The sequence below is a fragment of the Suricata suricatta genome, chromosome 3, assembly GCF_006229205.1.
Source record: "Suricata suricatta isolate VVHF042 chromosome 3, meerkat_22Aug2017_6uvM2_HiC, whole genome shotgun sequence".
Classification (NCBI taxonomy): domain Eukaryota; kingdom Metazoa; phylum Chordata; class Mammalia; order Carnivora; family Herpestidae; genus Suricata; species Suricata suricatta.
Window position 1 is genome coordinate 91,048,653 of NC_043702.1, and position 142,081 is coordinate 91,190,733.

The 142,081-nt window shown below is 37.6% G+C and overlaps 4 protein-coding genes and 1 pseudogene across 17 annotated transcripts in view; 2 read left to right on the forward strand and 3 right to left on the reverse strand.

Annotated features, from left to right (window-relative positions):
• RAB3GAP1 (RAB3 GTPase activating protein catalytic subunit 1) overlaps nt 1-13,276 on the reverse strand; it is a 99,767-nt gene extending 86,491 nt beyond the window's left edge. For all 3 annotated transcript variants that reach the window (XR_003906695.1, XM_029934670.1, XM_029934669.1), the window contains exons 1-3: nt 13,226-13,276; nt 13,070-13,125; nt 6,237-6,312 (exon numbers count right to left, since the gene is read on the reverse strand). Coding sequence is in view for 2 of the 3 variants with exons in the window: in XM_029934670.1 (XP_029790530.1) it covers nt 6,237-6,312; nt 13,070-13,125; nt 13,226-13,243 (150 nt within the window). In the remaining variant the exon portion in view is untranslated. The remainder of the gene's footprint in view (nt 1-6,236; nt 6,313-13,069; nt 13,126-13,225) is intronic.
• A 27,341-nt stretch (nt 13,277-40,617) lies between these two features.
• On the forward strand, nt 40,618-75,792 carry MAP3K19 (mitogen-activated protein kinase kinase kinase 19). Of its 5 annotated transcripts, XM_029933013.1 has the most exons (10): nt 40,618-40,639; nt 42,902-43,017; nt 50,579-50,675; nt 57,183-57,261; nt 58,210-58,460; nt 62,430-62,473; nt 64,005-66,452; nt 68,817-68,966; nt 70,261-70,958; nt 75,378-75,792. In XM_029933013.1, exons 1-10 carry the CDS (start codon nt 40,618-40,620, stop codon nt 75,442-75,444), a joined length of 3,972 nt encoding a protein of 1,323 aa, XP_029788873.1. In that variant the 3' UTR covers nt 75,445-75,792. The 5 variants fall into 5 exon arrangements, with proteins under 5 accessions (XP_029788873.1, XP_029788875.1, XP_029788877.1 ...); XM_029933015.1 differs by lacking the exon at nt 64,005-66,452; XM_029933017.1 differs by lacking the exon at nt 64,005-66,452 and having other exon boundaries at nt 68,817-68,939; nt 70,366-70,958.
• A 3,370-nt stretch (nt 75,793-79,162) lies between these two features.
• CCNT2 (cyclin T2) lies at nt 79,163-121,127 on the reverse strand. 7 transcript variants are annotated; one of them, XM_029934673.1, is made up of 11 exons: nt 120,951-121,127; nt 120,062-120,143; nt 118,110-118,136; nt 99,102-99,230; nt 97,226-97,286; nt 94,793-94,855; nt 91,591-91,636; nt 89,828-89,991; nt 85,832-85,902; nt 84,156-85,314; nt 83,904-84,054 (listed from the first exon to the last, which is right to left on the reverse strand). In XM_029934673.1, exons 1-11 carry the CDS (start codon nt 121,106-121,108, stop codon nt 83,987-83,989), a joined length of 2,028 nt encoding a protein of 675 aa, XP_029790533.1. In that variant the 5' UTR covers nt 121,109-121,127; the 3' UTR covers nt 83,904-83,986. The 7 variants fall into 7 exon arrangements, 6 of the variants coding, with proteins under 6 accessions (XP_029790531.1, XP_029790532.1, XP_029790536.1 ...); XM_029934671.1 differs by having other exon boundaries at nt 79,163-85,314; XM_029934674.1 differs by lacking the exon at nt 118,110-118,136.
• On the forward strand, nt 108,060-108,442 carry LOC115287876 (annotated as a pseudogene).
• Nucleotides 121,128-130,542: 9,415 nt separating the features above from the next.
• The window catches only part of ACMSD (aminocarboxymuconate semialdehyde decarboxylase), a 61,385-nt gene continuing 49,846 nt past the window's right edge, over nt 130,543-142,081 (reverse strand). For both annotated transcript variants that reach the window (XM_029934677.1, XM_029934678.1), the window contains 2 exons: nt 136,393-136,491; nt 130,543-131,596 (listed from right to left, as the gene is read on the reverse strand). In XM_029934677.1, coding sequence (XP_029790537.1) covers nt 131,534-131,596; nt 136,393-136,491 — 162 coding nt within the window. In that variant the 3' untranslated portion in view covers nt 130,543-131,533. The remainder of the gene's footprint in view (nt 131,597-136,392; nt 136,492-142,081) is intronic.

Consider the following 142,081-nt stretch of genomic DNA (forward strand, 5'->3'; position numbering starts at 1 on the left):
TAAATCTTCTTTAGAGGCAACAAGTACTCTTGAGGGCCACCTCAGGCATTCAGCTCTAACATGAGTTTGGGCCTGCCTCCACAGCCAGAAGTTATACTCTTCTAAGTCAGCACTGCTTACAATTTAAGCCCAAGCATTTTATCTTTTGATCTGACCTCTTCATCTGTAGAGAGAACCTTCTCATTTGTTTATACGGTATTTGTTTAAACAGTGGCATAGGTCCTATACCAAATTAAAGTTCAAAATGAAATTCATGATGTACATTGAAAATTTTACTTAATGCACTGAAAGAATGTGCTATAGTTCCATGGCTAGCAAAAAAATCTTAAGATATACAAAAGAAAATACAATCTAGGAAATAATAGAATTGAAAATGTCTAAAGACACCTCTAATCTATCTCACATTAAAGCTGAGCTTTTTCAGCCAGGTTTTATACTTTATTTCTCCTCAGCTGGATGATAAATTTTTAACTTCTAGGAGCTCTAAGGACACAATGAATCAATTTTATAGGAAAAAAGTGTTAAGTCATTCCATGTGTTTATATTCTACTCTGCTTAAGTAAATAGCATTTTAAACTCTCTGGTGAATACTTTTGAGAGAAGCAGCAACAGCAGACTAAGATTGTGCAATGCTGCAATAGAACCAGATTTCCAGGGATGCCTGGGTGGCTCAGTCATTAAGCACCCACCCGTTGCCTTTAAAATCTGCTCAGGTCATGATCTCAGTGCATGATCCCACACACTCCATCTTGTGCACAACTCAGAGTTGCAGAATGATGGAGCTTTACTGGACTCAGGCAACAGAAGACAAACTTCAAAGATGACAGAGAAGTCCTAAAGTTAAGATATAAATTCTAGAGGGGAAGAAGCCAACAGGGGGTAAGCTCTGAAATTCGTATATTATCTCTAATCCAAATTTTGGCTATCTGCTAAACCAGATTATGAACCATGGAGACTCCACAGTATAGTGACAACGAAGGAAACTAAAAGAAAAGATTTCAGCTGCTGTCACCATTGAGAGTGGAATTTTAGCAGAGTCAAATGAATTGCTTGTTAAAACAAAAAAACAAATGAACAAACTACTCTTTAGAGAAATACAACAAAATCTAGTCTCTACATTTCATTCAAAATAACAAGGATAAAACTAAGAAACTGCTGGATATGCACACTCACAAAACAAATTAAAAAAAACAGGAAAATGTGACCTATACCCAAGAGAATACAGTCAACAGAAACCAACGCAAGAAGGCCTAGATGTTGCCATTGGCTTTATAGTAGCTATAATAAATATGCTCCAGGACTAAAGGAAAATATTTATAAAACAAATTTAGAGATAAAAAACCTTCAGAGAACTGGAAATTATGGAAAGAAACATACAAATTCTAGACCTAAAAAGTACAATAGTTAAATTGAAAAATACATCAAATGGGCTTAACAACAAATCAGAGACAGGAGAAGAAAGAGTAAATGAACTTAATCAACCAAGAGAAATCATCTAGAAAAGAGAGAGAGAAAAAAATGAAGACAGCAGAACCCCAGAGACCCGTGGAACAATATTAAGAGTTAAAAATGTAACTTAAGTCACAGAAAAAGAGTAGAGAATGTGGCAAAAAAGTATTTGAAGAAATAATGGCCAGAACTTCCTACTTTGGTGAAAAACAAAAAGTTACATAACCAATATTAACAAACCTAAGCAAGAAAAATGCAAAGAAAATACACCTAAGCACAAAAAATGCCAAAATAGAAAAAATATGAATAACACCTAATTCTAACCAGAATGATTGAGAGAAGAAAATAGGACTACATCTCTTTCTTTTAATCTTTTATTTATTTTTGAGGGAGAGACAGAGCACAAACAGGGGAGGGGCAGAGAGAGGAAGACACAGAATTTGAAGCAGGCTCCAGACCCTGAGCTGTCAGCACAAAGCCCAATGCAGGGCTCAAACTTGTGAATTGGGAGATCATGACCTGAGCTAAAGTTAGGCGCTCAACTGACTGAGTTACCCAGGTTCCCCAACATGACATCTTTAAAGAAGTAAAATGAATGAATAAATGAATGGATGGATGGATGATAAATAAATGACAAGCCAGAATTCTTCAGCAAAACTATTCTTCAGAAACAATGTGAAATAAAGGTATCTTCAGATAAATAAAACAGAATTTGTAGAACCAAGAATATGGCAATTCTTCAAAGAATTTAAAAAACAATTATTATATGATCCATCAATTCCACTTCTGGGTACCTACCCAAAAGAACTGAAAGGAGAGACTTGAAGAGATATTTGTACAGCCACATTTACAGCAGCATTATTCATAACTTAATTTATAATAGCTAACAAGTAGATATATAACTCATAATATTATTCATAATAACCAAAAAGTAGAAACAACTCAGTGTCCATCGACAGATGAGTAGATTAACAAAATGTGGTACACACACACACACACACACACACTGGAATATGATTCAGTCTTAAAAAGAAAACTGTGACACATTCTACAACATGGATGAATCTTAAAAGACATTATGCTAAGTGAAACAAGGCAGACACAAAAGGTCTGGTTGTCAGAGGCTTAGAGGAGGCAAGAGGAAGTTACTGTTTAAGGAGAATGAAGTTTACAGTTTGTTGGTGGTGAAAACTTCAACAATGTCAAAGTACTTAATGCCACTGAGTTTTACACCTAATGGTAAATCTTATATATATTTTACCACAATAAAAAAATTAATTAACATGACTTAGCATTCAGAAAACAAAAAGGAAAACCACATGATTATTTCAATAAATACAAAATAAGATTTCAATAAATTAAACACTCATTCATGATTAAAAAAAACTTTCAGCAAACTAAGAAAAGAATTTCCTCAAACTTATAAAGAACACCTATGAAGAACCTATGAACATTCTTAATGTTCAAGCACTGAGCATTTCCCTCCCTACAATGGGAAGAAGGCAAGAATGTCCACTCTCAACAGCTCTATTCAACATGTTACCGAAAGTTCTCATTAGGGGCACCTGGATGGCTCAGTCAGTAGAAACACATGACTCTTGATCTCAGGGTCATAAATTTAAGGCCCAAATTGGGCATAGAGTTTACTTAAGGGGACTATGGGGAGAGGAAGGGGGAAAGAGAAAGGGGGGAGAGTGAAGGACACAGATCAAGGGAGACTGCTTAATATTGAAAACAAACCATGGACTGAAGGGGGAGGGGGAGGGAGGGAGAGGGTGATGGTCATGGTGGGGGGCACTTGTGGGGAGAAGCACTGGGTGTTATATGGAAACCAATCTGACAATAAACTATTATAATAAACAAACAAACAAACAAGATTGCCCTAATAACACTGTGCCTAACTGCATAACTGACAGGGATCACTGGCTATTTTATTTTAGTAAGACAATTAAAATTAAAATTAAAACATGGAAAAAATTTGAACAGACATTTCACAAAGGCAACAATGACTAATAAGCACATGAAAGGTAGTCAATACTAATATTCATTAAAGAAATACAAATGAAAACCAGAGTGAGAAATACAAATTAATTCCACAAACTACATACCCACTAGAACGACTAAAATTTTTAAGAGTGAAAACAAGCAACTAGTGAGAATGCAGTCATTCAAACTCTGATGTATGTATTGCTACTAGGAGGATAAAATGATACAAAAAGTTTCAGCAGTTTCTTATACAGTCAAGCATATACCTATACTATGACCCAGTAATTTCACTCCTGGGTATTTACCCAAAAGAAATCAAAATATACATCTCCAAAGGCCTCATATAAGAATGTTTTGCTTTATTCATAATAGCCAGTATGTCTGTCAACAAGTGAAACAAACTATATTATATTCATACAACAGAGTATCACTCCACAATTTTAAAAAAATGGTGATTCATGCAATATTCCAGAATAATGTCAAAATACTATGTATAGAGGTGAGGAACAAAGAATGTATGCGATGCCATATATAAAAAATTCAAGATGGAGGCAAAAGTAATCTATGCTTTAAAAGAAAAAAGAGAACAGCAGATTCCTGGGGGACATGAGTGAGGAGCATGGGGATTAACTAGAAAGGGTCCATAAGGATCTTTCTGGGGTGACAGCAACATTCAATATCTTGAGAGAGGAGTGTTACATTGATATAAACATTTGTCAAAATTAAGCAGTTTTGTGTAATATGTCAGTTTTATTTTTAAAACAAGCTAAAACATCTAGTGGGGAGTTGGAGTTGATTAGATTTATTACTGAAAAAAGCAAATGGCAGAACATTGTTAAACTTGAGTGATGGGCACATGGGGGTTAATCATACTATTTTGTCTACAAGTGTTTGAAATTTTTCATAATTCAAGATTTTTTTAAAAAGTCTCAATTCTCCATCAGTGGAGGAAGAGAATTGGTAATCATTATCCTACCCATGAATTAAAATCCTTTCAAGCACAGTTTAAACTTTCTTTTATATACTGAACAACCCCTGTCCTTTACATTTTATCTTATTCATCATAGTAAATAGCTCACCTTGCAATCTATTCATGTCTTCTCTATCTCATTTATTTACTATCTATAGGGAGAAAAGGGTTGGAGAGAGTTAACATTCCTTTAGCCCCCACTACATGCCTGGCAGTATGCTCCCTACTTTGAGTATATTATTCAGTATATATCCCAAAATTGAATTCAGCATCTAAAATTTTAATCTTATTTCTTTACTTATTACTTCTCCCCCTCGTCAGAATTTATGTTCAATGGCAACATGGATCTTGCCTTGTTCACTATTTCTTCAGATCTTGTACACAGAAGATACTCCATAAATATGTGCAGATCAAAGAATTAAAAAACATCAGAGCTCCTAAATACTCAGTTTAGCTCTCTTTTTGGTGGTACAAATCATTGCCCACTCCAAGTATATCCACCTTATTTTGCCCTTAATTTTGTTACCTATATCAATTGTTATATATTTGTTTCAAGTAGCTAGGATGATGTTTGAAAACTTCACATTTTCCCTTTATTCAATGTAATCCTAAAAATATTTTAATGTATCAATTTATATTTCAGCATACCTTTAAATGCTGCATAATTTTTGTAATGTGTGATATCTATACACAGTGTTATTTTTTCTGCTCTTATTTATATGAATAAAGAAGAAAATCCTGATGCTTTGATAGTCTCAAATTCTGTTAACATCACCATGAGGCTTAAAAACCCCTCATGAATACTGAGAATTGAGAATTCCTTACAGAGGCATAAACTGCAGTTAATAACAGACTTATAATAAAAATGATCAATTATACCTCAAAAAAATGTATGTAGGGGTGCCTGGGTGGCTCAGCCAGTTAAGTGTGATTTCAGTTCAGGCCATTATCTCGCAGTTTGTGAGTTTGAGCCACTTATTGGGCTCTGTGCTGACAGCTCAGAACCTGGAGCCTGCTTTGGATTCTGCATCTCTCTCTCTCTGCCCCTCCCCAACTCGTTCTCGTTCTCTCTCTCTCTCTCTAAGATAAATAAATGTTAAAAAAAATTTTTTTAATTTATCTAACAAAACAAAGCATCTACATAAGCCTAAAATCAAATTGTTTATTCCTGTTAGTGAAAAAGAGAAAATCTAAATTTGTTCTCAGAATATATTCTTTAATAAATATTTGGGACATGGTTTATCTTTGATTAGAATATCTTAATATCCAGCAATATCTTAAAGTTCTACCTCAATTTTGAATAACTTCTTCATTCTTAAATATCTTCAAAACATCCATAGGGTTAGAAAGGGGAAGGGGGAGAACACTATTAATGGTACTGTAAAATACAAAAATTGAATGAGAAAGCTGCTAACAACAAGTCACTTAAGACCACGATTTTTCCTCATTAGTTAAACGAAATACTCTACCCAAGAAGTTGGTAATTGCAGTGTTTCTTTGACTAGCCAAAAAAAAAAAAAACTTCTAAAAAGATTTTCTAATACCTTAAGGGAGAAAGCAAGAGAGCAGTAAACATTAAAAGAAACAAAAATAACTCACAAAGAATGACATTATACATACAAAATTTTATTTAAAAAGAGTTCACAAATGTCTTACATTGTTTTTTGCCACAGATTCAATTCCAAGTTTTTCCAGGTGCCACTTTATGTTTATAGATCATACATAACTTGAAAAAAACATTTAATTCAAATGTACCAAACGCAGAAAAGGGCTTAAAAATAGAAGTTTCAGTGTAAATACTCATTTAGAGACACCAGCAAATAGATCTGACCTTTTCAAGTGGCTTTCCCAAAGAGTTTCCAATCAGTTTCCAGTCATTTAAGACTTCTTCAACTTTGGAAATAAACCTAGGAAGGAGGAAAAAGAAAACTTTCTAAACATGTAACAGCACTTTTTTCCTGACTATTGTTACATAAATTAATTTTAAAAAGTACTTTTTTAAAGAAATTATCTATTTTGAGAGAGAGAGAAAGCACACACACAGGAAAGGGGCAGAGAGGGAGAGAGAATATCAGGTAGGCTACACGCTCAGCGCAGAGCCCAACATGGAGCTCAATCTCATGAACCATGAGATCATGACCTGAGCCAAAATCATAAGTCAGACACTTAACCAGCTGAGCCACCAAGGCAGCTCCAAAAAGTATTTTTTATATTTCAACATTTTTATCAGAGAAGGCTCAATAAATTTAGTATTATTAGTCTAATTTATGGATACAGAATAAATGTGGAAATAATCCTGTATAATCTAAAAATTCTTAACTTCTGATTTTTTAATAAATTTTATTTACTCACAACCACAAGATCAAGAATTCCAAGCTCTACTGACCAAACTAGCCAGACATCCCAAATTTTGACTCTTTTAAAGTCCACTGCTTACCAAACAAAGGCAATGTGTTTCTATAAAATTTAAATTAAGATTTAATAAATTTCAGGGCACCTAAGTGGCTCAGTTGGTTGAGCATCCAACTCCTGATTTTGGCTGAGGTCATGATCCCAGGATTGTGGGACTGAACCCCATGTCCAGCTCCATACTAGGCATGAAGTCTGCTTGGGATTCATTTTCTTTCTCTTTCTCTCTCTCTCTCTCTCTCTCTCTCTCTCTCTCTCCCCCCCCCCCCCCCGCCCCATCCCTCTCTCCTTCTTATGCTCTCTAAAATAAATAAATTAATTAAAAAAGAATTAACAAATCTGTATATTAGAATATATATAATAAATTTGGAACAGAAGTAAAAACTGACAGGAGTGCCTGGATGGCTCAGTTGGTTAAACAACTGACTCCTGATTTCTGCTCAGGTCACAATCTCACAATTCAGGAGACAGAGCCCCATGTTGGGCTCTGCATTAATATCAGCAGAGCCTGATTAGAATTATGTCTCTCCCTCCCTCTCTCTCTGCCCCTCCCCCTCTCAGGTACACGCACACTCTCAGTCTCTCTCTCAAAATATACATACATTAAAAAATGTAAAAACTCACAGACTAAAAGGATACTATTGAAGATAACTATGAAACCAATAATCTTTTCCCTACCCTCAAAATAACGAATCTATTTAAATTAATTTTTCCTTTGAGGATATTTAGGAATTGATTTGCCTCCCTCATCCCTCAAAAAGAAAACACTCAGGAACTTTGCTCTTTAAAATAAAACATGTTTTGGGGCACCAAGGTAGCTCGGTCTGTTAAGCGTCTAACTCTTGATTTGGTTCATGTCATGATCTCACTGTTCATGGGATCCAGTGTGTACTGATATGCCGAGCCTGCTTGGGATTCTCTCTCTCCCTCTCTCTCTCAGCCTCTCCCCCATTTGTGCACGCTCTCTCTTTCAAAATAAATAAATTTAAAAAAGAAATTTTAAAAAACAAAAAATAAATAAAACATGTTTTAAGAGACAGCTGGCAAGAAACTCCAAGTAGATTTGTCAGCTTTAAGGAATAAATGACAGATTTTAATACTATCTATTCTTTAAATCTACTGATGAAGCACACCTATTACAAAAAGAATGAATTTGGCATGTGCCTGAGTGGCTCAGTTGGTTAAAAAGAGAATGAATTTTGACTAGTAACATGCTCAATCAGCAAATTAAAAACTGTCAAATCTCAGTAGTATTGTTAAAAGACACTTTTAGAAGGCCTTTATTACTCTAAAAAGCTAACTTCTTATGTAAATATGATGTAATCTAATAGCAAAATTGCTCCCCTAAAACACCTACATCATATTACTAGAGTACTAGAGGTAATTCTAGTCAAAATATATTCAAAGCCATCAGGTTTTTTCCCCTCAGTGACATTATTAGTTAATATTTATATTTGGTGTAAGACAGTATTGATAGAAATGATAAAATCAGAGTTTTTATGACTTAAATGGACCTTGTAATTAAGTCCTCTTTAAATTTAAAGGCAGTATTAATACACTAATTCACTTCTGGTCGGTTCAGTCAAAAGGTTAATTATCAGTTTTGTAAATGAATGCTCTAGAAATAAGTTAACATGTTTACAAAGAAAGGATATAAAAATTATAAATGTATCCACATCTGAGCAATAATTTGCAAGTGAAATGTACACTGCACGTATAAAGGTAAAAAAACTGGAAACTACCTAATTGTCCAAGTGCGCAAAAAGTTGTATTCCATTCCACTGAATGGAACAGTATGCATCCATAAAAAAAAACCATGTTTGAAGACCATTTCAGGAAGTAAGAAAATGTTCAACTCATATATTAAATTAAAAAATTGAAGCTACAGAAATAAGTATTATATGTTTTGATACAGAATGTTTACAACACACTTTTAGAAGAAAATTTCTCAAAATATTAATAGTAGCTATCTCCTGGTGGTACAATTACAGGTTTCTTAGATTTTTCTTTCTTTTTTATTCTGTGTATTATTATAATAAAAGTTGTTTAAAATAATACTGCTTTCACAGTAAAAAGAACACATTATTTATTTTATGAATTCTATCAGTTACTAGCTAAAACAGAAAAATTCGACTCTACTGAAGTATGGAGACTTGACTAAAAAATTGAGTAACTTTATCCCTGAGAGCTCTCAAGACCTCAGATGAAGGGTCATTTCCTCTGTCTCCTCATTCTGTTACGTTCCTTTGTTATATGCTCTTGTAAAACCAGGTTTCTTTCCCTTCTCAGTTCTTATTTCAATTGTAATTACAGACTTATGTGTATTATTATCTCACTCACATCTGTCTCTTTCATTAGACTATATGTTAAAAGCAGGAATTGTCTATTTTTATTGATCACATCCCTATGTCCTGCACTGTATTTAACACGTGGGCACTCAATAATATTTCTGCAAAGGACAAATGATTAAAAAGTTAGGGTGTTTTTTATTATTGTTTTTAATGTTTATTTATCTTTGAGAGAGAGAGAGACAGAGTGAGTGGGGGAGGGCAAGAGACACAGAATCCAAAGCAAAACCCAGGCTCTGAGCTGTCCTCAGAGAGCCCGATGTGGGGTTCAAACTCACCAACCGTGAGATAATGACCTGAGCTAAGTCTGACACTTAACCAGCTGAGCGACCCAGGCATCCCTAAAAGTTAGGGGGTCCTATTCAATCCTCTGAATAAAGTGCCAGTATGGCTCCTAACATACTAACAAGAACTTTCATTCACACATTAAACTCTAGGATTAAAAAACCAAAGTCTTAACATTTTCCCATGAGTTGTAAAACACAGGTTTAGCTCTAAAAACAAGAAGATAAAAGTCAAAAACCAAATTTCCTACTTGATAGTTCTCATAACTGTATTAAAAATTATTTCCATATAAGGATCTAAAGGAGTTAATACTGCACTTCAGGATATTTTAAATATTTAGCTCAGGAAATGTTTCATTTGATACTTTTGTTGCTTCTTCAACCCCACCTTCCAAGATTCAGGTTACATTTTTCTAACTACCTTCAAGACCCCAAGTTGTTATTTCAAATTGAAAAGATCTAGAACTGCACTCCTTCAACCTGGAGATTCCTTATAAAAGAACCCAGCAAAGCAAGCCTTATAAAGTTCTCATAAACAATCTTTATTCTTGCTGAGCTTATGTAAATAATTAGGCCAGAGTTGTTAAGACTGGACTTGTTCCACCAATGCATTAGTCTCAATTTGGCTATCTCTGATAATGGAAGTTTTTTTAGAGAGAAAAACTGTTTCAGCAATGCACTGCTGTAAATGTAGTTCTAGTTCTGAGTGTTTTTAAATATTTGTTGTTGGATCTCAGGCTTGTTAGTCTATGAGGATGATATTTAAAATGGGGGTCACGCTTTTCCAAAAGACTTAAAGGTGGAATTCACAGATATGCAACTAAACAAAAAGTTCAGCCCCTATTAAAGTTTCAGGTATCTCTCTGGAGTTAAGTGGACAGACTCAGAAAAAAACCTCAACCTGGTGAGGTGATCCAGATCCAATCGATCAGCTTAAACTGATTTTCAAAAAGACTCTTGACTTCAGGGATCTCCAGCCCTACACCAGCCACACCCCGGAAGCTGGCTGGTCTAGCACGGCAGAAGCCTGAAAAATCATCGGTCCAGTAAAATAAACTGTCTTGTCTCTTTGCCATCGGACTGGCAAATGTGGCCCCAGAAAGCTGGGGAAACAGCAAAAGTTCCTGATAGGATGTTCTGTTGGTAATGGTCTTAAGAACATGTAGCCTTAAACCAGAACAATGGTAACATAGCTGACCCAGGATTGGGCCCACTCTGTGATTGGTCAATACTCTAAATGTTGTGATTGGGTCCCGCCAAAAGTAACAAATACTCTAGGCAATGTGAATGGTTGGACCTGCTGTCAATAATATTGTATAATAATGATTGGATCACTGTATTTCCTGTAACTCCCCCTTCCCAAACTCATAAAAGCCCTACCCTGCCTTTGTTCGGGGCTCACTCCACGTGGATCCAGTGTGTTGTTGAAGTCTGTGAGCCCGAGTTTAGGCTGGCCAGGCCTAAATTCGTAATAAAGCCCTTTGCTTTTGCATGCGTGGAAAAAATAAATAAATAAAACTGCGCTCTTTCCATTTTGCCACTTTCTTACCTTCATTCTTTCAGGCAAGAAACTACAGCTGCCTGTTTCTTTCTACTCTTAACATTTCATCAAGTGTATCTATCTAAAATCTTCTTTAAAATATCTTACCGTCCTCCCACCTACCCTCTCCCTTCTTTTTGTCTCTAAATCACCAACCTAACTACCTATCAAAGTAAGTCAATAGCCTTCATTTTACTAATCTCCTGAAACAACTCTCATCCTATTACTTTCACACTCTAAATCAAGGGTTCCTCACTGTTGTGAGGGATTTTAATGGTTCTCTCAAAGTGTGGTCTCCTGACCAGCAACATCAGCATCACTTGGGAACTTGCTAAAAATGCAAACTCTAAGTCCACCCCAGACATGTTCAGAAACCATGACCCTGATGCATACTCAAGTTTGAGAATCACTGGTCTTAAAGTACCCCATCTAGAGATTCCTTTACTTAGTTTTGGAGGCTGTCCCATGACCTGTCTCATTTTAGTAATCTTATTTTCTTCCCTTTGATAAATATCCTTCACTCCAGTGAAGACATCTTCATGAAGTCCCAAAGGTTCATTTTCACAGGTCTCTGCCCATGCTAGTATCTTCTCATGTTGAACCAACCACTTCCCACTTTTAAGGCCAAGCTCATTTCCTCTTTTCTATGAAAATATCTCCATAATATCATCCTTTCAACTACTATTTTTATAGTTATTACCAGTTGGCTTACAATTTCACCATTTACTGCTTTGTTTAACACATGGATCAGGGTGCCTGGGTGGCTCAGTTGGTTAAGTATCTGATTTCAGCTCAGGTCATGATCTCTTTGTCTATGGGTTCGAGCCCGGCATCGGGCTCTGTGCTGACAGCTCAGAGCTGGAGCCTGCTTCAGACTGTGTCTCTGTCTCTCTCTCTCTAAAAATAAACTAAAAAAAAAAAAAAAAATCCCGGGGGGCACTTGGGTGGTTCAATCAGTTAACTGACAGACTTCAGCTCACGTCATGACCTTGTGATTCATGAGTTCAAGCCTCAGTCCGGCTTTGTGCTGACAGCTCTGAACCTGTAGCCGGCTTGGGATTCTATGTCTCCCTCTCTCTATACCGCTCCGCCCCCCCAATAAAATAAACAATAAAAATATTTTTAAACCACATGGATCAAAGGTTTTGTTTTGTTCTTTTCCATTAATATTAATAATTCTGGACACAGAATACCTGCTCGATACAGCCTTGCCAGTATGGTTATGTCTTCCTGACTTCTGTTTGGGAGGGCACCACAAATCAAACTATTATTCTGGCGGGGATCTTTTATTTTTTACTACGTCATCTAATGACATAAGGTACAAATTTCCTCTCCAGCCAGAAAGACTACAAATGTTGCAACAAACTAAATGCTGACTGACAGCGAGAAGGGCCTCTGTGACACCGACTAGAAAATTTCTCAAGGTACGCTATCACTCCTCCCCAAAGCTGGCTTTCACCTAATCTCAATGATACAACAATTGCTCTCAGCTGTCCAGTGAGGTCTGCGACGCAAAGGAAGCCTGGGCACATCACCCACTGACATGCAACAACTGGAATCAAAGAGTTCCAAAGCCATCTGCAGCCTGTCTTAAAAGGTTATTCTAAAAGACCGGATGGAGACGGTGGGAGAGTGGCAGATGGACAACCACCAGCACTACGAAGACCTCGTCCAGAAACGGGCTTGCGATGTGCAGAGGGGAAAAAGCCGCTGCGAAGTTTACGGCTTATGATCACAAAATGTGTTAAACGGAAATGAAAACAGGAACGGACACGGTAGCCACGGGCACTGTTTCTGCGGGTGGGCAACAACCAAAGTCTGAGGAAAGTGCTCTCAGAGTAAACAAAACTTTTTCTGAAAGCCGCATCTCAGGTGTTCGGCTGATGGGGGCGGGCCCGGGCTTGTCAGAGGCAAGACGCGGAAGAGGCTGACGGCTGCCTAGAAACCGCAGGAGACGCAGAGCTGGGGGGCTCGCGGGTCTTACTTTTACTTCAGAAGTAGGGTCATATGTGGTCTATGTTGAGGATAGGCAGGGAGACTTCGGGGCCCAAGGCACTGGTAACCAAAGATACGACTTACTCACCTTTCCCATTCCGAGGCAGTGGTGAAGTCCGTGATCTCAAATACTTCGGACTCAGGCTACGGGAAAGGGAAGGAAAGAAAAATAAGTTGAGCCCCGGGGCGCTGACACGGAAGAGCGAACTTACAGACAAGGATGGAAAGAGAGGAAACACCTTACCTCACTGTCGGCCGCCATCTTGAAGAGCGCCGGGAATGGCGCTAGGCATGCCGGGAAGAAAGCCGGGGCACAGAGGAAGGGGGAAAAGGGGGGCGGGGAGTGGGGCGTGGCAGGGGGCGGGGAGTGGGGCGGGGCCTGATCAGGGCCTCGGTGTAGCACCGCCCCCTGATAGTCCCGTTTCGAAGTCTTCAAAGGCTGAAATAATTTGATTTAAGGTTTATTTATGTTTCAGAGAGAGAGAGAGAGAGAGAGAGAGAGAGAGAGAGAGTGGGGGGGAGGGGCAGACAGAGAGGGAGACACAGAATCTGAGGCTGGCTCCAGGCTCTGAGCTGTCAGCACAGAGACAGACGTGGGGCTTGAACTCAGGAACCGCAAGATCATGACCTGAGCCGAAGTTGGTCACAAATCCACGGAGCCACCCAGGGTCCCCCGAAATAATTTGATTTAAAACAAAAAGCTTTGAATTGGAAATTTTCCTGTAGAGTAATGAACGCAAGAAGAGAACACAAGCAAAGAGGTAAGACAAGGTCCTAGATTACTGTGGGTAAAATTGTATTTAAAAATCTAGGGGCGCCTGGGTGGCTCAGTTAAGCTTCCGACTTCAGCTCAGGTCATGGTCTTGTAGTTAATGAGTTTGAGCCTCATATTGGGCTCTGAGCTGACAGCTCAGAGCCTGGAGCCTGCTTCAGATTCTGTCTCTCCCTCTCTCTCAAACCCTCTCCTCCTCACTCTTTCTCTCTCTCTCTCTCTCAAAAATGAATATTTAAGAATTTTTTAAAAATTAACCACACTGAATTGAATTTTTCATTCAACCTGTTTATTGATTGCAAGGCACAGAGCTGGGTGTTGTAATGTCCACCCTCCTCCACCTTCCTCAAAGAATTTACAGAATTTGGTGAAGTTATGAGATAAAATCGTTGTGCCAGTTATCTGGTGTTTAGGAAGAGCAACATACTGTTCAATGAATACTTCACTTTTTAAGCCATTGAGGACCAGAATAATGATAACTTATACATACTGAAGTATATATCATGAAATGATACCATGTCTAGGATTTGCTTGAAAACAATGGGAGGGGGAAGTGGGACTAGGACTAGGAATAAAGCCAGATTAGCTATGAGTGGATAATAGTTTAAGCTAGTGATGGGTACATGGGTGTTTATACTATTCTCTCTACTTCTGTTAGGTCTGATAATTTTCATAATTAAAAGTTTAAAAGGATTAAATATCATTTAATGAGTTTTGCAACCTACAAGAAGGAAATTGGTGTTAGAAGACTAAGAAATTCAGCTTCAACAATAAAAAATCTTAATCTTAAAATAAGCATTAGATATATCAAAAATTTGATCATATAGATAGGACAAATGAGGAATCTGAGGTCAGAAGAATTTTAACAGCAATGGGTGTTGCTAGTGCCAAACCTTGAACCACTGTCTTGTAATGTTCCTTCTAGTTTCTGTCTACCATACCAGTGAGGGATTGTGAGTTACTACTGCAGCAGTCTTTCCCAGGAGGTCTCAACGTGCATCCTCCATTCATTTACTAAACACCTAATTATAAGCCAATCACTATGCTAGAAGTAAGATGTATTATAGATCTGGTCCCTGACTTCAAGGAACTCAGGGTCTAGTAGGGAAACCAGAAGTTTGCTACACAACAGAATGAAGAAGTGTTGCAAATATCAGCATTAGTATTAGCAACACAAGGTCGATGGTAATCTTGATGAGAAGAATCTTGGAGGAGAGCAGAAGGATAAGGGTGGGGAAGGCTTCTAAGCATGTCAAGAGGTTCGAGGGTAAGAAAGTCTGATTTAACCAATGAACCAAAAGTGAGCACCTAGAGCACAATATTTGTGATGCAGTTGGAGACATAGGAATGGGCCAGACCATATAGGGAACTCTAGGCCAAGATTGGACTTTATTTGAAGCACAACAAAAGTCATTGAAATGTTTTAAGCAAGAGACCAATGTGATCCAATTTACATTTTGCAAAAGTATAGATGCTATATGAACAGATGTGGTGGGGAGTGTTTGCAAAAGAAGTAGGGACAGCTGGTGTCTAGTAAAGCATCCAGTGAGAGATGATGGTATGAAGGCTTGGACTAGGGTGGTCAGCACACATGGTGATTTATTTGATATGCATTTTGGAGATATGATAGACAGGACTTGATGATGGATTAAAAGAAGAGATAAGGGAGGGACTCCTGGATGGCTCAGTCCGCTGAGCATCTGACTTCAGCTCAGGTCATGATCTCACAGCCCCTGAGTTTGAACCCTGCGTCCAGCACTGTGCTGACAGCTCAGGGCCTAGAGCCTGCTTTGAATTCTGTGTATCCTTCTCTGCACCTCTCCCACTCACACTCTGTCTCTGTCTCTCTCTCCTTCTCTCAAAAATAAGTAAACATTAAAAAATAAAAGTAGAGATAAGGGAAAGGAAGGAGTCAAAGGTAATTTTCAGGTTTCTGACCTAAGCAAATGTGTCAGGATGATGGCATATCCTGAGATGTGCAAGATTGGATGGAGCAAGGCAACCAGTGTTTGGTTTGGGAAGTGGGAAGTGGGAAGCGGTATGCTACGATACTCAAGGAGAGTTGTCAAGGAGAAATTTGGGTGTAAGACTAGGACCCAGAGACAAGACTTGGGAATGAAGATATGATTTGGGTGGATTTTAAGTCACAAGTACAGATGAGGTGATTTAAGAAAAGAATATAGAAAGAGAAGAAAAGAAGCCTCATCTAAAGACCTGAAAACATTTTATATTTAGAGGATGGATAAAGGAAAAGTATCCAGTGAAACAGGGAAGAAAGTAATGGTTAGAGAAATCTAATAGCAAGGAAAGAAGATGGCACAGAACCCAAGAGAAGAGTATGTTTCAAGACAGTAAACACTGACTCCCGAAAAGCAAGTGAGAGGAAGATAGGGTTAAGGGTGATCAATTGTTATTGTTTCTTGGGGTTTTCCTTTGTCTTTAAGGCAGAGGAGAGCAGACGTATTTGTGTACTGGTGGTAATCTTAGAGAAGTCCTACTTCAGGAGGTACCCCCCTCCCCACAAGTAGCACTTCCTGGAATCATGGGCAGCAAGGTGGAATTCAGAGCATGTATACCACAAGTGAAGGAAAGATATGAGATTGAGATTAGGTTGGCTTTTTTTTTTTTTTGAGAAGGGAAAGAAGGGAAGAAAAAATGGATAGAGACATAGACACTGGGAAATTTATACATACCAAAGGAGAAGAGTTACTTGCTCACTTCACTTTTTAAGATTTCCACCAACTGAAATAAGCCTGTGGGTTTTAAGGTCAAAAACATCTAGGATCAGCCATTTACTAACTATAATAGAGGACTTGGGGGAAATTACTTTAAACCCCAGTACCTTCACTAGTAAAATAGGACTTCTAAGGCCTCTTGTTGCAAAGGATTATGGCAAAGATTAAGTTCTATGTACCTGTGTAAAATGGTTAGCACGTGTCCTGGCATGTAGCAGGTGATCAGCTGTGGTGGTCGTATTTATAATGAATGTACCATGAAAACCAGAAAGTGCCACTCACGTGTAAAACATTACTTTGTTTTTCCTCCCTCCTTATCCATGAAGAAGTTTTAGTGCATTCCAAAATCAGAAACTAAAAAATCACGAAGACCTTGCTGCATGAAGTTAAATCTTAGAAACTGTATGAAACAGCATTCTCGAGTTGCTAGGTAAAGTTTTCTTCCAAGATATTTTTGGCTTCTTGTCTTCTCCCTGGAGAAACTTTTAAAATAAGTTATTTGCTAAAGCGAAGTGTGAAACCAGGATGCTAATGATGTAAAGTACCCAGGGGAGACACACTTTTATTAGATTTTCACTGGTTCACAAGGCAGAAAAGATTTTGTTTCTTCAGGATTAAGAGCTCTTTTGCTATATGTCCAAAGGCAAGGGATTCTCTGCTGCAAGCACATTTCCTTCCTGGCATAATTTTCAGTTATTTCCAGGTGTTAACCAATAATAGCCAGGAGGAGACTTTTGATGCATAGGCAATTTAAGGGATTAGATGCCTGGAAAAAAAATCACTGTTGGCTTAGTCCTCAGAGGAATGTGGGGGCATAACAGTTTAATTAGGTCTTAGTGAGACAGCAAACATTGCGAGAGGAGAAAGAGCAGTGGGACTACACCATCCCCGTCTACTTGGATGCCTCTGTAAAGGGACAACAGCTACAATAGAAAGTACCCCTGGAAGACAAACACCTGCTATGAAAATGAGAGACCCTTAAGGGAGAAATCTCTAACACAAAATTCTCAGACAGCATTTGTTTTCATTCATCCAGTAATATTTATCAAGTCATAGCACTGTGGTCAGTCCTACGGAAGTCTTCAAAAAATAATCCCTGCCCACAAGGTGCTCACAGTCTGAGATAAGACATAAATATAATATGGTTTAGAAAGGGATGCATGATGGCTAATCCAACTTCTTAAAACTCTTTTTAAGATCAGAGGTAGAAAAATATACACATGACCTTTCAGAACACATGATGATATTTTCTTTTTTTTTTAATGTTTATTTTTGAGAGAGCACAAGCAGAGGAGGAGCAGAGAGGCAGGGAGGGAGACAGAAGATCCAAAAGGGGCCCTGCGCTGAGAGCAGAAAGCCCGATGTGGGGTTTGAACTCACAAACCGTAAGATCATGACCTGAGCCGAAGTCAGACGCTTCACCGTCTAAGCCACCCGGATGCCCTATACAATATTTTACATTCCACTATTTGTTGAACTAGAAAGAGGTACAGTCACCAAGGTAAGGCATCTCTGGAGAATTTTAAGAAAGTGATTAAACTCCTTTCTTTTTAGGGAGAGTGAACTCTTTAGCCACAGATGACTAATAAAAGCAAAATCTTAGGCCTAATCCTGACCTTCTTTTGTATCATGCTGTTTATTCTAAGTCTCACTAACTACTTCTACATTAATAGTATCTTCAATTGCTTGCTGATCTGCTCAGATTTCTTTTATATATTTTTTAAGTTATTTATTTTGAGAGGGAATGAGAGAGAGAGAGAGAGAGAGAGAGAGAGAGAGAGAGAGAGATTGACAGAGCATGGCAGAGGGGCGGTGGGAGGACAGAGAGAAAGAATCCCAAGCAGGCTTCACATGGTCAGCACAGAGCCCAGCCCAGGGCTTAAACTCACAAACTGTGAGATCATGACCTGAGCTGAAATCAAAAGCTGAACGCTTAACCAACTGAGCCACCCAGGCGCCCCTGCTCAGATCCCTTTGAATATTCACTTCAGGCTAGTTTCTAACTAAACTACATGGGCTAATTTCTATCTTACCTGCATCTGCTGTTTTGCTGCAGATAATCTCCTATTTCCCATTTATCTCTGTTCTTTGCATTGGCCCTTTTATATCCTGAAATATACTGCCTGGTAGGAGAACCTTAAATCACTGCTTGTCACCAAAGGGAGACCTGAGAATCATATTTTAATTTAAATTCTTCAAGTAATGGGAATGTCTTTTTGTAAAAAGTTCAAATCATATGCTTGAAACAAATGGCCTCCTTGACTGTCTTTTCAATTCGCATATCCTCAAGATAAAGTTGGTCATACTAGTTAAGCATGAGTCCTTCAGACCTCTTCCTATGTTTCACATACATATTTGTACATGTGAAATATATAATTTTACCATATTTTAATCAATTTTTTGCACAAATAAGAATGTTTAGTACTTAGTATGCACCAAGCGTTCTTCTGGGTATTTTGCTCATATTTAACTCATTTCATTCTTACAATGCCCTATGAGGTAGATAATGTTCTTATTATACACCCTTTCTTTACAGATGAGGAAACAGGCTGAAAGAGCGTTGGTAACTTGCCCAAGCTGAACGCCTACTAAGTGGTCAGGCTAGCTCCTCAGCGTGTGCTCCGAACTGCATCATGCAAGTATCATTCTATTGTATATGCATTATTCGGCAACCTACTCTTTAGTTTTTGTTGCCCAGCACTCCAGAATTCGAAGTATAGATGTACTACTTTTTATTTAATTGTCTTCTGTGACTTGACATGTGAATGATTTACTATTTAAAACTATTAATAATATCCTTAGGGGTGCCTGGGTGGCTCAGTCGGTTGAGCATCTGACTCTTGATTCTGGCTCAGGTCATGATCTCAGGGTTGTGGGATTGAACCCCACATTGTGCTCTGTGATGAGCATGGAACCTGCTTGAGATTCTCTCTCTGTCTCTGTCTCTGTCTCTCTATGTCTCTCTCTCTCTCTCTCCCTCTCCCTCCTTCCCTCTGATCGTCCCTCCCAAAATAAAAAAAATAATAATAATTTTTTAAAAAATCCTTAGATGAATGACAAGTATGAGAGGGCTCATTATACTATACTGTTTACTTTGCATGTTTGAAATTTTCCAAAATAATTTTTCTAAAAAAAGTTTTCTGTAAAAATACTAGGGTAAAACTTCATTACACCTGAATCTTTGTGATTGCATGTCAGAATACACCCTGGAGCAATGCTTTAGGGTGAATACTGAGAAACGGGAATACCAAGTTGAGATTGTGTGCATTTTAAAAGGTAATAAAGGGGCACCTGGGTGGCTCAGTTAAGCTCAGGTCGTGATCTCATAGTTTGTTGTGAATTTGAGCCCTGCATCGGGCTCTGTGCTGATAGCTCAGAGCCTGGAGCCTTCTTCAGATTCTGTGTCTCCCTCTCTCTCTGTCCTTCCCCTGCTTCCCTTATCTCTTAAAAATGAATAAATGTTTAAAAAAATTTTTAAGGTAATAGATAGCATCAGATTGCAATGTCCAAAGTGAGTGTTACAAGTTTACATACCCTCTAATAGTATATAAGGGTAGCCATTTTTTTGCACATTTAATATTATAATAACTCTTTTAAATTTTTGTCACTATGCTAAACAAAACATGGTTTGATTTATATTTTCCTGATACCTGAGGAGGTTAGACAGTTTACATGTGTTTCTTGGCCATTTGTATTCCTATCCTATAAAGAGTAATTTCACATCTTTTACTTGTTTTTCTGTGGTCATTTATCTTTTCTGCCACTGATTTAGGTTATGTCACCATCATTTTTTTCCTAACCCATTTTAATAATCTTTTATCATTTCTCTCTGCACCTCTTCAACTAATTTTCATTCCTGCAGTCAGGAGGATCTTCCTAAAATACAGATATGATGGTGTCTCTCCATGAATAAAAATTTTAATGTCTCCCAGTTCAGCTGGAAATAGTCCCACTTCCCCTCCGCCCCACCTCTGCCATCCCCCCCAGCCCCCGCCATGTGTTCTGTTTTCCAAACACACACACGCCAAACAGTATTTTCAGCATTTCATGCTTTTATCTTTCCCCTGGACATGCTGTTGTTTAGTTTATTCTGCAGTATGATTCCATCTGTGGTTTACCTGGTGAACTATCTGTCCTTCATATTCAGCTCAGATAAGTCTCTGAAGGCCCCTTATGCCTTTCTGTTATGGGCTGAACTGTGTTCCCCAAAATTCATATGCTGAAACCCTAATCCATAGCACCTCAGCATGTGAGTATATTTGGAGTTAAGACTTGTGATTAAGTTAATGGGGCCATTAGGGTGGCCCCTAATCTAATCATATTGGTGTTCTTATTTTAAAAAAGAGAGAGAGAGAGAGAGAGAGAGAGAGAGAGAGAGAGATATTATACCATGTGGAGAGACATCAGGGGTGCTGTACACAGAAAAAAGACCATATGAAAACAGTAAGCATCAGCCACGGGGAAGCCAAGGACATACCAAATCTGCCAACACCTTAATCTTGGATTTCTTATCCGGCAGGACTTTGAGAACTGTTGCTTAAGCCACCAACTCTGTGGTATTTTGTTATGGAGGGCATAGCAAACTAATTAATATACTCCAGCTCTCCCAACTCAGAAAGTTAGACTCCCCTTCCATGCTTCCCTAGAGCCTGATACGTAGCTCTGCGGTGGCCTTATCTCCTAATACAATGCAGGAGTCTCCTTATCCTCTGTCTTGTTGTCCCCAGTTTCAGTTCCCCAGGGTCAACCACCCATGGGAAGCAGATAATATTTTTGATGGATTGTCAGCAGGTCAATAGTAGCCTAACGCTACTTTACCTCATCACATAGGCATTTGATCATCTCACAGCATCACAAGAAGAGTAAGCCCATGACAATGAATTGTTCTGAGAGACAGGACCTAGGAAACCATATATATAGAGTTTGATACGATCTGAGGTTTCAGGCATCCACTGAGGGTCTTGAAGCATATCCCCTGACAATAAGGGGGGACTACTAGATTGGCCTTGTTTTGCATGCTTACCTTGCCACTGTTTCTGAAAACTTATGTTTCTTAAAAAAAAAAAAACATGATTTGAATGAATGACAAGAGGAGGATTACTCTTTTAGGAATCAACACAAAGATTCATGGATTGCAGACCAGACTAAGCCTTCAGATAGCCCTGCAGAAATCCTAAACATGAGAAAGTAGAGTACTTATAACTTTCTCTTGACATGAAAGCTAAGAAAGAGTCCCATTGCTGCTGGCAGCAGAAAAAGGAAGGTTCTTAAAGGAAAACAGAGTAGGGACACTGGGGTGGCTCTGTCCGTTGGGCATCCAACTCTGGATTTCAGCTCAAGTCAGAATCCCAAAATCATGGGATCAAGCCCCACACTGGGATCTGTGCTGAGCATGGAGCTTGCTTGGGATTCTCTCTCTTTCTCTCTCCCTCTGCCCTTCTCTCCCAACTCTCTTTCTCTCTCTAAAATAAAAAAATAAAATAAAAATACAAAATAGAATGTAAAACAGAGTAACAGCCTGCATGTGCTTGGATTAGTGTTAAAGTACTCCAGGCTGAATGGGTGGTGAAAGAGTATACATAAACCTAGCAATATATGAATGGTCTTTCACCCTGAAGTGTTCACTCACTTGAGAAGTCTGTGAGTGAATGTGGTGTGTGTGTGTGTGTGTGTGTGTGTGTGTGTGTGTGTGTTGCATGTTAGCATAGTAAGTGGTGAATGTTTAAACATTGCAGTCAGGCTGCTTTGGTTCAGTCCCTAGTGCCACGATTTATTAGCTTAAATTTCTTCTAAGCCTCATTGTTCTCATCTGTAACATGGGGAATGATGGTGATTATAGAACCAACTCCTTGGAGTTGTTGTAGGGGTTAAATGACGTCATTCTTATAAAGGACTAACCTAGTATTTTTTTTTTAATTTCTTAACGTTTATTTGTTTTTGAGACAGAGAGACAAAGTATGAGTGGGGGAGGGACAGAGAGAAGAGAAGACACAGAATCCAAAGCAGGCTCCAGGCTCCAAGCTGTCAGCACCGAGCCCAATGTGGGGCTTGAATTCATGGACTGCGAGATCATGACCTGAGTCAAAGTCGGATGCTTAACTGACTGAGCCACCCAGGCACCCCTAGTAAGCATTTAATAAATGTTAACCATTGTTATGATAAAGTATTTTTTCACCCTCTTCAGTTGAACATATAGAACAAATACATCTGTAGAAGAAAAACCCCTGCATCCTCCAGTAAGTTGCATAAAAAATCTAGCAGCAGAAGTGCCTGGGTGGCTCAGTTGGTTAAGTGTCTGGCTTCAGCTCAGGTCATGATCTCACATTTATGGATTTGAGCCCTGCATCAGGTCTGTGCTGACAGCTAGCTCAGAGCCTGGAGCCTGTCTTCAGCTTCTGTATTTGCCTCTTTCTCTGACCCTCCCCTGCTCATGCTGTCTCTCTCTCTCAAAAAATAAACAATAATAAAAAACACATTTAAAAAATCTAGCAACACACAAATGGCATTAGTGTTTTTGTAGTCCACAATTTGAAATCTCTTTCAGTTGGATTTATTAGCTTTTATGACTTGGACAAAAATGCAGTCCATTAACTGAAGACTTTCTTTGGGAATATCACAAGTCCACACATGAAATATATTGTGATGTAAGAATTTGCATTCACTGGTGCTTTTTCAAACATGACTCAAAGAATGCAGCCAGTTTGGAGGTAGCTCGTTTGTTTCTCTCAGGGTGAAATTTATATTCAGATTTGTAAAGGCACAGTATGGCAATTACTAAGGTATGGTTTTCCTGGAGAAAATTTCATTGGATTAGATGATAATGACGATTGTGCCAACCATGGAAGGACACTAGCATCCAACTCTTTAAAGCACTTACATGGCAGGTTTGAAGAGTGTACAATGCTTGTTTTCCTTCCTGGATGAGATTGTCCTGCCTTCAATTCTCAAAGCTAAATGCACAGTGGATGGTTGCCTGGGTGACACCCTGTAAACTAAGCAGTCTCTGCAGCTAACTGAAGGGTTTGTGCACACAGAACCAGCTTTAATTTTTTTTAAAGTACTTTGAGCTGTGCAACATTGGAAAATAATCAGAGAAAAAAAATCCATATCTATGCTGCTTTTAAATGGATCCTTCACTGAAGTGTGGGTTGACAGCTGTCCCAGAAATCAGTGCCGCCAAAAATTAGGATGACGTGGACTACTGTTTTTCTCCATCTTTCTTCAACTGTGTATCAGCTCCCACAGCAAAACATGACATAGGTAAGTCAAATCTCCACTTTTCAACCCACTTTAGGTAATGCCAGATGTTGCCACTTTTCTTTCTCCCCAAAGGTTGTCCCAGAGGAGGAACATCAAGTAAACTGTTGGAGGAAACTGTCCTAATTTCAAATAATTATATCCTTAGAGTTGCCATAATAAACTATCTTTAATTTTTCAAAAATTGAGACAATCCTTTCTAATACTTTAGACAAATGCCTCTAGATCACAGGCTAAACTGGTAAGGGGAAGAAAAATATACAGTACTTATTTCAATGTAATTATACCTAGGGACAATCTTTTAGTCACTTAAATGCATGTTAACTTTACATAGTATAAATCTTCTTGTAAACACTCAGTCTGATATATATGTATCCTGGCCATATTTTCTCAACATGAAAGGGGATTCCCATTGTTCTAAGTCTTAATTACTTAAGATTTCAAATGAAATGTAAACAGTGTAATAAAATACTTTTACAGGTAGATTCGATGCGGGGCTGAAACTCATGAACCAGGATATTATGACCTTAGCCAAAGTCAAACGCTTAACCGACAGAGCCACCCAGATGCCCCTAGTTTAACTCTTTTTTAAAAAAAATTTTATGGGCGCCTGGGTGGCTCAGTCAGTTAAGTGTTCGACTTCAGCTCAGGTCATGATCTCATGGGTTGTAGCCCCACCTCGGGCTCTGTGCTGACAGCTCAGAGCCTGGAGCCTGCTTTGGATTCTGTGTCTCCCTCTCTCTCTGACCTTCCCAACTCATGCTCTGTTTTTGTCTCAATAAATAAACTAAAAAAAAAAAATTTTTTTTTTTAATTCCAGGGGAACCTGGCTGGCTCAGTCAGTAGAACATACAAATGTTAACCTTGGCATTGTGAGTTCAAGCCCCACGTTGGGCATGGAGCCTACTTTAAAAAATTTTAATTCCAGTATAGTTAAAATTATAGCCTTATATTAGTTTGGTTTAAATCTTAATGTATATTTTTTATGAAATGGTAGATACTACTTGTGAAATGCTCTCACTGAAAGGTTACATTAAAAAATTAAACCACAACTCCTGATCTCCATGCAATAGCACAGAGCCTGCTTGGGGTTTTCTCCCCCTCTCCTGCTTACATGCACGCAATATCACTCTCTCTCAAAATACATAAACCTCTTTAAAAAAAACAAAAAAAGAAGAATTAAACCACAACTCCTGAACATTTATTGTCATTTCAAAGCTAGGAGTAATAACTTTGGTAAGAAATACCTTTGGAGATTTATGTCCACTTTATAAATAAACTAACAATATAAATATATATTTCTTGCCTGGTCATTATTTGAACATCTGACTTTTAGTTTTACGGAAGGACAAGTTTTAATTATTCTTTATTTCTGAAGGTGTTTCTTTTACCTGTGATATTGCAAATACCATTGCATTTTCAAAAATTAGTACATAAATCCATGCTTCAAAGCTGTTTGCTGGGACAGATATGTATACTGATTTAAAATTTTTCGATGGCTCGATTTCAACTGTATCATTTTATCCTTCAACCCTTAGCAAAGTTACAAGTACACTGCTTATTCAATGCTAATGTTAAGGCTAATGATGACTAAGTGACAGCAATCAACCAAATGTCTGCTTCCCTAAGAACTTAAAGAAAATATGCAGGCCCTACCAGTGAGAGTATAAATTGATACAGCTTTCCTAGGGAATAATCTGGCAGTATTTAGTCAAATTACATATATTTGGCTCATTCACATAAGGGAAACTTCTGCAAAGTATATAACAAGGCCGAAACAAGGGTATTCATTGCAGTGTTGTTTATGGAGTAGGAAGTTAGAGGCAACATAGATGTCCATAACCAAGGGACAGGATAATAATGTATGGTAGAGGCATACTATACAGCCATTAGAAGCAGACAACCAGAGGTACATGTAAGTACAAGGTTAAAGTCTAAAAACAAATATTAAGTTAAAAAATAAGCAGCAAGATCTATATAGTACAATACCATTCGTGTAAATTTAAAACAGGCACACATGTCACAGCACCATAATGTCTGAGGCCTCCTCTTGCGTACATTAGATTGGGTCCTGTGAGGCGGAGGGGAGCAGGGAAAGGAGATTAGCGTTGAAGAAAGAAAAAATGAAATAAAACAAGAGGAAAGCTAGACCCCGCCCAATACTGCTAATGGATATGATTAACCCAAACTTTTCTTCCTAGGATCCAAACAAGGAAATTAAAATAGGCCTATTTTACAAATGTTAGTTCATTTTATTATTTTTTAATGTTTATTTAATTTTGAGAGAGAGAGAGGGAGATGCAGAATCTGATACAGGCTCCAGGCTCTTAGCAGTCTGTACAGAGCCTGATGCGGGCCTCAAACCCATGAATTGTGAGATCATAACATGAGCCCAAGTTGGCCACTTAACCAGCTGAGCCACCCAGGCACCCCACAAATGTTCCTTTAAATGTCAGTTGTGTTAAGTCTTTTGGGGCACTAACGCCCACACATCTCCCATGTGATCTCATCTTGCCAACGTCTGTGCTTCATTTTCTTCATCTGTAAAATATGGATAATAATCCTCCTCTCCTGATGGTGTTTTTTGGAGTAAAATAGATAAACGACATACAAATTATTTTGGATATTTCTGCTGTCGTTATTATATTATTATGCAACAGTACTTTGAACAAAAGTAAGGAGAGACTTAAATTGATTCTCTATTTCGATTTATTCCCTATTAAAAATTTAGGGGGAAAGGGGATTTTTCCTAAGATGTTTAAATCAAAAGGAATATGTCGTAATGTTAAATACAATAAGAAAATAAAACAAATTCTAAGAAAGATTGTGGATTGGATTCTAATCACTGGGTCAGTGTTTCCAGAAGTTGTCTAATAATAGAAATCACCTGAATGCTTGCACAAAGAAAGGTATACAGGGGCGCCTGGGTAGCTCAGTTGGTTGAGAGTCCGGCTTCGGCTCAGGTCACAATCTCACAGTTTGTGGGTTCGAGCCCCACGTTGGGCTCTATACTGACCGCTCAGAGCCTGGAGCCTGCTTCCGATTCTGTGTGTGTCTCTCTCTCTCTCTCTCTCTCTCTGCCCCTCCCCTGCTCATGATCTCTCTCTCTCTCTCTCTCTCTCTGTTTTTCAAAAATAAATAAATGTTAAAAAAAAAAAAAGAAAAGAAAAGAAAAAGGAAGGTATACCTTGGAGACGGTAAAAAAAATCAGTGGTTGCCAGGGGTTGAGGGACAAGGGTTGAATAGACGGATCACAGAAGATTCCTAGGGGAAATGACTCTGAATAATATAAAAGAGACTATATATCATTATACCTTTGTCCAAAGTCCTAGAGTGTACACCAAGAGAGAGCCCTAAGAGTACATTCTGAACTTTGCATGATAATGATGTGTCAGTGTAGGTTCATCAGTTATCACACATGTACCACTGTGGTGCTGGATGTTGATAATGGGGAGACTGTGTATGCATGGTGTCAAAGAGTATATGGGAACTCTTGGCATTTTCCACTCAATTTTGTTGTGAATCTAAAACTGCTCCAAAAAATAAAGTCTATTTAAAATGAGTGTAGGTGGCTCAGTACAACTCCAGCTCAGGTCATGATCTCACTGTTCATGAGCTCAAGCCCTGTATCCAGCTGTCTGCTGTCAGCACAGAGCCTGCTTTGGATCTTGTGTCCCCTTCTCTCTCTGCCCCTCCTCTGCTCATTCTCTTTCTTGCTGTCTCTGTTTCTCAAAAATAAACATTAAAAAAACCTGAGTCTATTTAAAAACTAAGTAAATAAAATGATTATATTACTTTTTTAAAATTAAAACAAAGAATGCAGAGAGTCTCTAGCCTCATCCCATACATGGTAAATCAGAAGGAACCTGGGAATCTTTATTCATAACAAAGGGACAGCATAATTCTTAATGTGTAAGCTAGTTTAGGAAACTGCACTAAACTAAGGCCACATTTCTCTGAGAGCCAAGGAAACAAGATACCCTACTTACCTGTTGGCTCTGTTGCTGACCTCATCGGTTATCATTCTGTAAAAACAAATGCCCCCATCTCCCAGCATCAATTCTTCCCTAGTTGCCCAAATACATCCTCTTGGACTCATTTTTCATTTTCCATGTCCAGTCAGTCATAAATCCTTTCAGCTTTACTTTCAATTTTTATGTTTGCCTTTCTATTTTCTATCATAATAATCTTCCCAAAGTCCTACTGTTCCTAAAACACACTACTTAAAACTCTCCATGGGCTTCCCAAGCTGTTTGGAAGTAAAGTGTAAATTCCCATCTGGTCCATCTCTCCTCAATAACCCTGGGAACTAGTCTTGTTCCTGTCCTTCTCCTCATCAAAACTGTCTTTTTCTCTTCTCTCCACCTCTCCAAATATTGTTGATACCTTGTTTCCTATGGCGTGCTCCAGCCACGTAGCCATCCCATTTTTCCGACATCATAAGATTCATTATTTGTTCCTTGCTTTGACTCTTAATCGTATATATATTTTTTGCATTTTGTCTTAACTTTTATATTATCAACTGAAGGACATATAGTATCCTCTTATATGAATGGATTAATTTATCAAATAGTACTATGTCTGGAGTCAAGTACATGTTCTCTTTGGGGAAAAAATGCTCTATGTAGTCTGGTCTATGAATTCTGAAGGCATTTGTGTGTTTAGATCATTAAAGGCCAATTCTAGACATTTTCTTGTTTATTTTTGTTAACTTTTATCTTCAAAGTTGTACTACAAAAGGGTCTTTTTTTTCTCTTGCTTTCAACAAAATGCCAGTTTATTGAAAATAAATTGCCCATTCAATGAAATAGCGTGTGTCTACATGCAGTGACTATGGTATCAGAAGCTGAAGTTGGAATATAGGGTCTGACACATGATTTTGTGCTGTTTTCAGCATCAAGAGGCTCCATGGAAATCTGGTGACTTCAAAAATTACAGTCTAAGAGATATTCAATGATTTAGAAAATAAAAATTGGGTATTTAAAATAAGGACTTTACTGGAAAATCTAGAACAGTGTCTGCCATTCTCCTCAATGACTCACATTGTACTAGAGTCATTGGGTATACAAAAGTGTAAGGCATGAAATGTCTCCTACTGAGGAGTTTATAGTATTGTTAGGAAAATAGGACTTCCATAAAGAAAATAATCACAGGGATTTTAATAAACAATGCTGGAGTAAATAAAATCCTGCAAGAATTTTCACCAATAGAATGTGCCAATGCTTTGTATATAGTATTTCAAATCCTCACCAACCATTTGAGGAGGGAATTATCATTTTTATTTTAGAGATGAGGAAATTAAGCTTGGAGAAGCTGAGTGACATGCTCAAGGTTACACAAGTGGGAATGTATGGAGGAGGGATTCAAACTCAGGTTCTTTCAGGCTCCAGAGCCTATGCTCTTTCCATTCTGGTGTAGATCCATCCTTTCTTCTCTATACCATAGCATCTCTCACAAAGTGAGGGTGAAAATTGTTATTTCCAATTTAAAATGTATGTAAAACACAAGACTGGTGGAATTATTGAGTTTTCCTCTTTTTCAAAATTGTCTTTAAAACTGTTATATTATTTTATACATAGAGAAGGGAAAGAGGTGACATTAAAGATAGACTATGTTACATTTGAACCACCCATGCTTTGTTGGCTCTCATTTAATTGTTTCTCTTCTTTGGCAGGCAAATTTATGGATTAGCAAGATGAATAAAAATAAACTGATTCATGATTTCCTGGAAGTAGTTTCAAGGGGTGATGTGGAACTCATCTGTGACTATATTACTGAAGTCCATTCCATCCTTGGAAACCTTAACTTTCAGCATTCAAAGACTGGGAATACACCTCTCATTACTGCAGCAGAAGAAAATCTAACAGAGGTACCATGTGATGTCCTGGGGCCCATGGGTAATCTAAGCTAAGGATTCCAAGAATGAGATGTTTGTGAATAACATAATTACTTACCTCCACGAAAGAATGCCTGAAGACAGGCTTCAAAGGGGGTAGGAAAGAGCTTAAAATGAAGACACTAGGATGAATAAGACAAATTTCACTCAACAGAGCAGGTTGATGCCTCTATAAGTTCTTGAGAGTCCCAATGCATGTGGACCCTCAACCCTGCCTGCCCATCTCAATTACTCTCTCTCATGAACGCATTCTTAGCTTTTTTTTCCTTCTGGCACACAAACAATGTAGCATATATGCTAATATATATATATATACACACACACAACTTAAAGAAAAATGACAGTAGTGCCCAAGTACCTACCATCCAAGCCAAAAATTAGAATGTTGTCAATCCTCAAAAGCCATTTATGTGCTCCTCCTGAATTGTGTCTCCCAGCCTTCATAATCATTATTCTGAATTTTAGGATAGTCAGTTCCTTAGTTTTGCCATCTCTGCTTATATTCCTAAATAATACATTATTTTTTTGTGATCAAAGATATTTATCCTAGTGCATTCACTCATTCATTCACTCATTCTGGTAATAGTGAACAACTGGAAACAAAGGCTATGAGTAAGGTTTGGTTGGATAGCTTAGGCTTCATGCTTGAAATGGAATGGAATGGGTTTTGTTTTGTTTTGTTTTTTAACTTCTAAATAATGCATTATTTACTTTTTCCTGTTTTTGAAGTTTATATGAACAAACTGATACTACATGTGTTCCTTTGTAATTTGCTTCTTCTCTTCATTATTGTGTTTTTGAGATTTACCTATTTTGAGACATGTAGCTATGGTTTTTTGTTTTTGCTGGTATCTAGTATTCTATTTATGCCACAACTTATCTTTCTGTCCTACTTTGATGGACACATGGGGGCTGTCCATAGTTATGTTATTTCAGACAATGATGCTACTTTCCATTAGAACTTAATATGCTTAGATATTTCCTTTTTGATGAACAAACACCTCCGCTTATCCCACATCCTTTCTTCTCTCAGACCTCTTCATCTACAGATCTATCTATGTCAAGAACCATGAAAGATCTAAGACTTTACCATACTTACAAGCTAACAAGTTAGCCTGCTCCAATTTTTAGATCCTTGACATAAGGAAAAAAAAACTGGCTCAGAGACAAAGGACAGTTTAATTCTCATAGTAATAGCATTAGGAAGAGTATTATCAGTTTTGTATCATTTCTCTCAGTCATAATCTCCACAAGATGGTAGGAAGAAGACCAGATGACCCCTGCTCAGACAGTAGGTTGGATTGTAGGAAAGGAACTCTAAATTTAGGGAACCCAAATCTTCTATAATAGGTAGTAAACAAACCTACTCCTTGCTCCAGAGGGAGATGTCTTCCAACACTGTTCAGTATAGAAAGAAGCTTGAAAAGAAAGTCTGGGACAAAAGCAATCAGTTCCTCTGCTCATAAGACTTGTAGAAATGTGAGAGACCCAGGGAGACTTGTCTCCTAAAAATATCTACCCTTCATTTCTACATTGTCTTGGCTTCTGGTGAATTTTCCCTTGAGCACATCACTCTGACTAATCTGACCAACAGAGGCTGGAACCAAATCCATTAATTTATCTCATACAACATCCAGTTAAAGCTTCTATCAATAAAACTCAAGGAGCAGAATGAAGCCATAATGTAAACTAGTGTCAACCATGCCATCCATGGCAATGAACCCCTCCAGCTGAACAAATCCCATAAACCAGATTGCTTTCTCATTAAGTTTCTCTGTTGATCTTCTCACTTGGTCCAAGGTATCAACCCAAGTATAAAAGTCTCTATTAGCCATTGCATAGATTTCATCTTGGCCCACAAGGTAGAAGACTAGGGCAATTCTATCATTCATAACAACCCTCACCAGTGGCTTGACAGATGACCTGAATACCTTGCAGAAGTGAGGTGTTATCATTGATAAGTTTAGCTAAAGGCAGAAAGAAATTTTGTTCTACTTTTTCTAATTGAACATCTGTCTGAGGGATAATTATCCATAGGGGCACATAAATGACAAGTCAGCTATCCCTCTGGGAAGCTCCCTCAAGTAACCAATGGTAGCTTCATTTTGGGGAGAGCTCTGAATTCATCTGAGGTCACATCATCTACTCATGGTATTTACTTAAAGATGTGAGGGTGTCTTATGACCACCCTTAAAGCATAATTCATCATGTTTTCAAGGGGCATGTAAGTTAATGCCAGGTTTCTCTACAAGAATTATAATCCTGGAGTTATCCCTTGGGGACAAAAAGGTAGTGTTTATAATTGTTGGGCCCCTCTGAGTGGTACCTACATTAGTCAAGGGACACAGGTTGACAGTGTCTCCCTGTGATCTCTCAACTGGCTTGTAGGTCTCAATCTGATAATTGAGCAGCTATGGCCCTCTGGCCCCTTTGAAAACTGGGTATCCTTGGCCCACTTATAATAATCTTTTTCCTTAAAGCAGCTGAAGTTGAGGTACAGGGGGAGGGAAGGATTAGAAACATGATAAAAGAGAGTAGCTCCAGACCAATAAGCAAAGTATATTTATTTTTGATTTCCAGAAGCATTGAGGATTCTTCTGTTCAACAAAATGAACTTACAATGTTTTTGGTCCATACAAAGCCCCGCATCAGGTGGCAAGGTCATTATTACTGAGACCATCAATTTCAGCCACAGGGATCCCTTGACTTAGTGGCAATAGGCACATTGTTTTCTGACTGGAGCTGCAGGGTTTGCACCCTTTGGTTGACTAAGGCTTGGCTTTCATAGCAGGGCCTTTTATTTATTTTTTTAAAGGATTCTGCCTTAATCTGAATCATTTGGTAATCCTTTGTCATTATAACATTTTTAAATTTGTACCTGGTTTTAACATAAGGGACAGGAGAGTTTTCTAGGGCAGTGGGGTTAATTGCAAAAATTTGCTAGAAGGACACATGGGTGGCTCAGTTGATTAAGCATCAGACTTTGTCACAGGTAATGATCTCCCATTTCATGAGTTTGAGCCCCGCATCAGGCTCACTGCTATCAGCTTAGAGCCCACTTTGGATCTTCTGTTTCCCTCTCTCTCTGCCCCTCCCCCAGTCATTCTCTTCCTCCCTCCCCCGCCCCTCAAATAAACAAGCCTTAAAATTTTTTATAAAAAAGAAATAAAAAACTGAGAGAAAAAGAACTTTACTTAAAAAAAATTTTGCTAGATTTCCTTGTGTCATTTTCTCTCTCACCAATGGGTAATCTTCTTAAGGATTATAGCCCAATCCAGGCCAGTAAGAACCGGAACACTAGTTCTGTGGTTTATTATGGGAATTTGTCTGCTAAAGAAAATCTCCCCAGGAGATCTAAAGCTCCCTTACAGTGGCTGAAACACACTGCAAAAAATTCTGAGACCTCACTATCATCACTAAATGGATCTAAGGTTGTCAGCAGGAAGGACTAACCTGTTAACTATTATCACTCTTTATTAACAAGCATAATGCATCTCACCACCCATATCCCAAATGAATGAACCGAAGTTCAAAGTTTGCCTGGTTTTTGCCCATATCCGTCATGAATTTTCCTTCTTTCTGGCTCAGAAAAGATATGCATCCCTGTAACTGTTGTCTGAAAGGGAGTAGAACCTTCTGCCCACCCAGGACAAATCTTAGTATTATTTGTTATAATGACATGGACCTGAGGCTGACTGCCAGATTGGTGAGGAAAATACCATCCATAGAAAAATTATCAAAAATCAGGAAGCAGTTATTTTTGAACTTCTTTCTGGCACTCAGCCTTTAACTACCTCCCAATTCCTTAAACTGGCATTAATAGTCAATAAAATGGAGGATCATTTATTATCCAATTGACCATATCATTTGGTCAATATATTTGCTACCACTTCCCATGAACTTTCTTTCAATCTCATTAATTACCCCATGAAGCCCTCATTCTTCCTCTGTAATTCCTATCTCTCTCATCATCTCATTTTTTGCAAAAATTAAGAACTGTAAAGTGTTTGGATTTTTTCTTACTTGCCACCTAATAAGTTAGCCTACCACAGTTTCAGAGTCTGGCATAAGACATGAGACTCCTGGGTCAGAGAAAAATGACGATTTACTATTCACAATAGTAATGATCAGAGTATCAGTATTCGCTTCAGTTCTCTGAGCCCCAGTTTCTATAGGTCAGTATGAAGCGGTGATACCTGCACATGCAGTGGCTTGAATTGTAAGAGAGGAAATCTGAGCTTAGGAAACCTAAGACAGTAAGCATGTTTTCCCAATGCTCTAGAAAGAGGCATTATCTCCATCTTGCAAAGTCACTCACTATACAAACATCTTTGAAAACATAGTTTAGAGGCACTAGGGTGGATCAGTCAGTTGGGTGTCCAACTTTGGCTTAGGAAATGATTTCATGGTTTGTAAGTTTGAGCCCTGCATCAGGCTCTCCACTCTTAGCATAGAGAGCCTGCTTCAGATTCCCTGTCTTCTTGTCTCTCTGCCCCTCCCCTGCTTGCTCTTGTTCACTCTCTCCAAAATAAATAAACATTATAAAAAAAAAACATGGTCTAGTGCAAAGGCAATCAGTGCCTCTCTTCACAAGACGTACAAAAACACAAGTTCCTGGAGTTTCTGGAGAATTGTTTTTCTTTTTTTTTTTAATGTTTATTTATTTTTGAGAGAGAGAGACAGAGTGCGAGTGGCGGGGGGGGGGGTGCAGAGAGAGAGGGAGATAGGGAATCTGAAGCCAGCTCTAGGCTCTGAGCTGTCAGCACAGAGCCCAACATAGGGCTTGAACCCACGAACTGTGAGATCATAATTTGAGCCCAAATTGGATGCTAAACATACTGAGCCACCCAGGCATTCCATTTCTTTCTTGTTTTAATGTTTATTTATTTGTTTTGAGAAAGACAAAGAGAGAGAGGGAGGGACAAAGAAAGAGGGAGAGAGAGAGAATCCCAAGCAGGCTCTACACTGTCAGTGCAGAGTCTGACATAGGGCTGTATATCACGATCTGAGAGATTATGACCAGAGCTGAAATCTAGAGTCCAACACTTAATCTATTGACCCACACAGGCACCCCTAGAGAACTCTTTCAACAGCCCCTATAGTGTTCCTTTGGTTGATCCTCACTGCCTCCACTTTCTCACCTCTTAAGACTACTGCAGTCTGGCATTATTCCCTACTATTCCATTGAAACTGCCCTTGCCAACATGACCTATAATGTCCTTTGTTACCCTATTAGATCTTAGCAGCTTTAGACACCAAATTTTTATGAAATGCTTTCTTCCATTAGCTTCCTCCTCCTTTCTCACCCCATCTCCCAGGAAATATCTCTCCACTGTCATCCCAGGCAATGTCTCCACGTGACTTTCTTTTCATCCATTAAATATTGGTGTTCCCTAGTATTGTAGGGATGGCTCCTAATTCTGTACCTCAGCCCACATCTCTCACCTGAATTCCTGTGTGTGTGTGTATGGCTAACTGAGTCTGATCCCACAGTTCTCAGCTTAGACATCATTTTCTCCAAGAAGTCTTTCTGGACCCCCTCCCCCCACCAAGACAGCTTAATACACCTCTTCTAAGTGCCACCTTCAGCCTTCTATATTTACGCTGTCACTGTGTTAACACACGGTGTTGCAATTGCCTTTTTATCTGTCTCTGTTCCTCACTAGTTTAAAATGCCTTAAAGGCCGGTCCTTGCCTTGTTCATTGTTGGAGTCTCAGCACCAAGGACAGTTCCTGGCCAACACTAATCACTCAATCCTATTTGCTGAATAAATTATGCATTCAACATTTTGAATAGTGTTTATTTGCTCCCTAGGAACATTTGCAACATTCAAGGATCTGTATCTAAATTTGGGGGTTTTATATTCTAAGTTATAGGTGATACTAATAGGACTTTGATGCTTTATGTAGGTTTAACATAAAATACTCACAGACTTCTAGTTTTAAGAAAAGTATGGTATGCCCAAAGGGTGCCTGGCTGCCTTAGCTGGTAAAGCATGTGACTCTTGATCTCAAGGTTGTAAAGTTTGAGCCCCACGTTGGTTGGAGAGGTTACTTAAAAAAAAAAATCTTAAAAAAAAAAAAAGAATTGTATCCCTAATCATCCATGTCATAAAGATTTTTGTTTCCCTAATTTAAAAAAAGCAAATAGGAGTCACCTACTTCAAAATCATTTCTTAATTTTTATGTCCCTCTTAGTCTCTTTTTCTGTATCATGAGTCAAAGCCATGTCTAACTAAGTTTTCTGCATCACCCTAAAGATACTCCTTGCATTCAAAGATGCTACATAAGAATGTTGTGCCATTGCAGGTTGTTGCATTTCTTCTGGAAAAGGGAGCAGATATCACCCTTTGTAATTACAGAAATCAAACTGCTGTTCATGTGGCTAATTGTGACGTCCAAAGACAACTATTGGCCATCAATGGAATGCAGGCTCCCCAAATGCAACTTCTACAAACTTCATGGCAAGGCAATCTTGAACAACTTCAACACTTGCTGGTCAGTTAAATTGATGTTTGCTTCTGCCTTTGGATAAGTAGGTGGGTGGGTGAGTGCTATGAAAGGTATAGACTACATATGACTCATTTTAAAGAAAAATAAGTTCTTTTCAAATGCAGTCCCAGAAAGTTTCAGGCAAGAAATCAGAGAAAGAAACAGGATCAAACAGGACATTGGGGTGGAAAACAGGATAATAAAAGAACACAGCAGCAGGCTATTTCTACCTTCCTCCAGCTGGATGCTAGAAGAAGTTACATAGCACCCATGGGAAATAATATGATCCCAGGATGTCCCCAGAGAACTGCTGTCAACTTGCTCAGAGGAGTTCCCTTGACATCATTGTCTATTGTACAATTGCTGTTTAGATCCCTTTGGACTAGCTGCACTTATTATCTTTAGCTTGAAAAGGGAATCAGGGAGCCTATGCTTTGCATAATATTTAGTTGTAAGTAAAGGAGTTAAAAGGATATATTTTTTATTGTTTTTTCCCCAAGTTATTGGTTTTATTTAGACTTTCTACCCATAGATACTCTTTCCTGAAGTAACTTACAAAACCATATGCATAACCAAGGACTCTAATTATTGGTGACCAGCAACTGTCTACTCTTTGTATTTACCTTCAGAGATACTGCCAGATCACATGACCTTCCAACTGAAAGAAAATCAATTGTTGCTAGGAAACAGTTTCTTCCATTCCCTTATGGTAGAGACACAAACAGATAAAGGGAAAGTGAACAATATTCTGGTCACCTAGAGTTCAAGGAAATCTACAACAAAATCCAAAGGACTCTTTGAATACTTTTGTTGCACCAAACAATAGTCTAAAATTTGCCATATGCCATGACTAAAACTTAGAAATATTTTAGGAGAGCCTGGGTAGCTTAGTCAGTTGAGCGTCTGACTTAGTCTCAGATCATGATCTGAGCCCTGCAATGGGCTCTGTGCTGAGAGCTCAGATCTTGGAGCCTGCTTCAGATTCTGCATCTTCCTTTCTCTGCCCCTCACACTGTGTCTTGGTCTCTCAAAAATAAGTGAACGTTGAAAAAAAATTTTTTTCTAAAGAAATTTTTTGAAAGAATAAATTTTATTTTAATGATATTCATAACAGCTGTTATCCAATATCTGTTTTCACAACCAAATTTTCATCCATAAAGATTGGCAGCCACATTTTAAGAAACTGGTGCCTATACCTGAATCCAAAGTTTAATATGCAGATGCTGAATTAATGTGCTATTGCAAGACTACTCTCAGTTCAAACCTTTCACGTTGGTTCTAACTAATAACAAACATTGATATAAGAGGTGGCTTCTTTTCAGAGACTGTAAAAAAATTAACTAATTAATTCCCATAGCACCCCTCTGAGGTAATATCATTATCTCTAGTTTGTCCCTAGAGAAACTGAGGTAGAGACACTGACTATACTTACATGGCACAAAGTGAAATAGAGATGGAAGGTAGCAAATTATTTTGGTCAATAAAATAAACAATTTGTATAATTTGACCTTACAGTGGTTTTTCAGTTCTCAATTATCCAAATTAAATTTTACTTTCATTAAAACAACGAATATCATTGATATGACCACATGCATTTGACTATACGTTTAAACGACCTGCCTTATTTTTGTAACTCATTCGTTCATTCCAGAAATGTTTACTGAGCATGTGTCAAACACTCTGCTCAGTGCTTTTCATAGTCTATCACCAATCATCAAAACAACCCCACAAAGAAGACACTGCTATTCCTACTCTAAAGCTGAGGACTCTGAAGGTCAATGAATAGGACTGCCAGATTTCACAAACAAACATACAGGACGCTTGGTTAAATTTGAGCTCAGATAAACACCAAATAAATTTTTTAGTATTACTATATCCCCAGTGAAAATTATTGTTTAACTGGATATCCTTTATTTTATCAGGGTGATCTTATCAAGTACTCTTGATATAATCCTATCAGGGAGGTAAAATAAGGAGCCTAAGGAGGTAAAATTCAAACACAGGTCTGTCTGTCTCTCTGGCCTGTGTTCTTTCAATTCATCAGCTCCTCATCAATATAGATATTAAGAAAGAATATGTTGATGCTGGGGTGCCTGGGTGGCTCAGTCAGTTAAGTGTCTGACTCTTCATCTTGGCTCAGGTCATGATCTCATGCTTTGTGAGCCCAGGCCCCACATCGAGCTCTGTGCTGACAGCACAGAGCCTGCTTGGGATTCTGTCTTTCCCTCTTTCTGCCCCTCCCTCCACTCAAAAATAAATAAATATACTTAAAAAAATGTGTTGAAGTTAAAATGAGAATTTGGCTAAACAAGGAAAATGCAAAGATTAGTATAAATAGTAAAGACCTAATAGCAGTAAAAACATAATAAAAATAAAGCTTCATGTTTTCAAAGGCATCTGAAGAGTTCCTGGATATAAATTTCCCAAACCAACATGGGTTGACCCCTCTGATGCTGGCTGTGAGGGATGTGGATCTGTTTGAGAGTCTTGATATGTTAACAGACTACAGACCTGTGGAGGTTCTGTCTGAGCTCCTCAGGCATCATGCGTGAGTATGAGTGGTCAACTGGCACTGATGGAAGAGAGTCTATGTCATTGTTATTGCCAGAAGTCACTTGTAAACTTAGAAGCATGCAACTCTGGATCTCAGGGTTGTAAGTTCCAGTCCCACATTGGGTGTAGACATTGCTTCGTAATAAAATCTTAAAAAAAATTTAATATATTGAATGTACATGCATGTTCATGAAAGGGACTCAAGCAGTTGGAAAGTGATGTATAGATGTTAAATGTTGCTGCCTATTATTCTTATGATATTGACTATTTGTTTTATTGTGTAAATACTCTTTTGGTACTTATGAAGAATGTTGTCAAATAATTCTTTTTTTTTTTTTTAGAATGTCAAATAATTCCTAAGTATGTAGCTCCTTACCCCCAAAATGTTACTAGTTATTTCAGAAAGCATTGTCAGTTGATAACTTAGCAAATAAAATTGATAACTTTTAAAAAAAAATCAGTGGGTTAATAAGCAGTTTTTCATGTTAGACTTGCAGCTTCCTATTGCTGTTACCTAGATATCTTGTCATCCAATAATAAAAGGTGGTCAGCTCTTTCTCAGAATTTCATATGAATTTAGTTTTGGAAAGAAAAAAAAGGAAAAAGGAGCTTTAAGAACTAAAGTATAACATGAGCTATTGTAAAAGGATCAGTTAGCATAATGGGATAAAGATGGAAGTTTAAAGCTACTTTAGACTTTAGTGTTAAGAAACAACTAAGGAGATTGTTTAACATGGAGAGTACGAGGCACCACCCCAGAGATGGTGTTCAGTAGGCCTGGAGTGGTGTCCAGATTACAGGAAATCAAAAATGCCACACTGAGAAACATGAATCAAGGCAAATAAGCAAACTGAAGTCCCAAGGAGTTAAATGACTTGCTTAAGGCCACCTATCAATTCAGGGGCAGTCGCCTGATTCTTGGTCCTCTCCTACTGCTTTTGAATCATGACGTTTGATGGAGAAAAGGTCAGAAGGGGTTATTTTTGCAGAAGAAAAAACATTTTCCAGTCTCACAGCAATAAAGAGATTCAAATTCAAAGCTGTTAGGTTGGAGATCATGCTCAACGTGTTCCTTGTCCCAGAATGTGACTAGTGCAGCATGTGTAATCATTGTTTCCCTCACCATAATCTGTCAATAGGGCTCTTATTATTGGTCCTTTGGATATCTATGGGCTGTTATCTAATCCTAGGTTTCAGCACAACATAGAGAGGATATTTGTGCTGTTGCAAGGAACACTAAGATCAGCCAGTTGGGCATAACAGTCACAGGGCAAGGTGAAGAGAGGTGAAAAGATGATGCAGAGGGATTTTATGACAAGATCGCTCCACTTGACCAAGAGCCTGTGAAACAAGCATATCAGCCTAATGTTCAAGAGAGATTTTTTTGCCCGTTGTACCATTTTGAATGGCAAAATGGGGTACTGTTAGCATTGGGGGAAAAAAAGAACGATCAAGAAAGCAGGCAGTTAGCTAAATCATTAGAAAGAAAAAGCTAATCAAGTCAGCTATTTGGAATGATAAGACAATAGCTTATCAAGATGTTTTGACCCTTACCTGATTTACTCATCATTAAAGAATTATGAAAAGTTTGGTCCAGAGTTTGACATTTTCTGCAAATATTGTAATGCTTTTAGGATGGAATGGAAATAAGATATACAGCATATTCCTTTTATCTAAGAATCTTGAAAAATTATCACTTTCTATCTCATACACTTTGAAGTTATTCTTGTTAGCCCCAAAATATATGATTACTTTTATTTATTTGATGTCAATGTTTTTCTCTCATAATTTTTCAATGGATTTAACTAAAATTTTATGTTAATTCTATTCTTCCTAGAGATCCTAAACTCTGTGATTTTAGTGGAAAATCAGCAATATATTATGTGTCTCAAATACAGAGTTTTAGGAAACAGCAGTTACTGGACATTCTAATGAATTCTATGCCAAAACCAGGTAACTACTTCTATTCCAGCTTCAAAACTCCCCAACTATAAAAGCCTTATTAGAAATCTTTCTTCTTCTACATGTGTTTGATGGATTCATTTTAAAAAATCAAGCCAACAGTTATTTATTGAGCAGTGACTATATACAAGATCCATGACTAGGTACTCTAAGGGTTGTAAAGAAATCTAAAAATGGTCCAAATTCCTGAAAGTGTTCAATAGGGTCAGGGACACATCATGTAAGTCAGTAGACAAAGAGGCTGTTGTGAGCTTGAAAGAGGAGAAAGGGTCTTACCACGTTTCTTAAATACTGGGTAAGATTTGGAAGGAAGAGAAAGAGAAGGTTTAAAAAAGTAGAAAACAAAGACATAGAAACAGCCACAGAGAGAAGTGAAATGAAGAAAATACCACTGAGCAACGTGTGACCTTGGGACAGCTGCTTGACTTTATTGTCTGATTAGTTTTTACTTGAAGCTTCCAGGCAGGGAACAAAGCTATTCCCAGGAAGGTTTCCTGAAAGAGGTAAGACTCAATCTGGTCCTTGAAAAACAATGGGATTAAATTTTGTGGAGCAAAGGCATCATGCTGTAAGTGAGCCTCACTTATCATAGGGGCAAAGAAGAGACCAGAAAGTTTATCTTGGTGAAAAGGAATACATAAGATGAAATACATAAAGAAACTGGGCCCATTGAAAACTCATTAAATTACGGGGTTTTTTTCCCCCAGTAAAATAGCCACTGAAGAATTTTAAGCCAGGGAATGATGAAAACCATGCTTTAGGAAAATTAAGCTGTTGGTATTGTGTAGAACGGACTGAAAGGAAGAGCTCTACTAAGAAACGATAGAAGTGCCTGTATGTGGTGACGGGGACCAGGAAGAGTCTTGGGCGTGGTGTGGGAGTTGTGAACCTAAGAGCTCAGTGAAAGGAGAATTCACAGAACTTAGTGATGTAAAGCTGACAGAGACAAATGTCGAGAGAGTTGAGTTAAAAGTTTCAGCCCTGGGAAGTGGGGAGATGGAAATGCAATCAATAAAATGGAAGACCACTCTGGTTTGGTGAGGATATAGAAAGTAATGGGTTCCAAAGCACTGCATTTGGATGGAACCTTGGGACTTGCAAGTAGCGATTTTCTGTCAAACAGGCCTGTGGGAAGGGATGGGTTGGTATGTTAGTTCGGGAGTTCACTACAAAAAGGAGACTGTGAGGACCTGGAAGTGGGTAAGATCACTGGTGGATTGAGGATGGTGAACTGCAGGAGGCCAAACCAAGGAGGCGCACCCACAGTTAGGGGCAGTGTGTACACGGGAACTCAGGGTGCTGAGAAAGGGCAAGGGATTGGGAGAGAAGAGAGTTGCAAGAAGCAAGGAAAGGGAAATGATGTCAGATTGGAGAAAAGGTTACAAAGCAGATATGGTAAGGAAGTGGAAGTTTTAATGATGGGAGAGGGGCAGGAGATAGATTGCAAGGAGTGAGGAAGGAAAATGTGAAGACATGGACGATCTGAGTAGGGATAATCTTGTGCAATTTTGTATCAGTTACAAAATAAATGGAAGAGCCATTGGAAGAGGAAGAGGTTTTTGTCAAAGAGCCTGTGCTTATTTGAAGAAGTCACAATGGCAGGAGGGGGATGACAGGAGAGAGCACTGTCCTTCGGGAACTAGCTGAGAGTTCACTCGTGCTCTGAACTCTGCTGATTTAATGTGGCTTCAAGTGCTAGACAGAAAATGTGCCTTGTCTTTGGTAACTATACAGCAAATGTTATTTCCAGCCCATTGTTAGGGGTTTCACTTGGCACCTTTGTCCAAACTTTTTTTTTAAACAAAAAACTCATCCATTCTGTGGACTCTTGTTATCCTCACTCACATCCTTCCCTGTGAAAATTATTGACTGAAGCTTCATCAGGATCCCAGACCACTATTTTAGGAAAATCTTAGATGAAATGGAACTGATTTTATTATTTTTTTTAATTTTTTAATGTTTTATTTATTTTTGATACAGAGAGAGATAGAGCATGAGAGGGGAAGGGGCAGAGAGAGAAGGAGACACAGAACCGGAAGCAGGCTCCAGGCTCTGAGCTAGCTGTCAGCACAGAGCCCGACGCAGGGCTCGAACCCACGAACGTGAGATCTGACCTGAGCCGAAATCGGAGGCCCAACCAACTGAGCTACCCAGGCGCCCCTGGAACTGATTTTAGAACCTAGAGCTAGATCTTCTGATGAAATTGATGGAGATGAGTCTTATCAAAACACGTTTGTCTGTTTCTTTTGGCAGAAAGACATGCTGAATCACTGCTTGACATTTGTCATGATACTAACTCTTCTCCCACTGACATGATGGCAGTTACTACAAACCAAAATATAATCTTGCAAAGTATCAGCAGCAGTGAGGTAAGATCTTCTCTTTAAAGAAACTAACAAAACCGGGTACCTGTGTGGCTCAATCTGTTAAGTGTCGGACTCGGTTTCAGCTCAGGTCACATGAGTTTGAGCCCTGTGTTGGGCTCTGCGCTGACAGTGTGGAGCCTGTTAGGGATTCCCTCACTCTCTGCCTCTCTCTTTGCCCTTCCCCTGTTTCCTTGCTCGTGCTCTCTTTCTGTCTCAAAATAAATAAATAAACTTATATAAAAAAAAGAGACTAACAACAAATGGATAACCTACTCCATCTACTACTTCATTTGTGTTGCTTGAATTTTTAAAGCAATCATATATTATAGTTTATTTTTAAATGTAATCATAAAGTAACTAAAAGCAAAATTAATAAGACAGTGCTCCATAAGTTTAATCTCAAAGCAGTAATTAGCTAGTCAGCTCAGAGTCTCCTGCATTTTGTGCGTGTATATCTAATACCACAGAATACTGTTGCAGTTGAACCCATACTAAATAATAAAATGCAGCCTAGTTTATGTGTATTAATGTGGAAAAGGAGAAGATCACTTATCTGATCATGTCAAATCCATCACAAGGTACCACAAAGAAGGTGCCTCATCTTGGCCCTGGTCATCCCCTGCCCATGATAAATGACTCCACAAAAAGTCCCTCACAGTACAGGAACAGTACTAATAACAAACAATGTCATGCATAGAAAACTGGGGACCAATATCCAAGATAATACAACAAACTGGTAACATGGTAACAATGGTTGCCTACAGGGAGGGAATTGGAGATGAACTTTGCACCCTGTATATATTTGTACCTTTTGAATTTTTATAAAAATTAACATAGCCACCTGGGTGGCTCAGCCTTTTAAGCACCTGACTTCAGCTCAGGTCATGATCTCACTGCTCAGCACTTCAAGCCCTGCATCAGGCTCTGTGCTGACAGCTCAGAGCTGCTGACATCTCTGTACCCCAACTCCCCCTCTCATATAAAATAAAACATTAAAAGAAATTAACATAGCCCAAAGTATTGCTACCCTATAATTTGTTGGTAAAAAATATGCCCACAAATTATTTATTTTACAAAGTTATTGCGGTGTGGACTGTAATATAAACAATAATGAGGACTTTTGGAGATGGTGGAGTAAAGATTTTTTAGTTCATTTCTCCTTCCAAAAACCATCCCCAAACAACAAAGAAAACAAAAAACAAAAATTTAATTTAAAAAATCCTTTTTATTTTGACATAATTATAGATTCACAGGAACTTATAAAAATAGTACAAAGAAGTCATGTGTAACCTTCACCAGCTTCCCCCAATGGGAGCTATTATCATAACTATAGCAGGTTGTCAAAACTGGGAAATTGACACTGACACATTACAATTAACTAAGCTACAGACCTTGCTGCGATTTCACTAGTATTTGCATGCATTCCTTTTCCTTTTTCTGTTTGTGTGTGTTTGAGTGTACAGCTCTGTAACATTTATCCCTTGAATTGCCAAATTCAAGATACAAAATTGTTCTGTTGCCATAAGGTATCCCCTCCTACCCTACCCCTAACCTCTTCATAGCCACACCCTCCCTCTTCCTTAACGCCTGGCAACCACTGATCTGTTCTCCATTTCCATAATTTTGCCATTTTGAGAATGTCATATAAATGGAATTATCATACATATAAACTTTTGAGATTGGCTTTTTCTACTCAGCATAATGCTTCTGAAATAGATCCAAGTTGTATCAAAGTTCTTTACGTTGCTGAGTAGCATTCTATGGCACAGGTGTTCACAATTTACCTAACTGTTCACCTGTTGAGAGACTTTTAGGTTGTTTCCCGTTCTGGGCTATTACATATAAGGAGCAATTGTGTATAGATTTCTATATAAACATACATTTTATTTTCTAGGATACATGTCCAAGAATCCAATTACAGGATCATATGGTAAATGTATGTTTAACTTTTTTAAAAACTGCCAAACAATTTTCCAGAGTGGCTCTATCATTTTATATTCCCACCAACAATGAAAAGGGATTCAGTTTCTCTGTACCCTGGCCATCATTGGGCAGTATCAGCATTTTTTATTTTAACCATTTTAGTAGATGTATGGTGGTATCTCATTGTGGTTTTAAGTTGCATTTCCCTAATGACTGATGTTGAATATCAATTTTCCATGGGTTTATTCATCAGCATAAATTGTTCAAACTTTTATCCATTTTCTGATTGGGTTGTTTGTTTTCTTACTGTTAGGTTTAAAGAATCCCTTATATATTCTGGATATGTGATTTGCCAATATTTTCTACTAGTCAATAAGAACTGACTTGTTATTTTCACCTTTGTCACAGGTCTTTCACTGAACAGAAGGTTTTCTTATTTAGTTAGTTAGAGAGCAAAGGCAAGTGAGGGGCAGAGAGAGGGGGAGAGAGGGAATCCCAAGCAGGCTCCATGCTGACAGCACAGAACCCAACACCGGGCTCGATCTCATGAACTGTGAGATCATGACCTGAGCTGAGTCAAGAGCTGGATGTTCAGCTGACTGAGCCACCCAGGCGCCCCCTGCCCCAATTTTTCATTTTGATGAAAACCAATTTACCTATTTTTTTGTGGATCTTAATTCTTGCATCATGTCTAAGAATTCTTTTACTTTATCTGGGTCCAGGTTACACAACTATATTCAGTTTACAAAAATTCATTAATCTATGCACTTTCTGAGAGTATGCTACACGTAAATTGAAAGTAATGGAAGGGTGCCTGGGAGACTCAGCTGATTAAGTGTCAAGCATCGAGCACGTGACTTCAACTCAGGTCCTGATCTCCTGGTTGTGAGACTGAGCCCGCATCTGAGCTCTGTGCTGGGCATGGAGTCTGCTCAGGGCTCTCTCTCTGGGGCGCCTGGGTGGCTCAGTCGGTTGGGCATCCAACTTCAGCTCAGGTCATGATCTCACAGTTTGTGGCTTTGAGCCCCGCATTGGGCTCCGTGCTGACAGCTCAGAGCCTGGAGCCTGCTTCGGATCCTGTGTCTTCCCTCTCTGTGGGCCCTCTCCCACTCACACTCTGTCTGTCTCTCAAAGGTAAATAAATGTTAAAAAAATTTTTTTGAGTGACCGTCATGCATTAGAAATTAACAAAAACACATTTGCTTTTTGTTTTTTTTATGGCAGATTTAAGTAATTTTCTTTTGTAAAAAGACTAAACATCCCTTTATATTAGTACATTTTTTTTCATCCAATTTTAAAATGTTTATTGAAACTTCACTCTGTATTTTTGTTATTTTGGTTGAAATAACTTTGAACTCATTTCTGAGGGAGAAATAGAGTTCTCCTCTCTAGTGCTTTCTCTAGGGTTTAAATTGTAAAACCCAAGGTCATCCTTCACTTCTTTTCTTTGAATGAAAGCTTTTCTTTTTGGTGGTCCGCAATAGGTTTTTATTGTTTACAAATATAAGCAGCTGCCTTGATTGTAGGAGTGCCTCTGAGAGATTTTACAGCCTCTCCCAACCTTCTTTCATCTAAGGAGAATCTTCCTTCCAAATTTAATTGTGTCTGATTTCTGTGCCTCTTTTCTGTATGTTTGGGATTCTGTTGTTAAGTACACTCTTTCCCTAGTCCATTGTCACCTCCTGCATCATTGTCAGTGGCTTATGAAATCCATTTATATTGGGGATGTGCTATTCTAACGTTTTCTCCCCTCCAGTCATGACTTGGTGTCCTTGTGGCGCCCAGCACATCTCAAAGCCTTTCATATTTAGCATTCTAACATAAATTGGAAATTCTGGAGCTGTTTCTGTTTTAGAGTCTTTGTTTCCATGATAATCCTCCAAAACATATATTATTCCCTACATCCTTTTGTGTGTGTGTGTGAGATGTTATGGTTTTTCAGCTTATTCTATTGAAGAAATTTTTGTCAGATACTAGCAGACCTTTTATTTTTTCCCATGCAAAACTTATACATTAGGTTTCGGTATCCTTTCTCTTCATTTTGCTTACTGTTATTGATTCTTTTCTTTCTGGTTCTTTTTGAGATTCTTTGTTTCGAACTTTTCATCATGGCAAGAAAGCAGAGGGGTTAAGACCTCTGGAACCAATCTTCAGGGTCTGGGTGTGAATCCTGACTCTACCACTGGCTAACCTCTCTGGGCCTCATGTGTAAAAAGAAAATAATAATTCCTACCTTGAGAGTTGGTGTGAGGATTAAACTAGTTAATATATATAAGTTGCAGAGAGGAGTGTCTGACACTACCTGTGTAGATGTTAGTCATCAACATGGTAGTTGTGCCCACACTCTGCATCTTTCAGCTTTTTCTAAAGGACCAACTGATAAATGAGCTGAGCAGTTGAGACTGATCACAGCTTATTAATCAACATAGACACCTGACATGAGAACAAGTGTGTATATAGATATATACATATAGGTATATTGTGTATATATATATATATTTTTTTAATGTTCATTTAGTTTTGAGAGAGAGCATAAGCAGGTGACAGGCAGAGACAGTGGGAGATACAGAATCTAAGGGGTGCTCCAGGCTCTGAGCTGTCAGCACAGAGCCTGATGCAGGGTCAAACTCATGAGCCCTGATACCACGACCTGAGCCAAAGTCAGACGCTTAACCAACTGAGCCATCCAGCGCCCCGAGGTGTATATTAACACTAACACATGAAGGGTGCTCTTTTCCAAAGTTTATCATAAAAATGTAATTGAATTCCTGTAATTATATGAAATGGTAGAAACATATTTTGAGGTCTCATAGAACGTTCCAGACTAAGGATCTGAACAAAAACTATATCTATTAAAAGGAAAAATTCAATGGTCAATAAACATGTGAAACTATCTCCAAACTTTTCTACTGACCACAGTATGCACATTCAAACAACAAAAAGATGACCACTTCTATACATTACATTACTAAAAATGAAAAGTGATGATAATTGATAAATCAGGGAGAAGATGTAGTGAAACACCTTCATGCACTGCTGGTAGAGTATAAGCATTAAGTGGAAACTTTACTTTTAAAGTAATGCATGTAAAACAACTTAAAAATGTTCATACTCTCTGGATCAATAATTCCATATCTAGAAACCTACTCTAAAGAAATAATAAAAATTGGGGTATTAATTGCAAGGATGTCCACAGCACTATTTGTAATAATGAAGAATTAAAACTGACTTATAAGCATGATGGGGCGTATATTGTAAGACTCATGGGGTTTGCTAAACATTGTTGTGACCCTCTTATATATATTTGTTGAGGGAAAGAGTTTGTAATTACATAAAAATGATGTTTACCTAGTGAATTGCTATGTAACTTGTACTTGCCTTAAGTGAAAAAGCTAAATAAAATAATATGTGATGCAACTATTTTTAAATACTTAGAGAAAAAGATGAAATATTATTTCTATGTTATTAGCGTTTGCTTTTTTATTTGTAAGATGACAGGAGATTTTTTCCTACTGCATTTTAAAATTTTTATTTGGGGCACCTGGGTGGCTCAGTCGATTAAGCCTCCGACTTCAGGTCAGGTCAGATCTCACGTTCGTGGGTTCGAGCCCCGTGTCAGGCTCTGTGCTGACAGCTAGCTCAGAGCCTGGAGCCTGCTTCCTGTTCTGTGTCTCCTTCTCTCTCTGCCCCTCCCCCTCTCATGCTCTGTCTCTCTCTGTATCAAAAATAAATAAAACTTTAAAAATTTTTTAATGTTTTATTTATTTTGAGAGAAAGAGAGAGAGAGTGCTATTGGGAGACGGACAGAGAGAGAGGGAGAGAGAGAATCCCAAGCAGGCTCCAGCTCCATGCTGTCAGGGCAGCGCCAGACACGGGGCTTGACCTCCAATGCCCAACCGACTGAGGCACCCCTCTAGTGCATTTTAAAAAATGCTTTTTTTGTGTTTGTATATAGTCTAAAAAGAGTACTCCCTTCTCCGTTGTAATTGCATGGGAAGTATAAGAAAATTGCCACACAATGGTAGAATTTTTGAAATGCAGAAAAGAGCAAGCAGTGCAATTCACAACAGTCTAGTATTGGGCTGAACCAGCCCCCATCTCTCATTCGCCACTGACAACTGGGATGGTCTGAGACAGGGTATCTCCTTTGCCAGCAGATAAAAAATGCTTTATTATTAAAAAAAATCTTTTTTAAGAGAAAGAGAGAGAGCAAGCAGGGAAGAGAGGCAGAGAGGAGGGGGGAGGGAGGGAGAGAGAGAGAGAGAGAGAGAGAGAGAGAGAGAGAGAGAGAGAGAGAGAGAGAATGAGAATCTTAAGCAAGCTCCATGCTCAATGCAGAGCTGATGTGGGGCTCAATCCCACATCAAGCCAAAATCAAGGGTCAGATGTTAACTGACTGAGCTACCCAAGAACCTCAAAGGGGTGCCTGGGTGGCTTAAAAAATGGTGTAAGACTCAGTCTGAGCTCAGATCGTGATCTCAGGGTCATGAGTTCAAGCCACATGTTGGCTCCGTATTGGGCATAGAGCCTACAGAGAAAAAACAAAAAAGCAGATACTGTTGCTGTGTAAAAGGCAGGACTATAAAGTTATTATGGTTCAATACCTAAAATATTTTAATGGCAGTATAAATAAAGGATTTTATTTTGATTATTTTCTGTAATAATTAAAATGAACAAAGTGGAAAGATTTCACAAGCTCAATTGGGAATGAATGAATGAAATATCAGAATGATAGACTTCTGACCTGCGTGACAGGCATCTGAGCCTAGGGCATAGACTTTATCCAACAGTTCCCTTAAATAGGGATAACAGATAACAGATAATAGAAACCAGAGAACTAATTGTAACTTCTGGGCTATGATGGGTATTTTCTAACTTCTATTTGCATCTATTGCTGTTCAAGACATTAAATAGGGCAAAATCACCAGTGGCAATAACTTCTAGTGAAGTTATCTACCAACAACAATGAATTCTAATGAGGAAAACTTATTTAGAGAGTTAGGAGTACTTTTCATAAATCAAGTTGGTTTTCAACCAGGTTTTTTGTTTTGTTTTGTTTTGTTTAACATCATGATTATTTTCTAGAAGGTAAAAAGGAAGTTTTTCCTTCGAGAGGTTGCACGCCATGATTAGATCAGAAAGCTGTCATAGTGAAAACTAATCAGCCTTGCTGCCTCCTTTCAATCCAGAGTTCTATCTGTAGTTTCCGTATGGGCAGGGATTTCCACCCACACCAGCTGTGAATGATGCCCCAGGGAGGCATTATGGAAAAGGCTACATTTCTTTGGGGTTTTTTCACTGCTGTGGCCAAAGGATTGTTTCCAGTTACCCACCCAGATGGAATTGTAGCAGCTTAGCAGCCTGGACACTGACATGATAAAAAGTATAAAATATTGAATCTCTCTCTTTCTCTGTGGTTTCAGCTTTGATCTTCATTTTCGATTATACAATTAATCATGTCCACGTCTGTTTGAGCCTGGTGCTCCAGGAGCACATACTTTTCCCATTATTTGGTCCTAAATACTTTCTCCAATTTAAAAGGAATCTATGATGTGAAACTTTAGCTTAGAAAAATGGATACTCACTCTTGTCAACAAAGTATCACATTGAATAACTGAGTTGCTATTTCCTGATACTGCAGGAGTTTGACCAAGATGAGGACTGCAGTCATTCCATATTGGTTGGTGAAGGAGGAGATCCAAGCGGTGATGGACAAGATTGGCAACCCAGGATAGAAGGTACCTGGCTTCTGTCCCTGATGCGCTCACAAAGCTAACCTTGATTATTTGGATTTCGGCCGCCACCCCAGTTTTAGTAGTGCCTGGTGCAGAGCCTTGGAAACCCGGAACAGCACAAAGGAAAAGAACAACCACTTGTCATCCTGTCTTTTGGTCCTTATCTCAATCAGCGAGTCTTGGCAAACTGCAGGCTCAAATGGCGATTTCTCTTATGTCTCTCTGTTGATTCCTCCCTGCTCCAGCTCAGGCAGCCATGCTCTGCCCCCTTCCTTTTTCTCTAGTAACATCTTTCCATCCACTTATTTCCTTTCAGAATCTTCCATCAGCCCCAGGGATCTGTCCTCTTCCAGAATCAAACATTTCTCCATCACTGTTATCCCAGAGTGCTCTCTTCAGGGAAAGATGGGAGACTGAACAAAGCACTAAAGCCCCAAGTCTCAGTCCTTTATTCTATGAGTACATAAGTCTGGAATTTTCCAGAACAACACCCATTCCAAATATGTTTTCCTGTCATATCCATAACAGCCTTTGCATTTAGCAGACCACAAGGTATTTGCAGTTTCTCACTTCAGAAAATAGTCTCCATAGCAATCATAATGATCTGTCATCTATTCACGTATAAACTTCTTTTTATTTAAATTTTTAAAAAATATTTGTCTTATTTTTGAGAGAGGGGGGGTGGGGAAGAGAGGCAGAGGAAGAAAGAGACACAGAATCCAAAGCAGGCTGCAGGCTCTGAGCTGCCATAAACCGCGAGATCTTGACATCATGACCTGAGCTGAAGTTGGACACTTAACTGCCTGAGCCACCCAGGCGCCCCTAAACTTCATAAATTAAATGTTTATTAGCACTGTTCCAATTTCTCTCTGGCAGTGTTCTGACTTCCATTTCTAACACCCCAGGGAGGTTGTCCTCTTGGATGTCCTTTCTACCGCAACCCTGTCAGCCTCCCCAAACTGCTGCCGTGCTGCCCGAGGAGCCGCTGTCTCCTTTGTCACCTTATGTGATGCTGCCCTCTCCAGGGCACTTCCTGCCTCTCTCACACTCACTTGGAATGGCCTTTCTCCAGGCTGAGGGCAGAGAATAACACATTTGAAATACTTAACACCATGAAACCTGAAAAACCCAATTAAAATTTAAAAATCCTGGCCTTCTTCCAGACACCCCCTGTGGTCTGACTTTGACTTTCAAATGCTTCGAAGCAGAGTTCTAGGAACAGCTGTGTCCCAAGCACCTTCCAAGAGGTGAAATAATTTGCTTATTCTACTCAGTTCTGAGATGACTTGCCATTTGAGGTGCAATTAATTCTTTTTAAATAATTTATAATTTTTATAATAGGTGTTCATATAGGAGCCATAGCATTTATGTAGCATCTCCACTAAGTTATTGCTTGAAATTTGAGCTTTAATAACTTCGGTTACATATTCAAAAGAAACAATTATGTGTCTGATTAAATTCTTCTCATAGTTCATAGTCTTTAGTAGTTATTCTTAAGTCACAAGTCCAAAATAAAAACGTCTGGGGTACTATTGTGCACTGTATTCATCTTAAGTATTAACAAATCTCTTTAAACCCCATTTGCATGTTTCTAACATACTTGAAGTTGTTAATGTTTACATGCTTGTACACGTTATTAAAACTTTATGCACATGCCACATGAGTATCTATTCTGTTGCAGATACACACATTTAACTATTTGATTTATCTCTATTTGCTGTATTCTATTCAAAAGGGAGCATCAATAAAATATGTATAATGTTTGGATCAGACCCACAGACTTTAACAACTCAGTATCCCTGCTGTATGCATTGACTTAATTATAGGCTTTTATAGATGATAATTTGTAAAATATAATTTATGGCCTAAAAGTCCTTCATCCTTTTCCTTAGTATAAAAATCTTCTTGCATTCCTTGCTCAGCTATTTTCTTAGGGCAATTATCAGATGCAAACATTGTAGACTGCATTGAGCATGTAAAATTACTCTTTTCATAAATGGATAAGAACCTATTGCCTAAAATTACTAGGCTTAAACATATTTTTTAACTCAGCGTGTGTTTGTCATGATTCTTAATTGCAGATAACAGAATCTACTCTGGTTCAGTTAGAAATGAAGGAAGTTTTAAAAGATAGTAGAGGAGTACCTTGGTGGTTCAGCCAGGTAAGCATCCGGTTTTGGCTCAGGTCATGATCTTGCGTCCATGGGTTCGAGCCTCACGTCGGGCTCTGTGCTGACAGCTTAGAGCCTGGAGCTGCTTCAGATTCTGTGTCTCCCTCTCTTTCTGCCCCTCCCTCACTCATACTCTGTCTCTCTCTCAAAAATAAATAAATGTTAAAACAAATCTGTGTTGAAATTCACAATTTAGGAAATTATAAAAATGCGAAGAGGGTATCAAAATATTTTGAACTTCGATGCCCATCAATTTAAACAGAACAAGAAGAAAACACAGGAAAGACAATAATAGAGACAATAATTTTTCTTCATTGAATGAATTAGACTGGGCCAATTTTCAGTTTTCATTTTAATAATGGCTTAACATTAACAAATTAATGATTGTTTTCCCACTTTGAATATCATTTTCACCTCTTCTGTGAAATTGTTTCTGGTTATATTTAAGTGCTGCCTCTTAGTTTCTTTCTACTGTAACATTTTCTGGAGGGGGTTACTTTATTTCTTCTTATGTGGAAAGATGCACTCAGAAGCAAGTGTTTGATTGTTACACGTGACAGTGCATCATCTTTCCTGGTGGTTCTGGAACCTGGTAGGTTTAGAGGGTCCCACAACCACTCACACTCAATGAAGAGACGAAATGGAGAGCATGTGTATGTTCCCAGTCAGGGTCAGCATATTCTATAACCTTTTTGCCACCCATTTATAACCAACAATTAGGATGAGGCCATTAGTTTTTTGTTTTTGTTTTTTTTTTTAATTTTAGGGAGAAGGAGAGAGCACAACCAGGGGAGAAGGGCAGAGGAAGAGAGAAATAGAGTCTTAAGAAGGCTCCTTGCTGAGCATGGAGCCTGACACAGGGCTTGATCCCACGACCCTGAGATCATGACCTGAGCCAAAATCATTTGTTAGATGCTCAACTGACTGAGACACCCAGGCACGCCTAGGATGGGGCCATTAGCTTTGAACAATTTCCACAAGGGCAGGTATTTTTTATACTTGCTTGTTTTATCTTTTGTTCCTTGGTTTGAAAAAGAAATCAAGCAATTTACAAACTACTGAACACATTAAATTTGCTTAAAACCATTCTAGGTTTATTAGTTCTCAATAATTATAAAAGCACAGTCATTTTTAAGAACGTGTTCATGTGAATACACTGCACACAGCTCTCCAACTTCCACAGCAAAGTCCTAATTGCAGCTAGCCTTTGTATCAAATATCCTTTTCACTGACAGTTTAGCTATTAGGAATGCATGCTGTATGTTTTTCTTCCTTTAACATGTCATATAGGATTTTGCACTCAAAGATCCTACAAAAATATTATGAAAGACATCCATCTTCCTTTTAAGTATGAGAGCAGCCTGAGGAGGTCACACAACTACATGGTTATCAGTTTCTTTGTCTGTAAAATGAAGGGCTTGGATCAGATGCTCCCCAAGTTCTTTCTAGCTCTGTAATCCTAAACCTCTTATTTCGTGTTGATAGTGTGTTGATAGGATCTTTGAAAAAGTTTTAAAAATATATTGACCATCCCAAGGAAACCTCATTTTTCGAGATGTGATCCCTGCTATTTATAATATTAGTGAACATCCAGTCATATTGTCATATTTGAAAAACATCAAGAAAACCAAAGGTTTCCCCAAGGTTACCTATAGAAAGCAGAAGAGGGATGTAGATCCAGATCTGTCTGACTCATGTTCCCCTTTTATCTTTCCTGCTCTACTTCTTCCTTAGCATTCCATCAGTGGGACTAATTAAAACCACAGCTTCCCTAGACATGGAGAGACTCCCTAAATTGTCCTGGGAAACACATAGATAGGACTGAACACTGGGACAAGCACTTGGTTGTTTGGAAAGGAGACACCCCTGTGTTCCCACAACACCGTACACGTCTATCACAATGTTTCAATTGACATACTCTTTGCTTCCTTATGTATTGTCTTTACTAAGGTCACAGTAGCACCTTTTTTATTTCTGTATCTTCAGCACAAAAAGTTGGGCTTGGCATATACTTAATAAAAGTTTGTTGAATGGAAAAACATGAAAAAAATGAATAAACCTTAAGTGGTATAGCTCACACTAGTTTTTTTTAATGTAGATTTAATATGTTATATAAACAAGAATTGATGCCTCACATTCAAACTGTCTGGCTTAAGGGTTATACTGGGCATTATTCCATGGAATCAGAAAGGACTGACCAAAAATATATACAAGCAAGTGCCGATGGGGCAACATAAATTATCTCATTTAAATCTCACAATGGTCCTGTGAAGTAGGTATCATTAGTTACACTTTACAGAAGGAGGGTCTGTTTTCTCCGTCTAAGGAGAAAACATTGCTCATCATAAAACTTTATTTTGTATCTGGAAAGTTTTGTTACTTTTTTTTTCTCCATAAGCAAGCATTTATTCAGGACCTGTCATAAGCTAGACAGGAAAAATATAAAGATGGCTGAACCTCAGTCCCTGGTTAATGTCCATTCTGTAATTTTTTAAAGTTTTTATTTAAATTCCAGGTAGTTAACATAACTATAATATTAGTTCCAGGTGTACCACATAGTGATTCAACAATTCTATACATTACTCAGTGCTCATCATGATAAGTGTACTCTTAATCCCTTTCACCTGTTTCACCCACCTTCCGTCTGGTAACCATCAGTTCTATATGCTTAAGAGTCTGTTTCTTGGTTTGCCTCTCTCTCTTGTTTTTTCTCTTTGCTCATTTGTTTTGTTTCTTAAATTCCACATCTGAGTGAAATCATATGGTATTTGTCTTTCTCTGAACTCATTTAACATTATTCTCTCAAGATTCATCCATCTCATTGCAAATGGCACAATTTCTTTTTTTAATTAAAAAATCAAATGTTTATTTTTGAGAGGGAGAGAGAGAGAGAAAGAGAGTGAGCAAAAGCAGGGGAAGGGCAAATAGAGAGGGAGATACAGAATCTGAAGCAGGCTCCAGGGTCCAGGCTTCAAGCTGGCAGCACAGAACCTGACATGGGGCTTAAACCCATGGACTGTGGGATCATGACCTGAGCTGAAGTTGGACACCCAACCAACTGAGCCACCTTGGTACCCATTTTTTATGGCAAATATTCCATTGTCTATATACATCACATCTTTTTTTAAGCGTAAAAATATGGTCAGTGTTTATTTTTCTCCATCAGACATGAATTCAGGATTTGTTAACAAATTCTTCACAACAGAAATTTACTGATTAACAACATCTACAGAGCCAAATAAAGCAATTTCACCTGATTAGTAAGTCTACCTTGTATTTACAGAAGATATATGGTGTTTAAAATGAAATAATTAAGACAAATGGTTAAACAAAAAGGCATTGACAGAACTTATATTGTGCTTTTTGTTGAGTTATCTGTCTTAAATCTCTGACATTGCTACTTGCATTTTATAGCACATTAATTCAATTCTAATAACAGTCTCCTTTTTATAAGGCTAGTTAATGTCCTAAAAGTCTAAGGTATGACCATTATTCTTAATTTGTAAAGTTACAATACATGTTAGTAATTTATACCCCACAACTTCTGTATCCACTCATCAGTCAATAAACACTTGAATTGTTTCTGTAATTCAGCTATTGTAGATAATGCTGCTATAAACATCGGGGTGCATGTATACCGTTGAATTAGTATTTTCAACGAAACTGGGAGCTGGCCCTTGGTGGATATCAATAAAATTGATAAATCGTAAGCCAGACTTATCAAAAAGAAAAGGGAAAGGACCCAAAAAATAGAGGCACAAATGGGAGAAGTAAAACACCACAGAAATACAAACAGTTACAGGAGAATATTATGAAAAACTATATGCCAATAAATTGGACAACCTGGAAGAAATGGATAAGTTCCTAGAAACATATAACCTCCTAAAACATAAGCAGGAAGAAATAGAAAACTTAAACAAACTGATAAACAAAAACAAAATTGAATCAGTAATCAAAAACTCCCAACAAATCAAAGTCCAGGAGCAGGTGAATTCTGTCAAACATTTAAAAATCTATTTAAAAATAGATTAGCTAGGGACACCTAGGTGACTCAGTCAGTTAAGCTGCTCACTGTGGCTCAGGCCATGATCTTATGATTTGTGAATGCGAGCCCCATGTCAGGCTCTGTGCAACAGCTCAGAGCCTGGAGCCTGCTTCGGATTCTGTGTCTCCCTCTCTCTCTGCTCCTCCCCCACTTGTGCTCTGTCTCTGTCTCCCTCTCAAAAATAATCATAAAAATATTAGATAAGCTAAATAACAAGGAATAAAATACTCAGTTCCCAGTTGCCACTGGAATTCATTACTTTGTTCTTTTTGTTATTGTCATGTGTTTCCATAGGTATTGAGATTATTGTTACTTTTCCAAAAGATGTCAGTTACACCCAAGAAATAAGCCGAGAAGATTTACAAGAAAACAAGTAAGGAATATGCTTTGAAAGGTTAGATTGAAATTTAAGTATGAAGTGATACTTGTGTGATAACCTACATTTTGAGTAATTCACCTCCCAAGAAAACACTCTACAGCAGGGGTTGTAATCAATATTACTGTGGCAGGAGCAGATCATACCACTTAGGCTTGGTGGGCCATATGGCTTCTGCCGCAATGGCAACTCTCCGATGGTAGCTTGAATGCCATCACGGACAATATGAAAACAAATGGGTATGGGTGTGATCTGATAAAATGATAAAAACAGACTCAAGACTAGATTTTGCCCTGGGTGGGTGGGAGGGGGGATCATAGTTTGCTGACCCTGCAGCAATGCCACTTAACATGTGATTCTGCGGTCCATTACCAGTCCATGATGAAGTCAGGAAAGAACTCGAAAATGTAAACATGTGAGGAGTTGTATTACAGATTGACAAAGTAATCTTAGGTTTGCTGATCTGATAATGAAAAACTTGGGGTTTATTTTCATGCTTTCGATTTTTTGCTTTATTCTTATAGTAATTCACTTTCATTACAGAAGTTTTATGACAGTTTCATTCCAGAATGGACTGGAAAATTTTAAAACTGGTCCTTTACCAAAGATACTTTGAGAAGTACTGGGCTGGGTAAAACCTTTGGAGAAGGAAAAGAGTGCATCCTTTATGCCTGTGCTTTGCCCATCTGATTTCTCTGTCCAAGGAAATAGGGACTAGGGGAAACTTAAGTGTGGAGTGCAGCAGGCAGACGAAGCGGAGAGCAAGTGGGAGGGCAGAGAGGGCAGAGAGGGCTTGTCCTTTCAAGAACACAGTTCTCCCACTCAGCAGCATCATTTGGAAATAGTTCTCAAGCTCTCTGGTGATCTCCATTTGGACTGAGAAGTGGAGACCCAGAAGATACAGGGAATGAGTTTTGAATGAAACCGTGTCCTCCTTCCTTCTAGTCAGATAGCCCCAGTGAATCAAGAAAGGGCACGAGCACATTCTGTTTCTCTGCCAAATAAAATTCACATGGTGGACTTCCGATCAAAGACTCTGACCATGGGTCAGAAGAAAGAGGAAAGTTCCAAGGAGCTCTGTGACGTGAATATGGGCTTTTTGTTGCCAAGACCTTGCTTAGAACCAAGCATCTCTACATCTATAGCCAGAGAAGATGTTCCCCACTTTCTGAAGGAGCAGCAAAGAAAATCTGAAGGTGAGTTCATTTAATTACAGTGATTTCTTTATCCTGTTGTCAACAAATCATCTATCTATCTATCTATCTATCTATCTATCTATCTATCTATCTACCATCTATCTTTTTCTTGAAAGTTTGAAAAATTTTTACCACAAACTTCCATTTGGTTGATGTTTACCTGTGAGAATCTTGGAGGCTCACACGGAAGATGCTTTCCTTCAGGATTTGAGTTGGCCACTCTCTCTAGCCCAAGGCTCGTTTACTAGCTAGCACATTCCCCTCAGGGCAATGCTGTCTTTGATATTTGCTTCCTACTCTCCTAAACTAACTGGCCTAAGCCTCTGGGGACAAACCTGTGGTCTAACAAGGTGCATTTATTGGCTTATTGCAATAAGCGAGATCGCACAGCAGAGAAACTGTATGGGCAGGGTACTTGGTGCATTTCCAGTAGCTTTCTGAGAAAAGGTGCATGAAGTATATTAATGATAGTTTTTCATTGTCTCTGTTTCTTCTGAACTCTGTTTTGTCCTCTGTATTTTCACATTAGAGGCTTTTCTCACATATCTGTTGTTCCGTGACAATCTATTTGTGTTTCTTGGCAGCACCAAAAGTGCTGCAGGCTCCAGGCAGATTGCATAGAGCAACCTAAATGGTTGAGTGAGAGAGGCCCCAACTGTCCGTGTGCATAAACAGACTCTACTCTTGGCCAGTTTTCCCCAGAGAGGGATAACCCAAGCTCCCGACTGTGGGTTGAAAGGCTGGGACTCACCTACCAATGTATAGGCTTCCACTTAATCCTTTTATTTTCACTCCAGCACCCTGTTTCCACTCTCGGCTATACCTAGCTCCTTAGTATCTTTGTTCCAAACTCCCTGGAAAGTAAACTTCCAGCCAGCTGCCAGGATCAGAGAAGAGCAACTCCTGATTCACGGGTCAGGGCAGGGAATCTGGAAACTACTTCCACAGATTTACAAGCAACCCCTTGTTTCAGTCTTACCTTCCTTCTCACCTTCGGAGGTATCTGGTCTCATCAATTCCTGCTCCTTTCTGGAGTCCTTATTTCTTGTCGAGCTCTCCCCCTGCAGGCACCGAGCAGAACAGAGAAGGATGACAACCAGCTAATCAGATATTTTTCATCATAAAATTTTCACTGTCCAAAAATTTTTGACTTCGCTTATCTGTTGTCTTACCTGGGCTTTTAATTTCCTTTTTAATTTACTCCTTTTTACTTCACTATCATTTTAGTGAGGCTTACGAAATGGAGAAAAACTGGTACATTTGATCCTTTAACTGGAATTTCATACACATTGTAAAAGGCTTTCAACATATATTGCCAAATTACCTACAAGCAAGATCTCACTTATATATTCTCATCAGAAATGTTTGAGTTTCTTTCTACTCATGTCATTTCTTATCAACACTGGATAATATTTATCCAAATATTTATAATACTTGAAAGTTTTTTTCTTTTTCAAAGGGGAAACTCCCCCTCCCATTTTAACATTTATTGTTTTTGAGACACAGAGACAGGGCATGAGCTGGGGAATGGCGGAGAGAAGGGAGACACAGAATATGAAGCAGGCTCCAGCCTCTGAACTGTCAGTACAAAGCTTGATGTGGGGCTCGAACTCATGAACCACAAGATCATGACTTGAGCCGAAGTCTGATGCTTAATGGACTGAGCCACCCAGGCACCCCGGGTTTTTTTTTTTTTTCTTTTTTAAATCACATTATACATACGCACCCAGTTACACATTATATTCAGTTGTATTTCTTCTTTTTTCAAGTTTATTTAGTCTGAGAGAGAGAGAAAAAGAGAGGAGGGGCAGAGACAGAGGGAGAGAATCCCAAACAGGCTCTTCCCTGACAGTGCAGAGCCCAGTGTAGGCTTGAATTGACCAATCATGAGAGCATGACCTGAGCTGAAGTCGGATGCTTAGGCACCCCTTCAGTTGAATTTCTGGTATTAACTTGTAGCATCTTTTCAACAAGGAAACCTCAACCTCTAGAATATGAGCTTAGAGAGCAAAAATTGTGTCTTTGTTGCTCTCAACTATATTACCATCTTCTGGATAGCACCAGTCATCATTAGGCACTCAATTGCTATTTGTTGATTGAGTGCATAAAGAATTGGGGGGAGGTGCCTTTGTTAGCTGTGGCTGAAGGGAATGCTGGAACCCCTTCTATTGGTATCCTCTTCTTAGGTACCATTTTCCACCTGTGAATGTCTTCTTTACCTGTGCTACATCTTAGGTCTGTTTCAAAGTCAAATTTCAAAATGGCAGCCTATAGCTAGAATGGACCTGTGATACATTTTGTTTGGCCTTCAAAGCACTTAAAAAAGGGGGTGGGTGGGAAATTTCACATAAAGTCTCCAGCTCTCTAGTTTCTCTTGACCATTAGAGGATGTAGCAGGATTAGATTATCCGTCTGGAATGGACAACATCATCTGGGACTGGGTAATAAAAGACATCTCTTTTGTTGGGGCACACAACTTCAGCTCACTACTTCCTGTCTGTCTGCCTCATTTCATCTGTTTATGTGACCTGCTTTGATGCAGGACACATGGGAGCTTTTGTCTTCAACTTCAAGCCTGGTGGTTTTTGGTAAGAAGACAACAACTAGGTTTAATACTACCTAGTATATCACATCTATGATCTATCCCATGTTTGACCTCAAACAAGTGTTGGGAGACAATGATTTGTGAATATTTTCACATGTCTGTACAGTCCAAGCTTTATGAACAAAAAGTGCTAGGAAACTAGGTTAAAAGATTATTGAATGATGAACATATCTTAGAAATTAGAGTTCATGTATTGCTCCAGAGAGATTCAGACATTTATTTCCTCAGGAGCTGTTCCCTTACATTTTGGAGTTATAAAACCCAGAAACACATTTCCCCTTTCTCCAGGAAACATTTGCTTACATTTCATAGTAAAGGTCTCTCTTTCTTGGGAAAGAAGGATGCTTTGTAGTGTGAATCACTTGATATAATTTCTGAGTCTCATAATTTCAGGGTTCACTCCTGTGGTGGTTACCTACAGGTAAACATCCTTGCTCATCTGGTGCTGCCCTGTGGGGAGTTGGGGTGTAGGAAGCTATGAGGTTTTGTGAGAAATAAAATTCTATTGTCCAGAAAGCTTGTAATTCCTACCAGAATATAAATATAAGCACAAATATGATTATGAATATGAATATAAGTTAAATATACAAACATAAATATATGTACATAGATGTTATATATAATATACATTTGCAGTTGACCTTTGGCCAATGTGGGAATTGGGGTCACTGACCCCATGCAGTAGAAAATCCACATATAACTTAACTGCTACTGTTAAATGGAAGCCTAATCCATAACATAAACAGTCAAATAACACATATTTTGCCTGTTACATGTATTATATACTGTATTCTTACAATAAAGAAGCTAGAAGGAAGAAAATGTTATTAAGAAAATCATGGGGAAAATACATTTACAGTACTGTATTGTATGTATTGAAAAAATCCACATATAAGTTGATGCATGCAGTTTAAACCTGTGTTATTCAAGGATCAACTGTATATAAAAGACAACATTATAGCAGCACCTAGCTGGCTCATTTGGTTAAGCTTCTGGCTCTTGGTTTCAGCTCAGGTCACTGTCTCCTGGTTGGTGGGTTTGAACCCCTGCTTGGGATTCTCTCCCACTCTCTCTCTCTGCCCCTCCATGTCTGTCTGTCGGTCTTTTTCTCAAATAAATAACTAAACTTAAAAAAAAAAGACAACATTATATATAAAACAACAACCCCCTTCAGTGGCAGTAGCTTAAAATTTCGTGTAATCATTCCATACCCAACTCCATACGGATTAAAACAGGAAAAACTCTTAATTTTGACTTTTCCTCAAACCTTAGCCCCAAGATCACTCCATCTCCAAACTCTGGCTTAAGGCTGTGTTCACTCTACTACTAAGAATTTCTAATTATTTTATTTTTTCTTGTTACAGAGTTTTCTATTTCTGATATGAAGTACAGTAGCCGAAGAATTGAGGTAAGATTAGTTTTAGCATTTCTTGCTTAAGAATTAAAACCAAGAACTTTTGTTGTCTTTGATAGAGAAAGAACTCAGAACCAAAATCCTCAGCAACTATACATTGGAAAACAACATATAGTTTGTAGAGTCACAAATAACTTCTGGGAGAGTTATTCTTTGCCATGTACATTTCTTTTCTGGGTTGTTTTCTGATCTCTACATAAAGAGGTGAGTAACTCTTTTAGACATATTTTAATTTGTCTTCTTTTAACATGTCTAGAAATTAGGTAAAAATTTTCCCCAGTGGTAGAAAGATTTTCCTAATTGTCCTATTAGTAAGTACAGCTTTTGGAAAGATTCTTCCGAGCCTCTGAACTGTCTGCCTCTTCTGTACCCTCTGACCCTTTGAGAACGTGCATGGATCCTGCTTAGTGTTGTAAAAAGCAGTTCATTAGACTTAAAAAAAAAAAATAATGGCTGCTACTAGGGAGACATTTAAGCACTGGCAGAATCTGTCTTTATTTCCAAAGTTATTTTTCAGTGATGGAAGAAAATCATCAAGACAGTAAAACGGGGGATTACACTGCATTTCACCTATTTCTAGTGCCTACATCACCAGTGTCCGTTTCCTATTCTCTTACACACAGGTGGCAAAACAATGAAAATTTAACATATATCTATTAATTACCATGCTCATAAATATTCTGATATAATTAGGTATCAAATATGTATACATGGAAAAAGCCACCATGGAAAAAAAGCTTAGAGTTTATAGCTTAATGATCATAAAGCTGTTTTATATATTGCGTTACACTGACCTCTAGAGGTTAATGGTAACAAAACCTAACTTAATTTGAAAGTAATTTGGAGGATGAAGTTAACAATCATTGAGGGTTGCTAACTTTCAGGTGTATGATGTGGCATGTTTATAATCACACCTCAACAAAGCGGTTCAGCAAAACAATATGGAGTGGTTGTGTTCCAGATACAAATTCTGGGTTAGTCTGTAAGCTAATGGTCATTGTTAAAGTAAATGTAACAAATTTTAAGCCATTCTAAGTGGGAATTTAAAAAATATTAGATCAATTCTATGGAAAGGAAAGGAAAAAGGGAAATAAAATGTCTCATCTTAAAAATTTTAATTTTACATTGTAGGGCTGTTATTTTGAATACATAAATATGAATCTTTATATTTGTAATAATCTTGGGTTTTATTTTTTATTTATTCATTTTGTAAAGATTTTATTTTTAAGTAATCTCTATACCCAGCGTTGGGTTTGAATTCATGACCCCAAGATCCAGAGTCACATGCTCTACTGACTGAGTCAGCCAGGTGCCCCCCCAATAATCTTGGTTTTTAGAAGTACTGTTTTACCAAAAACACTGAGAATGAGGTGTTTTTTTAAAATCAATATCTCTAGGATAGCCTTGTATCTCTAGATAGCCTCTCTAAAGAGAATCTTAGAATCTCTCAAATTACTTTAAACAATTAACATGATATCAGGCATGTATGTTTCTGCATTCATTAACTTTTTCCCTTGACTTTTAGTTCCCTCTGCCACCATTGTCACTTTTGCCTATGAAACCTGGTCTTTATACCGTCCCCGCAAGTCACAAGGATCAAAAAGAGAGAGAAAGAAATATTCTGAACTTCGTATCTTTCAAACCTAAGCTCTCAGAGCCCGGAAGTCAATCTGATGAGTTTAGACCATCACACAAGCAGGAGGAAGCTCTGTTTAAGGTGTTTGTGGATCAGACTCTCAGGTCCTATGATAGCTTTATTTGGTCCAGAAATATGTGTTCTTTTTGGAAGGCTAACCATCAGAGACAACACATGGAGCTGGAGAACAGGAAATCCAAAGAAACAGAAGGAAGTGACAAAATTGCAGTCTCTCACTTTGAAAAAGGACAATCTTTCATGACCTTTGAGAATTGTAAGGAAACCTGTTTTCCTACAGATAGGGAAGTGGATATTGACTGCCTTGGTTGTGAAATGAGAAAAGCAGAAGAGAATTTTCCACGTCTTTCATCAGGAAAGAAAGAGCATTCAGTAGCCAGAAACTCGTTTACAGATTTTGATATTGGATGTACCATGCCAGTCACATTCCAAGAAGCCCAGCATTCAGAAAAAATTCTAAGCCAGGATGAAGAGTCTAGAAATGATAAAGCTGATTTAAAAAGTACTTTAGTACATAAAGGTGAAGCAATTGAGCCAAATCATATTTTAGAAGAGTGTACTGTACTTAAAAGTTTGTCCAGTGTAGTCCCTGATAGCCCCATTGAAAAGCTCTCGCAAGGTCCTAGACGCACAGAGACAAACATAAAAATGTCAATGGTAGAGGCAACCAAACCGGAAATGAATGGGATGGTGCCTCTTATCCAAATCACCTTTCCTGGAGATGAAACTCCCAAGGAACCAGCAATAGCCAAACCAAGCCTCCAAAAAAGAAAGGGCACTCTTCATAGCAACAATAACTTCAATATACTTGCACATGAAGAAAATGACAGGCATAAGGTGAAAAACCCCAGAAATAAGTTGGAGTCAAAGACCAAGACCAGTAACAGGACACCCCAGAATTTCATGATTTCCATTGAAGGTTCCATTAAGCCTACCAAACATAAAACCACCATAAAAACTCCAGTTTTCCCTGCTTTGGAGCTTGTTGACCCCAGACCTCGGCAACCACCCAAGTTTCAAAGAAGAATGCCACAGATAGAAAAGAAGCAATCAACTTACCGGGCTCTGAAACCTAAAAAGCAATCTTTTCCTTGCATCGGTAAGAATCCAGGAATAAAGAAGTCTTCTGTTCCTCTGTCTGCTCAACCAACAGAGCCAAGACTAAATTACCTAGATCTTAAGTATAGTGACATGTTCAAAGAAATAAATTCAACTGCTAATGGGCCTGGAATCTATGAAATGTTTGGGACCCCTGTTTATTGTCACATGAGAGAGGCTGAACGTCATGAGAGCAAATATTATCGAGAGATATGCTCAGCTCCATCTGGCAGATGTATTACCAATAAATGTCGATCTTCACACAGTGAGAGGAATGGCAATAGCAGAACACGATTTTCTCAGAAAAGACCACATGTTAAACTCACAAAAGTTTCGCTTGGCATTAAACAAAAGAACAGAATTTTAATTTCTAAAGAAAAGGGTTACAAAGCTGTAGGCAGCAACCTACAAGACATTGAAAATGGTGATGGTACTTCAGGTTCAGAATGTCAGATAAAGTCTTCAGGAAATGACTTTATCTCTTCTAATGATGAAGTTCAGCCCTTGAACTTGGATCTGCCTCATGAGCGGTCCACTGAACAGAATGAATTCATTCCTGTTTCAGATTTGTCCACTGTTGAAGAAGTCTCTATGGAAGAGTCTGCTGATGAAGGAGATATTTCTAACAATCAAATACTTGCCACAAGCCTCAGAGATCTGCAGAAACTTGAAGAATTACATCCCCAGACCACATTTGTTCTTTCAGAAAACAGCTGGGCAGTGCCCAGTGAGAAGAATTGCAGCAAGCATGTACTGCAAGAAAAACGGAATACAGGATCTCTTTGTAAAATAGATGCCAACCAAATTTTAACTAATGATGTAGGGTTTGAAAGTGTTTTAGATAAGTCTGAGAGACTTTTGAGTTTCTCCTTCCAAGAGAAACAACAGAATGCATCTTCCCAAACATATCAACATTGGGCACAATCTTTGGATCATGATAGTTTAGCTAATGAATCAATTACATATCAAACATTTGAACAAACTTTAAGTTATGCAAATTCAATTTCACAAGAAACTCTAGATTCTGTAAAGAATGAAGAATTGACAGATGAACTATTAGGATGTCTAGCTGCAGAACTATTAGCTCTTGACGAGAGAGGTAATACTTCTTGCCAAATAATGGCAAATGAAACAGATGCTGAAAACCTAAATCTTGTCTTCAGTAGGAGAGGACAAACCACACAAGAAGTGGGTGGAGAGACAGCCAATGTTAACATACAGGTTGGTATAATTAGAATCAGTGATTCAGATTCATTAGGGGCAGGAAGAGACCTCAGTGAGTTTGGTTCAAACTCCTTGTTTTTGAGAGCACTTGCTGGATGAGCACTGGGTGTTGTATGGAAGCCAATTTGACAATAAATTATATTAAAAAACAAATAAACAAGCAAACAAAACTCCTTATTTTCAAACAAGGAATCAAAAACCCTAAACAACTAAGGAGTTTTGTCAAGGTCTCACTATCCGGTTGCTAGTTTGGAATCCAGTTTACTTGACTTGCAGGCTAAGATGTTTTCATTATGCTGCCTTCATTCTGGAGTTCAGCTAGCCTGACACTGCAATAGCATCATGTTGGGTACATTAATATAGCAAAACTACTTATTTAAGGTAGGTCAGTATTTTATTTGGTGAATATGTTTTCAATCAATAAATACAGAGAGGCAATTATGGAGAAAGCATTGCTTGAGGTAGTGTGTGAGATAGAACTGAATATAGCCCCTGAAGAGGATCACCACCTAATTCCAAAAAACATATGAAGACATGAAATATGAAAACTTTAACACAAAAATATCATTGGTGCCTACTGTGTTCCTGGCACTGCGCTAAGAACTAGAGACATGATGGGTAACAAGACTTAGCTGTTGCTCTCAAGAAAGATAAGTAACAATCCTGGAAAATGTTTTAAAAATTTGTTTGGCATGGAAGTGGGTATTGGGAAGAAGAATATCAACAGATCATTGGGTTTTGTTTTTTTTCAATTCTCACTGAAATACTTGAGCCTCCTGTCCCACTCATATTTTAAAGACAGAAACAGTAGGCTTAGCTGAAATATTATTTTGTGAACATTGACTAAGCTGTATCACACTATATCAGGATCAGGAACAATTATTTTAGATAGTTTATCAAAGGATACATAAGGCATATAGTCATGTCAAGTTTACAAGTTAAGCCAAGTTTATTGAGAACTTACCATGTAGGAGCAAGACATGTTATATTGTCTTATTTATATGCTTTATAACAGCTCTTTGAGATAAGTACTAAAAGTAATAACAAGTCCCCATTTTGCAGATGAGAAATTTGAGGCTTAGAAAGTTACATGGTCATTGAGTGGTGGGACCAGGCATTCTGATTCCAGCCCACACCCTTAATCACAACACAGTGAGATTGTTCTTTGTCCTGAAATGACTCTACTCTCCAGCCCTCTTCTCATGGTGAATTTGGTGTCTCCTGAGGGTAGAGATTGATCCAGGGAGATCTCCAGGGTTGGGTAGGAAATGGGGATATGTGTGTGGACACCTGTGTGTCAGAGATGAGTCTACCACTCTGTCATTTTAAATTTAAGAAAAGCTAACAAGCTAGTAAATATCATCAGCCTGTAACCTCATCCTACAATGATGGAGTCAAACTGACTTTTTGCAGGCTTTTCATCCCCAAGCAGTCCTTAAAATTTAGCTGGGATACAAATAATGAAAGGATGGGGAGGAGGAACCCAAATGCTCCTTTCTTTCATGATGAAGGTGACCCTGCAGGAAGTCCTGCTTCCAATGGCCCTCACCATGTCTCTGTCACTATTATTTATTTTTAAAAACTTGTAGAAGAGATCAAAGCAAAACATTTTTGGTCCAATCAATCAGTTGGAAAACATGGTCTAAGTTCTTCAAAGAAATACTTGATGAGAAGCAGAGCTTCTCAAAGTTTCCTGTGAATGCCAATCACTTGGGGATCATGTTAAAATGTAGACACTGATTCAGTATGTCTGGGGCCCAAGATTCTGCATGTCTAACAAGCTCCCATGTGGTGTTGATACACCTGTCTGCAGATTCTTCTTTGATCATGGGCCTTCTGTGTATTGCAGCTGGTCTTGACCACCAGACCTGCTCATTGTGGCTGTGTGTGCATGTGTGTGAGAGGGTGAGAGAGTATCTGTATGTATATATTTGTGTGTAAGTGTATATATGTGTATACATATGCATTTAGGCGTGTGTGTGTGTGTGTGTGTGTGTGTGTGTGTGTGTGTTTGTGTTGTGGAAATAGTTGAAAAACAAAGGTTATTCAGAACTTACTATAGCTAAAGAATCAGTCACCATCATTGTGTTTGGCAGAGACTCAAAAGCAGGCAGAGGAGTGGGCATGATTCTTGGCAGGAAAAAGAGGAGGCTTTAGTATGCCCTGTTTGGAGGCTGTTGGGATGGGGGAGCTGTAGGCAGGCTAACAAGTGGCATCCTCTGTGATTATTTAGGGGGTGCATATCTGGGCTTCTCTCATTGGTCCCAAGTTAGAAGAAAGGAAGACTCTACTCTCCAGCCGTTTCCTCCATCCCAATGACTCAGAGTTTAATGGTAACTTCTTTTTGTCTCATTGTCCCAGAGATATAGTAATGGGTTCAGGATATATGACAAGGAGAAGAAATTTCTCAGCTCAAATGAAAAGAAGACATTTTCTGAAAATAGTTTAAAATATGAAGAATCTATCCTGTGGACTAAGGGAGAGGTCCTTGGGAAGGGAGCCTATGGCACAGTAAGTTACATGGAAAACATGATGAAATCCCAAATCCCCACTCCTCCTTGACCTGCCTTTTCCTCCCTAATCCTCTTGTGTGCCCTTCCCCACCTCTATGCTCTTTTACTTGGAACTCTTTTAGTTGGAGGTAACAGGAAACACAACCCAAACTGGCCCAGGGAAAAGGATGTTCACTGCTTTATGTAACTAAAGGATCTGGAGTAGGTCTGGCTCTGGGCAGAGGTGATTTCATGGGTCAAAAAAATGTTACGAGGGTCTGGCCTCTTTGTATCTCTTCTAATAGGTCTCAGGGTCCATGTGGTAGTTCAATGACCATTGTACTTTTAGTCTCTCATTCTCCTGGGTCTGAGTCTAGTGGGAAAGATGTCTCATTGTTCAACAGCGCAGGATGTTACCTGAAGTTGGGAGTATCATTGCTGAGTGGCCAAAACAAAAGCTGTTCCTTACATTAAAAAAATGTTTTATTATTTATTTTTAGGAGAGGGAGACAGAGAGAGCAAGCAGGGGAGGGGTACAGAGAGAAGGAGACACAGAATCTGAAGCAGCTCCAGGCTCTGAGCTGTCAGCACAGAGCCTGATGCGGGGCTCGAACACACAAACTGTGAGATCATTACCTGAGCCAAAGTCGGACACTTAACCAACCGAGCCACCCAGGTGCCCCTGTTCCTTACATATTTTGAATTGCATGAAAGGCTATCTAAAGTCCTAACATGTTAGATAGTATTTACATGGATCAGTAAAAAGAAGACTGATCCCCAGAGAAGATAGGTTATGTTTCTAGCGGGGGACATATCAGTGAGAAGGTGGGAAGACATGAAACCACTGAAAATGCATGATGGGATCACTGACAAGTTGGCCTAGGACATGCCTTCCTTTCTCTCCTTAGAGCTTTGGCCTTGAAACAGACCTATTTCATTTACTTGGTGAGGAATTTTGCCAGTGTAGTCCTGTAGATATCTACATGAGAGGGATCATTGCCTCAGTTTTATGGATGAGAAAAACTGAAGTCAAAACAATTACACAACTTACCCAAAGTTCCATAGCTGGGGAATGGTAAATCCAGGATTCTAGCCAATCGAGGCTGCTGGACTCCAAGCCATCATGATATCCATTCACCATGCTGCTCATCCCCATTTTGGCCTCACTGAAACACTGACTTTGCATTTAGGTAGAGATGAATCAACTTAGAAAAAGACAGGGTTTGGGAGGATAAGGGAAAGACAAGTTTCACCTGAGGCATTTTGTGAATAAGTTCTATCAATTTATATTTAATAATAAGGTTTGCTTCTAGGTATATTGTGGTCTTACTAGCCAAGGACAGCTAATAGCTGTAAAACAGGTGGCTTTGGATACCTCTGATAAATTAGTTACTGAAAAAGAATACCGGAAACTACAGGAAGAAGTAGATTTGCTCAAAGCACTGAAACATGTCAACATTGTGGCCTATTTGGGGACATGTTTGGAAGAGAACATCGTAAGCATTTTCATGGAGTTTGTTCCTGGTGGCTCAATTTCTAGTATTATAAACCGTTTTGGGCCATTGCCTGAGATGGTGTTCTGTAAGTATACAAGACAAATTCTGCAAGGTGTTGCTTATCTCCATGAGAACTGTGTGGTGCATCGAGATATCAAAGGAAATAATGTTATGCTCATGCCAACTGGAATAATAAAGCTAATTGACTTTGGCTGTGCCAAGCGTTTGGCTTGGGCTGGCTTAAATGGCACCCACAGTGACATGCTTAAGTCCATGCATGGGACTCCATATTGGATGGCCCCGGAAGTCATCAATGAGTCTGGATATGGAAGGAAGTCGGACATCTGGAGCATTGGCTGCACCGTGTTTGAGATGGCCACCGGGAAGCCTCCACTGGCTTCCATGGACAGGATGGCAGCCATGTTTTACATTGGAGCACACCGAGGGCTGATGCCTCCTTTGCCAGAACATTTCTCAGAAAACGCAGTGGACTTTGTGCGTGTGTGCCTGACCAGGTAAGAAACTGAACACAGGGGGAAGAGAAATCCCCAGGGATTCCAAGATTGCTCAAATTTCCCCTGAAATTTATGGCCCACAAAGAAGGCAAGTAAGGAGTGATTTTGATGATTAGCCATATTGGGTGATTGTGCTCCTCGTTGCATCAGGGTATGGGGGTGATGCATCAAGTAGGAGGTGCCTCAGTTAGATGTTTGGCAGTATGTATCAAGGACAGACAATACTCCTCCAATCAATGGGGATATGAACATGGCTATCAGAGGGACATCTTCCCAGGTACTGGTCTTGGTGAAATAACATTGCCTGTTCTTAAATGTCCCTTTCCTGAGCTGCCTTCCCTCACAGAGAACCAGTGTCTCATTTCCTTCCTAAAACCAGCTCTCAGGAAAGTAGGTGAGAAATTCATTCATATCGAAGGACTGATATGAATTGATCAGTTGGTGACTGGCAAATTTAATGTACTGGTCTCCCCACCCCCCAAATACTTGCATTTAAAATGAAGGGAAACATTTTGAACCAAGGGAACAAATATCTAATTGAAGCTTTTCATGCATCAAGTGTGGGGAGTATGTGGGGAAGCAGAAAAGCCCCAGAAAGTTGCTTGTTTTTTCTGTTCTGGTGCTCCCAAGTATCTATGGAATAAAATTTGGGGTAAAATGTTAGAAGGGACCTTAGAGATTACCCACTCGTGTGGCTTTCTAACTTTTCTTAGCCAGGCACTCTTTACTCACAAGGAATTTTAATGAAAAGAATAAAACATAAAAGCAGAGAGTGCTCTGGTTAAATTATGACTATGTGTATGATGAGGGAGATAGCCAGAGTAGGGTGGGGGGCTAGAGCCCACACACCTGGCCTCTATGCCCCTAGTGAGGCTCAATATTTAGTCATATGTACACGGTAAGGATGGCCTGGGACCTAAAGCGATTTCTTGCTTTCTGAGATGTGTGCTTTCTTATTCCTAGATGAAAAATTCTAGTGCCTCCCAACTCCCAAAATGGGTTTTTCTCTTCCTTCATGAATCTCAGGACCCACAGTTCTCCCTGTCTGCTGACAAATGTGCTTCTCTCTGCAGACTGTTTCTCTCTCCCAGCGCTTGTGTCAGAGTGTCATGGTTGATTTCAGGGAATCATATAGGCCAAGGCAGGAATGCGTACTTCATACTCCAGTTCTGGACATCCCAAGATGTAGACATGTTCCAGCACAGATTGTGTAGACAGAGCCCATTGCTCACCCAAAAAAACCTCACAAAAGAGATGTAAAGGTGTTAGAAATGTCCTATGAACCAGGACTAGTTTTAGAATTGGTCTTAGCTCTTAAGACTACTGTAGTTGTTTTGAACAGTTCTCTATTATTGAGCCACTGAAACTACATGCTATTTTTTTCTTTCAAGTTGTCATTACTCACACACACACACACACACACACACACACGCACACACACAGCTTTAAAGAGAAAGGGTGAAATCTTTTTTATGACTCTTTTGAACCACTGCTTCATAAACTAAGTAATACGCAACTCACACAACTAAGGATCAGTTAATAGCCTTGTTGTGAGGGTTAAGTGAACTGGTGTATGTAAGTTACTTAGTAGAGTATGGGGCACATCATTAGGGCTCCATAGTTAATAACTATTTGGGAGAATACTAATACATCTTACCTAATTAGTGTCACATACAAGCGTAAAATTATCTTTTGAAATTCTATGGAAAAGACCCTAAGGCCTCTAGAATCCTGCCCTATGATGGTATTCCTTGGATATGTGGATAGTCAGAAATAAAGTGGGGGTAAGGCATTCTTAAAGATCCAGAAGTACAAGTGACTAGGTATTGAGTAGGAACAAGAATTGAATGGGGACTGAATAGAACAGAAATGAACTTTGGGGAGCAGGAAGAGCTGTGAGTGGGGATATTCCTATGGGCAGGTTGAAAGTTCAGGGAACTTGGCCAAGGAGTTTAGCTTTGTTGCAATATGCAGCAAAGAGCAGGGGACTGCAACAGATTTGGGAAAGATCATGCCATAAAGAAAATGGCCTTTGGGAAAGGATCTCAAATGGAGGCTTTCTGAGACTAGAAAGCCATGCAGGAACTAAGAGCTTTGTGGTAGAAGCAGTGGGAACTGTAATGAGAAGAGTTCCACAACATTCCAGGGGAATCAGGACTTGGTGATGGGGAACGATAAGACTGCATAGTTTTGAATAGGGATAATGGAAGAAATAATAGAAAGTTGTGAAGAGGGGAGGGAATTGAAGATGACCCATGACTTAAAAAAAATGTTTATTGTGAGATAGAGACAGACCGAGAAGAGGCATGTGGGTGTGGCAAAGGGAGAGGGATTGAGAGAATCCCAAGCTCAGTATCCATGCTCAGTCCTGAACCCCTCGTGGGGCTAGATCTCAGGAACTGGGAGATCATGACCTGAGCCGAGATCAAGAGTCAGATGCTTAACCAACTGAGCCACCCAGGTGCCCCAGAGGATCCATCATTTAAGGAAACATTTGAAGCTATGGAATTGGAGTTCAGGAAAGCAAGTTAAGATTGGAAGTGCACATTTAGAAATCCAAAGGCTGGTAGTTATAGCTGTGAACAATTTTAAGAGGGCTCAGGAAAATGTTTTTGAAAATGCTCAGGGGAGAAGTAACAACCTTCATGGCATTAAGTCTAGGACACGACTAAAGGAAAGAAAGGAGGGAAGGGAGTTGTCCCAAGGTAGGAGAACCACAAGAAGTTTCCCCGAAGTCTATGCAGAGATTGTTTTGAAAGGAGAGGGTAGTAAATGCTTCAAATGCTACTACAGAGATGATAAGGAGAATGAACTCATTTGATTTGGTAATGAGAAGATCATGGTAAATTTTAAGAGGGCAATTTCTAGAGAGCAGTGGGAGAGAGTAAGCATTTAGGATAATAAAGGTTGAAAAAAAGTCACTGGGTTTGGCTATGTAAAGGAAAGGATTTTAATGCCTTTTGAAGAGGTCATTGCAGAGAACTATTGACTGGTTCACTAATTCATTGACTAATTCATTGGCAACAGCTTAATTTCTTGAGGAAAATAACCTAAACCAAAATAGTACTGTCTGTCTCCCATTACTTTATGCTCATCCAAGAGTGCCCCAAATGGGATTATTTCAATTAACCACCAAAACACATTAAAAAATTTTTTTTATCATTTTTTTGAGAGACAGAGTGTGAGAGGTAGAGGGACAGAGAGAGGGAATCAGATTAGGAAGCAGACTTCAGGCTCTGAGCTTTCAGTGCAGAGCCCAATGCGGGGCTTGAACTCACAAAGTGTGAGAATACGACCTGAGCCGAAGTTGGGCACTTAACCAAGCCACCCAGGCTCCCCTAACCAAAATACATTTAAATGCCTACTTCGTAAAGGTTTTTTTTTTTTTTTTTTTTTTTTTTTTTTAGGGGCACTTGCATGACTCAGTTGGTTAAGCATCTGACTTCGACTTAGGTCATGATCTCACAGTCCATGGGTTCCAGCCCCGCATCATGCTCTGTGCTGACAGCTAAGAGCCTGGAGCCTGCTTCAGATTCTGCATCTCCTTCTCTTTCTGCCCCTCCTCCACTCACACTTTGTATCTCTCTCTCTCTCTCAAAAAGTAAATAAACATTTAAAAAAAATTTTTTAAATCTTTTTCTAATGTTTATTTTTGAGAGAGTAGGGGAGAGGCAGAGAAAGAAGGGGACAAAGGATCCAAAGTGGGCTCTGTGCCGACAGCAGAGACAGATGCACATGGGGCTTGAACTCACGAATTGTGAGGTCGTGACCTGAGCAGAAGTCAGATGCTTAACCGACTGAGCCACCCAGACACCCCTCCTTTCTAAAGGCTTTTCAATTCTGGATTCCAATGCCTCTATATTTTAAAAGTAAATGTAATGCTAATTAAGACTGCATTAAACTGTACATCCAAAAATGTGAATTTTACTGTTACACCCCAAACTGAACAAATAGAAAAGGCTTTTAATCACAACAGCCAACTACTTTTTGAGCTATTACTGTTTGCCAGACACTGTTCAAAACCTGTATGTACATTATTTAATTCTCCCAATGAATTAGATGTTATCTCCATCTTACTAATGAGAAGACCTTGTGTTGCTTACCTAAGATCATACTGAGGTATGGACTCGCCTCAAGTCTGTGCTTCCATGTCTTTATTTTGAGAGAGTGTGGGTGAGCAGAGGAAGGGCAGAGAGAGAGAGAGAGAGAGAGAGAGAGAGAGAGAGAGAGAGAGAGAGAGAGAGAGAGAGAATCCCAAGAGCTAACAGGTACCGAGTCCCATACAGGGCTTAATCCCAACCGTGAGATCATGACCTGAGCTGAAATCAAAAGTTGGACACTTAACTGAGTCACCCAGACACCTGTCCAGTTGGGAGGCACTTACTGGGTGACGTTTGTAACGTGGTTTTCCCTTCTTAGGGACCAGCACGAGCGACCTTCTGCTGCCCAGCTCCTGAAGCACTCCTTCTTGATGAGAAGTCACTGAACATACATCAACTTTTCATCCAGTTCCATTATAGATATACTCCATACTGCTGCATTGTGGGAATGATGGTTGAAGGACTGTTTTCCTACTGTTAAAACAACTCGACCCAATTTAACCAGATCCTGCAGTGTCACTAACAAAAATGGTTTAGTTAATTATTAGCCTCAAGCTTTAGGCAAGGTTACACACATATATGAGAACATTCTATTAAAAAATAACAAAAAAACCTGTTGCAGTGTTTATAGTTTTGACTATCCAGGAATTATATTCTCTATTGCTTTATGTTATCCTTCCATTTATTTTTGGCCTGTCCATTTTAATGTCTTCAAAATAAATTGTAAAAACAAGAAGAAAGTTGTGTATTTTTTGCCTGGTGGGTAAAGACACTTAATTCGTGGAAACAAAACTAGAGGAAGGGGATAAATTGAAAACTGGAGAGATGTTAGATTCTACTTATTTTAGCAGTAACCTTTGCAGATTACAGGAGACTCAAAGTTAGCAGGATGAGCTAAGGGCGTTGGCATTTCATCAGAGGGTCCCCTAATTCCTCCTACGTTTCCATCTATAAAAAGCTACAGTACTATTCAAGCTGGCCCCATAAACCTCAGGTTGCTTCCTCTGAAATTTCAAGTATGACCTGAAAGCTTTACTTATATGCAGAGTCAACTAGGTCACGGCCACATCTATAACTAGCCAAACCTAAGCCAGCTAGTAGAATAAAAGCTGGGTCTGGTAAAGGGGAGTGGGTCAGCACTATCAACTTTGTCAGGGCACTTTGCTCACTTCACTTGAATGGACATCTCCACTGGGGTCACTCTTCATTTCCATCTTCAGAACAATGGTAAACCTAACCAGAAAAAGTGGACAAGTTGTCGGAATTACTACGAGGCCTTGTTTTAAGTTGGTGGATTAAACATTTTTAATAAGGTTTCTATTGCCGTGACTCCACTCATCTACATTTCATGGACACCTGTTGGCTGAAGTGCTCTCTATAGAATCTTTGTACTGGCTATCATTTCCAAGCAGCACAATTACAAACTAACTTGGGTATATTCCAACACCAGTTGTCAGACGTTGTCAAAATAAAGCTGGTTCTTTAGAAGTTTTTGAGAAGTAACTGAAATGCAAACTGGAGGGAAGATTTTAATTTAGTCAACACATTTAGATGGCTCTTTTGTGGGTATGCCTTCCTTCTTTCCAATTTGGAGAGTTCTTTTCTCATATTTGGTAAGAATTTAAAAGATAGGTCCCTTATTTACTTGTATATTAACATAGTCTAAAATATCATTTTGTTAAAGTCTTTTGTGCTTAAGGCATAACAGGTCAGAATTATGCTATTATTGCCCGGATGTTTGCTCCCTTCATTATGTTCATTGGGAGGAGGAGGGTCTGAGAGGAGACTGGAGTGCAGACAGGTGGCGGCTGGAGGAGCCTTACTAAGCTCTTAACATCAAAAAGCACCTCATGTAATTCTGGTTGCTGTTTGGGTTCGTAATATCATTCTCATTTTATTAGTGAGATAGGGTTGAAAGCGAAGGGCCTTTCTCAAGGCCGTCCTGCTTGTAGGTAGAAGTTGAAACAGCCACCCAGATTTGTGTGACTTTATAGCCCTTTCCCACATTTATATGTAAAATTACATCAAGTTTTACTCAGACAAAACCCCACCGGGAGGCTGATAAACAAATTCCACCAGTCTGGTTAGTAAATTTGGTTACTTCAATGGTGTAAAAAGCTTTTTATTTTTCACTTAGCAACAGTAACGCCTTCCTCTCTAGAACCACCTTTCTCTTCATCACACACAATGCTTGTTTTTAATCCTATTCAAAAGCACACGTCATTATGTACTAAATCTTCCTGTATGCCCTGGGACCCAATCTCCACCAAAGGAAACGTTAACTCCTCAGGTAAAATTCTAAGAGTAGTTCCAACTCTATAGCACTTTCCAACATTTAACCTACTCACACGATGGACATTTCCTCAGTGGCTGAGTGAGGAGAGTTGCCACAGTGGAAAAGAGCAAGCTATGGAGTTTGGGGTTGGGGAGAGAGAGTATTCATTATCCACTTCCTCCCACATGACCCTTACAGCAGTCCTGGGCCTTCTATAAAGTAATGAATAGCTCCAAGATAAAAGCCACTTAACCTGCTCGATAAGCAGTCAAAAAAGCCTCCATCACCTACAGAGCCATCGTACTTGTTGCATTTGCCAAGTATTAATTCAGCTTAAAGCAGCTATGTAAGGTAGAACCTTGCACGCAAAACAGCTTTCCAGGGGATTCTGTCAACTTGAAAGTACCCAATGCAGAGGCACCTGTGTGCCTCAGTCACTTGAACACTTGGGGTTCTCTCTCCCTCGCTATCCTTCCCCTGTTCTCTCAAAATAAATAAACTTAAAAAAAAAAAAACCGCACCCAATGTAGGCAGTCTGTGTCTTTACTGGTGATAAAACTAACAAGAGTGAAAAACCATGATAGCAAACAAACCTGAGGAAAAGCTAAAGTACTTCATTCTATTGCCATGACTTCTCAAACTGGTGAAACACTTCAGCTGGATTCATTCCTAGAGCAACTGCTCCTCTGGATTATGCCTTGAAATACTGACAACAACACCCCCAAATTGATCTTGGGTACGTACCTGGACCCTTGTAAGGTCTGAAAGCTCTTAATTTCATGTCAGTAAAATAAAACCCTTTCATTAGTGAGGCTCTTCACTGCCACAGGAGGTGGGGGAGGAAACAGGCAGGTCTTACACCAGAGCTAAAACAAAACTGTACAATTTCTTCATTATATTGGAAACAGCAAGGCAAAAAAAAAAAGGGGGGGGGAGGATGAATTACAAAAATAATTAGCGTTACATGGAATTAACTGATTTTGTAATGTTCCTAAATAAAACTCACCTAACTTATTATTATATGCTGATACAATAAGCCTTTACCGGTGTTATCAACAGAAGATGAAGACAACTCTCCTTTAATTAATTTCAAAACATTTATTTTACATTTAGGCTTCAGATGCATTTTAGAGAGAGTAACTTTTCTATCTATCCTGCACAGCTTTTTATCGATCTACAACCTTTTAATCTATCCTGCATGGCTTCAATTTTCTTTCAAGTGGAATGTATGGGCAAATCATGGAGAAGGCAAGGGGTTGGAGAGGGCAGCAATAATAAAGCAGTTTATGATTAAATATTTTTTCATGGATAATTCACCTTCCAGATAACTGCAATTCCTCTTTGCTTCTTGAGGAGTTGATGCAACAGTTTAACCAAGAAAATCTCAAAATACGAATTAGAACGAACTTAAATTTTGGAAACAAAAGACATGTAGTTTAATACACACCCAAGTTCAATGCACCTGGACTGGGCTTCCTCATTCCCTCCGATATCTAAAATATACCTCTGGCAAGATTCTCTTCAATGCCATCTATTCTGCTTAACCTTCCCTGATTACCCAAATCTTAGCCTCACAATGCTATGAATAGGTAAACTTTGTAGATAAGGAAATCAAGGCACAAAGTTAACTAATTCACCCAAGGACATCAGCTACTAAATGGTAGGTTTGAGACTAGAGTATGGACAATCTGAATGAGAGAACACACTCTTTGATGATTACAAAGTGACTCAGATAAAGAGAAACTTATATTAATATCTTATTTCCCACACTTTCCAGGGACTGAAAATTATCTTTGATTCACATTAACAAGACATGGTAGAGCCTTGGGTTGACATTTTCAATAAACACATTTTATTAATAATTCCTCGTAATAGATATGGAGCTGAAATTCAAGGACTAATCAAATTCATGCCACACATACACATTCCTGTTTTGGATTTTCTATTAGTAAACACCCTATTCAATAGTCCTTGGGGGTTTTGAGTACATTCAGAAAACAAAATCCCAATCACTGCTGACAACAAATGAGTAAATATGAGGTTTTTCAAACCCAGTAAACTTGAAAAACACACCTTAAAAGAATGTACTCATTACTTAACAAACAACAGGCAATCAAATTAAACCAACTACTAAAAAAAATTTTAAGTGAGGCTTCCTCCCAAAAGTTCAAAATAAAGGAATTTAGCCCTCAGAATTTACTTTGGGGTTAAAGGATCAGAGAACAGGTTAACTCACCTTTATGAAAACAGAATTGCTCCTAGCCACACAACCTTCCAAGGTATCTTACTTAGCAACCTCATCTAAAGAATCTGTCAGGTGAAAATAGACACTAGTAAGCGGAGTCACAGAAGCAGAAGCTGGCTGCGCACAAATGAACATTGTGGAATAAAAACGGATGTGTGGCATCACACCTCACACACTGAGCAGTCCAGTCCCACTGTTAAGATCATGTTATACAGACAGACGTTTCCGAGGCAAACTTGCCTTACAAAACAAGCAAACTTCTACCTGACTTACATGTCAGCTTACAGCAGTCAAATTTCAGGTATTAATGTAACTGTGGATTCTCAAATTAATACAATGATATCATAACTTCACCCCCTAGGAGGCCAGATGGAATGTGCTGTTTTCTAAATCACCTATCGTCAACACATGGGCACACAAAATTAACAGGTATCATTCTGTTAGCTCAATTAATGCAAGTTTCCCAGGCATGGGATTAACCGATCCTTCATCTGTAAATACAGTTAGCAATCCCTACTACCTCCCAAGAAAGCCTCTTGAGCAAGAGACTGCTGAATCAAGCATTCTTCCACAAGAGCTCTTAAATATTTCTTAGCAAAGAGATCTTTAAAGTGCACAGTACGAGGCAAGAAACAACTGCTCACTGACTAGATAAAATTTGGGAATGATGAGGTGTCTTGAGAATATCTCTTCCTTTAGAGATACTACCATGTAAAAAGAAAAAAACAAAGCAAAACAAAACAAAACAAAAAAACCAACCTGGTAACAACCCTCCTTACTTATTTCCATCGTAAATGCAAAATACCCTAAAATTTCTGATCAACCAAAGATACTTTTACAGTACACAACAGTGATGCACAGGCAAGCAGTGGTTTATCTCTTAGGTTGGTTAAAGAATAAAAATCAGCAATTTAAATTCTCAAATATAACCAAACTGTGCTCGAAATGCTTTAAGGCAAGTCAATTGGAAACTAACAGAAACAATTAACATTTGGTTCTCTGAAGTAGACTAGTCATTTCTTTAAGCTGAAGGAGGGTAGAACAAACATAGAAGGTCTCCTGCCCTAATTATAACCTGTTGGTACAAAGTGATGCAAGCACCTCTCAGGTAGCATGGAAGAAATGTGGACTCAACGATTCTAACCAGAATGCATGTGCACAAGCAGAGAAAGACCAAGATGCACCTTTAACTGCTTCCAAAGACAAACCAAAGCAACAAACCTCAAGTTAAACAAGAAGGAACTGGGACATTTACCAAGGTTGTGCCACTAAAGGATTATCAGCACTAGTTTGGTTAAACAGGCCTCCAAGAATGTCTCCATGAATAATAAACAGTCCTTTGCTTTTTGGTTCCAAAAACATATTTTAAAGTAGCTAAGGCAAATATTTAGGGGGGCATAGCTAAATACTGGAAAACTACTTAAAGAGGTAGAAGTAAAGCCTTTCTATGCAATGTGCTTCTGCATAAAGTAACAAAACTATGATCTAGGGAAAAGACAACTAAAAAAATCAATCACTCTTTTAAAGGATGTTTAAAGATAACGCTTTTTAATATTTCAAATATTTAAAAAAAAAATCTCATCAAAAATGTAAATCACCTTAACAGTACTTTGCACATGTGGAATTTCATACCTAAATTTTATGATACTATTTTGGTTTACTTATGGCTACTTACAAGAAGACTCGGTAATAGTGTCCATTCATTGGAGTCTTTTTCTTTGGTTGAGCCTATTGGGACTAGGCTGATGAACTATTTTATGCAAATGAGATGCATAAAGCAAATTAATGGTAATGAGTAATAGGGGTTTTCATTTAATGGAAATGAAACTTAAAAGGATTTTCATATTCATCCCCATGGTAGATTTGGAAGATATAATCCTGTTCAGAGGTTAAAGAGTTTGAATAGCTCACACAATCCTGTACAAATTACATCTGGCTGCCCTTTAATAAATAAAGTCATCGTAAAGAATTACATTTACAGAGTGAAAAGTGAATACATAGCAATTCAATTCTGGAAGTACTAGTAAGTACTGACCCATAACAATATCTATTAGCTACCTTTTAAACTGTCCATCATTAGCACCAATAAAGATTCAACAAAATTACCTTTATTCCCACATCTCGAAACAGTTCTGCAGATTCTTAGTGAAGTTTAAGTATAGTCACAGACCTTAAATATTCACATTGTTTCTATGTCATACTGAAAATAAGTTCACTACTTTTTTGGATATTCTTTACAAAATCTAATTAAAATTCCTGGTGTTATCATCCCCAATTATACAGTAGCACAACCACCCTATGTCGTTTCACATGATAGCTCCTTAGAGGTTTCACATCTAAATTACCAAGAACAAAACCCTTCCCTCCCTCATCTTGCATCAGCTTAATTCTATACTAGTCCTCAGATTATGTACCACTGTAAAAGTAGAACTGTATCAAAATTACCATGTTTATGGATACAATAATATGCCATACAGAGCAACAAAGTTACACGCAATGACAAAGATTACTAAAGTTATGCAAGACAAAGAACAAATATTAGGACATGCTCCCTAGGCAAAGTCCCTAGAAAGAGGCTCCTAGTATCCTAAGTTCAAATAGCATTGACAAAATAATGAACAATTATCTTTAAAAAATTATAGAGCTACTGGCAAATTAAGTAATTGCTAAATAAAGTAGAGCACGAGATTAAACTCTCTAATATTTACAACTGCAACATACTTGAGAAAAATTACAATTGTGCACATATCAGTGGCTTTGTAACAAAAATAATTCATATACATAGAAGAAAAAATTAGGACAGTTTTCATTTCAACAAAAGTTGAATTCACCCCATCTAAAGATACTCAACAGCTCAAAGATTTACCACAGAATAAATTCAAGATTAGCTGATAAACTGGAGCCACATTATTGTTTCAAATTTTAAACAAGTTAAAGTCTATTGTTTGTTCAGAAGTTAGATGACTGTGCAAACGTGACCTCAACAGGAATATTCTGAGATGTGCAAACAAATGGAAAACCTCCACTAGCTGTTCACCTGGAGGCTAACCCTCTTTTCTCACAGAGCTTCCTGGTAACAACCATAAGCTGTAAATACAGGTACAATGCACAGTCAATGATCTTTTCTTTATATTTATTGTTAGAATATAAAAGAACTGAGAGAGCAACAAGTTTAATTTCATTTCTATAAGGAAGACTGCATTTACCTGAAAAAGAAATATGGCATCACACACGAACACACTTCAGGGGAGGAGTATGTTTAAGAATATGGTGTCATTCTGAACACTAAAGGAAAATCAATCCCTGTTTACTGGTAAAATATGTAGTGTTAAAGTTCTTTAAGAAAAAAACTTACTAATTCTTCACTATATAAGTTTTTGTGAGTTTAGTTTTCAAATCACAGTAATCTACATAACCATTATTAACAGCTCTGTGTTTATAGTACTGCAACAAGCCAACACACATTTAAAATGCACTTCACATCAAGAGTATGTAAACTTTATTTTTTCCTCTTCAAGCCTTCAGAAAAGTAGGGGCTATTTCAGCAGCCAACCTGGTCAGAAGCTCTGAAGGCAAAAGTTCAGTGCCTCACAGTATAAATAAATGACCATCTGCGGCACTGCATACCCATCTGTAGTGAAGTGTTCCCCTTCAGTGGCTTCCAGTAAGGCCTAGAGTTTAAGGTTAACATGAAAAAGTGCCACCTTTGTTTTAGATTAGTGATGGACTCTGACAAGATAAAATAAAGTTATATTGTTATACTTACAAGCAGCTCCAATCCTGAGTATTTATGGTAATATCTAAACATACAAAAATGTATGTACATTTTTCTCCACTTTCTTGTAAACAGTTGTCAGTATACTGTTTTATCCCTTTATCATCGAAACATGCAAATCATACATACAAGTATAAATACACAAAAAGAAAACAATTTACACTCATTCAAAAGCCAAGCAACAACAACATAAAATAGCTACAGTATTCAAATTATAAATAATGAATGCTTGAGGCATCTTATATTCCTAGAAGCAGCCAGCCATTCATCCTAATGTTCTTAGCTGCAATTGTAGAAATACTGAGTTTTGCACCTTCCATGCTTTTACAGTATTTATAACACTATCATATGTGGAGATAAAGACTTGTTTACTATAATCTCTTCTTTTCAGAATGAGGAACAAAGCAGCACTTACAAATCTCAAAGCAGTGGCAGCAACAGCAGGTGTCACCACTGCTAGATCAGGAGGAAGTTTTCCATTCTAACCATTTTTAAATTAAAAAAGTAAAGGAAAAATGGACCTAGATGAATGATTACATGTTCATTCCTTGGGCACTTAACAGCGAGTCCAGCATGTCGAATGTGTCTTTGTAGTCCATATGCTGGCTGTTTGTGCTGTACTCGTGATTGACATCAGGACCGTTGGTCTCCACTGGCTTCTTGTCCAGTTTCACGAGGGTGCTGAGATGTCCGTAGCCCACCTGGTATGTGACAGGGGGAGGAGGGGGTAAGGGATGGTTAAAAACAGAGTTGTGAGAGGATATATACTGCTTAACAGAGGAGGAAGAACTAGATGAACTACCTGAACTTTTGGAACTTTTGCTCATTTTGGAGTGATGGTTGTGAGAGGCATCATTGACATGCAGCTTCTTCCTCGAAGAGCTGGAACTAGAGGAAATGCCATCACTGCTCAGGCCAACGGGACTCCTCAGAACAGTGGGTGGGATTCCATCGGCACTATGTTTGCTGCCACCGCTGCTGCTGCCACTGTGGGAGTGGGAATGCTTGTGGCCGCTGGGGTGGTGTCGGTTCGCAGCATGGTCCTTGTGCTTCTCCTTATGGTCTCTGCTAACATGTGGGCTGGAATGCTTGCTCTTCCCGCTGCCCTCGTCAGAAGAGCTATGTCTTTCTGAGGAAGCAACTTTTATTTTCATTTTCAGTTCTTCTTTACTGGCACTCTTATCAGTGGGTGGTATTGGAATCCGTAATTTCAGTGATCCACTCTTCTCCTTCTTATCTGCTGTGTATTTTTCAGGTTTTTCAGGGTTTGTGATGGGAATTTTCATTTTAATGGGAGAAGTGACAGAACTGCTGCTGGCTGACTGTGACTGCACATGTTTGTGCTGCTGTTCTACCTGGGCGGCTAGATAATGATCTCTTACATCCAGATCAAGGGTTTCTAGCTTACGTTTTTCTCTGTATTTATCTAAAGACATTTTCTGAGGAATGACTCCAGGAGTAGCAGATATTGGTCCATGGTGTTTACTGCTTCCTGCTTTCTGAGTATATTCTTGCTTAGCAGAAGAATGATCAGAAATTCTGTCAGATCTGTGATGTGATCCCGAATGCAGTGATACAGAAGGTCCCTGCTGGAAGTTGATGTTGTACTGGCCACCAGACAAAGAGGTCTCTTGTTTCTGTGAATACATCTGTTCTGTCCTTGCTGATTCTGGATGCTGAGGCCATTCTTGGTGTGACGACAAACTGTATGAGGTACTTGGCATTCCTGTTGCTAGCATGGACAAATTATCAGATGTATGGCTGTCTTGAACCGAAATATTTCCTGAATTTAGAGGGACTGGTGTGGGGAATGCTGATGTAGATGGTTTCTGGAAACTTGGGTTTGTAGGCACACCAGTAACACTATCTACTAAAATGGAATTCTGGACCAAAGATGAACCAAGAAGTGGCGTTTCTGAAACTTGTCCATCTACTTTTGGTTTCTTAGCCGCCTGATTGGCCTATTTAAATAAAACACAGAAGAAGTGATGACAGCAAAGGGATTTAATATAATTTTCTCTGCTTTATAAAAATCTCTATAAAATATACGCAAACAAAATCACCTGGGGTTTAAGGCTTTATGTTGCCAGTAAATAACTATCTTATTTAGAGGCACAAAAGGGGGCTACAAAAATGGTAACCGCTGGTTTCAGAGTTAGATACATGTTAAATCCTAGCCCAGCATTTGAGAAAGTAATTTAACTTGTCTAGGCTTTAATTTGCCCATTTGTAAAATAAGGAGATTTCCATTATAATCACTGTGAGAATTAAACAGGAAATTTATAAAGTACTTATTAGCAAAGTGCACTGGACACAGTAGGTGAATAAACTATGAGTGTATGCAGTTTATGATACACTGTAATTAGTTAGGAATACTGGAAATAAGAATATTTAACCAAATAATTCAAACTGGTCAGCTAGGTACTGGTTAGACAAGTGACAAACTGATATTCTATTAAACCCTGCCAATTCTCTTACCCTCCAGTTTCGAATCCTCTTCAACCTACTAGGTGTTTTCTCCAATATTTGTAGAAACTCATGTGTTAGCTCTAAAAATAAAATTTAAATTTAAAACTTAGAAGGTGTCTTTAGGATTTATATTTCTCTCAAATGGGCAATATTAAAAGGGGGCCTCAAGAGTTTATTTACTTCATCGTCACCCTCCTATTCAACCTTCAGCAAATATAGAACTAGACATAGATCTGAACTGCTATTTTCAAAGATGAATGAAAGCATGAATAAATAAATAAATAAATATCATTTCCTCTTTCCCCATGCTCACTCTGGAATCTCTGGAAAATTTAGTAGCATTAAAAATAAAAAACTCCCCCCAAATAGAAAATCTTCATTAGGAAAACATTACAGTAATAATTATTGCAGGGAAGATCCATCAATAGATTCTTTAAAACTAATGGGCAAAAGTTTAAAGAAAAAGAAGGTATTTATGTAATCCTAACATAGCTTCTTCAAGATATTTAATTACAAAGAGAAGAACAATAGCTTTACAATGGAAGAACCCAGCAGATACCACCAAGTGATGATCATGGTTATCATTAACCAGCAGTAGGATATACCCCTTGATATATGAAAAACTCCTTGATAAGATGCACTGAGTAAGGCACAACCCATTTCCTAGTTCTGTGGTATTCTTGCCCAAAATACATAATTTCAACCTAATAATGAGAAAATATCAAACTCTAATTGAGGAACCTTCTATAAAATGACCATTATTTTTCAAAATGTCAAGGTCATAAAAGAAAATGAAAGAAAAACTGTCATAACTTGGAGGAGATTTAAGCAGTCATGGAAACATGGGATCCTACAACAGAAAAACTGCGGAAATCAAATAAACATCATTTAGTTACTAGTATTGTACCAATGTTAATTATTTGGTTTTGATAATCATATATTATTATATAAGATGTTAAAGGCCAGGTAAAGGGTATATAGAAACTATACTATTTTGTAGTTTAAGTTTAAAATTATTTGAAAGTTAAATGAAAAGAATTCCTCCACGTATACTCATAGTCTCCTAGCAATCATTATTAACAAATTATTAAAACTACCCTCAGTCATGTATCTTTACCTTATCTTTAACTTAAATTTAGGATTACAGTGAAATGACTCACTTCAAAAGTGGTTATGATGAATTATACTTTTCTACCTCCAAACAGTGGTATTAACTAGGCTATTAACCACTCAAGACAAATATTATCATCAGTCAAGTGGATCAGAGTATCACATAATATTAATAATGTCAATGCAGCAGAGACTACACAGATTCATTTATTTTTCTAGTATACATAGTAAGCTTCTCTGTAAACTATTCTAAGCAAACATGCTAATGTGATAATGAAAACTAAGACCATACAGAATTTATCTTAAAGTAAAAAATATGCAAACTCGGCACTTATTTTATGTCTATAAGCTGTGACAACTAAAACCTGTTCAAGATTCATGAACATTTTGATCCACTTTGAACAAAAGCAATCTAATGCCTGGAACACTACTCCTTAATTACAAACAAACAAACACCTTTCTACTTGTAAATCTAGCAGATACACAACAATTTTGGGTTCAAAATGAACAAGAAATTGTTTTGATTCAATTTTTCTAACAGCTTGGTTGTCAAAGATTAAATGCACATCAAGTTTCTGGTCCAGGTGTCCCTTGGGTGGCTTAGTTGGTTAAGTGTCTGACTCTTGGTTTTGGCTCAGGTCATGATATCATGGTTCATGGGGTAGAGCCCTGCATAGGGCTCTGTGCTGATAATGCAAAGCCTGCATCATGGGATTCACTCCCTCCTCTCTCGGCATCCTCCCCTGCTTGTGAACGCTTTCTCTCAAAATAAATAAATAAAAACTTAAAAAAAAAAAAAGTTTTGGGCCCCAAACCTACCTATATAGCAGGTAAAAAATATAAGGTTTATTTTTAACTTTCTTATTAAATTGTATAATGAACATTCAAAAGAATCTGTCAAATAATCACTGCCACTATATTAGTTATGTACACAAAAATCACAGTATGGTTCTTAAAATAGAGCCTTTTTCCCTCGAGTCTAAGTATACAGAAAAAAATTAAATGCAAAAAACACACGAGGGTTTGTTATTAATCATAAAACAAAAACAAACCCTGCAAAACAAAAACAAAAATTTTACAAGCAGGCCAAGTCTAAGCCAATACTGTTTTTGGAAGAGTCATTGCATGAATTATTTCACTGAACACTGATCAGACTAAAATTCAGATATATTTTATTAAGTTTGTTACTTTTTTTGGTGAACAAAACACAAAGAAAGACTGCTATATAATATGTTGAAACTGTCAATGTCTTAATGTCTGAGATTCATATTCAGTGGCTCTCCAACTGAATAAACTTGAGCCTTTTCAGAATGGAAGCAGAGGGATATTTAGGTGGCCCCTGTCATATCAAAAAAACAACTTTAACTATAATTTAGGAGCAGTATAAAAAGCAGATTACTTGCTTTTTGTGACCTTTACTTTAGGACCATTTATATAAACTATTTTTATTCCGATGATGCCTACTTTCTCTTATCAGTTAACTGCCAAAGGAAGATGGTAGCATAGATAACCTTATTTTCAAGTCACAGATGAAAAAAAAACCCCACTGGTTTTTAGAAGATGCCATTTTGACTCACTGAAGACTTCCTTCTTCTCTTGTTAAACTAAAAAACCTCTAGCAATGTAAGGAAAAGAATATAATCATGTGGCAATAATACAGCGTGAGATACATACACTGGGAGAAATTTTTCAGGGAGAAAAAAAAATCTGACAATCAAGAGATCTAAAAAGGAGGTAAAAGGAAGGTAAACTATCACAATCATGACCTATACCCCCGTTTGCAAACTTTCACTGGAACACAGCCATATCTTCATCTACAGACTGCCTATGGCTGCTTTCCAGCGACAGTGGTGGAGCTGTGTAGACGGCACAGATAGAAGAGTCCATAAATTCTAAGAGTTATTACTATTTGGCTCATCACAGAAAGGAAAACAGCTGGCTTACATGTAGAAATAAGTTGAGATTTAATTGGAAGATCACATTTGAAACCCAAAGGAGCCTCTACATAACAGATGTCCTCAAAAAGAATAGATATAAATTTTGTTTGGCCATGAGCTTCAATTTTGCAACAGAAGTTGGGGAAAGCTACAAAAAGAGTAAGCTGAAAACCTAACAGTATATCTGTTCAGCAAGAAGCATAATCTGTTTCGTTTCTGAAATCTACAGTACCTGGCTAAAATGTCTTAATTTCTAAGAATCTCTCCTGCCTCTGGTCAGCTTATTTCTTACCAGAGAAATTTCTTATCAGAATACTCAATTCCAGGTTCATAGTTTATAGAATCTGTACCCTTAATTTTGTCAAATCATATTTAATAATACAAGGCAACAATGACACACTTCACTATCAGTGAAACTACAGAACAAGGAATGTTACCCTGAAAAGACCTTCAGTTCAATGTTTCACATCTTCTACAACTAATATACCTGACTCTGAGGTTCTTGTATTGCCAACCTATAGAAATATAAATCATACGATTTTTTGAAAAGTCCTGAAAGGGCTTTCGATGTTCACTGGTGGTTAAAATATGTTCAAGTTTTTATTTTTTTAGTTACTTTTCTTTAGGCTAATGAATCCTTATTTTCATCCTGTTCATTTGATTGTGTAAATTATACTTTTAAATTCTATTACCAAATTGTTAAAATGAAATTATAGTTATGTTTTTGAGGAATCTTTTGAAACAAATAAATATTAACAGTTAAGGAGATATCTGGGATTAATACCAAAAGAACTACAGGGGGAGGGGGAGATGCTAAATTGGTCACAATCAGTAACTGTTCACTTAAGTAGGAATCTATGGAGATTCACTATTTTTCAAACCTATACAAAAGCAGGTAGAATTTTCTATAAAAAAATGTTTTCAATGTAAAAAAAAGGATTTATTTTTCTCTACTTACCATCCAGTAATTCTAGAGTAACTGTAGGATCGACATATTCCCACCAATGTTTTCCATCAGTTGACACAGGAATCTCCCAATTGGACCATTTGCAAGCCAAATGAATACATACACATGCTATCACTGTTGGTTTGTACTGAAGACAGAAGGTGGTAAGGTGTAGACTGTTGTGAAGCAGGTTTGAAAACGAAGAACCATAGTAATTCAAATATGTAAAACAAAGAAAAACATTTACCAGTAAGATTAGAGCACAAACCTATAAAGGTTTTCTTCTTCAAGTCTAGAGTATAAAACCTTATTTTTAAATTAAGCTAACACTATAGTCAGAAAATTCTAATACGAGATTTATGAACATTCTCTACATTCTCACTCTCCAGAGCATTTTATTACTATTCAATCAATACTAATAATATTTCTAAATTTTGAAGTATTTTACTTCTTTATAAAAGGAGGGGAAGACATATATTTCCAATAATCAGCATAAACAAGTATAACATTTTAATTTTTTGCAATATTTTTGTTTCTTTTGTAACATCATGGCAAAAATGTAAAGAAAAACCAGAAGATTCTCTGCAAAACTGACAAAGTAATTTCAACATCACATTATAATTTGAGGTCAGAATCAGGGATCCTACCATTTGATGTGGATTAACAAACAGAATCCTTAAGTAAGCTTAAAGAGAATCTAACACTTATCTATGTAAATCTTTGTCTTTTCAGCAAAGCCACCTTTTGCTGAACAGCTTCAAGGCCCAATGCTGCTAAATACTATAAAAATGCTACTTTTCTCCTTCCACTTTATGTCCCAAATTGGGCATGTGATAACATGTTACCCGCTTGCCTTTTCTAACCAAAGTTTTAAATTTAGTGGTTTCTTTTTGTTGTTCAAAACTCCTAGGGATAGGAGTTAAATCACAATAACATATGCCTAAGAAAATATACTGGTATTTCCCAGTCCAAAGTCTTAAACAAAAGTTAACAGTGTCACAAGAAATTAAGGACAACACAATGCTAAGTTTGGTCCCCTCCTCACCAATGACCCATTTAAAAAACATATTTAAGGCATTCATATAATCAATCCAGAACAGAATTATGTATTAGATATTAAAGGCTTTAAAAAATTATTCTTATAGTTCAGTTCATAACTGATGAAGATGAAAATGTTTATCAACTGCAAACCCACACCATTTGTTATGTAAACTGAAAAGGAAGTTAAGCTTTCTTAAAGTAAAAATTTTATTTCTACAAATCTAGGCACTGACAGGACTTGGCTAGTTCTGATTTACTATTACTGGGTATTATCTGGAAAAAAACCCAAGTTATATAAATTTTATTTATTAAAAAAACTTTAATGATTATTTTAAAGTTAAAATTGGATCAATGTGAAATTTAAAAAAATTGTCATTTAACTATAATTGTAAACTAGAAATAGCTTTATACTTACCAAGTTGCTCGAATTTCTACGTTAAGTTTAGCTCTTTGTAATCTTTAGCTGCTATTCAGGCTACCAATTTTAGACTTATGCACTCACAAATCGAGAATATGTCATCAGAAAGCACCACTACACTTCACAATGTGCATTTAACCCCTCTGTGCCAAAAGTCCCTTGTACAATACACCGCAAAGCAGACAGGAAGGTACCACCACAGTAGATGGTCCAGTCTCCTGTTGCAACAAGGGTAAGAGACACATTGAGGGGGCCCTGCATTAAAGGAAGCTATAGTGTGCTACAACAGTGCAACAAAGAGGGTCAGGATAACAACCTGTTGGTAGCCATGAAATAGGATGTCTGTGCCAAATCCTTGCTTGCTGTAAAAAAAGAAAAAAAAAACGAAGACAATACTGTCAGCTTTAATGTGCTATCATCAAAAAGTTCTCAACACAACAAAAACTTCAAAGTTTTGTACACAAAAAGTAAATTTTACTTACTACTTACAAATATCACAAGAGCGCCATCATTTTCTATACTACTGAAAATCTTCAACAACATTCACTCAAATGTTTCTTGCTATCCCCCAAAGATCTGAGAAACAAGCCGATTTGCTTTTAGCTAGCCAGTTACAAGGGCTAAACTTGTTACTAAGTTAAGCATCTAGTCAGCTAAAAGTTGCAATAAAGCATTCTCCTGGATTTAAAAAAAAAAGAAGAAGAAGAAGAAGAAAAAATTTTGAAGTCTAGTACAAAATACAAAGAGTTGCCTGCCAGACTTAATCCTCAGTCATCATATTTAAGTTGGCTTAAGTACTTCCATCCAAAGAAAAGAAAACAAAACCCCCCACCCCCAAACTCAAGGGAGCACAAACTGCTGTTTTTCATGCTACTAAGCATCAACAGAGAATAAACAACCTAGAAACATCCTAGGGGCGTAGATATAGAAAACTCCACTGCATATATATTTCTTACAGAATCCAACTGTCAACTTTAGAAAAGATACACATACTCTAGGCAATCAGGATGCTTCAGCACTGGTCCCCAAAAGAAAAGCAATTTTTAACAACTAGTTTAAGTCATTGAAATTGAAAATAGTAGTACCCCGTTCACTTTTCTTCTGCTTTCTTATTCTTCCCAATGGGGATTCTTTTGCTATAATTTCCCTTTCCCCCCAGTTACATTCATAATCGTTGTACCTTTCCCCTCTGCTCACCTAGGATCAGTTCACCTCAACTCACCCCTCTCTAACAGGCCTCAAATTCTTTGCCCTCTATTTTTATTCGTGGCATCTGTAATCCCTGCTGCCCCTTGTGGATCACCAACATAAGGTATACAAAAGGGATTTGGGCTTAGCAGAGTTGTGCTAAGGAAGAGTGTCAAAGCATCAGATGTCTTGGAGGCAGTGTGACTTATGTATGGCATTCTTTCCTGGTGGGGAGGGAAGGAGAAATCACAGAAATGAAAGGTCCCTGTAAAATGACATTAGCCAATTCTGCAGCAAAGTAGCATAATATCAACTTTCTCATCGTGGGGTGGGGTGGTGGGGAGAACTTTAAAGAAACCAAACCATATACCACCCCCCATTCCCACAAAGAATCAAAATATGTAGAGAAGGAAGTAAAAATAGTTTTAAATTGCCATAGCAGTTTTCACCTCAGAATATACCTAAATTCAAAATAACCTATTAACAGTCAGTGTGAAACACAGGAAGAATGCAGGAAAAATGTTTTGTTAGTGGAAAGTTGTAACAGAGCAAAGAAAACAGACACCAAACATGAAACGATGTTTTTAAATGGAGTGAGATGTAAACTATAGTTACTGAAATGTTAGTCAGACAAAATGAAATTAAACATACATAAATTTTGCACTACAATTTTAGAATTGATCACATTCAAAATACTGACAACAACAAAAAACTAGATTTAAATATTGTTTTGGACAAAACATCAAATTTGCAGTTTTTGTGAATGTTTTTAAAACTTACTATTCAACTTTGCAAATGAATGGACTTCCATGTCTCTAGCTTTAGACAGATGTAGGGGAACATGTACAAAAGCTACCAGACTTTAAGGATCTTAAAGTTGACTTAAATGTCACAATAACACCAAGCTGAAAATCCAGTTTCATTTCCTAATAAGTGTGTGTGTGTTTTAAGCTATTAAAATGTTTTTCTTCATCAGGCTTAGTTTAGAGCAAAGATATATGGCTCTCCATTATTCTAACAGAAACAACTTACTAGAAGGCTTTTTTTTTCTTAATTCAACATGTACACTAGTTATCTATACGAATTCTATACTATACTGTAATTCTGGGGATAAAAATCTGCTGTCAATCATATTCAGATGACCATGAAGAACAGGAACCATAATTAAATATGTTCTACTTTGCAAGTTATAACACTTGCTAGCTATTAAAGACCAAAATTAAAAAAATAAGTAAATAAACATGGTACTTTTTTTCAGAAGTCCAGTTCTGAACAATGACACTGCGACAACAGGTTTGTTTATTTTAAATACAGCCATCAACATAATAAAATCCTACCTAAGTATATGAATTCAATTTAAAATGACTAAAATGTGAGACTATCCAGGTGAACACTAAAAATCAAAAAAGGCCTTCAAAAGTCTTACCCATCCTGTTTAGAATAAACCTAAAGAAAAAAAGTCTGGCGGTAAAAGAATGAAACTGCAAAATTTAATTTTCAAAAGGGAGTTAACAGAAAAAGGCACACAAGATTCTAAGTGGTTGCTCTTAGAACATTAACAATTCAAATGACAAACAGGAAAGAAGTAGTAGTGCAACAACATGCCACAGTGTAAACAATATTTCTAGGGATACATGAACAGATACATAGAATTCATTAACCAGAGGAGAAGTGTGACCACATGCTTTATAAGCAGTAAAGAAAATAATAAAACAAGTTCCTAATCCTGTTTTAAATGGCTTGATGGGCACATCACATGCTGTCTGTATCATACTACATAGATCCCCATTATACACAAAAAGGAAATTATTTTTAGAAATGCTAAAGAACTTTGAAAAATATATTAAATCAATTTTTTTCAAATGAATATAGGGAAAACATTTTCAAAGTGGCAAATCTGCTAAGACAATTTTTATCTGAAAGATATGAGGATGGCCTCCAAATTCTTAAACTGTAATCATTTTCCTAGAGGTCAATTAAAGTTTGACAGAGACCAGAAATTTTCTTCATGTATGTGTTAATGGCCAACTTCTTAAATAATAACTAAAAGGGGAACTGTCTTATCAGCCTAATAAGGAGATGAAGAGAGTCCTATTATTTGGAAACCATTCTAATTTTTTAGCAAAAGGAGATTCTCACCTAAGTTTAAAGGAAGCTAATTCACCAGGTAGAACCACAAACAGAAGTAGATGAATAGGTAGATACAGAACAACAAAAGATGTTGCTTCAAAACGATTATTTCTCCCATTTTAATAAAACACATTCAAGTCATTATACACAATAAAAAGCATTTATTAATACTTAATTCAAAAATTCCAAAGATCACTTACCTCTTACTAACTGGGTACATTTCACCACATCTGTGTGTGGATGTTCAATGGTGATCTCAAAACCTGAAATGAAAAGCACTTTTTTCCCAATCACTTACCACACCACAATACTTGACTGAGAAATGCCATGTCATTCATCAACACAACCATAAAAATGTATATTATTCAGTATTAAAAAGATCTAAAGACAAAGTTATTTTCCATCATTGACATGCTCATTACACCGTCAACAATGAGAAATAATTTCTCAAAAACAATGTTCCACTTATGAAAACTGATAGCCAAGTTATTTAAGGTTTATGGCAATATTTATTAAAAATTCTGATCTATAATTCGTTACGATTACCATCAGGTTAAAATCAAACTAAAATATATGAAAAATACAACTATTAAGCAAAAAATTCAATTTGTAATATATATACATATAGGTTTTATTTGAGAGAGAGCGCACGCACGTGTATGGGAGGGAGAGAATCTTAAGCAGCTTCTTGCTCAGGGGAGAGCCTGACACAGGGCTCGATCCCACAAACCTAGGATCATGACCTGAGCTAAAATCAAGAGGTAGATGATCAACTGACTGAACCACCCAGGTATCCATGTAATATATTTTTAAAATGTATTCCAACTCTTTCTCTCATAAGATATAAAAAGAAAATTTTTCATAAATATAATCTCTGCCCCATAGTAGGAGAAAAGAGCATTTCATTGATTTACAGTCCTCTTATTTTCTTAATATGCCTTAAATCAAAGGGTTTTTCAACCAGTTTATAACTACATTTCATTAATAATAAAATTATTAAGACAAGTAAACCTTGTAACCTCAAGATTCTTTAAACCATTTTTTCTAAAACCAAAGATAAAATGCAGAAAGAGCTTTCAATGTCTACTCAATCCTTAGATAAGGCAGGATTTTTCCTTTTTTTTAAAAAAAAGTGGAGGTCACTGGGACACCTAGGTGGCTGAGTCAGTTAAGCGTCTGACTTCAGCTCAGATCATGATCTTGTGCAGGTCATGAATTCAAGCCTCGAGTTGGGCTCTGCGCTGACAGCTCAGAGCTTGGAGCTTGCTTCAGATTCTGTATCTCCCTCTCTCTGCTCCTCCCCCGCTCACACTCTCTCTCTCTCAAAAATATATAAAGAATAAAAAAAAATTTTTTTTTTTTAAAAGTGGATGTCACATCTAATGTCTTCAAAAGCAGTAAAGAAATAACATTTGGGGGCGCCTGGGTGGCTCAGTCGTTTAAGCGGCCGGCTTCGGCTCAGGTCATGATCTCACAGTTTGTGGGTTCGAGCCCCGCATTGGGCTCTGTGCTGACAGCTAGCTCAGAGCCTGGAGCCTGCTTCGGATTCTGTGTCTCCCTCTCTCTCTCTGACCCTCCCCTGCTCGCGCTGTCTCTCTCTGTCTCTCAAAAATAAATAAAAGACATAAAAAAATTAAAAAAAAAAAAAGAAATAACATCTGAATACACAGGTAATTTAGAATTATAAAGTTGTGTGTAATCTATTTTTATTTCTACTGTAATTAAACCTGCAAAACCAAAGATACTTTAATCAAAGCCACAGAGATGTATACTGTCAATTCTAATGTTCCCCTTAAAATAATATAATTTTCCTTTCAACCTTTATTATATTAAGTATAAATTTCAAAAAACAATAACATGCTAAGTTATTGGATTTAGAGAGAATAAGATTCTCCCTTTTATTTTTATATCTTTTTATACTATCACAACATCAAATAAGTTGTATCTATTTCAAATAAGCTACTTTTCTATTAAAAAGAATCTGTCATGATGGGAGACTATGATATTGCATTTCTTTTCAATGACTGGGAATGGAGTAATAAATGAAATAACTATCATAACAAATAATGGATATTTATAACATAGACACTTTGTGGTACATATTTTTAATACATCATCTCTCACCCTTAAGTTCACAATGTTAAGGCAGACATCTTGCGTATACAGAATGGAGGTGAGAAAGATCAAAGAAATATGCTCAAGTTTACAAACCAAGTAGAAGGCTTACAGATTTAAACCAAGATCAGGGCACCTGGGTGGCTCAGTCAGTTGGGAGTCTGACTTTGGCTCAGGTCATGATCTCACGGTCCGTGGGTTCAAGCCCCACAAGCGTGCTTTGGATTCTGTGTCTCCCCCTCTCTCGCTGCCCCTCCCCCACTCATGCTGTCTCTATCTCTCATAAATAAATAAACTTAAAAAAATAAATAAAAAACAAAAACAACCAAGGTCTCCATAAAGCCCATGTGATTCTAGCACACTCTGCTAGGCTCTTCCAGAAGAAATACATGACTTTAAACAAGATAAACCTTCCCTAGGCCTGTTTAGTTATCAGTAAAGTTAAAGCCAGAAATTTTTTCTTTCTTTAGAACGTCACACTGAAGCAAACAAAAACAGTATTTGACATAAGTACATACCTAGGGTTTGTAGCATTATGGTTTCAAGTAAAACCAGTTCTTGAGTCTGTTGAAGGTAAGCCTGCCAGGTAAAAATAATACTATTAAAATGTTTAAGATCAACACTATGTGACTACGGGACCACTAAGTCTCATAAAAATCACAGACTAATTACAGAAGAACCAGAGTAGTTTGGAAACATGAAGGAAATAAATTGAGGGCGACAGGGAAGTCCTATATTTTGCAACCAATCAAAACTGAATTACTTCCAACATAGGATATGTAAATAAGGTACACAACAGCAACAAAACTCCTCAAGGTAATGATAACATGAAAGAAGGCAGAGCTTCACTGAAAACAACAAATGCTCCAGTCGTAAAACTCAAAACTCAACACAGGCAGCGGTGCTTCAAGACACTTTACCACAGGAAGCACCAACTCAAGTAAGAACTTCAAATTCAAACCTGCCTGTAAAGAAAAGGCTTATCAATCCAATCTAAGATGTCTCAGATAGAAATTCCTTGACGGTCAGAGTTAAGTCAGTGAGTTATTTTTTTGGAATTTTCTCTTTAGAAAAGACAAAATAAAATCCAGGCAAATCCTCAAATCTCTAGACTAAAACATTTTAGATATAAAATACCACAATGAAGTATTATACACCCATGGGGAAACAGAGGGCCTTCTCTTTCAACTTCAATGAGTCATTCTCCTACTGCAATTGCTCTGGGAATAGACAGTATGAAAAAATTCCTATCACTATCAAATTTCTTAAATTGTAACAACTAAGGTAATAAAAAAATACATCATAACTAAATATTCATGTAAGGACATGTTGCTAAACTCAGAGTGAAAAGCACCTTTATTTATGCCCCATTTTGAAAAAATCACTAAGATGATTTTTAAAACATAGATTTCTATCATTTGAACAATACCCTAAGTATTCACCAAAAATAATTCTGAATTTATCATGTTAATAGAAATTACAAAAACAATCTTTGAATAATCATACATTCTCTATTATTAAATGGCTAAAGTCAGTATCTTACTCCTTATTAAAAGCCATTATCTCAGATAAAACTTGTCATTAATAAGATCAGATATACATAATCTGGATCTTATTCTGGCACTAAATCAAAGTAAACTGATGTAATCTGGTAGTTGAAAGTTACTGGTAAAGGAACTCACCCTGTGTGCTAGCAATATGAACTTAAAGGTCTAGAATTCTAGCTTTTGTTTTAAGATGTCCTAACATTTTAAGAGTCTCGTTCTACTGACTGAGCTAGCTAGCCGCCCCTTACAATGCCCTAACATTTTAAAATGGTGCTTTCAAATTTGGTTAAAATGTTGATGATAAACAAGTTGTTTAGAAACTAGCATTAATCTTTAGGAAAATTAAGATATTAAAAAAAACCTCACAAAGCATGGTAAAATGCATTTTTATGTGTGAGAGAGGTAACTATTAATATACATGCATTACTAAAGGAACAATTCTGTAAAATATTTACTGGTCTACAGGCCTAACCAGAGGTTTTTCTTTCTTTTTTTTTTTTTTCTCCAGTGTTGACAATTTAAGAGTTATTTTATCTCTGGTCTGGTCTCAAATGCACCCAAACAATGGAGGTGATATCACATCACCTCTACATATATCATAGCTTTGCTGTGAAGATAAGCGATAAAATGTGAAACCCTTAAAAACCACCTTTGGATCACAGCTTTAACATGATTCAGAATGATACTGAAATTTGTGTATATATATATATATATATATATATATATATATATATATATATATATAAAATACGCTCCTGTTAGATCATTCCCTGGTATTACATTCCTAAGTGGTAAAAGAAACAAGCAGCAGTTGGAAGGCAACACCAATCGAATTTTTTTTACTTACATCACATTTAGTATCCAGCAGTGGCTCTAGGGGATGAAGACAAGCATGTGCTACTTTGATAACATGTTCAAGTTTTCGAGCCTGTTCTTCCACCTTTGCAGCCAAAAATAATGCAGTAGGTGATATTATCTGCAGAAAAGATAAAAATTCAGTGATTTAAAAATAAGAAACTTTGGAAAAACCTTCTACTTTCTAAGGGGGGGCGTGCAAGGAAGGAATGTAGTATTAAACATATGAATTGTGAGTTGGGCTATTACAAAACGGATGTAAAAGATTTAATAAAGTGATTCATTAAATAGAACTAGTTACCCTAGTCTCCAAAACTTGCTTTACTGTTTTGCAAATAGAATACCAAAGGGAAAAAGGAAAAGGACTTAATACTCGGTCAAACTACAAGAAAGCTTAAATTATTATTAATGCATATTGTGGTGGTAAAGAAAAAAGCCTCAAGCAAAATAATAAAGTCATAGCTTAAAAAAAAAGAAAAGTAGGTAAAATATACCCAGATTTTCCTTCTTTTTAGATAGCCACTACTTCCTAGGTTACTTTTAAGTTAATCAAAACTTCATTGGGTGGCTAAGAGCTAGGCAATATTGCTTTCAGGACAGAAAAAGGATCTACAAGGCAAAATGAGAAGATTCTCAACATGAAACTGCTAATCAAGTAATTCTATTACTTTACTACAGCAATATTAAAAGTAGCTAAAGAAGCAGGTAATGAATATGTAAGATAAACCAATAGAGTAGAAACACTGCCAACTGGAGATCAAGAAATAAGCATTTATTTTTTTTTCTTGAGTTAAGTTATATGTTCTTGGGATTAAAATATAAGAACACAGCACTATAAAGACATTGACAAAGAGAAACATAAATTACCCAAAAAGTAATAAACCAAATTAAGTGCTGACTCAGAAAACAAGCACACTATACTCTAAATTCAAATTATATTCTAAGATTACACAGAAGAAATTTCTCGTGGGAAGATGATTTCTAAAAGTCAAGATTCAGGTTCATTATTTTACGAGAGATGAACATCTGAATCTCACTGTATCTCAGAAATCACCAATTACTATATAGAAACAATGCCAGAAGAGGGAAGGAAGGACAGAAAGAGGCATTAATCATGCTACATGATTTGGTAGTTAAGGACAAAATTTCTGATACAAGAAGGTAGACTCTTCTGCTGAGCTTTGAAAACAACTTATAAATAATGCTGAGCCATGAAATTTAACCACTGGATTTTGGATCTGAAAGCGACCTTCTCTAGCTAGTCCAGTTTCATTTGCAGATGAGTAAATGGAGTAGAAATGACTTCAAAAGTTCTCTTCCTGATGCATATATGTTTAAAACAGACCAAAATTAAATTAAATGAGTTTGGCTCCAAAGAACCAGTAATGTTATCTTAAAAGGACTGAATAATTTCAACTTGGACTTTCCAACTTATTTTCCATCTTTTAAAATTGGAAACAAGGAAAATATTTAAAAATTGGGAGTACTCAAAAAGGCAACTTATTTTTAGTTTTCTTAGATTTAGAATAAACTACTATTATTCTTTACAAAAGATTTAATTAAGCAACATGAACATTAATTAATATTCTTGAAAGACCAGTAAAACAGCAGCCATGCAGGGCAGGGGTTTTTCTGAAATGAAAGTGCAAGAGAGTGGACAATCCTTTCCTATCCCAGTTATTTTTTCCACATACTGAAAATGTCCTATGCTGCTGCCTATTTTGATTAATTCCTTTTCTGTTTAAAGGTTTACCTCACCCTAAGGGAAATTCCTGAGTCAAAATGAAGGGCCCCTCTTTATTCAGTAGGAAACTGTGTACACCTTTGTCATTGTACTTTTGCTGTATTCTAACTTCTGGCTTACTAATTTTGTCTGCCCTACTACTCCAAAAGCAGCTTAAATATAGAGACTGAATTATTTATTCACATTCCCATTGTCTTGCATTGTGCAGCTGCTGTTCAATATATTTGCCAAATGAATGATAGGTGGATAATCCACATATAAAATATAAAGGCACCAATGTTAAATTTTAAGTCTTCCAAGTCCCACAGTAAAAATCAAAGAACCAATACCAAGGTAAGAAATGCAAGGAACAATAAAGATACTCTCAGTGTCCCACAGTCTCTCACTTTTTACCTAATTCATGTCTAAGAGGGTAATGGCTAAGCCAGCCATCAAATGCTAGCACTATTTACCAAAGAGTGAAGCAATACAAGCCCAAGTCAAATGTCAAATTAGTCTGAACTTAATACTTCTTTCCTAACTGCCAGAAGATTCAAGATTTCTCTTACTTGTCTAAAAGGCACCTTCTAAAAGTCTCCAATGAGCTTTTCCTGGTACGATCTCCCAGGATTCCCATCCAGTTACTGCTCCATTCTTTTCAGACTTTTTGTAAGTCTCAATATCAAGTACTTTCAAACCACACAGCTTTCCTCCTTACAATACAGTCTCAATGGAAACAAAGTATGTATACTGGTGAATGATTCTAAAATTCTATAAATAATTAAGAAAATTAAATGTTCAAGGAGCTAAGCAATGATCTTCAGGGTAGGTTCCTGGATTATTTACCCACACTCCTCACAGAAGTCTTTCTGTTCCCTCTAAATAGGGCTCAATTCTCACCCTCCTCCAGTGCAACACTAATACCCAACACTCTTCCAAAGTTCCTGGTGAAATCCACTAACTCCATTCACATTTCCTCCTCTACAGCCTGCAAACATTTTACTCCATCAGGGCTGTAAAAACAAAACAAAACAAAACAAAACACCTTTTTAGATAAATACTTTGTGAATATCCATGTGAGGCTTTAATTTTAATTAAGAATGACTAAAGAATATAATCAAGCTAGGTACTTCTGCTTTTTTATACAGAAAGCAGATTTTGTTGTGTGGCTTACTGAAAGGAAAAGAATTCCAAAAAGTTTTACATAATGGCTAGATTATTAGTTGACCTGTGGTTTTTTAAAGGTGAACATACTTTTGAAGGCAACAAACATTCATTAGTGCATGTAAACTTGGTTCAAAGTCACAGAATTCACACAAATATTGCAGAAGATACTTGGTTCAAATGAGCAATTACAAACTGAGACTTAGTTGACAAGGACCATGTACTACCCATCTTTGTGTTGTTACCTATTTTTAAAAACTTTCTCGAGTTACTGTAAATGAAGGAAATAAAAACTGACTTTTAAATAGTGTCCAGAGTCTGTCAGCCTAGCAAATGTACAACTGTTTCAAAGGGCTATTACATTCTCAAAACAAGACAAATTTCTGTAGAAATATACCATACAAATCATGGAGAGGGAGAGGTAGAGGTGATGAAGCCAGCTGTAGCACAGTAGTCAGGCTGCCTCAGTGGATTCTGGCTCTGTTATCTGACTAGCCTAGGCAAATTACTTATTCTCTTTGTGGCTCAGTTTCTGCATCTGTAAAATGGGAGAAATAGTATCTGCTTATAAAGTTGTGGTGAGGATTAAATGATATCAATATATGTAAAGCACTCAGAATAGTGCCCAGAGTAAAAGGACTCAAATATTATCGTTACTAGGCTATAAAGTTAAACAACTGTGTATTGTTAATGCTGATCTTAAAATTAAAAAGTGATTTACCATGCTTTTAAAAATTTCCTTCTTTCTTGCTCACCTTCTTCCTTCCATGGTTAAACTCAATTCTTTAAAGATTCCATCGTAGCCCTAACTAAGTGGATTCAAACACACGAAAATGATGCTACACATTGCTTCAATGATTACACCGGTATTCCTTTCATCCCTTTCCCTTCCTCTTGCCCCCTTCTTTTTCTATTCCTTTATACATTTCCATTCCTACCTCTTGATCTGACTCCCTTCCTTCTCCATCCTTTCTCCTCCTGCCCATTCCTGGCCGCTGTCTCCCCCTTCTGCTCATGATGCCCTCACTGCTGACATTCTTCACTCTCCAATGTTGGCTTCAACCTTGATATTTGGAGGCAAGGTCAGTTTGAATTAACAAAAGCCACTGATGATGGCTGTACCAGTCAATTTCAAACAAAATCATTCTGGTCTTCATTCTTTTAGTAATTTATTTTGTGCATATACCTTATGTATACATTTGTATTTAAGAACAAGCCACAGCTGTTTTATTACTCAACTTCAAATTTCCTAGTCCAAAAGAGTTGTGAGAAACAAAGACTTCCACATCTGCCTTCTATGTGCTAATAAGACATCATTAAGAGGCTTGTTCTAATCTGTTGTTATATTTCATCTTTACATCCTATAGGCCGGCAAAGCCATTTCTTCCCTGTTCTTTAACTGCCCCCAAACTCCCCCTCTCCTAAGACTAGGAAAACTATTCCCTGTGCCTTCAAAAGACTTCATTAATAAACATCCAGTTAGTTCTAGGTATCACAGCTGAAAATTGGGAAATCACATGCCTAAGGCTACAGTTAAAGAAAACTGGTAATGCCTTAACTTTAGAAGTCTCCAAGAAAGGTCTTAAAATATGGAAAGAGAAGTATACACTCAGATATATGGAAAAATAAAGGGGGTAATGGCTCCTCAACAAAGACAAAAATAGGTCAAAATGTTCATTTCTTGATAATGTCCATAATGTTAATGAAGATCACACCAGGGCTCCTGGGTGGCTCAGTTGATTGGGCGTCCAACTCTTGATTTTGGCTTGGGTCATAATTCCGGGGTTGCAGGATGGAGCCCCTCACTGGGCTCCACATGGGCTCTACACTGTGCATGGAACCTAAGATTCTCTCTGCCCCTTCCCCTACTCATGTGCTCTCTCAAATAAAAATATATTAAAAAATAAAAAAATAAAGATCTCACCAAGCTTCACTAATTAAACCAAAATTTCAGTACAAACTGGTTTACATCCTTAATTTTGTTGTACTGAAAAGACTGACATTCCAGCATTACAGAAAATGTCATTAACTCAGTCTGGTATTTTAGTTGTTTTCCTACCCACATCATTATGTGTAATACTGTCAACATCAGAAAATTTATGCTGAGAAATAAAAAAACCTTCAGGTTGGATGTTATTTGGGATTTCTAATTATATCTGAAGAGAGCTCGTTATATAAGACTTAAAAATACTAATATTCAGTATACTGCTGAAAAGCAGTAATAATTAAGAGAATAAGGCCGGATTTCCATAGAGTAACTGCATTATATTTAAAAGTATTTAAATGCTTACTGTAGCCTGGCATTTAAATATTTATTTATGGAAGATAAGTTACCGTTATGAAACTATTACAAAAATGAAAACAACAACACCCAACAACTAAATTAAGACTCTGTTCTCCCTTACATACTCAGTTCCTACTAGTCAATTATAAATAGTCATAGAGTATTTGGAAGCAACTTGTATAGGTACTCGAATATTCCACACCCATCTTTCATAGGCCACTTTCCTTTAGATGGCCAAACAAATAAGAATAATACAGAAGACTTAATATTATGGACAGTATTCCCCAAACTGATCTACAGATTCACACAATCCCTGTCAAAATCTGAGCTTCTTTACTGGAGAAAATGACCAGCTGATCTTAAAAGTCATATGGAAATGTAAGGGTTCCAGAAGAGCAAAAGGTTTAAAAAGAACAAATTTAGAAGACTCATACTTCTTGAATTCAAAACTTAACTATAAAGCTATAGTCTTCAAGACCATGTGTTAATAGTATAAGGAAAAACATAAGGATCATGGAATAGAATAGATTCTAGAAATAAACATTTTAATTTGATGGAGGAAAAACAGTCTTTCTGACAAATGGTGCTGGGGAAACTGTATATCCACATGCAAAAAAATGAAATCTGTTCCTTTCTTTATACCATATACAAAAAATAACTAAAAATGGACCAACGACCTAAATTTAAGAGCTAAAACTATAAAACTTGTAGAGAAATACAGGAATACACCTTCATGACCATGGATCAAGCAATGTTTTCTTATATATGACATCAAAGCACAAGTGACAAAAAAAATCTTAATAAATTAAATGCATGTGTAATAGATGAAATCATCAACAAGGTCAAAAAGCTAACCCACAGGATGGGAGATAATATTTGCAAATCCTGTATCTGATAAGGGACTGGTATCTAGAATATATGCAGAACTCTTACAATTTAATGAAGAGGCAATACAATTTAAAAAACAGGAAAGGGATAAGTAGACATTTCCCCAAAGATACTACAAATGGCCAATAAATACAGGAAAACAATGCTCAATATCACCAGTCATTTTGGAAATGCAAATGGAAACCATGAGCCACTATTTTATACTCAACAGGATGCCCATAAGATTGCAATAATAATAATAATATAACAAAAAGAAAAGGGTGTCTGGGTGGCTCAATTAAGTGTCGGACTCTACTTTGGCTTGGGTCATGATCTCACAGTTCCTGAGTTCGAGCTCTGCGTTGGGCTCTGCACTGGCAGTGTGGAGTCTGCTTGGGATTCTTTTTCTCCCTCTCTCTCTGTTCCAACCACCCCTCAAAATAAATAAACTAACAAAAAAATAAGAGAGAAAATAGCAAATTTTGGCAAAGATGTGGAGAAACTGGAACCCTTAATGCAATGCTTGTGGGAGGGTAAAAATGGTATGACTACTTTGGAAAAGTGTGGCAGCTTTTCAAAATGTTTTTAAAAAGCTTTCCAAGATTACTGACGTCTAGAGTTACTATTCAACCCAGTAATTCCACTCGTAGGTATATACCCAAGAGAAATGAAAATGTCTACACAAAAACTTGCAGAGGAATGTTCACAGCAGCATTATTCACAAGAGCCAAAAAGCAGAAACAAACCAAATGTTCATCAACTGATGAACGGATAAATAAAATGATGGATATCCACATGAGGGAATATTATTTGTCAGTAAAAAGGATGAAGTACTTATACATGCTAGACCATGGATCGATCTTGCAAACATTGTAAGTAGCACGTTACATAATTTCATCTTATATGCAATGCACAGAACAGACAAATCTACTGAGAGACAGAGAATGGTTGTCTAGGTCTGAAAGGGGGAGAGAAATCAGTGAACAACCACTAATGGGTACAGGGTTTCTTTTTGGGGTAGTGAGAGCATTACGAACTTAGACTGCAATGATTCTGTACAACTCTGTAAACACACTCATTACACTGTACATTCTAAATGGGTGAATTTTACGGTCTGCAAATGATTTCAATAAACATTTAAAAAAATGTTTTTAATGTTTATTTTTGAGAGAGAGAGTCAGAGACAGATTATGAGCAGGGAAAGGTCAAAGAGAGGGACACACAGAATTTGAACCAGGCTCCAGACTCTGAGCTGTCAGCACAGAGCCTGACACGGGGCTTGAAGTAACACTCACAGAGTGTGAGATCATGACCTGAGCTGAAGTCTGATGCTTAACCAAATGAACCACCCAGGCACCCCTAAACATTTTTTTTTAAAGGAGCAAATATCAAAGACATCCCTTTTAAGCTATTTCCAAGAAAGGACTTTCTAGGAAACCAGAAACCTAATCTCAGCACAATAAATATTGGTAAATAACATTTCTCTTAACCCAAATATTCATAGCATATTTATTAATTTAAAAGTAAAATTAGGTTTCTTTTTCAGAAAGTATACTGCATACCCATTCTTAAACAACATTTGTGACGTTTTTAAAAAAAAGTGTAATTACTGAGAGAGAGAGAGGGCGGGTGGGAGGAGGTGTGTGCCAGCAGGGGAGGGGCAGAGAAAGAAAGTGGACAGAGAATATGAAGCCAAGAGCCCAGTGCAGGGCTTGAACTCACAAACTGTGAGATCATGACCTCAGCCAAAGTCAGACAAGTGACTGAGCCACCCACGCATACCTAATTTTGATATTTAAATTTTGTAATTATTTCAGAAAACTTGTTTGTTTGGTTAACGAAAATAATTTGAACAGATGTTTAAGTATATATAAAGCAAACCATATCACTGATTCAAACAGCTACTTCTATTAGTGATCTAAACATCACTCACGAAGCCAGAGCAATACCATCTATCTAAGGATGTAGGGAGTTTGTAAAAGTCTGGTATTGTCTCTGAATCAAAATCCATTTAAAGACTGCCCTCAAATCCTCAGAACCTCCTTTCTCTGCTCAAAGTTATTTTTTTCCCCAACCATGAAACCATGACAGTTTTCATGATCTTAAATTCTTGACCAGAAAAGAATCATCATTACTCTTTTTTTCAATTTCTAAATGAGCCCTCTATTTAAGATTAGTTTGAACGGGCAAACTTTTCTATAGAACAAATGACTACAGTATGAATTCCAATAGTAATTTTGTTGACACATACAAAGGTCTATACTTTTCATTAGTTGACTGGTATTACTTTCTAAGAGTTTTTATTAGCCCAGGGGTGCCTGGGTGGCTCAGTTGGTTGAGAGTCCCACTTGGACTTAGGTCATGATCTCAAGGTTCATGAATTCAATCCCTGCATCGAGCTCTCTGCTGTTAGCACAGAGCTGCTTTGGATTCTCTGTCTCCCCCAGTTCCTCCAACATCCCTTGCCTGATCTCTCTCAAAAATAAACAAACATTAAAAAAAAATTAAAACAAAAAGTTTATAGCCCAAACCAACACTATCAAAAAGCAATGAAATGTGAGCCACAAATGTAATTAAAATCTTCCTAGTAGCCCCATTAAAATAGTCAAGAAATGTGAAATTAACCATTTCTAGTTAGTGGCTACATATTAGGACATAGGCTTAACCCCCACAATTGGCATTCTGAAGATAAAGTTCATTAAAATGGGAGCTTGTGTGCATCCCGAAGAGGAATTGAGGCCCAGCGTCCCCGCCTCGCCCCGGGCCGGGCCCCACCTTATTTCTCTTGGTTGAGATGGGCTCAGCCAAGAGCTCCCCCGGTCACTCCGGCGCGGCCTGCGCCGCACAACAAGCTTCTGGCCCGAGTGGCGGACCCCCGTTCACCTAGTGCCGGCATCCTGGCACTCCCATCCAGGTGGAGAGCTCTCCACAGCCAGCCCTATCAGCAGGGGAGCAGTTGGAGGGTCCTAATGAGGTCCAGGACTCAGATCCCCGGTCTCCTACCCTTGGCATTGCACGGACACCTATGAAGACCAGCAGCGGAGAGCCCCCAAGCCCACTGGCAAAACAGCTGAATGAAGTCTTTGAGACAGAAACCTGCACATCAAATCTTCCCTCAGAGACCGTTCTGCCCCTAGAGGCAACTTCATCTTCTGAATTGGACTTGCCTCTGGGCACCCAGTTTTCCTTTGGGGACCAGATGCCACTCTGGAGCAAGACTGAGCTCCCCTCCAAGCAGGTGTCCTCCTCCAAGAAGAAAGCAGGACAACCCTCACAAACCCCCACGGCCAGCTAGGGCCCAGACAAGCCCTTAAGAGACCCTGAGACTTCCCGACCTTCAGGTTCTAAGCACAACAGACGGAAAGCAAATGGCAAGGTACCAGGGAGATCTCCCCTCACCATCCTGCAGGATGACAACTCCCCCGGAACTCTGTCTGACACCGCGACAGGGTAAACGACCTTCTCCCCTGAGTGAAAATGCTAGGGCACTAAAGGAAGGCGCCATTCTGGGAACTGGACGACTTCTGGAAACCGGAGGCCGAGTGTGGGAGCAGGTCCAGGACCAGGACAAGGAAAATCAGCACTTTCCAAACTTGGTGGAGAACTAGGCCGTGCATGGCCCCAGAGCTGGGTTCACCAGGGGCCTGGTAATGTTGTGCCCTCACAGCCCCTTCTTTCCCTAGGAGACTGGAAAGGCTCTTCATCCACTCCCCCTAAATTACCAAATCGGGGACTGAGCACTTTCTTAGACCTTATTTGTGTCTTGTGTGTTTCTTGTATATTAAAGAACGTGATTCTAAATTTAAAAAAAGTTCATTAAAATGATATGAAGCAGAGGGAAATGTATTAAATGTTACAGGGATCATAGAATAGCTGAAATTGGTTACTGTTCCTAATCATTCCCAGTAGACAAATGTTTTTTTCCCTTTCCCACTAGAATGTAAGTTCCTTAAGAAAGATTCTATTTCTTATTTATAAAAAAAATACATACCTTCTTTGCACACTGCTTGTCACATAATATACACTTAATGTTTGTGGAATAACATTAAGTGTTACATTGTTATATAAACATAGCATCAGGTAACTAAGTACAAGCCACTGAACCTGTAACATTAAAAATTTTAACACTGGACAAGTCCTCATTTGCTTCTTTTTCTATCTCAGATTCAAATTATTTTTGAATGTTTATTTTTCTTGAGAGAGAGAGAAAGCATGAGCAGGGAAGGGGTAGAAAGAGAGGGAGACAGTCTGAAGCAGGTTCCAGGCTCTGAGATGCCAGCAAAGGACCTGAAGCAGGGCTTGAACCCAAGAGTTGTGAGATCATGACCTGAGCCAAAGTCGGATGCTCAACCAACTGAGCCATTCAGGCACCTCCAGACTCAAATGATTTAAAGAAAAACTTCGTATTACATGTTTTTCCTTAAATATCATAGGAGTACTTAACACAGCAGCTTTACAACTATAACAGTAACTTAAGTGCATAGCAATCTAATTTGATTTTCCCTTAAAAACATTACCTTATCAATTTTATATACTAAAAACATCTTCAGAGTTCTTTTTCTAACTGCCTTCAAAGTCAATTTATAAATTAGTATTTACGCAGAGATCTTTGTGTGTCTTGGCTAATGCAAATACTCCACGCACATTTGTTAATGTAAAATTCTGTTCTATTTTATAGACCAGAGTTAGTTTAGAAGCACTACATTACCAAATTGTATAAATGCTTTCTTAAACAAAAATAATAAAATAAAATAAAATGCTTTATTTCTGGGACAGATGAGCTAAAGCTATGATAGAAGCATATAAACTATCGAGACTAACAGACACATGAATGTGTGTGTATGTAGAAAATACCTGATTTGGACCTTTTATAATCATCTAATTTTGAGGGGGTGGGGGAAGCTGATTCACAAAGACTTTAGAGAGACATATAATATATAGCCCAATACACATCAATCAACATCCCTGTAATTAGGAAGACAGATGGCCAAGTTTCAAAATAATGTTAAAGCTTTGTGGGAGAACTTTCTAGAGTTCTTTTCAAAATTAACATGCAAAATCAATCAAGAATATCACATATGCTTTTATGTCTATTAATAAACTGTCCCAAATGGATCATGATTCCTAAAAAATTAACCTTATCTTCTTAGTAGGACTTAAACCTATTAAAGAGCAGTTATCCCCTGAACAGTTTGGGCATTACTAATGGCAACCTCACTCCCAACCTGATAATTAAAAATATATGTATAACTTTTTACTTTCTCCAAACTGTTAACTACTGATAGCCTATTACTGACAAGAAACCTTACTGATAATTAACGCATATTTTGTACATTACACATTTAATATACTGTATTCTCATAATACCTCATTTCCCTCACATTTTCAGTAATTCTAGGCTATGTGGTTTATTGTTGAGATTTTTTTGATTCTTGCAACTCTCCAAAAAATTTCCCAAAATACTTACTGAAAAAAATCTGTACATAAGTGGACCTATGGAGTCCAAATCCATGTTAAGGGTCAAGTGTGCATTTAAATGATAGTTTATTACAGTGTTTGGAAATCAGTGTATCTCTTAAAGAGGCTGAGGATTACCTTTTAATGTTTCATTTGAAGAATTCTGAGAAGATATTGGCAGAGGTGGTAACCAAATCCCCACAGAAAACCAAAGTAACAAGAGAGCAAAAGCAAAACCCCATGGATATTTATAACCAAACTACTTGGCAAGGCATTCCTAGGAAATTCTAAAATACTGAACAGGTTAAGGACAAAACTGACTACTGGATAGCCACAATACCTCCCCACTATAAGCATTTGCTGGACTTGATAAGAACTTCAGAGTAGCCCCTAGGCATTTATTGGAAATCATGGTGAGCCAATTGGGTAACAGCAACTAAACCAGGGATGCCTGTTGGGTGGATGCCAGAGGCCTAGAGTAAGGCTTAAAGGACTGAAGGTAACTTCTATATACTTTTCAAATCGATCTCCCAAGGCTCTTTTCCAGGACTCCATATTGAAGAGAAACTTCCAAAGCAGAACTGGCAGGATAGGGACAAGGCAAAGAAAACATAAAAATAAATGAGGGAGGGGGAACACAGCCAGGGAACCTCAGAAAGCAAGCTGTTATATTTCTGCATATGTAACTGAGAAGTATTTAGGTCATACAAAAATACTTCTAAGACTAAAAACAAAAAAATCAAATGGTACTGGGAAAACCAGATATCCACGTGCAAAAGAATCAAATCAAACTTTACTTTACACCATATACAAAAATTAACTCACAATGGATTGGTGACCTAGATTTAAGAACTACACTTATAAAACCCTTAGAAGAAAACAGTAACTTCAGGACTTCAGGTTTGGCAATGATTTCTTGGATAGGAAACAAAAGCACATGCAACACAAGAAAAAAATAGGTAAACTGGGCTTTATCAAAATAGTAGACTTTTGTGCAGGGGCACCTGAGTCAGGTAAGCATTCAACTCTTGGTTTCGGCTCAGGTCATGATCTCCCGGTTCATGGGTGTGAGCCCTGGATCAGGCTCTGGGCTGACAGTGTGGATTTTCTCTCTCTCCTCTCTCTCTAAATAAAATATTAAGCTTAAAAGCAATAAACTTTTGTGCATCGAGAAAGTGAAAAGACAGCCCACTGTATCAAACATTTGCAAATCATGTATCCAATAAGAGATTAACATCCAGAATATATAAGGAAATCCACAACTTAAGAAAAAAAATTTAAAAAATGGATAAAAGACTAGTTGGACTTTCTCCAAAGAAACCATATAAATGGCCAATAAACATATGAAAAGATGCTAAACATCATTAGTCACAGAGAAATGCAAATTAAAACTACAATGAGATAGAGCAAGTATTGGTGAGGATATGGAGAACTTGGAACTCCTGTGCACTAGTAGTGGGAATGTAAGATAGTGCTTACTACTGTGGAAAACAATATAGCAATTCCTCAAAAAATTAAACACAAAATCACAATATAATCCAGTAATGTCACTTCTGGGTTATCTACTCAAAAGAGCTGAAAGCAAGAACGTAAGCAGATTTTTGTAAACCCACATTTATTCACAACCCAGAAGCATTATGCACAATAACCAAAAGATAAAAAGGAATCCAACGGTGGTTTCATACATACAATGGAATAACATTCAACCTTGAAAAGGAAGGAAACTCTGACACATGCTACATGGGTGAATCTTGAAGACATACATTATGGTAAGTAAAATAAGACAGACACAAAAAAGGACAAATATTTTATGATTCCACTTCTAAGAGGTCCCAAGAACAGTGAAATCCAAAGATAATATAGAACGGTGTTTGCAAAGGTCTGGAAAAGTGGGAGAATATGGCATTTGCTCAATGAGCAGAATTTTAGTTTGAAAAAATTTTTTTAAAAAGTACTAGAAATGGATGGTGGTGATGTTTGCAGAACAATGTGAATAATGTACTCAATGTCACTTAACTGCACACTTAAAAATGGTTAAAATGAGAAGTTTTGTTATGTATATTTTACCACAATAAAAAATCACAAAGTAAAACAGTAATATACTTACAAATAGGCATTAATAATAATTCAAAACACAAAGCATAAGTAAAAAAGATACAAGTCACATATTGAAAGATCACATCACACACCTGAGCATATGAACTCAGAACACCACCACCAAGACACACTGTGGTAAAATTATTGGATTATAAAGGGGAAAAAAACTGGCCATTTAGGCAAAAATAAATTGAAAAAAAAAAAAACCCTAGATTACCACCAATAGTAGTGCTTTATGCCAGGGGAAAAAGTGTTACATATTTAAGATACCTAAGAAAAGAAAGGAGGAGCCAAGATTTTATACAAACCAAAACTGACCTTGGGTATAAAGGGCACAGATAAATTATTATCAACATGCACGGACTCAGAGTATATGGTTTCCATGATCTTCAAGAGAACTTCAAACAATCAAAATGACTACTGAGACATAAACAGAAGCACTGGTAGTGAACAAAAATAGTTATTTGCAGAACTAAGATTAAATAAAGATTAAAAGGGAAAGCTGTGTAATAGCTATTTAAGATAACGTAATTATATGACCTTAAAAAACAGGGGTGAGATGGGAGAGCACAACAAAAAACTTTTATTGTTTTCAATAATTATACTGCTGATGACAACAGTACTGTCAGTCCAAGGCTCATTTGTGTAACATGGGGTTAAATTAATGAGTGATTATGGGATAAAGTCTCTAATCCCACATTTTTAAGAACGAAGATTTTGGTGTGAAAGGTCACAGAAATGTACACAAGAGAGGTTAAATAAAAAATGTGGCTGTTACCTTGAATGAGCAAACACCTGAGGTATTTAAAGTATACATTTGAAATAAATAGATAAAAAGTCTGGTTAAGTGTAAATAATAAACATTTAACATATCAATGTACATAATGAATATATGTACTATATGCAGTATTTTCTTACTCTGTTCACTAAAGATGCCTATAAACAAGAACACAGTAATAATGAGTATCCCTAATATCCAGTTTATGGTTTTGAAATACCACTTCCTACTAAAAGAAAGGAGGATTTCCTAAAGAAATGGCTATTCCAGCTGTGGAGAAGGCAATGTGCAAGATGAACCTGGAACATCTTGCTGTAACAGAGAGTGAGGAAGCTACAAGATTATCGGGGTACAGAATTACCATATGGTCTAGCATGCTATTCCTGTACCCAAGAGAATCCAAAACATACGTCCACCTGAAAACTTAAACATAAATGTTCATAGGAGCAAAAGAATAGCCAAAAAATGCTAACAACTCAAATGTCCATCAACTGATGAAAAGATACTTAAAATGTGGTATAATGGTAGTCTGCAAGAAAAGTAACTGAAGTACTGATGCGTGCTACAACACAGATAAACTTTAAAGACATTTTGTGGTAAGACAAAGAAGCCAGTCACAATGGACCAAATATTGAATAATTCCACTCATGGGAAATGCACAGAATGGGGTAGGGGTAGGGATAAGAAAGGGAATAGATGGCCAAAGAATGTAGGGTTTCGTCTTGGGGTAATGAAAAAATTTTAAATTCACACACAACTCTGTGAATACACCTTAGAAAACGGCACCAAAATGTACACTTTCAATGCATGAAATGTACACTATGTGAATTAAATTTCAACAAAGGAGATAAATGGAGAGCGAGAATCATGTATTTTCCTTTATGAACCATATCACTGGGTATCTACGTAGTAGATGAATCACAGCATTTCACTATAAAAATATTCGTTAATATATCAAGAAATGATAGAATTAGAGTATCACAATGAACAAAAGGATCTAGACACTGAATTATCAACAGTGCCTCATTAAGAGATACCTAATGTCGTATACATGATAAGACATTAGGTATCTCCTGATGAAAGAACATAAAACCACCTGCAGTCTTGCCAAAGGGATCTAAAGTCAGTTTAATGAAATTTCTAGATCCCATTGGCAATTTGCAGAGAATTAAAGAACAAATGAGCAGGACAAACTGCAGCATGACTATACAATCAACAAAATCCAGACAGTTGGAAATTCTAAGGTCTAATGCCTAGGTTCTTCAACAGATAAAATTTAAGTGAAAAGGATGAAAAGGAGACCCGTAGATTGAAAGACTTAAAAAAATCACATTCTGAATAATGTGCAAGACTAAACTGTGGCATTTAAGAGTGAAGAGTTGGGTGGTAAAACTATATCAAAACCAAAGACAGTGATTACTACAAGAAGGATATTAGTTATTTCATGGAGGGAGGAAGGGGGTTGACATAAGGATGGGGCATATGGACATACTTCTGGGATAGGTGGCCAAGTTCTCTTTCTTGGGTAGTGGTTACAAGGTTGTTTGCCTTTCAGCTATACATTTGTTTGGTGGTTTTATGTTTGTAATTTATCTTATAATAAAGAGAAAAAAACCCTTCAACTCATAACCCATATAGTTATGCTATACCAATAAAGGACACCAAATAGATGGAATACAAAAGGATGTGAACAGGACCCAAAGAAAAAGAGAGAAATTTAGAAGTCCAAAGGTGGAATTATCTTGGGAATGCTTCATGAAGAATTGAAATTTCACCTGTCTTAAAATCTGACAGATCACGGTCCTGTGAAAAGTGAGGAGGCTGTACCATCTAAAAAAAAAAAAGATGCACCATGCATAAATGCTAAGACTAAAAGGGGTAAAAGGGGAATTTGAGGCCTAATTCAAAAGAGGACTTTATTGGATTTTGTCCAATTGATGTAAGCAAATCAAAATTTGAGAAAATATTTTCACTATTTACTTATCTACTGCTCTTCTCTTTAGAAAACACTAGCTTCAATAGTCTGCCCAATTTCTTAAACACATTAGAGTAAGACAAAAGTGAAAACAAAATGGGATTACACAAGGAATTTGGGTTCAAATGCCAATCATATAATGGCTGCTTTGACTTTGGACAAGTCATTTAGTAACTGTACCTGTTTTTTCAGGAAGATAATACTTTAGCATCTGTGCCATTTATAGCTGAAAAGTAAATTTAGAATATCTAGTCTAATAATGTCCAAATTTACAGTTTAATAAAATTTAGAAATCACCTAGTCTAATAATCTCAAATTTACAACCCAGGAAACATGTGCTTGGTTAGTATCTATTACTCTGAATAGAGAAGATACAAAATACTTCCATTACCCAGAAAGTTCTACTGGACAGCACTGCAGTATTTCCCAGTAGTATTAATGGATTCTGAACATAGGATTATTCTTGGGATTAACTGCCTTATTAAAGGACAGTAGATGCCATCTTAGAAATTACTTCCCCAGAATTAGCCACATCTAACCTCAACTAGGACCAGTTCAATTCTATATGCTCTCATACAGCAGCTGTGTGCTGGATTTAAGAACTGTGAAACCAAAACAAAACAAACCCTCTTTTGTGCTGAGAAAGATACATACATATAGGCTTGCCTTTTCTGAAAGGGCGCACAAAAACTGTCAACAGCAAATATTTTCGGGCAGTGGCTTACACAAATTGGAGAGGTTTATCATATTCCCGTTCTATCTTTCTCATTTACCATATCCCTGTATTAGTTTTCAGAAAGAAAAGAAAACATTTAAAGTGTTGACACCGTGGAGAGGACACATACAGAGAAAAATGTATAAGGAGTTATTCAACAGTCCTGTGAGCAACAAGATTTGACCTATTTTATTGACAAATAGCTGCTATATTATTATCTACTCTATGTTAAGTACTGGTGACACACAATGACTAAAGCCACTAAAGAAAGGAAACAAACAAATCCCTGTCCTTACAGTGTTCACCTTCTAGTCTGAATGGATGTGTTGGGGGTATTTTTACATTTAACTGTATCTCCCTTACTAAGTTACTAGGTTTGAGAGAAATTTAGGGCTTTCACAGTAAAAATATAAACAAAACCCTTGAACTAACCAATTCCTCCCAAATGTTGGCTTTCCTTCACAAAAGGCAATCATGTATGACAATCTTATGAGTAATTTGAGTATAAAAAGCAGTTAGTGTAAACTGGATAAAATCTACTTTTTAAAAAGTCTTGAGTAAGTTTCTATTCCAAAGACTATAATTAAAAATTATAATGCCAGAATGCTATATTATTAAAGAACAGAGACTGGGCACTTCTCTAGATGTACACAAGAATAGTTTTCCTCATTTAACTCTTTACAGGGCACTTCTCTAGATGTACACAAGAATAGTTTTCCTCATTTAACTCTTTACAGGGGATAAAAGGAATTCAAAAAAAACACCTGCAAATTTCCAAATAACATTTGCCAAACAAAAGCCAACTGAGATTATAAACATTGTGAGCAAGTGGTGATCAAATTTTAGCTCAAGCAAAAATACAAGTTCACTTATGCTATAGCAGCTGACTAATCTAACTTAGATGTATAAAATGAAATGTAGATAGAACATAGATGATGCAATCTTAGAAATTATTAGTCATTCCTTAAAACCATCAGTCCTAAATACTCTCCTTAACTGTATACTCTTGGGACATTGGCAGAAATACAACATATTAAATAAGAACTACGATACATTTAAATCTGGCATATTGTATACAGCTCCAATTGCTACAGCTCAAAAAAAGAGGAAGAGAACTAAGGAAAGAGATTTAAGTGATCATGGGATTTGGAGAACAGACCTATGAAAATAGACCATGAACATCAAAAATACAGAGAACAGTGTACTCTTCACAGCCTCATCTTAAGAAAATTCATTAGATTTAGAATGTAAGAGAAAAAAAAAACGCATTATAAACCAGACTAACCAAATTAATGAACAGAGTTTCTAAGAGAAACTGGGTCGATATTTATTCTAAGATTGATCTTGGGGAGGATGTTCTCTCACAGTATAGAATTTGGAGATACTGTTGGTGCCAGGGCTTTTAAACTTTACCAGATTTATCTTGAGCTTGATGTTGCAAGGCCAATTACTAACCCCAATCACATAAACCTTAGGACATCCAGTCAGCAAAAGGTAGATTTACCCAATAAGGTTACAAAAAAAATCACTTAGTGCTGTTAGTGATCCAATCCTCCAAGAGAAATTGACAAAAAATCCCAATGATAAAAGATAGTTTCTGGGTCACCAACACATATTGACACAGATTTATTCTTAAATACAACAGCACTTAAATTTTAGGGGAGATTTTACTTTTAAATTAGTCACTGTGGGAAAATACAATGAATCCATATAAACATTAACCATATTTTGATATAATTAATGCATATATTTATTATAAAACTAGATAAAGTGTCACTATCATCTTAAAGTTTAAGCTTATTAGGGTTTAATTTACTGAATGGTGTACTATTTGTGGTGAAACTCATGCTTTTTATAAGTTTACTATGACATTCCATTATAACCCTACAAGAAAAAATTTCCCAATGATGTGGGGGAGTATGAATTTAAAAGTGACTCACATTCAATTTGAGACCACCCCCTTCACCCTAAAAGAATAGGGAAAAAAAAAGATAAAAAAGTGAGGCTGTGCAACTGATGCAGGTGCACCAATACAAATATTAAAACCACTTTTGATATAATAGCAAAGGTAAAAAAGACAACAGTTAGATATGAAGGGTGCAATGTTGCTTTCTAAAATAGAAATTAACATCAGATTTCAATTATCCTGCTAATAACAATTTAATGTAAAATGCTGAAGTTTACCTTCATACATATATGGCACTAAGTGAGATAATAAAAATAATACTCTGGCTTTTTAATGAATGATGGCATTTAAGTAAATTAGGGAAAGAATGCAAGTGAGCCAGGCTTCATCATTTAATTTAAAGTTCAAACTGTGAATTCTGGCTGTAAGCAAGATACCTGTTTTAAAGCACACTAACCAGGCCATAGAGACAAATTATGAAAGAGGGAGGGTTCAAAAAGAGATGTACAGTTCTGTGGTGAGATCATTACTAGAAGTAGAAAGTAAGCCTGATTCAGCAAATGAGACCTCTGTAGTAACATAAAGAATTTCCAGAACTATTTTGACTTGTGATTTCTACCAGCATTTTCCAGGGCTACTTAAGGAAAGCCACATTTATATTAGTATTCATTAGTTTACGACTGCCTTTGGAGCCAATTTTTTAAAAAATGTAATTCTCTCAATCTAAATTGTTATTGCCAAAGAGGCTTCCTCTCTCTTCCATAACACTATCACTGACCTAAGTTCTGTGCACAAGAAATAACTAGGAAAATGGAAATAGAATAAGAATCCCATAGATTTAAAAGAGAAAGAGAAGCAAAGGAGCCTGTAGGAGATCAAAACGTATACCAACATATATACTGTTCAAGATAAACCTCTATGACAATCTGATAAACCGAATGAGACTTATGATCAGAAGAGACTAAAACAGGAATCAATCTAAGCTATGAAGCTGTTCCTTCCAATTAGAAAAAAACATTTTATGGACCTTTTCAAAGACTGTTTTCTCAGCAAAAAGGTCCTAATAACAATCTACATATAGCATCAAGTCTTCCATGGTCTATTTTTTCTACTCACACCTTTCAGAATAGCGTTCTAAAAATAGCTATGATAAAAAGAGCAAAAAATATAGTGAGAATTAAAACAAAGTTAAATATTTTTAAACAGTATGCAATTTTCTGTTAACAGATGCAACACAGTATCCATGTTACTCTGAAAAGAACAGACACTAAACTCACACCTTTCACAACTTAAAATTTTCAACTAAACAGCCTTACTTGTCAAAATTTAAAGGTTACAGGTTATATTCTTTAGTACTGGAGAGTAAATTTTACTTCAAAACTAATTATACATATACACACCTCTGCTAATTTATCTTTGAAGAAAAATTTGACGTTTAAGTCACCAAAAACTTGAGACAACAAATGCTGTGATAAATAAGAACACTGACACCATAAGAAATTACTGTTAGCAAGTCATATATTTCTGCTAAGCCAACTTTCGAAGGATCATTTCATAAGAGTATCAGAACTAAATTAAGCCCAATTCACAATACTTGAAACAGAAATTGTCTAATCAATACAAGTAAGATGTACAACAGAATGACTAGGCCAAATTATATTCTACGTAACTATTTGAAATTATTCAAATATAAACTATAAAATTTAAATGAGTACCGATGTAATAACTCTTGGAATAAATAAATGTTTGTTTATCTTTTAGCCCAAAAACCTGGCAAAGCCTAACACAGTGCCCAGCAGCTTGTCATCACAAATTTAAAAAAACAAACATTTTGCATTTCAACCAAAACGTTTATCTCGCGGCTTACATTCACTGTTACCTTCCAACACTAAACCAAAAGTGAAATCCTCGACCAACTATTTTCCGCTTATCGATTTATTTGAAATTTTGGTTATGGTAAAAACAAGCAATAAAAACAGTACTTACATTTCTACTGAATTTGGTGAAAGAATGGTGCATATAAAACCTGTGCATATAAACAATCGCAGTGTTTATAGTAAGCTGAGAGCTGGAACGTAACATTTAGGAAATAGCCGAGAGAAACAGGATCTAATTTCCAAAACAATTTTGATGGAAAACTCCCCATCTACGGTGCTTTTCCAGTGCTTACAGTTCACTCAAAACGAACCCAAAAACTATATACATAAAACAAAATCCCGCAGGGTGGTGGTGATGGTAGGCTCGACGCCAACGATAATAAATGCTGAGCATTTCACCCCAATAATGCTATTAAGCAAGCCCGGGAAGGAGTTATCAATGGCTACGACTCCCTAAGCTCAGCACCAGACAGTTGAAACGCGCGCGCGCGCACACCCATACAAAACCACGCCAAGAACATAAAGACCTCCAAGTGAGCTCGCAAGGTATGAGACCCGCCATCAAAGCAGCAAGGGACACAGGGAGATGCTGCGGAGAACACTTAACGCCTTTCAGCATCGGTAACCCTTCTACTCCTCGACCCCTTCTTCGACGAGAGGTCAAAATAGCTGCCTCTTTTCTGCGATAATCCCTAAGATTCCCCTCTGGCCTAGGCGGCAGTCCCATCCCCCGCCGCCACCACGCGCGTCCCCAAACAGATTACACAACGCAGTCTCCCAGCCCGCATTCCCGGACTTCTCTCTTCCCCTCCTTCACTGGCCGGTTTCGGCCTCCCAAGCCCAAGCTCGCCTTCCCTTACGGCGCGGCCGAGGCTCAGCGAAGGCCCAGGCGGCGGCGCCATGTTTGCGGGGTACCAGGCCCGGTGAACAGGCGACCGGGCGAATAGTGAGGGGGAACAGGGCGTGAGCGGCGGAGGGCCAAGAATAGGAAAGGATACACATTGAGACGCTGTCCCATGTCCTGGATGAGGTTGGCCGCCTGCTGGCGGTAGGAGAGCTCTTTATCCGCCTCCATCCCGCAGCGGCGGCTCGGCGTGTTCTCCAGCTGTTCCCGAGTAAAGAACCAGCGAGAAGAACCTCCACGGCCCGACGCCATGACACTTCCTCCTCCGCCCGCTCCCTCACCCACCCCCCTCCCCTCCCGGCTCGCGGACTCCCCGCCAAGGCCGCGCGACCCCGCCCCACTCCGCTTGCCGTAGACCACGCACCTCCCCTTTTCACTCTCGTCGCTGCCCCTGCGCGTGCGTGGGACCGCCCTACCGCCTCGCCCAAGTCTTTTGCTTTCTTTTTCTTGCCCCGGGCTTCGCTCTCACGCACGGGACCACAATGCCCTGCGCCGCTTGTCATTTGGAGGCGCCTGAAGGTGGGGGGGGGGGGGTCTGCTCGGAAGGAAAAGGTCGGCGCGATGCATGCTGGGCCTAGGATTGGCTAGGCGAAGGGGCGGGGAGGAGAGGAACGAAGAGGCTGGCCAGAGGTCGCGTAGACCGGGAGGTGGGCGGGCGGCTGCGCCGTGAGGCCTGGGTGTGGACTTTGAAGTCGGGGCGGGGTCTTGGGCTTCGAGTCTAGTGGCCCTTGAAAGGGAGGAAAGCCGTGCCCTACGGCAGGCGCACTCCGCAACCTCCATTTTCCTCTGGTTTTGGTCTGTGTAGTCTCGTAGGCATTTCTACGCGATATTCACGTCGGAAAATCTCTGCTTTCGGGCGGCTCTAGGGAGGACGCACCTGGGAAGAGTGCTTGAGAAACAGCGCTTCACGTTTGTGTTGCACTTGAGTGCTACCCCCACCCCCTACGTCGTTCTCAAGCCACTTAGGTGGTGGGGGTTATTGTTGAGATCTGGGCAAAGGGCTTCCAGTTAGAAAGTAGAGTAGCTGAATTTTTAAACTAGATTTCGAGGCATGTTTTTCGAGCTGAATTTTTAAACGATTTCGGTAGTGTTTTTATTATTTTTTTTACGTTTTAAATTTTTTTATTTGAGAGAGCGAGATTCAGAATCCGAAGACAGTCTCCAGGCTCTGAGCTAGCTGTCAGCACAAAGCCTGATGTGGGGCCCCGAACCCACGAACTGTGAGATCATGACCTGAGCCGAAGTCAGACGCTTAATCTACTGAGCCACCCAGGTGTCTCTCCCCACCCCTTAAAAAAATTTTTTTTTAAAAAATTTCGATAGTGATTTAAAACAAAGTTAGGGAGAAACAGTACAAGAGGAACTAGGTGAAAATTTTGTTAGTGCTTAAGACTAACAAACACCACATGTATCAATTGATTAATCTCTTCCGTCTTTGTAAGAGACTACCGCGACAGTTTCATTCCGCGGGTAGATAGGACTCTGACTCTGAGCCATTGCTTATTGGACTGTGAATAAAAATTATCTTTTAAATTTTAACTATTTGGGGGCACCTGGGTGGCTCAATCGTTGAGCATTGGACTCGATTTCAGCTCAGGTCATGATCTTGAGGTACTTGAGATGATGGAGCCTCACCTTGGGCTTTGTGCTGACAGTGTAAAGCCTGCTTGGGTTTTTTTCACTCCTCTTCCTCACTCGCTCTAAAAAGTAAATAATTTTAACGATTTGGCAAAGACTACAGAGAACAGGAAGACATATTTCTAAAAAGTGACTGATAATGCTTTTAACTGAGTTCCTCATTAATACTCCAGGCATTTGTCCTTGTTTGGGGGCTTGGACCTCTGCACAGTGTATTGTTGTATCTTGGCTTTGGCTGTATCTGCCGCATATTCAACATAGAGCTATTGATTTGGTTGCGGTAGGCAGTTTCTAACAGTTGCCTGCTTAACTTTATATCTTACCTACGTTGCCTGCTTCACATCTGTCCCTGCTTAGAGAAATTCCGGGATAGGTTGATTTAAAGCAACATTTATAAGGTGCTTACCCCTAGCTCTCATTTATGATAAAAACTCAAATTAGGAATATATAAGAACTCAGCTTGTTAAAGAAAAATTTATTAAAATCCTCCTGTTAGCATAAAAATTAATGGTAAGAAACTAGGAGCTTTCCTGCTAAGGCAAGGATGTACCCTCTCACCCCACCTTTCCACATTGTGCTGGAAATCCTAGTTAATACAGTTAGAAAAGTAAATAAGAAGTTAACAGATTGGGAAGAAAAAAAAAACTATGTTCAGGTATGATAACAGTTTATGTAGGGAATTTCAAAGTATAAAAAAATATGGAACAAGTGATTACCGCAAGATATTAGGATACAAAGTTATTACACAGAAGTCATTTGCTTTCATATATGCCAGCAATGTGCAATTGATATTTGAAATTTAAAGCACAATACTATTTACAAAAATTAATACTTACATATGGATCTAAAATATGTACAGGTTCTATGTGTAGAAAACTGCAAAACTCTAAGGAAGATATAAACGGAAGAATATTTTGGGTTTATGGATTGGAAGACACTATCATTTGATGTCACTTCTTCCCAACTTGATCTATAGATTCAATGTAATCTGGATCAAAATTTTAGCAAGTTATTTTGTAGATATTAACAAATTGGTTCTAAAGTTTATTCAGAAAGGCAAAAGGCCCCCCAAAACCAGCACAATCCAAAGAAGTTGGACTGACACTACCTGATCTTGAAGCTACAGTAATAAAGACAACATATAATGGCAAAAGGATAGATCAATGAAACAGATTAGAGAACCCAGAAATAGACCCACAAAAATGGTTAACTGGTCTTTAACAAAGGAGCAAAGGCAATGTAATTGAGAAAGGATAGTCTTTTCAACAAGTTATGCTAGAAAAACTGGATGTTCGTGTGCAAAAAAAAAAAAAAAAGACACACTGTTCACAATAATTCTAAATAGAGCATATCCCTAAATGTAAAATGCAAAACTATAAAGTTTCTAGAAGATGGCACAGGAGAAGACTAGGCAACCTTTTTTTGTTTGGCAATTGTTTTCACATAGAACACCAAAAGCATGATCCATGAAAGAAAAATTAAGTTGGATTTCACTAGAATTAAAGACTTTTGCTCTGCGATGACACTGCCACGAGAGCAAAAATATGAGAAAATTGCAAAATACATATCTGATAAGGGACTTGTATCCAAAATATAAAAGAACTCTTAGAATTCAACAATGAAACCTCTCAATTTTAAAAATAAGGAAACATAATTAACATATAATCTTATATTAGTTATAGGTGTAGAACATGTAGATTCAACAATTCTATACATTACTCAATGCTCACCATAATAAGTAGTTTTCATCTGTTACCATATGTTATTACAAGGTTATTCACTGTATTTCCTATGCTGTACTCTTAATCTCACTGACTTTACTTATTTTATTTTACTTACTTATTTTATAACTGGAAATTTGTGCCTCTTAATCCCTTTTATATACTTCACCCATCTCCCCTCTGGCAACCACCAGTTTGTTCTCTGTATTTGAGAGTCTGGTGTGTGTGTGTGTGTGTGTGTGTGTGTGTGTGTGTGTTTAGATTCTACATATAAGTGAAATCATATTTGTCTTTCTCAGTCTTTAATTTAGCATAATATCCTTTATGTCCATCTCTGTTGTTGCAAATGGCCAGGTCTCACTATTTTATGGCTGAGCAATATATGATAGTGTGTGTACACACACACGCATGACATCTTTATTCATCCATTCATGGGGAATTGGATTGCTTCCATATCTTGGCTATTGTAAATAATGCTGCAATTAACATAGGATGCATATATCTTTTCAAATTAGTGTTTTTGTTTTCTACTAGGTAAATACCTAATAGTGGAATTACTGTATCATGGGGTATTTTTATTTATTGATTTATTAAATTTTTTAAAAATGTTTTTTAATTTATTTTTGAGAGACAGAGACAGCGTGATCAGGGGAGGTCAGAGAGAGAGGGAGACACAGAATTGGAAGTAGGCTCCAGGCTCTGAGCTAGCTGTCAGCACAGAGCCTGATGCGGGGCTCAAACCCACAACTGTGAGATCATGACCTGAGCCGAAGCTGGACGCTTAACCAACTGAGCCACCCAGGCGCCCCGGTATTTTTATTTTTAACTTTTTTTTAAAGTTTATTTTGAGAGAGTACAACCGGGGGAGGGGGCTGGGAGGGGACAGAGAGAGAGAGAGAGGGAGAGAGACTACTACACAGGTTCTGCATTGTCAGCATGGAGCCCTATGAGGGTGTTGAACTCACAAATCATGAGATTATGACTTGAGCCAAAATCAAGAGTCAGATGTTCGACTGAGCCATCCAGGCACCCCCTATTTTTAACTTTTTGAAGAACCTCCATACCATACCCAGTACTACATAAGGGTACCTTTTTCTTCACATCCTCACCAACATTTGTTATTTCTTTTTTCTTTAATTAATTAGTTTTAGAAAGATAGGATATTCACAAAGAAAGGAGAGACAGAGAAAGGGAGAGAGAATCCCAAGCCAGGCTCTGTGCTGATACTGTGGAACCTAATGCAGGGCTTGGTCTCACGAACCATGAGATCATGACCTGAGGTGAAATCAAGAGTTAGACACTCAACTGACTGAGCCATCCAGATACCCCTATGTCTTGTGTTTTTAATTTTAGCCATTCTGACATTCTGTTTTTAATTTTAGCCAACCAACAATGAGTTGATGTCTCAGTGTGGTTTTGATTTGCATTTTGGGTTATTTTCGTTTATTTTTGGTTTTCTGGAGTTTTTTTTTGAGAGACAGAGCGAGCAGGGGAGGTCAGAGAGAGAGGAAGATACAGAATTTGAAGCAATCTCCAGGCTCTGAGCTAGCTGTCAGCACAGCGCCCAATGCGGGGCTCCAACCCATGAATCATGAGATCATGACCTGAGCTGAAGCTGAACACTTAACTGACTGAGCCACCCAGGAGCTCCTCATTTGCATTTTCTTAATGATTAGTGATATTGAACATCTTTTCATGTGTCTGTTAGCCATCTGTTTTTTTTGGGAAAATGTCTATTTAGGTCCTTTGCCCATTTTTAATTGGAATTTTATTATTATAATATTATTATTGTTGGTGTAAACTTGTATAAGTTCTTTATATATTTTGGATATTGACCTCTTATTGGATATATAATTTGCAAGTATCTTCATTTTGTTTTGTTGATGGTTTACTTCACAATGCAAAAGCTTTTTATTTTGATGTGGTCCCAGTAGTTTATTTTTGCTTTTGTTTCCTCTCCCTGAGAAGACATATCTAGAAAGATGTTGCTAAGATTGATGTCCAGGAGATTAGTGCCTATATTTTCTACTCTGAGTTTTGTGGTTTCAGATCTTGAATCCATTTTGAGTTCACTTTTGTGTATGGTTTGAGAAAGTTGTCCAGTTTTATTCTTTGACATGTAGTGTCCAGTTTCCCCAGTGTTGTTATTGAAGAGATTGTCTTTTCCTCATTGCATATTCTTGCTTCTTTTTTCATATATTAATTGACCTGGTAAGCATGAGTTTTTTTCTGGGTTCTATTCTGATCCATTGATCTATGTGTCTATTTTTAATACTGTTTTGATTACTACAGCTTTGTAGTATATCTTGAAATTTGGGATTGTGTTACCTCTAGCTTTGTTCTTTCTCAAGATTGTCTTGACTATTTGAGGTGTTTTTGTGGTTTTATACAAATTGTAGTTATTATTTGTTCTAGTTATGTGAAAAATGCCATTGGTATTTTTGTTACTGCACCCAGTTAGGCTGCCCACTGCTGGAAAGGTCATTACTCAAAAGCAAATTTTTTGCCTTTGTTTTATAAAAGTTTATTTAGTTAGTTTGAGAAAGAGTGTGTGTGTGTGTGTGTGCGCGCGCACGCACGTGCACACACGTGTGTGAGCAGGGCAGGGGCAGAGAGAGAGTGAGGGGGAGAGAGAATCCCAAGCAGGTTCCCTACTGTTAATGCAGAGCCGGTCATGGGGCTAGTTCCCATGAACTGTGAGATCGTGACCTGAGCTGAAATCAAGAGTTGGATACTCAACTGACTGAGCCACTCAGGTGCCACTCAAGAGATAAATTTTGATTAGAAAGGAATTCTAGCATCAGTAGAAGGCTGGCAACCTGAGGAGGTGAATTCTTGTTCAAAACTCAACTCTGAGTGGCCTCTGTGCAGCACAGTTGGTTAAGTGTTCAACTTTGGCTCAGATCATGATCATGTGGTTGGTGAGTTCAAGCCCTGTGTCAGACTCTGCTGATAGCATGGAGCCTCCTTGGGATTCTCTCTCTTCCTTTCTCTGCCCCTCCACTGCTCACACACTCTCTCTCTCTCTCTCTCTCTCTCTCAAAATAAATAAATCAGGGGCAACTGGCTGGCTCAGTCGGTTAACCATCGACTTTGGCTCAGGTCATGATCTCACGGTTCGTGGGTTTGAGGCCTGTGTCGGGTTCTGTACTGACAGTTCAGAGCCTGGAGCCTGTTTCAGATTCTGTGTGTCTCTCTCTCTGCCCCTCCCTCATTCATGCTCTGTCTCTGTCTCAAAAATAAATAAACTATTAAAAAATTAAAAAAATAAATATTTTATTTTACTTTTTTTAATGTTTATTCATTTTTTGAGACACAGAGAGAGACAGAGACAGAGACACAGCATGAGTGGGGGAGGGGTAGAGAGTGAGGGAGATACAGAATCCGAAGCAGGCTCCGGGCTCCAAGCTGTCAGCACAGAGCCTGACATGGGGCTTGAACCAACAAACTGTGAGATCAGTACATGAGCTGAAGTCTAACACTTAACCAACTTAGCCACCCAAGAACCCCAATAAATAAAACTTTAAATTAAACAAAGCACCAACTCCAAGCTTTCTGTCTGGTCCAGGGGTTTTTAAAGGGGTTTAGGATGGTTAATCAGCAGAGAGAGTGCAGTGGCCTGCAACATTTGATTATGTGAAGACTTGACGATGTCAGCTACAAAAGTTATCTCAGTGTTTGGGGCTTGTTCAACAGAGTCTGGTTCTTCTTCCATGATACACAGGAGAACTCTGTTCTTTCTGCAAAGGAGGGCTGGGTTTACAGATACAGACAGAGAGGTCAGTAAAATCATTTATGTGGCCTAAAAAAGAAAAAGCATTTTGCAAAAAAAATTTTAGGCTAATGAGAAAGCTAAGGTGGCTTCAAGCAGAATTGCTGGCTTCTGTGGCTTAGGAAAGTTCTGGTCCTTCATTCCTCAAGGCCAGTGGTCTGCAAAATCTCAAAGAAAGTAAACTAGACTGTTACAGATCAAGGGACTTAGGTCAGCAAGTAAGGAGTGTTTTAACTTGAAGCAGGTTAACCCTTAAGATCAGCTTGAGTGCTGTTACATTTTGAAGGGGATTGTATTGTCTGTAGATTGCATTGGGTAGTATGTACATTTTAACAATGTCGATTCTTCCAATCCATCAGCATGGAATAGCTTTCCATTTGTTTATGTCAGTGTTTTATAGTTTTCAGGGTACAGGACTTTCACCTCTTGGTTAAGTTTATTCTTGGATATTTTTTTCTTGGTGGAGTTATAAATGGAAATGTCTTAATTTCTTTTTCTGCGACTTCATTATAAATGTATAGAAATGCAACAGATTTCTGTTTATTCATTTTGTATTCTGCAACTTCACTGAATTGTTTTATCACTTCTCAATTTTTTTTTTTTTTGGTGGAATCTTTAGGGTTTTCTGTATCTAGGATCTGCAAATAGTGAGTTTTACTTCTTCCTTACCAATTTGCATGCTTTTTAGTTCTTTTTGTTGTCTGAACTGTGGCTAGGACTTCGAGGACTATGTTGAATTAAAAGTAGTGAGAGTGGATATCCTTGTCTGAGACTGACCTGAAGGGAAATTTTTTCAGTTTTCCACCATTGAGTATGATGTTGGTTGTGTGTTTTTCATATCTGGCTCTTATTATGTTGAGGTATGTTTCCTCTAAGACCACTTTGTTGAGGGGAAAACATCCCACTTTTAAACTGGGTAAAAGATCTGGACCCACACCTCACAAAGAAGATATACAGATGGCAAGTAAGCATATGAAAAGATTTTCAACATTTTATGTCATAAGGGTGTTCTTAGGAGTAGTTTATCACTGCAAAAGAGTGGAAGCATGACTGTCCTTGAATTGAATTGCAACGTAATACTGTTCAGCTATTAAAAGGAAGAAGGCATCAAAGTGTTGAAAGAAAAAAAAAAGCTGCCAATAAAGGATGCCTGGCAAAGTTGTCCTTCAGAATTGAAAGATAAAGAGTTTTGACTTTAGATTGACAAAGACAATCTAAAGTTGTTCATCACCCCTAGGCTGGTCTTACACGAAGTGTTAAAGGGACTTCTTTAAGCTGAAATTAAAGGGTGCTAATTAGTAACAGGAAAACATATGTAAATATAAATCTCACCGGTAAAGGTAAATTTGTAGTAAAAGGCAAATATGTAGAATAATCTAATGTTACAAAGGTGTTGGGTTAATCACTTATAAAGCTTGTTTGACTGTTGGTGGGAATATAAACTGGTGCAGCCGCTCTGGAAAACAGTGTGGAGGATCCTCAAAAAATTAACAATAGAACTCCCCTATGGCCCAGCAATAGCACTGCTAGGGATTTACCCAAGGGATACAGAAATGCTGATGCATAGGGGCACATGTACCCCAATGTTCATAGCAGCACTTTCTACAATAGCCAAATCATGGAAAGAGCCTAAATGTCCATCACCTGATGAGTGGATCAAGAAGATGTGGTTCATATATACAATGGAGTATTACATGGCAATGAGAAAGAATGAAATCTGGCCATTTGTGGCAACATGAATGGAGCTCGAGGGTGTCATCATGCTCAGTGAAATAAGTCGGGCAGAGAAAAACAGATACGATATGTTTTCAATAATAAGTCTAACAGGAGAGACTTAACAGAGGACCATGGGGAAGGGAAGGGGGGAAAAAGAGGGACAGGGAAGGAAGCAAATCATGAGACTCTTGAATACTGAAAACAAGCTGAGAGCTGAAGGGGGAGGAGGAAAGGGGAAGGGGGTGATGGTCATGGAGGAGGGCATTTGTGGGGAAGAGCACTGGGTGTTACATGGAAACCAACTTGACAATAAACTAAAAAAAAAAAAAGCTTGTGTGTGAAGGTTAAAAGGAAAACATTAACTGTAACTACAGTAATTTGTTAATGGATACATAAGATAAAAAGATGTAAATTGTGATATGAAAGATGTAAACGGTGGGAGCTAACTTTAATTGTAGAGCTTTGGAACACATCCAAACAAGTTATTAACTTAAGATAGACCATTATAAAAAGAAGGCAGCTTAAATGTAGAATGATCACTAAGGTATTAAGTAGAAAATAACAAAGCAAGATGCCAGTCTGGGTAAAATGAACAAAGGCATCTGCACATGTAAGTATTTGTATAGTCCTAGATGATCTCTGCAAGAATACCCAAAAGAACAGGTAAAAACGGCTCCTTCTGGGATAGGTTGAATTTCATCCTTTTGAACTCTTCTATTATATTCATGTATTGGCTTTCCAAAAAAAAAAAACTTAAAAATTACATGCCAATACTAAACTCTTGGTTTTCTGGGCTAATGGAAGGGAAAAGAACTATGAATGAATCCAAGGCAAGAGGGTAATTTTAAAAAATTATATTTGGATTTTAGATTTCAGCCAGAGGTACATGAACCACAGATGTTCATCACCCCTCCCAGGACCAAGTTCATTTTCAGCAGCTCCAATGGGACTACCATAAATGAAATAAGTAGAACAAGGCTACCCTGGAATCATCCTGCTCAATCTCCAGAACTAGCTTTACTCATTTTGCTCAGTATTTTAAATTAAAAGAGCTTCTGGTAAAGGTGTAAATTACCTTTTTCTAGAACCTTTCTCCAGAGTAGGTTAAGTTCTCATTCAGTTTGAAATCCCTATTCTTATAGTTTTGTATCCTTGTCTCTTTCCCATCCTCTAACTCTGAACAAGCCTGTCTATCCTTAGAGACTCAGCCCAAGTTCTGTGAAGATCTGCTCCAGTTTGAATCCAAATGAATTTTTCTTACTGAAACTTCTGTGACTCCTAAAGTATTGCTTAGTAATTATTCCACGAACATGTCTTGCCTCTTTAATTGGGCTATAAACCCTCTAGAGATTATGGAATATATATATAGACATACATATATATCACTTATTTTTTTTGGAACCTAAACCATTCCCAGCCCAGTTGTGGACTGGTGGAAGGTGTTAAAAGTAACTGAAAACAGGTTATTTGGGCCCATTCACATACACTTGCTCAAAGTGGAGAAGCTACCTGAACCCTCCAGGATGAGTCTGGTTTTGGTCTTTCTTCATATAAATCATGAATGATTGACATTTTGCTTTTTATTTCTGCCATTAATTTAAGAAGTGCTGGGAAAATCATTTTTGATTTGCACATGAAATAAGGTATTGCTTTTTAGAATGAAAACAAATTCTGTGAGTCATTTTTGTTATGAATAATTTAGAACATTTGTGGATATTCTATTTCTGGATAAAATAGTTCAAAATAAGATTTTAGTAGTGCATGTGTGATACATATTTAAAAACAAAAATAAATTATCTTCTTGAATGTTTGCCTTTGTAGTAAATTCAGTCATTCAAATTGTTTTCTCTCAAGACCCAAAAATGCTAGAGCATTGCCAGCTTTGAGTTTATCCTGCAAAAGAAAAGAAAAAAGGTTTTTTAATTTAATTTAATTATTTTATTTTATTTTATTTTATATTCAGAGAGAGAGAGAGTGATTGAGAGGGAGGGAGGAAGAGAGAGAGAGAGAGAGAGAGAATCTTAAGCAGGCTCTACACTCAGCCAGAAGCCCCATATGTGGCTCAGTCCCATGACCCTGGGATCATGACCTGAGCTGAAGTCAAGAGTGGGATGCTTGGGGCGCCTGGTGGCTCAGTCAATTGGGTGTCCAACTTCAGCTCAGGTCATGATCTCACAGTTTGTGAGTTCAAGCCCCATGTTGGACTCTGTGGTGACATCTCAGAGCCTAGAGCCTGCTTCAGATGCTGTGTGTGTGTCTCTCTCTGCCCTGCTCACACTCTGTCTCTCAAGAATAAATACATATTTAAAAAAAAAAGTGGAATGCTCAACCGACTGAGCCACCCAGGTGCCCCAAGATTTTATTTTAAATCATTATTGGTTGTTTTAAAATACTTTATTGAATATCTTAAATAGGTTTTTAAAAAATGAATTTCCCAGCATGAGAGAAAAATATTAGCAAGTTAAACAATGAATCTCTTGCCCTTGTCTTGCCCCACTATTTGAAATCTTTTTTTTAATAAAAATTTTTCAATGTTTTTTATTTATTTTTGAGAGACAGAGAGAGACAGTGCAAGCAAGGGAGGGTCAGAGAGAGAGAGAGGGAGACACAGAATCTGAAGCAGGCTCCAGGCTCTGAGCTAGCTGTCAGCACAGAGCCCGACGCAAGGCTCCAACCCACAAACTGTAAGATCATGACCTGAGCCGAAGTCGAACGCTTAACCAACTGAGCCACCCAGGCGCCCCTCACTATTTGAAATCTATCTTTGAAACTTGGTCATGGGAACAAAGAAGAATTATAAGGGGGAGAGCCCTCTTAGGAAAAAAAAGCCCTTCTTTGGAAACCTCTGCAGGATCCCCTAATGGGTTTCAAGGACTATTTAGAGGCAAATACAGTTGACACTTGAACAATGTGAGTTTGAACTGTGTAGGTCTGCTTACATTTGGATTTTTTTCAATAAATATATTGGAAAAATTTTTGGAGATTTGTGACACTTTGGAAGAACTCTCAAAAGTGTGTAACCTAGAAATACTGAAAAGTTTTTTAAAAAGTTAGGTGTTACTGTAACACTGTGGTATGTAATACATGTAATATACAAAATATGCTTTGATTGTGTTATCGATAAGGCGGTGGTCAACAGCAGGCTATTTGTAGTTAAGTTTTGGGGGATTCAATGGTTATATGTGGATTTCGATGTGGGGTTGGTGCCCCTAACTCATTGTTCAAAGGTCAACTGCATGGAGAAAAGGTACAGTTTAGGTCTGTGGGACAGATAAGCTGGAAACAGTGCCCAGAAGTCATGTAGGCATCTTCTAGTCTCTAGACATATGTGTTACCCCTTCACATGGCCCTGAATAAAAGGTAATCTCTTTAGGTGCAAGAGAAATGATAGATGAGGCATCTCAGAATATGGCACAAGGATGTATATTTATAGATTTCAGATGAGAAAAGGACTCAGAAATTTTTCTTCACTTTCTTCCAAGTTATGGACTAGGTCAGCTCCACAAAGGAACTCCTGTGACCTAAGGGTAACTAATTGATATATGTCCAGCTTGAAAAGGGCAGGCAAGAGTAGAAAGAAACCTGTGGGGTTGTGTAACATCTGTGGATATTAATGCATCTCAATGAGCCTTTACCACTTCAGGGTTCTCACAGCCTTGGAAAGTGGGTGATTTGAGCAGAGTTCTTTGATCCACACTTGAGCTATCCCCTCTAAAGAAAGCTTTTAGAAGTAACTATTGCTGCTCTGAGAAACTATGTGCTTTACCTTTACAAATAGGTTGATACCAATTACCATTTGAAGAAGATACATTTTGGCATGTTGGATTTGGGGTTGGATCAATGTGCTGTAAAATAGCAGTTAATATTGCCTTTGGTAAATCACTCAGCACCCGAATCTTATTTCCCTCCTCTGTATCCACGTGCTGGAACACTACTGCCTGTCTCCCTCCAAGTGTTGTTGTGGTTGTCAAATGGGTTTGTTTATTTTAATAAAAACTTAAGAAAAAAAATTTTTAACATTTATTTATTTTTGAGAGACAGAGACAAAGCATGAGCAGGGTAGGGGCAGGGAGAGAGGGAGACACAGAATCCTAAGCAGGCTCCAGGCTCTGAGCTGTCAGCACAGAACCTGATGCAGGGCTTGACCCCATAAACCATGAGGTCATTACCTGAGCCAAAGTCGGATGCTTAACTGACTGAGACACCCAGGCGCCCCTCATTTAAGATATTTTTTAGTGAAATTTACCTTTATATGGCTCAAAATTCAAAAGATATAAAATGGATGCTTCCTTTAACTACTGCCACCCAACCAGTACTTTTTATTCCCAGATATAAGCAAATACTTATACTTAGGTATACAGATTTATTTTCATAAATGGATAGTATGTTATACACAAATGGAAGTACACTGTATGTGTTGTTTTATATCTTGCTTTTTAGATTTAATATATCTTGGAAATTTTTAATTTTTTTATACATTCCATTGCATGGATATATTATTATTTATCTATTCCCCTGTAGATTCTTTTCAGTCTTTTATTATAAACAGTATTACAGTGAGCAACCTTTTAAGGAATGTCATGAATTTGTGACAGTGTAAAATTTTCATGCAAGAGTTTTTTAAAACTTTGACCTTAAAAATCATAGGCATAGTAGCGCCTGGGTAGCTCGTTGGTTAAGTAACTGCCTCTTAATTTTGGCTTAGGTCATGATCTTGCAGTTGTGGAATTGAGCCCCATGTTGGGCTACATGCTAACAGTGTGGAGCCTGCTTGAGATTCTCTCTACTCTTTCTGCCTCTACCGCTGCTCACAGTCTCTCTCAAAATAAATATAAATATTAAAAAACATCATAGCACATGAAATTATATAACTAGAGGCATATAATAATAGTTATTATTCCATTAAAGTTTTATAAATTCTTTTTTTTTTTAAACTTTTTTGGAGAAAGTGAGAGAGCACAAGCAGGGAGAGGCAGAGAGAGAGGGAGACAGAATCCCAAGCAGGTTCTGCACTGTTAATGCAGAGCCAGACGCAGGGCTTGAACCCATGAACTGTGAGATCATGACCTGAGCCTAAATCAAAAGTCAGATACTTAACCAATTGAGCCACCCAGACGCCTCCCCACTAAAGTTTTAATCAGGATACTTAGAGTAATTTGATTTCAGTTTAATTTTGGTTAACTTTATGGGAAGTTTTTCAATGTTTGTTGTAAAAAGAAATATTAAAAAGTAAGATCTTATTATAGGTTCCTATCTTATTTATTTATTAATAAACTAACTTATATGTTTATTCTAAGAGTGCATGTGCATGAGTGGGGGAGGGGTGGAGAGACAGGGAGAGAGAGAATCCCAAGCAGGGTCTACACTGTGAGTGTAGAACCCAACATGGGGCTAAGACCCACCAAGCGTGAGATCATGAGCTAAGCCAAAATCAAGAGTTAGACACTTAGCCAACTGAGCCAACTAGGCACCAGGCTTCCTACTTTAAATAAGTAAATATTTAACAGTCCAAGATTTTAAGTGGCTTAAGATGGGTATGTGGCAAAGGGGAAACTTTCTGTATAAAGCAGTCTGAAGTTTCCCAGTTGATAATTGTCCCTATGTCTTCCTGTTTGGCCACCCTTGACCCCAGTTGTGATTGATGGCGAGGCCCTTAGGAAGACCTTGTTCTGTTGCGGGGTAGGAGTAGGACGGGGGATGACAAAGGAGAGGGGATCTGAGGACACAGCATCTCATTATCTGCTTGCTTCATAAGCCTAAGGGGCAAAATAGGCAGTGGCAGCATTATGGCACATTTTAGTATCATTTACTCATTTTAAAAGTCAAATGCTAAAAGAAGAAAATTGTTACTAGAGAGTTCTGGTTCTTTGAGTCCTGGTAATCAAGACGTTAGTCTTAGGATCCACGTAACTGGAATCATTACGTTCTTGAGATTGGTAGATTTGTTACAGGAATATTAAAAGAAAAACGTAGGCAATTTTTTTTCATCTAACATGTAAACATAAATATGTTTTATGATATGCTTCTTAACAGTTTTCTTTCTCTGCTTTATGAATTTAGTTGTACTAGGTTGGCTTTCAGCTTTTTAAAAAAGTAATTAAAAAAAAATTAAAATTCCAGTTAGTTAACATAGACTGTTGTATTAGTTTCAGGTGTATAATATAGTGATTCAATAGTTTTACTCATTTCTCATCAAGATAATGTACTCTTAATCCCTTTCACCTATTTCACCCATCCCCTAACCTACCTCCCTGTGGTAACCATCTGTGTATTCTCTGTATTTAAGAGTCTGTTTTTTTGGTTTGTTTCTTTTTTGTTCATTTGTTTTTTTTTTTTAAATTCCACATATGACTAAAATCATATGGTGTTTGTCTTTGGCTTATTTCATTTAGCAGTATGTTCTAGCTCTGTCCAAGTTATTGCAAATGGCAAGATCTCATTATTTTATGACTAATATATATACACATATATATGTGTACATATATATACATGTATATACATACACACATATATAAACCATATTTTCCTTTGCTCTTTAGTAGTTTTGCTATTTCCAGTAATAATTCTAGGAATATTAAGCATAATGTTTCCCTTGTTCTTTGTTGTCACGTATCAATGTACATACTCTGAAACCAAAGAATTAGAGCAGGAAAACTCAGGAAGAAGACCATGGAGTAAAAGGCATATACCTTTGTTTCTGCATCAAATTCTTCTATGGACTCTATCAGTTTCCCAGGTTCCAGTTCCCCTAGTGGAAAGGGGTAATCAGTTCCCAAAATGACTTTATCCTGAAAAAAATTTTTAGTAGAGCATCAAAGAACCTTCTCTAAATACAATTATTTTAACTTATTACAAGCACTCCTATGATAAAATAACAAGCTCCTTCCAGTTAATAGAAACAAACTGATCTAAAATGTTAAAGATTTAATGAATTCAAAACGTATTCTGACATTTTCTCCAGCAGGTGTCGCTGTTGGGTTTCTTAAAGTTGCAAATCAACTCCCATCCTCCCTTTTTCAAATATAAGAAGCAAGTATTTATTTAATAAAGCGTGCTGATGCCTTTAGATAAAATTAAGGATTCTATATGTCATAGAATGACATGTTCCAATTGATCCCATATATATATATATTCTAAAGATTTTACTTTTCAGTAATTTCTACACTCAATGTGGGGCTTGAACTCAACAACCCTGAGACCAAGAGTTGCATGCTCCATAACTGAACTAGCCAGGTGCCCCTGATCCCATAATTTTTGAAAACATATTAGAGTTGAAAGGGAAAAAATAAAAAAACAACTGGATGAAAATTAAAGACAGACAAAAACTAATCCCCAAATAATTCCTATCTCTATGAACTGAACTGTTGTCTGTTTTTGTTTTTGTTTTTTAATGATGTAGCTTCGAATCTCTATTTGATACTTTGTACAACAAAGTACAAAGGTTGGTCCATCTACAAATATATAAAGCAGTATGTCAAGCAATGTGTTAGAATCTAGATTATGCTGGCCAACAAACCGAAATGTTCTCTGTCCTCAGAGAATTCATAATTTATTAAGAAAGAGAGATATGAAATCAATAATGGCAGTCTATTAAAATAAAATAAGAAAAACAGATTTTCAACCAGAAATTTTACTTCTAGAAGTGTGTCCCACTAATACACTTGTAATGGAAATATATATATATGGAAATTAGTTGCAGCTATTTGTAAGCAGAAGGCTAGCAAACTAAATTATAGTATATTTAGAAAATAAAGAGGAATGAGGAATACTTATGTATGTTGAAATGGAATAAACACTGAGTTATATTGTAAAGTGGAATGATGTTGAAGTTATATTAAAAAGAGGGAAAAAGTCTAGGACAATGTATCCACTATGCTCATATTTCTGTTTTTAAGAAGGAATGTATAGACACACAAATGAATGTTTGCATATATGCAGTCTATTTCAGGAATTGTACCGAAGAAACAAATAACTTTAGTTGCCTCTAGAAAAGATTAGGATTTGGAGATAGAGGAGATCCCTTCACCAGTTTTTGAGCTGTAATTCACATAATACAAAATATACCTTTTAAAAGTGTATAATTCAGTGCATTTTAATATACTTATGAATTTGTGTAATCATCCCCATCATCTAACTCCATAACATTCTTATACCAAAGTTAATTCCATACCCATTAGTAGGCACTCCCCATTCCCTCTTTCTCCCCTTCCTAGGGTGAGCTAATTTACCCTGTGTGTCTATGGAATTACCTGTTCCAGACATTTTATGTAAATGGAATCATGTAATATGTTGCCATCTTTTGTTTAGTGTACTGTTTTCAAGGTCATTCACGTCATAGCCTAAATCAGTAGTCTCCTCTTTAAGTGGAGTAATATTCCATTGTATAGATGTACCATATTTATTTATTTTGAGAGTGAGAGAAAGCATGAGTTGAGGAGGGGCAGAAAGCCAGTGGGTGAGAGAGAATCCCAAGCAGGCTCTGCACGGTAAGCGCAGATCTCATGACTGTGACATCATGACCAGAATAGAAATCAAGAGCCAGATGCTTAACTGACTAAGCCACCCCGGCACCCCTCCTCTGAACATTTTTGTACAAGTGTTTGCATGAACATGTTTCCCCTTTTCTTGGATATATACTTAGCAGTGGAATTGCTGGGTCATCTGCTAAGTCCACGTTTAACATTTGAAGGAGCTACTTTTCACAGTGGTTGCAGCATTCTGCATTCTGACCAGAAATGTATGAGGGTTCCAATTTCTCCAAATCCTCATCAACACTTGTTATTGTCTGTCTCTTTAATTATAGCCATCATAGTGGATATAAAATAATATCTCACTGTGGGTTTATTTTACATTTCTCTAATGAATAATTATTTTGAGTGTCTTTTCATGTGTTCATTGGTGATTTTTATGTTTTTGGAGAAATATCTATTCAGAACCTTTTATCTATTCAAGCCCATGTATTTTCTTTTTATAGGTGAATTGTAAGAGTTTTAAAATATTTTCTGAATACTAGAGGTTTATCAGGCATATATTTATAGATGTTTTCTTCATTCTGTGAATATTTTCATTTTACTAGAAGTATATATGAAGTGCAAAAGTTTTTAATTTTGATGAAGTCCAATTTCATTAAGGGACTTTCATTCCTTATGCTTTTGGTGTCACATTTAAGAAGTTATTGCCTAACCCAAGGTCACAAAGATTTACAACTTTTTTTTCTTCTAAGTGTTTGTAGTTTTCATTTGTCCATTTAGGTCTTTGATCTCTTGGGGGTTAATTTTTATGTGAGGTATAAATAAGCGGTACAACTTAGTGTGTGTGTGTTTTTTTTTTTTTTTTGGCATGTGGATATCCAGTTATTTCCCTGCTATAAGTTGAAAAGACTGTTCTTTCCTCACTTAATTGCATTGGCACCTCTGCTTAAAATCAGTTGATCTTTATATCTGCCCTATGCTACTACTACACAGTTTTGACTATCGTAGCTGTGTAGAAAGTTTTGAAATTAGAAGTGTGGGTCCTTCAACTTTGTTCTTCTTTTTACATTAGTTTTGGTTATTCTGGGTCTGTAGATTTTATATGAATTTTAGGATTGGCTTGCCAATTCCTGCAATAGAAAAAAAAGGCACCTGGGTTTTTGATAGGGATTGCATTGAATCTGTAGGTCATTGTGGGACTACTGCCATTTAACAGTATGGAGTTTTCCAATCAATGAACTTGGGATATTTTTTTTTAAGGTTTCATTTAAATTTCAGTTAGTTAACATACAGTGTAATATTAGTTTCAGGGGTCCAGTATAGTGATTAACACTTCCATGCATCACCTACTGCTCATCACAACAAATTCACTCTTTGATGAACATGGGATGTCTTTTCATCTTTTTTTTTATGTTTATTTATTTTTGAGAGAAAGAGAGAGAGTATGAGCAGGGGAGAGACAGAGAGAGGGAGATACGGAATCTGAAGCTGGCTTCAGGCCCTGAGGTGTCATCACAGAACCTGATGTGGGGCTCGAACTCATGAACTTGAGATCATGACCTGAGCCAAAGTCAGACTTAACTGACTGAGCCACCCAGGTACCCTGGGATGTCTTTTCATTTATGTAGGTCTTTAATTTTCTTTAGCAATGTTTTATAGGTTAGTGTCCAAGCCTTGAACTTCTTTAGTTGAATTTATTCCTAAATATTTTATTCTTTTGAATGCTATTATAAATGAAATGAAATTTATAATGTGGATTATTTTTACAGATTTTTCATTGCTAGTATATAGAAATACAATCAATTTATATATATTTATTTTGTTTTCTATAATCTTGCTCAATCTGTTTATTAGCCCTAATAGTTTATTTGTAGATTCTTTAGGATTTTCTATGTACAAGATCATGTCATTTGATATAATTATGCTTCTTCCTTTACAGTATGGAATCTTTTTATTTATTTTTATTCCCTAATTGCCCTGGCCAGAATCATCTCCAGTGCATCACTGAATGGAAATGGTGAGAGCAGAACTTTTCAGTTCACCATTAAGTGTATCAATGTTGGTTACTTGTAGATTTTTCATAGATGCTCTTTATCAGGTTGAGGAAGCTCTCTTCTTCTAATTATTGAGTGTTTTTATCATTAAAGGCTGGTGGATCTTGTTTAGTACTTTTCTGAATCTATTGAGATCATATTGTAGTTTTTTCTTTATTTTATTAATATGGTATTTTATATTGATTGAATTTTTTTTTTTTTGGTGTGTGGAAAAACCTCGTGTTCCTGGCGTAAATCCCAGGTTATAGTATATGATTCTTTTTATATGTTGCTAGATTGGGGAAAGTTGCATCTATATTCATAAGGGATATTAATCTGTAGTTTTCTTGTGATTACTTGGTTTGGTTTTGGTGTCAGCGTAATGCTGGTTTCATGGAATAATTAGAAAGTGTTTCCTTCATTTGTATTTTTTCATACAGTTTGTGATGGATTGAAATGGTTGTAATTCTTTTTAAAATTTTTGGTAAAATTTACCAGTGAAGTCATCTGGTCCTAGACTTTTCTTTGTGAGAAATTTTAACATTATTAGTTTAACCCCTTTACTTGTTACAGGTGTATTCAGATGTTCTTTTTTTTTGAGTCAGTTTCTGTCATCTTTCTAGGAATGTCTCCATTTCATTTAGGTTATTTAATTCATTAGCATATAATTGCTCATGCTTTTTTAAATACAATTCTTTTTATTTCTGTAAGATCTGTAGTGATGGCCTCTCTTTCATGTCCAATTTTAAGGTTTTTTAAGTCTTTTTTTTAAGTTTATTTATTCATTTTTGAGAGAGAACAGAGGAGGGTCAGAGAGAGAGTAGGAGAGAGAGAATTCCATGCAGGCCCCACTCTATCAGTGCAGAGCGTGATGTGGTGATTGAACTCACAAAGTATGAGATCACGACTTGAGCCAAAATCAGGAGTCAGACGCTCAACTGACTGAGCTACACAAATGCCCCTCATTATAACCTTTCTCTGAGAAGGATCCTATCATTGTCCCCATTCCACTGACGAGGAAGCAGAGATAAAAACTAACTTGCTTAGAGTTGCACAGCTAGTCCTAGAGCCAGGCTTGTGTCTCCATCTCCTCCACTCAGCTGAGAAGTGGGACAGAGACTGAGCAAAAGGCCTGGTACAGAGTGGATGTTTATTAAATTAAGTTGGAGTTAATTAAATTAACTACTATAGTTTTCCCAACTGATTCCAGTCTCATCCATTTTAATCAATATCTAACACTGGAGAGAGTGCCGTTTTGAATATAAATCTGATCATGCCACATCCCTGCTCAAGATCTTTCAATAATTTCCTCTTGTCCAGAAGGTGTAACCCAAATTTCTTAGCAAGGAACAAAATGTCCCCTGTAAATGTAAGAAAAAAAGTTGTCCTAAATCTAAATTGGGGCAGAACCTTGTAGCCTGATATGGCTATCTGTTCTTCCTGGGGAATAATGAGCATTTTTTTTAAAAAAATTGAGACATAATTGATGTATAACATTATGTTAGTTTCAGTTGTCTTGCATAATGGTTTGATAATTGCATATATTATGAAAACGATCACTACAATAAATTTAGTTAACATTTGTCACCAAACATAGATTAGCATTCTTGATAAAATACTAGGGTAATTTTTTTTCTCATTAATCATTTATTTTATTTTTAATTATTATTACTTTTTAGTAGGCTTTAATGACCAACATTGATGTGAATTCACCACCCCATGATCAAGCACCCTCCTACACTGTTGGTGGGAATGTAAACTGGTGCAGCTGCTCTGGATAACAGTGTGGAGGTTCCTCAAAAAACTATCCATAGAACTCCCCTATGACCCAGCAATAGCCCTGCTAGGGATTTACCCAAGAGATACAGAAATGC

Coding starts and splice junctions, on each gene's coding strand:
- MAP3K19 (XM_029933013.1), top strand. CDS start 40,618: ATGAATTCTATGCCAAAACCAG. Junction 43,018..50,578: donor AAAGTATCAGCAGCAGTGAG/GTAAGATCTTCT, acceptor CTGATACTGCAG/GAGTTTGACCAAGATGAGGA. Junction 58,461..62,429: donor GCAGCAAAGAAAATCTGAAG/GTGAGTTCATTT, acceptor TTCTTGTTACAG/AGTTTTCTATTTCTGATATG.
- CCNT2 (XM_029934671.1), bottom strand. CDS start 121,108: ATGGCGTCGGGCCGTGGAGGTTCTTCTCGCTGGTTCTTTACTCGGGAA. Junction 97,287..99,101: donor TGCTGGATACTAAATGTGAT/GTAAGTAAAAAA, acceptor TTTACCTGGCAG/GCTTACCTTCAACAGACTCA. Junction 94,856..97,225: donor CATAATGCTACAAACCCTAG/GTATGTACTTAT, acceptor TTTTCATTTCAG/GTTTTGAGATCACCATTGAA.